The sequence below is a fragment of the Xyrauchen texanus genome, chromosome 26, assembly GCF_025860055.1.
Source record: "Xyrauchen texanus isolate HMW12.3.18 chromosome 26, RBS_HiC_50CHRs, whole genome shotgun sequence".
Lineage (NCBI taxonomy): Eukaryota > Metazoa > Chordata > Actinopteri > Cypriniformes > Catostomidae > Xyrauchen > Xyrauchen texanus.
This window is the reverse complement of record NC_068301.1, coordinates 27,368,284-27,512,462: the sequence shown is the minus strand read 5'-3', so window position 1 is coordinate 27,512,462 and position 144,179 is coordinate 27,368,284. Positions and strand designations below refer to the sequence as shown.

Below are 144,179 nucleotides of genomic sequence, written 5' to 3'. Positions count from 1 at the left end.
CAGAAGTCTGGGTAATTGCCACATTTGCCATTATAATAATTGGTTATGTTTATGTCAGACCAGCATTGTGGCCAGGTAAACCCGGCTCTTCTACTACATACAACAAGCTGCGACCGCTGAGTGCATGAAATATTTTATATTTTACACTTTTGGTTGAAGTAGTACATCATCTGGGTACAATAAGAGATTCTCTGAAAATGCAATGAAAATTATAGTGGCAACATGACTTACTCTACAAAATGCTGTAGAAAAATACAGATGGATGCTATTGGGACACATCTAAAGTTCTCTGTCTAGTTCAAAACAGGGCTCTCTCTTCGTCTGACCAGTCCTTTCATTTCGCCGTTTGACTGGCAGCACATGGAAAATCTATGGGGGCAATGCCTCTCTAACCCTCCCATAGTCCTGGCCATGTATAAAAATTTACCATTTTACCCAGTATGTATGTGCTATATATATTTATGCTTATATTGTGTTGTTAGCTAAGCAACATGATAACTTAAAACTCTATTGAAATCAAATGTGATTTGATTCTCGTGTGCTTCGCATTAGGAGCCCTATTTAAATGAGCAATTTCTGTCAATTTTGGAAACAGAGCCCATAATGTTCTTATGGGCTGCTTTATTTTTATCTCCACCTGTAAGCAAATGGTACATGGAATAGAACAATTGACCCAAATATAATGGTCATAGTATAAATTATGGAAAGCTCAGCTTTGAACTGGATAGAAATAATACTCTGCTGTAAATACTTTAGCAAATGGAGGTCGGATTTTCCTATTTTCTGCTCTCTTAGACTTTCTATGGAGCTTTTGTCAGAGGAGAACTAAGGTCTTTCCTTCCTAAATCGGTCTTAGCAGCCCCAAAATTAGCAAAGCCATGTTATTGTTTTAGGATTAAATGATACAATGGTAAATCTGTATTATCCACCTACAGATGTTAAATCTAAGGTTCCACCCTCTAAACATCTGCTAAAAGTTTACAACAGAAAAGTTTAAGTAAAACTTTAATTTTGTAGCTTTTAGTATGTAGCATTAGTTTTTAGTTGTCTATATGCTAGAGTACTCCTAAAAGTTGACAAAATTACCTTTTAACAGATATACACAACATTTCAGAGAAAACTAATCAAAAATATTGATGACTCATCATGCACTCAAAGGCATATACTACTTTTCATCCAATAAAATATATGTGAATGTCCCTTCCCCTAACATCACCTGCCTCTGGTTTGCAAGAGCAAGTAGAAAATCTTGGCAAATGGCTGTAAAGTAAACAAAAGCCTATTGGATATTTAAAACAAGGGACAATTCCTTCAATATGCCCCTCCCAAACTTCCCATTTCAATTGGAAATACATTCATACAGAAAAGAAAACTGCACTCATCAAGCGATATAAGGTATTTGACTTTTACTTCTAATGAACAATTAGCATTAAGAATTCAAGGCTATTATGATGGTGTCTCTCTGTAATGTTTGGTGTTGGATGGATAAAAGCCAGAGCCTACTATGAGCCTCCCATGATTTGCCTCAAAAGGTCAACCCCTACATAATGCTTATTAAAGTGAGTCATCACATCCATTTACAGACCTCACTGCAATACAGTCTGACGTATGTACAAGCTGCAGGTTGCACCTCCGCATTCATTACTAACCTCAAATTAAAAGCACAGATTTATTCTCAAACTGTCAGGCATAAAAAGGATTCCACTCCAAACTAATTTCTCATCAAATGATAATCTTGTAACCTAGTTTCCTATTTATACTGTATAACAACACCAGCATAGACACTCATCCACACCACACATCCAATGCATTTCCATATCACCAGAGGGATCCCATTTGACAGTGGGGAGAGAGATAAGAATACATCTGTTTGCTTGGATTCATGATGTTTAGAAGGGTTTAATAAACCAACACTAACTAGCACATTGGCAAACAGCCGCCTTCACTGGGCCAGTTTCACCCTCCACTGGAAGATTTAGGTCACTGGGCCAATATTTGCATAATAAACAGAAGGGGAAGTAAAAAAAGGAGGATACTGAATGGGAGGTTGTTGTAGGCAAAAGGCAGCTGTTGCTTCAGAAATGAATACATGATGCAATAGCGAATGTGTTGATTGTAATGAGCTCTCGACCTCTGACGTTAAACTGATGATTGAAAATTGTTGAAAACATGGTTGAATGTCATAATATAATGTAGCCAGAGGGGAACTGGCCCCCACAGTGAGTCTGGTTTCTCCCAAGGTTATTTTTCTCCATTAAACAACATTTTATGGAGTTTTGTGTTCCTTGCCCCAGTCGCCTTCAGCTTGCTCACTGGAGTTATAAATGCAATTATTATTTAATTACTTATTTTTAAAAACAATTCACAATCGTATTTTATCAAACTACACAATGATAACTCTAACAGAAAATGAAACTATAACATCTATAATGTCTTAATGCATGATTTTCTTTAAAGCTGCTTTGAAACGATGCGTGTTATGAAAGGCGCTATACAAATAAAAATGACTTGACCCGTTGACCTACACAATAGTACAACATACTAGTGCATTTCCATCTATTGTTTTTATTCATGTTACATGAAATACAGCATCAACTCAACTCATTTGGACCTAATCTAAAAGTTTTTTTTATAATTTATTGTTAAAATTATATTTTCTGTCCTAGCTAAAAGGGTTACCAAACGGAATTACAAAAAGAATATAATAATAATAATAAAAAAATAAAAAAGATTCCAGAAAACTCCACCCATCTTCCATTGGTTGTACAAACAGACAGTCCTTTCATAGTATATCATTTTAGGGTAAATAACCCTACAAATAGCTTATTGACACTACAGTGTGACGAGAAAACATTTTATCATTAAAAAAAAAACGATTACACACAGAGTCAACCAAGTAAGCTATTTGTAGGTTGATTGAAAGTGTTAAAATACTTTCTTCTATCCCCAACTAAAAGATTAAATCATAGATTAATTTTCTCAGAAACTGTAAACGCTGTCTCTCTGTGGCGCTATAAAAATGTATGTGTTTGTTTTGAGCGACCCAATTAGACCCGCCACAAAAATGTTACTCAACCAATGGCATGCATTGGGGGTCAAACTATCTGATTGTTTGAATATTCAGAAAGCTATTTTGAAAGCATTGATTGTTTTTCAGTTCCATTGGTGCTAGTGTTACAGAAATTACATACTTCAGCTTTAAACAGAAATGATCACCAATGACTAGGTGTCACTAATAAATACCCCATAGCTAGAGACTGATCAGGAGGCTTTTATTTGTTTGGATAACAATAATACATCATTATTTTTAAAGCCCGTTTCTTATTTCCCACAGGCAGTGTTATCTCACCTCCAAGAGTTAGAACATGTAATAAGAAAAAATAAGGGAACAAAAACATGAGGCCATAGTCACACTGTTCAGGAAATTGTCAGGACCAATCTCAACACTCATTTAATAACACAATAAGATTGTCCCTGACACCACTCCAGACCACCCCATCTCTGTCACCTGGCAATGTGCAGGACTGTTTATGGCATCAGCAAGAGTTGGCTCTGCTGATTGGGCACTGTTGTGGCTGTCAGTCATACCACTTTTACATTCATTTGTGGTTTTTGCCAAGACAAGCTTCACTAATACTATGCTTTTAGGGTTGGGGAGTTGAACAAACTCTTAATTTTGGCATTTAATTCTTTCTGCAGGTGCTGCAGACATGAATCATAACTCAAATTATGTGAAAATAGTTGTGCAATTATTTTCCTAAGCAATCAGACTTACGATTTTTGTGTGGCAGATTAAAACATAAATAAATGGGCAAATAAAGTCCCATTGACTGACATTGAAGGAAGAACCCAACACGTATATTTGGTCAGCCACCAAATCAGACAGAAGGAAACTACAACAGTCGGGACTGCTGCGAGTATTATTGATGCCCCCCTGCCCACCCTCCAGTACCTGTATGTCTCCAGAGTGAGGAAACCTACAGGTAGAATCACTCTGGACCCCACACACCTTGCCCACTCCCTCTTTGAACTGTTACCCTCTGGCCGGCACTACAGAGCACTGAGGGCCAGGACATCCAAGCACAACAGTTTTTACTTTCAAGCCATTTTCCTCATGAACAATTAAACTTCCTCAGGACTCCCCCATAGTTCAATAGTGTAAATGTATATCTCATGTACATATGTAAATGCACATATTTAATTCAATTACTGTACATACCCCTAACTTGCACATACATTACCACTTGCACATACACCACTCTGTTATATGTCCTATTCTTTGTATGTCCATTTATACTCTTACCTTGTTCACTATTCTGTGTCTCACTGTAATGTTCTGTGTGCGCTTGTTTCTCCTATCACCCAAAAAAAATTCCTTGTGTGCGCGTGAGAACGCTTTGCAATAAAGCTCATTCTGATTCCGAAACTGAATCCAGGGACCAAAATATATTGACTTTTGACTCCGCTTGAAATAACTCTCTAGAAAGTAAGATTCTACTCTTAGCTGTTCATGTCCTCGGATTCAGAAATTATTTGTTTCTGTAGCATCTCTCATAACTCCAAAACATATCCATGTGCCACATCAACACTAATACTTCTTCGTTTGAAAACACATTGATTTATCTCGGCTTACACCTCTTACAATACTAGAAAGCTGATGTTGATAGCAATAACATTTAAGTCTGTGCTTTCATACTGAATTTTTAACTTGTAATTACGAGTTTAATTAAGAACGTGATTAAGACGTGAACCAAAGTCCCTTTCATGGCAAGTCAGTTAAATTGACGGCCATCTTTGAAATGCTCCCGGGCAGCCATTTCCTCTGTAAGCAAGCGTAATAAAAGTACAGCTCCCATCTACTTGAAAGGGGAAAGAACGAAATCTCCAAAACGGTTGCTCAAGATTATGATCAAAGAACATATTTCAAATCAGCAGTAAAATCTGACAACAATGGTACTAGAAGTTCAACTCAGATCATGCTGAAAATACTTTTTCAGGTTGGTCCAGCTAATGCTCCTACACGTTCCAGAGTTCACTAACAGGCGATGTCTGTATCTAAAAGATGATTGGCTCCTTTACTTGAAAGGCAGGACTTCCTTTGCTACATCTGTTGGGCCGTTAATAGCAGTGGTCTATCTCTGCTAAATACTCTGTGAACGCAGCATAAGCAGCCTCCATGCAACTACCCTGAAAACATTAGCAACTGCAAAGCAACACCTTTACAACCACTCAGAACATGCCAGCAATCGCACTGAAACTTGCTAAAAATATTCAGAAAATCTTAGCAACACTTTGTCAAAAACCCACAATATTGTAGCTTCATATCTGTAGTAAGAAAGTGTAAAAGTTGCAAAAATGTTTTATCTTTTCTCTTTTTATAAGGCCACAACAAAAATGACTAGCCATTTGGTCATCAAAACAGCTAAACACACAGATACAGGCAAATCTTCCAAATTAAGCATTATACAACTCTTAAATCGCTGTTAATTAATTTCAATACTATTTAAAGCCCACAAAGAGAAAATAAAATAAAAAAAACAATATGCAGTCTAATTCACTAACAGACTGTGACTGTGACACATTAAGAATATGTGAGCAAGTATGAAAGTGAAACCTCACTACATAGATCCTCTTATTGAAGAGAGTAGGTTAGCAGGAAGGCGTATATCTATAATTAGATATGCATTTGTCGGATTCTTTTTTAATGCACTACCACAACACTTGTGAGTTCACACTGAAGCATGTCCAAAAGCATTTTCACACTGACACTTTTATTTGGTCGCTCTACCTCTTTACCTGTTTGTTTCTCACTTTCGAGAAAACACTTCTCCAAAAAGTATGATTCACCCGCTGACGTCTCAAAACACTATGCTGTCTCCCTGCAGACTCAGAACATTTTGATGTAATCAAAATAAATGGGTTACAGTGGAACTTTTTCATCTGATACATATGAAGGAATGACACTTAGAAAAACATAGTACTTCCCACTCACTAATAAAAAAAGATTACCTGTCCAAAAATACAGAGAATAGTCTGCTTGTTGAGAGAACAAAGACTCTCCACACATATCACAGATTTGTCAGTGTCATTTACATGTGAACCTTGATTTATGTTGCCATTACTCATTTTTTCCCCTTTACCCTAACAGGTATAACACTGCACAAGAGTAAAATCATTGGTCAATTCCCAGAGAATATACTGATAAATGTAGCCCATTTCAAGGCACTATAAGTTGCATTAGATAAAAGCGTCTCCCAAATGAATAAATGCAAGTTTAAACTTGCGTACTAACATTCAGTATACAGAATTCTGTTTGAATGTAAATGCTACATGATCCCATCATGAAACAAATGCTTGCAATTTAACTTAAAGCGACACTGCAAATTCATCAGTCTGTTTGTTCTGCTCAACAAATTCAAAAGGAGGTCTACATTTCCTCCTTTCATTATTCAACTGTCACAGAAACACAAACGGACGTGCATATGTATGTACATATTTTAGAAATGTGTATGAATGATTTTTTTATTTGATCCTTTAGCACTTTTCTGACACTAAGATTTTTACATTGGAAACAAGTGTAATCCAAGTAATGCACTTAAAGGTAACAGCCTTAAATTAAGAGTGAGTAACTAAACTGATTACAAGAATTGGGAATGTAATGCATTACACTACTTTTTTGTACCAAGAAATTATAGAACACCCAACACAGATCATCAATATTAATAATGTCAGAATAAACAGTTATTTCATCAATAATCTAGCTCAGCAGCCTAACTGCAGGATGTTGGCATAGCAACTACTGCATTCTTTGTATGAATGCATTTTTTAAGTTTAGCCATATCACATGAACAATCACATGTGTAAAGTTGCTTTTATATGACAGTTCAATAAAAAGTGAACTGAAGTTGATGTAGTATCAAGATGCAAATTACCAGGTATGGTGATGGCGCCTGTCTGTAACATAGCAAGGCAGGAACTAAAGAAGATGATGTTAATATAGGTGAACCCAAGTGCAGCTTTATTTACAACAATAGCAAAACAAGAACTGAACAAAGACTAGACTGGACCAGACTTGAAGATACCAAAGACTATACTAAACATGACTAGACTTGAACATTACAATAACCATACTCAACAAGAGGCAAAGGCAAACATGAGTGTTTAAATACAGAAGGACTAACAAGGTTAACAAACCTAGAAACAAGACACAGCTGGGAACAATCAAGACAAGAAACAGGAAACAGAGACAAGACAAGAACCCCAAACTAAAGTCCAACATGACTTGTGCCACTACTGGTCGCTAAGAAGAACACATATGTTATACTGTCCATTTGTGATTGGATCATCTGAAATGTATCTTTAATACCAGGCAATAAACAGGGCACACACACATATCAGGAGAGTGAGAGAGACAGTGTCGAAACTGATGCATTAAGTTAAAATTGTTATTTTTTTATCTGTCAAAATGACAACATTTGGAATTACCCTTCAGTGTTTAAAAAAAATCTGTAAATGATGGATAATTTTCAGTTAATGCAACCCCTGCTTGAAACACTGATTGTCCAATCAAATTAGTGGACCAGAACTAACATTTGTCTAATTTTACATCCAAGAACACGAGCCATCTTCATACCATTCCTGACTAACCTCAACAGAAAGTTTTGTCAATTGCTGATCCATTGCCCTTGGTTTTATGCTAATCTATGGCTTATGTCTCAGGCTAAATGTCTTTATGTATATGTTAGTGGTGGACTTGCTTCCATCCAAGCATGATGAACTGTGGGACGACCACAAACAATAGGCATTCTGTTCATGTGCCACAGGCCACTTAGACGTGGCTCATTTCACTAGCCCCATCGCCACGGCGACCCGTCACCATCCTTGGCCCTTCTTGGTGTGGGGGTCTATGTCTTCAAAAACCAACACATACACACCTGCTGTTTTGGATTGAAGGAAAAGGGGTTAAATACCCCCACCCTAATACATACATTCAAACACACAACTACAAACAGTTCTCTCACATACTCACACACTCCTGCCCCCTGGTCATACCAGCAAGCATTGGAGATGTCAGTTGTTAGTTAGGGGGAGGGGGTGTGACGGGGATAGGCTAGTGGAGGTCTTTGTGAGACAGAGAGTGAGAGAGATTGAGAAAAACAGAGAGAGAGAGAGAGAGAGAGAGAGAGAGAGAGAGAGAGAAAGGATGGAACAGAGTGTTCTATTTCTCATAGATGAACAACTGCTGGGTAGGACTGTCTTAAAAGCAGAGAGAGGGATAGAGAGAGAGAAACCATTTGGTGCCTGAGAGAGAGAGAGAGAGCGAGAGAGAGAGAGACAGTGAGAGAGATAGAGAGAAAAGAGGGAGAGGGAGAAAGAGACACAGCGTGAGGCTGTGGTTTCAGCAGACACTAGCGGTGCATTTAGGGAAACTCATAGACTCGGCTCCCTGGGATAAAGGGATAAAGTGTTGTTTCTTGTCCTTTTCTTTCATTCTTTGTATCCTCCAGAGGGGCTCCGCTTTTTCCCCTTTCCATTCTTTTATTTTTTTCCCTCCATCCTATTTCTTCATCCCTCTTTTGCCTGAGGGAAGAGCTGGATCACTGTTGTCTCCGTGAAACACATCAAGCCGGTAAGCAGGCACACTATATCTCTGATTCTGTCTTTTTTGTGTCAGACTTTAATCCATTTATTTACTGTCTCATATTCTGGTTCATTCATCCTCTCGGATTGGATGGAGAGTGATACGGTAGATGTGCTAGCGCAGTGGGTTGCAATACATGAGTGATGCTATACCGGCATCCATCATAGCCATCTAACAGCAGGCTTATTGTGGTTTGGATGCAGAGGAAGCAAGATAGGAAGAGAGAGAGGGATTGGAGGAGAGAAAGAGGGGTGTTCTACTTTTGCAGTCCTGCGATCGGTCAACTGGGGCTCGTCCTCTTTCACTGCAGCACATGGCACCAAATACACACAGAAACACTCACAGCAGTATCTGCATTATACACTTGTATTACACATGCATGTGAAACAGGCCAGCACTAGCCAAGCAGTTTCAGCCATGTTCAAATTTATCAACCCTTTTTTGTTGTTACATTTCCTTTGTAGAGGGTGATAACCTGATGGTATCTTTATAGAAATTATATGTTATTCCCATGTGACATTTGCAGAGGTATTTTGTGTTAACGATAAACCACACAGGGCTAATTACGTTGTGAGTGGTTATGTGTGTGTACAAGGCACGCTTGTGCATTGTTGTAGCCAAAAACACAGGGTTGAGAAATAAAAGAGAAAAAAAAATATGAAAGGATGAATGAACCACACTTTCCCCCCCAATCTTCGCTTTTGTATTCTTAAAAGAAACATTGAGGGGAAATTCTCACCTGAAGGGGAGCAGAGAGGTAAATGTATGAATGAAGACCCAAAATATGGTGGCGTCCATGTCATACACGTTTACTTTACTTGTCTGTGCCCTGTGTGTGCACACACACACACACACACACAGGGCGTGTGTGTGTGTGTGCACAGTGTGTGGCTACTGAGGGAGGTACTTAAGAGATGGATGCATTTGGTTGTAAGACCACTGACCTTTAAAAAACAAGCACTTACTTATGGGCAGGTACATAACAAAATTTCTGGTGAGTGGATTTGCAAGGGTGGTGAAATAGCTTAGCTATCGTGGTCAAAATCATTGTTTATTGAACATGTACTAATATGATGTATAAAATACTAAAATCGGGCCCAAATAACCATTAAAAGACAAGTATAAGGGATTTCATAGCAAGATATCATATGTAAGCATGTGCATATTGTGCAGGTATGGCTACCATCATTCATCAGAATGTTTTTTAAACAAAAAACTTCTGAATTATATTATACCTCTATGATTATCAAATTGGCTATATATTTATAAAGCTGAAAATAAAGACCATTAGCTCATGTCAGTATGGCATACGGATTAAAATGTATTTTTAGAACTTACAGAAATACTGTATATGCTTTTCCCTTATAGCTATGGAATTAATCTGAGCCTGAAAATGTATTTACTCGTCTGTTGCTAGGACACTCCCTTTGAAAATTTTATAGGAGGCCTCTGATTGGCTGCAGCCAATGATGCAAGTTTCTCACCCCAAATCTTTCCCCTTGGCCCATGGAAACATGCCTGTCTGCATTTCTTCCTTTCCTTTTCTCCACCTCTCCATCAGTGACGGTCTGCACATTGTTTCCATTCTATCACCCCTCTGTCTCTCCCTGTCCTTTCCAGAAGCCAATTTTCTTTTTGATGGACAGCCAGAGGGATGCTATATAGCGCATCCATGTGATGCAATCATTTCCTGTTCTTTGTTGCATTCATATTTCATACGCTTTTATATAAAATCAACTCTTTAACAAATGTCATAAGTGCAGTTAATTTTGGTGAATCTAATTCACATGAAAATAATTTTATGTGGGGTATCTGCATTTCATATACTTTGTGTAGGCTACGCATCTAAAACCAGCAGAGAACTGTTTTTCTGAATAACTTTAGCTTTTTTGCATATCAGTAAAGCAAGACTTCACATTGGTCCTCTAAGCAACATTAAAAACAAAAAATATATACAGAAAATGAGTAATGCTAAAACACATTTTGATGCAACTGGGCTAGACCTAATTGGAAATCTGCAAATTACACTTTTCACAATTCTTTAGTTAATTGTGGCAGATGTAACTGTAATCTTGATTATTTATTTCAATTAATTGTACAGCCTTAATCAACTGGCAGCAAAATCAGTATGCTGTGATTTTAGATGAAAAGAGTGTTCTGCTCTCTGCTGATTTGTGATTTCTGCCACTGTGCTGGTGGCAATTACTCTGGCCCCCATCTTCAACAGGAGCATTGAATATGTGGTGTAAGTGGGTCAGGGTATAGAGTGTGGCATGTTGTGAGTGTCTTAGGGAAGTGGCCTGGAGCTGGACCGTCACAGAGCGTGGGAATCAGGAGAGGATGGAGGTGGTGCAGTGAATGGCTGCTGAAATGTATTTGCTCACCTTGAGATAAGATTTTAGTCACCACTGCAGCTTGATCCCTATGTGCATTATTATGCATATGTAACAACATCACTATGTGTAGGGAGCAATAAATTCTATTATATATGGAGATCTGTCAGCTAGCATTTCCATTCATCTTAATGGGATTACTTTAATGAAGCATGCCCTCCTGGAAGTACATGGAAGGACACGTTTTTAAGAGCCCTTCAAAAAGTCACTGGGAAAACATCTTGGTTACTGTCGTAATCTTACTGTCTCGTTCCCTGGTGGAGGGAACGAGACTTTGTGTCGATGTAGTTACACTAGGAGTCGCTCTGGATGTGGAGTCTCCATTCTCCGCTGAGCATTGCCTGCTGCGACAGTGCATCCGCTGTGGCATTGAGGCTGCCCGGGATGTGAGTGGCCCGCAGCGACCTTAGCCGCTGCTGACTCCAGAGGAGGAGATGGCGGGCGAGTTGCGACATGCGATGAGAACGTACGGTGCCTTCTGACCCTGTACCGGAGGATGGAGTGGTCTGGGTACCAGCTCCATAGCGGACATCTCTCTCCCTGGGTCAACCAGGGGTGCTTAAGAGCCTTCTGGGTCCTCTTGCCAGGCTGTGTGTTGGGGGGGTATACGCTTCCTGCGGGGGGCTCTACCCTGGGGCCAAGAACTGGGCTTGGGCTATGGCGGAGCCGCCTGGCCTTTCGCCACCGCAGGGGGATGCCCTCGGCGAGCTAACGGGGTATGGGATCTTGAGCCACGCCGGGACAAGATGTGCTGTCAAGCCTCCGTCTGCTTCTTCACCGCCGAGAACTGCTAGGCAAAGTCCTCAACGGTGTCACCGAATAGGCCAATCTGGGAGATGGCTGCGTAGATAAAGTGAACTTTGTCGGAGTCCCTCATCTCAACCAGATACAGTCACAGGTGGCGCTCCTGGACCACCAAGGTGGACATCGCCTGCCTGAGTGCTCACGTGAGCAGCACCCTGAACCTAGGACCAATCATCTAACCGTGAGGGCTCAGGGGAGGACGGAGGGTTCCAGTCTAACCCGATACTCACAGTGGCCCAGTCAGCTCATCGTCGGTCAGCTCAGCTTATCGTCGGCCTGAAAGTGGCAGCCCAGTGGAGTCCTTGGCATCTGACATCGCTAGTGCGATCTCCGATGCAGCAATCGAGAAATCAGAGAGATAACGACCGCATCCAGGAATCACACAAAGACAGAAAGGCATCTGTATAAAGACGCATCTTTATAAAGACGTTCAAGTTAATGTGTTTGCTCTTAAAGAGGAAATATAATCTTTCAGCAGAAATATACTCTCTTAGTAGGGCTGTCGAAGTGCCCAGGGGAGTAATCTGCACTAGGCGTGCAGAAGGAGAGAAAGCTGCTGTAATGCGCCATAAATCAAACAGCATATGCTTCTTCGAGGTGAATGGAACAGCAGCAGTATTCAGCTCGCTGATACACAACCGCTCAGCTCCGAAGAAAAAATCTGAATGAGAGTGGGCATTCTTTCTCTTTTTATACCCATATGTCCGGGGTAGTGGCATGCAAATTCCACTCGCCAATTCCTATTGGCCTTTTCTCAAAGATTGAGGTGTTGCAGGGCTCTCAAGAGCGAGCCCTAGTGTCACTACATTGACACAATGTCGAGTGAGTGACAGAAAAGACAAAAATGTATTGCATCAAAATTCATGGCTAATACTTTTTTTAAATACTTTTGCCCCCTAAATTATGTAGATATGGCATTTACCAGCAGGGCCTTACTGGAATATGCTATCCAGTTAAGCCTGGCCACCTGATAGGGAGGGCATGCTTAGGAGCTGGCATTATGAACAGTTGTATAAATTCTTAAAAGGGTTGAATATTGTGAAGAATTTTCTTTTGTTTTAATCGAAGTCTGAAATCTGATATCAAGGAGTACCACAAGGCTCTGTATTAGGACCTCAAACTTTGTTCAAGTATATTATCTTTTGACAAAGAATGTAATTTTTTAACTAGGTTTCTAACTCTATCTGAATTAATTTGTGGAAAATGTGGTAATATGCAATTGAAAATGTACAACTTGCTCTGTGAAATTCAGATTTCTCTCCATAGGGATGCTGACGTCCTTTAAAAGAGCCTTAGTGAATTAACATTGAAACCTGAAGAAAGTGCAAGACTAATTTTAAACAACCTGTTAATGCAAACATATAAAATCTAACATAATTGATAACCTCAATTTATTTTCTACCCTATTAATTATTTTTCTCAGTTCATCTGAGTTTAGTAAAGTATGCTATCTTAATGCCTACTCCACAAACTTTAGTTCAAAAGACATTTCAGATCAAAAGATGAGGGATTGCAGAGCTATTCAGAAGTGTAAATCATGCCAGTGGAATCAGTCCAAAGTTTTTTAATATTCTCTGGTGTCAGAAAGTTGGCATTTTATGGCTCTGATCACATCTTAAAGTCGCACTGCACTCATACTTCAATGACTTACAGGACTCACATAAAACGTTGCCAATATAGTATATGAAGTTTCAAAAGTAAGCTTAAAAATTTGTTTTGCTAATAGATCAGGCTTGTATGATTAAATCATGATTAATTTAAAGAATTTGCAATTATGTTTAGCTGTTATTCCTCATTATTCTTATGCAGAACTGGTAAATTATATGTTCAGAGTTAATATGCTCAACTGCAAGAAACGTAGGCCTAATCGTGATTGATTTTGCCATTTTAAAGATCAGAGTCTGAGTTAAAGTACATTTTGGCACCAATCCTTCAAATAAATTGAGCTGCATTTGCTTATTAGCTTGAATTAGCTTAGCTGTTACAGGAAGTGGTTACAGAGTCTATAGGTCTCAATGACCTATGTCCACATTTTGATTTCCAACAGGTGAAAGGTAATGGCTGAGACAGCGCTATGTGAGATGGTTTGCCTATCTGTACCCTGCAATGTAGTGACCAGACACCTAAAACTGCTGCAGACTCATAGCTCTCTTGTAGAGAGCTATATAGCAGAGTGGTGGTGGCGTAGTGGGCTAAAGCACTAAACTGTTAAGCAGAAGGTTGTCGGTTCAATCCCACAGTCACCACCATTGTGTCCTTGAGCAAGGCACTTAACTCCAGCTTGCTCTGGGGGGGATTGTCCCTGTAATTTGGGCTCTGTAAGTCGCTTTGGATAAAAGCGTCTGCCAAATGCATAACTGTAAATGTTATAGGGGAGAGTGACCATGACCTGTCAAGATGACATAGAAATGTTCCTGACACTTTAGCATGCACCATGTGAATCGAGGACCTTTGCAGAGGTAGTGGTGCTTGCTAAGCCACTAATTTTTAGACCCTAATCCTAGGACTAAAGATTTGGCGCATAACTCATCCCACACCATTTGTGCTACAGATAAGAATGATGCCTGAAATCATGCAGATTGTTGAGGAGAGGTGTGCTGTAATTTTTCTAAGCGATCTGATGTTTTTTCCTTCCAGATGCTAAAATGGGTGAAATCCCATGGACTTGTATTGAAGGAGCGACTCAAACCATATCTAGGGACAAGAATATCATAGAAATACTGTATGTTGGTGGACTCTTTTGACTTGGGCCAGTAAACAACCACCTACTCTAGCAACCACATTGTGGTGCAGAGTTTTCACAGGCAAGCACCACTCAAATTTTCTTCTGAAGATGTAAAAATGTGTTTCTATGGTATAAGAGTAAGACTGAGAGAAGGTTACACTTTATTTGGTTTTATATTTATTTGGCATATGTTGGGCAGAAAATATGCTGTCTCCAAAGATGTGTGTGTGCTACACACAGACAGTATGAAGGCAAGGTAAGAAAGGTAAATGGGTGATATAGACAGAAACTGGCAGGTAGACCTCAGTGCAGCACCATTTCCTTGATGAGGTGCCATCAAGAGAGTGCCTTGATGATACTGAATGGCTCAATCAAACCAATGGCAGTGACGATGTGTGAGGGTCTTTAGTTTACATGTAAGACAAAAGGAAAAAGAGATGCTGCAACACATGAATGTTTGTATGGACACTGCAAAAAATTGTTCCGTTAATCAGCATTTTTGTCTTGTTGTCCAGTAATAATATCTAAATCCAGATAGCAAACGTACATCACCCAGACGTCTATTTGTTGTTTGTGTTTACATCTAGAAGACATGTTTTTTTACATTGTTTGCTCATCTGCAATACGTCTATAAGACATTTATCAGAGATGTACATGTTCTATCTTGGAACATCTTAAAATGACATAAATTTACCTTTGTAACACGTATTGGTCATTATATTATTTTAATGTTATTTTCTAGTGTTTTTGCTGACAGAACAGCCACAAGAACACAATAGCTACGCTCTGGGGATGTTTTATTATTTATTTTATTACAAACAAGAGATAAAAATGAGTCTAAGTGTAGAATTAGTTTATTATGTATCTAGATATTGCATTTGTATTTCTATCAAGGGAAACATTTAGCAAAAATTGAGTGGGAAAACAGAATGAAATCACAAATGCATTTATCTTACCATGATTGTTCATTTGATGTTCACTCATTGTTTTCCTTTATGCTTTTTTAATAAGGCTCTAAAAATATAATTCATTCGAAAATTCTAAAATCTATATGCTCCATAATTAAATTCAACCCATCAAAAGAAATGAGCAAAAGGATGTGAGGCTCTCTGCGATCAAGATTTTTGTCTCAATCTGTTAGCCCTTCAGCAAAGGCACACAATGCTAATTTGCAATTGGCCTGTCCGCTATTCTCTGGTCTCAGCCTTTTTTCTCCCAGCTCCATGGATGGAGAGAGCATGGGGGAGGGGTGGTGGCAATGGAGAATTGTTCTCTTTCTCTTCCCAGCTTTTGCGCTAGCATGTTTTGCAGTTCCCCAATACTTGTGTTGGTGACAAGGGGCAGATGATGGCTGAGCATGTCAGCTGTGACACTGGATTTAAATGAATATAGTTCATTCCACACTGGAGTGCTGCCACCACCTATCAAGTCCAGAGGCAAGCCCTCCATTAATACTAATTCCTCTTTGAAGATCTGCCATGCTAGGGTAATCTTTTCTCATGGATATCTATCTATCCATGGTGTAGCAGCTATAATGGTGCACATTAAAAGTTGGACATCTCATAAAACAGACATGAAGTTAGAGGGATTGTCAGGGTGCTAAAGAAAAGATAAACCATCACTACTTTTATATCCTGTGTGACAGACATTTTCAGACTGAGTTAGCACAGAAAAAATTGGGCATATTCAGGTAAATTGGGCCACTTTTTTGCTGAAAAACCATTTTAAACCACCAGGTCTCCCAGCCTGGCCAGGCTGATCTGGTTTGCTGGTTTTAGAGGGATTTTAGGCACATGTCAGCTGAATTCCCCCTTTTACAAACACCTAATAAAAAGGAGAATTTTTTCACTCTTTGTTAATTTTTCTCTCCATTATCAACACACTTTTATTCTTCAATTAAATAAATATGGCTGAGACTGACTTATAATTTGCTTTCAAAAACATATTGCTGTGTGAATTTTAATTACAGGGCACTTTTGGTAAAGGCAGGTGGAATGATGTGTTCAAGCTTAGCATCAAGCAATAAATAAAGAAATGGTACCCCACTAAAAGGCACATTGCTTTTAAAGGGTGGCTCGTTCAAGGTTAATAATGGTTGCTGGTTGGAAGCTTCTACTCTAGATGTAGTAAAAGCATACCAACTGGAAACAGTCGCGGCATACGCCACCCTATTCTCCCACGTCGACGTTCAAGGGAGAATGCGCATGAGGGCCCCGGAGTACCTCAATGCCACCCTGGTTAGGACACAGTGTAATACAGTACCTTAGAGTCCATTCCTAAGCCGATAAAACATAGAAATATGTGTTACCAAAAAAATTCAAGTGGAAAACAAATGTGGAAACTATTGGTTTTTAGATGTGAACAAAGACATTTAGCACAACCCATGGAATGGACTGCAGGACTATCCCTCACAGTTTTATTTTAATTTGCATCAAATTAAATATAGATTCCACTCTGACTAAAGTCGATAGCAGTTTTCTTTTAGAGAACACTTTTGTACTTTCATATACTTAAGAGTCTATTCTGACCATTTTCCAACTCAAAAAACATAGCTTAGGGCCACATCAGTGCAAATGGGTCTCAAAATTGCCTATAACTCTCTACAAATAACCCACTCTCACCAGGAGAGTGGAGGAAAAGTCTTTTGGAAAATGGACAGGGTTAGTGTCCACCTATCTCTAAAATGGAACAAAGGTAGATGATGAATGAAGCATTAGAATATCTTTGCTAAAACAGCTAAAAGATCCCACTGCAGAGCTGAACGGTGATGGCACATAAGTTTAACATTGCTTTTACCATGACGTGAACATCAATCAGATGTATATTTTACAAATTATTACAAATTTTATACTGTGACATTTAAACATTTCTTTTTTGTGGCAGTGGACAGGTTTCTATAACATTTCTTGGTCCCAGGTAAACCTGAATGACCCCCACCTGTGCAGTCATTATGTCCAAAGTTCCATAACATTGCTGCAAGTTCAACTGCAGATCAATGCATTGGACTACCCTGGTGGGAAATCCATCTAAATCTAGCTCAAGGTGGTTGCTTGGTAGCTGTGTTTTGGAACATGATAGCAGGTTTTAACATGGTCTTTGGCTGATCAAAGCTGGTTAGGTGGTTAACCAGGTGGACTACTAGCTAGTAGAGGTTTGTCTGAGCTATTAGACCATCTTTGACTAGAAACAATTCAGATAGCATTTTCAGCTTTTTAAAAAACAGATTGACCTTAAGCTGTTTTTTTAGCAGGGTCTTTGAATACGATGGGCTACCAGCTCAACCAGGTCCCCATCGAATGGTAGTCCAACTGATCAACCACCAAGATATCAGACACCATGTTCCAGTAGTCAAGTTGATCAACCGCCTAAACCAGCTTTGACCAGTTACCATGCCCCCAAAACACAGCCACTATGTCCAGCTGGATATTTTTCAGCCATATATATTTCAATGTCCTGACTCAGCCTACATCATGTTGGTTTGGTAAATGTTCCAGAAGTATTCTGGATGGAGAAAGATCACATCAGTCATACAGCCACAGCAGTGAGCAGATTTCTTTGTGTGCTGCAAATGCTCATCGCTTTGTGTGTTGCACACTGCCTCAGATTTATGAGGGACACTGCGCATTATGCATTAAGCTAACCACCTACATGGCTCTTTACATGGAAGGTAATATTGGAATGTATGTGTTTGCTGGATGTGATGATAGATTTGTGGCCTTGCCCCTCAAGAAATGTATCAGATCATGACCCATCAACAAATGCATCCCAAGACCACTCCAACTGTCAGCCAGACTTGGCAGAGCTGGTGACTGCAAGTGTATATTATTAGTAATCCCACAGTGTTATATTAGTACAATCTACTGATTATATTGCTAATGTTGAGTTTTATTCCAAATGTCATTTTGATAATATCTAGATTATTTTGTTCAACCAACTGCAGTGTCTTTGTAATCCCATTTAAGATCCTCTCTGGTCTGCTTATTGCTAAAGCAGCATATACATGATCAATAGAAACTATTAGCTTACCAGTATAAATAGGCCTTTATTTTCTCTACGACATATATATATTTATTTTTTTGGCCGATAGAGTTAATTAGGATAACTCTATTTTTAAGGTATAAATCTATAAACTATACGTGCAATAAATTCAGAGTACATGCTGTCATTAAAGTTGAGCAAAATCTTCTGCCATTTTCCAGTGGACTTCTTTAATAATAGGATCAAATAGTCAGATTAAATTTATATTGAACTTTATTGGCAAAATAAACTTAAGTGTACATTGCCAGTGCAATATTAGACACTATCTATACATATATAAAACTGAATGCTGAAGTTTAAAATCCCAAAACTATCATTTTTTTCTGGCAGCAGTTCAGACTCTATCGCGGACACTCTATTGTGTCTCTCTTGCAGTTTCATTTTTGACACTGGTTCAGATTACAGCAAGTGAGCATTTTTGGGTGATGTGAAGAGACATAGCAGCTTGCCCATTTCTCTCCCACACCTGGCTCACCGTCTGTGGGTGAAGTCTCCATTCTTCTTTCAGTAAATCTGCTCCCGTGTAAATGTTATTTATATATATATATATATATACCCAGTTCTGGACAAATTGAGAGACCACTGCAAAATTATCAGTTTCTCTGGATTTATAGGTATGTGTTTGATTTCAATGCACATTTTTGTTTTATTTAATAAAGTACCGATAACATTCCTCCCAAATTCCAAATAAAAATATTGTCATTTAGAGCATTTATTTGCTGAAAATGACAACTGGAATAAATAAAAAAAAATTTTGCAGTGTTTTCAGACCTCGAATAATGCAAAGAAAACAAATTCATATTATATTTTAAACACAATACTAATGTTTTAACTTCAAAATCAATATTTGGTGGAATAACCCTGATTTTCAATCACAACTTTCACCAGTCTCTACCAGTCTTTCATATTGCTAGTGGGTGACTTTATGCCACTCCTTGCTCAGCTTTGTATGATGGCTTGTGGCCATCCATCTTCCTCTTGATCACATTCCAGAAATTTTCAATGGGGTTCAGGTCTGGAGATTGGGCTGGCCATGACAGGGTCTTCGTCCTTCACAAAGACAAATCTGCCTAATTCCAGCCTTGCCGAAGCACCGACAGATCCCCCACCAGATTTCAAAGTGAGAAGGAAACACTGAGGCTTGAAGGCCTCTCCAGGTCTCCGTCTAACCATTAGATGACAAGGTTGAGGATATGTGATGATCTGGGGGTGCTTCAGCAAGGGTGGAATCGGCCAGATTAATCTTTGTGAAGGATGCATGAATCAAGCCACGTACAAGGTTATCCTGGAAGAAAACTTGCTTCTTTCTGCTGTGACAATGTTCCCCAACTCTGAGGATTGGCATTTCCAGCAGGACAATGCTCCAAGCCACACAGCCATGTCAATCAAGCTGTGGATCAAGACCCTGTCATGGCCTGCCCAATCATCAGACCTGAACCCCATTAAAAACCTCTGGAATGTGATCAAGAGGAAGATGGATGGCCAATGCCGAGCTGCTTGAATTATTGCCCCAGGAGCAGCATAAAGTCGTCCAATAGCAATGTAAAAGACTGGTAGAGAGCATGCCAAGATGCATGAAAGCTGTGAAAGTAAATCAGAGTTATTCCACCAAATATTGATTTCTGAACTCTTCCTAAGTTAAAACATTAGTAATGTGTTGTTTAATAATTAATCTGAACTTGTTTTCTTCGCATTATTCAAGGTCTGAAAACATTGCATATTTTGTGTTATTTTGACCAACTGATAATTTTGCAATGGTCCCTTAATTTTTTCCCAGTGCTGTATATATACTTGTACATAAATGCTATATACAATACTTTCTTTCTTTCTTTATTGGCTGTGTGAGATTCACCACAGTAAGATTGTAGATGCAGACAAGACCCAATAAGCCTGTCAATTTCCACACAACATCACTCCCAGTGCACCATGTCTCTCCGCCATGGGAGAAACAATAAAAAAGGACTATAATTAATATTTTCCCCTTTTTTTCCTGTGCTGTTTCCATGTTTTCTTTTCACTCTCTTACTCTCATTATGAACCATTTCTCTGAACTCATCTGATTTAACCCTCTCTTTATTTCTGGTTCTTTCTCTCAGGTAGTGGAGGCTGATGCTGTGATACTGCAGGAGAAACATATAGGCTCTCGTTTGATGCAGTGAAGTGCCCCTTGAGGAAAAACGCAAGCAAAGGTATGGACCAAAACAATGTGGCATACTGCTAGCTTTTTCATCAGACATATGGCACCATGTGTGAGAAAATTGTGTGAAAAAAAGACAAACAAAAAAACTAAGTCACAGAACCGTCTAGAAGTGTATACGTTCTGTCTTCCAGTTTTGAGCACATTTTTTAACACATACAGCAGTCACAATTGTTCAAACAAAAATAGCCTTTGGTGAACAAACAGATGCCATGTAAAAAAAAAAATGTTGTGCTTTGCAGCACAACCTATTTACTTCAGTCTCCAACTTAACTCCTTATCATCAGCTATTGTAATAAAACTAGATAAAACTTCAGTGTTAAAGTTACGCAACATCCTGGATATGACATTCCAATAAATATGCATTTTCCTGGTCAGGTCTGGCCAGAGCATATCAGAGAAGGACAGTCTGAGACTGCTGTGTAAGCACAAGTTTTTGCTCTACTTTCAGTCTCAGACAGTTGAGGTTGCGATCCATTTTTTAGCTGGCTGAACAAGTTGCCACCAGCGTCACTTCCTTATAACTATCAACAGAGATTTTCTTTCTCCAAGTACACTGGGGCTCTGTGTTCTCAATACAGCATTTAGTTGTACAAGTCTGCTTTAATACATTTCCTTTCCCATCTTCAAGCATGCAAAGCTAATTTTGATATCAGGCAATTCATTTCAAACCACAAAATAGAAAAAGGAACAAGCCCTTTTTGAAAGACCGGCTTAGACATTTGTGGATTTCAAAGCTAGTTTATGCTGGTTTGGTGCTGGTCTATGTGGTACCAGCATAGCCATGTTGGTCAACAGCAAAATGAGCTGGACGTACCGGCATCTCATACTGGACTGAAAAAAAGTGCTTTTATGTTATTTATTTGGTTTTATTTCATTCAAAATGTTATTTACAGCAATCTGACTAAATGTACCTGGAAATTATGTTACATCAATTAATAAATACATTTTATGGTTTAAATCGATTAAGGAGGACCAGCATTCAAAGCCAACATACGCTGATCTTTTCAAGAGGAAAGATTCAGTGCTGTTTTGTCTTCTCTCTCTGCGAAGCACAACTCGATGAGAGCGTTATTCTAAATTAAGCAGAGCAAAGGTTTCATACACAGAAAACTGCAGCTACAGAGTTCAAGCCATTGGTAAAGCCCTGCACTCATATATCTAACCCAGATAATTCTCTAACCTTCATCCTATTAAAACCAAGCGTACACACACAAATATATACACACAGAGGCACCACAGAGAAACCGTTTCACCAGACTCATGTATAAAAAGCCGTCCCTTTAAATAGCAGTCAGAAAAGAGAAGTGTGAAAGAGCAGAGCGATGTTGAGCACAGAGCTGCAGTGGGGATCGTGGGTAAGGTTGAGTGAGCTGCTGTGGTACCACATAAGACGAACTCTTCACAGCGGGCAGGGGCAGCTTTGGACGAGAAACCCATGGGAGAAAGATACTGAGATAAGACGGACAAAACTGAAGGGAATAGCACAGTGATAATCTAAGGGAAGGTGGAAGAAATAAGGCAATCATTTGTTGGCTGGTAAGTAATGAGAGACAGCCATACTGTATTTGTCAAGCTGATATGCTTTTCATGTTAAGGTGACAGCTGTAGAAGATTAATGATCAGTTGACAGTTTTCTGAGTGAGTGCTTTGGTGAAACAAAAGATAAATGGAAGAGAAGTTTGTTATTATGTAGTTTTTGCTGAAATGGGTAATAACAGACATGGATGGATTGATGGGTGGATGGATGGATGGATGGATAGAGGATCTGATGGAGTATAGCGTGCCACACTGTAGGACATGTCAACTTCCCAAAAGTATTTCATTTGAACTACCTATAGATATAGACAGTTCTCCAGCAAAACCACGGCAACAGAGTAACACATTTACAATACACAAATATACAGTGCTTAAAACCCACAAGATTGTGATTTTCTGATGGACTGTTGGCATGACATGTGCCAAAGTCTCTGGCCGTTATAATCAGGGTTGGGAGGGTTACTTTTGAAATGTATTCCACTACAGATTACAGAATACATGCTGTAAAATGTAATTTGTAATGTATTTCATTAGATTACTCAAAGTGAGTAACATATTCTAAATACTTTGGATTATTTCTTCAGCACTGGTAGATTTTTTTCACTTGTTTTGACTATAAAAACTCTGCAAGTACAGTAAGACAAAATATACGTTAAATAACATTCTCTGAAAAACCTAAATATCTTATGCAGTGTTGTTTCTAAAACAAGATCAAACAAATAGATTTTGTTTTAAGGATTTTTAGATATTTTTACAGGAAAACAATTGTGTTTGAAAATATGATTTTTGCTCTAATATCAAAGGTCTTACTAGAAAAAAAGAAATTATTATCCAACGTGAATTTTCTTGATAAAAAAATATGATCGTGCTGGTAACATGTGCATGTAAAATGGCTAGAAATAGCATTTTAGCTTAGCGTAAAGCTGGCGATTTACACAAGATTTATTTCAATTTCTTCTGTTTTAAACTTATTCTCTGTCTGCTCGTATGAATGTAACACATCATAAGAAAGTGTTTCACCGCTGTTCAAATGCACTTTGGATCACATCATTTATACGTATAAATGTTTTCGAACTGAAAGGACTAAATATTAAATTTAGTCAATATTAATAAAATGCAAAGTAATCTCTTCAGTAAGCAAAATACTTTTTGAATGTAACTGTATTCTAAATACCAATGATTTAAATAGTAACTGTAGTGGAATACAGTTACTTATATTTTGTATTTTAAATATGTAATCCCGTTACATGTATTCCGTTACTGCCCAACACTGATTATAACCTATTGCTATAGATGCAAAGTATTGATAGGAATGCTCAGCTGGCGGCCTCTAATAGACTTATATAGCATCAGTTCAGAGACAGGGATTTGGCTGGTAGCTGATGAAAGCATCAGATATTGAGAGAGTAAGGGAGGGAGAGGCAATGTGGTCCAGCCATGGAAACAGGGCTCTACTGGTTGTTGCCAGGAGACAACAAGAGGGGGATATACTGCCTCTTAAGTGATAAACAGGCTGATAGAAGCCATCTTTGGGTTGTGTGCTAGAAGCAAATGCCAGGGCTAGAAATACATTTAGAAGGCTAGATATGAATGGGTCAGCTTCTTATTTTCTGTACAATTCCCTGTATTTGTTCTCTTGGTAAATTGCAGATTTTGCAGTAAAAATGCTAATATGTATTATTGTGTCTCTTGAGAAGTGGTATGATAGGTTTTGTATTATTATCAATGCTAGGAAGCAATGATAATCCCTCCCATCTTTTTTTTAATCTCTTGAATGTTTTTAGATTCCATTGTGTCCAGAGTTATTCTGTAATACAATCAATTACCTAAGATAATCGTATTACCCCATAACTGTCCCACTCAAATTGAGAGAGCTGTTTGACTTCCAAAAATGCCATTGAAGAAAGTCTGAATTTACAGTAGTGGTTAGGTTACAGCAACCAAAATTTTGATTATTTTGTTGAATTATTCCTGCCACAAAACGCTTTTTCATTATTCTTTACCCCATAAGAAAACTAGCATCAAACTTCCTATGATCAAGTGAATTTTAAACTTTTTCACCTTTACAATACTGTCTGGCTTTATATCTGCAATATAAATGCATCCAGTCACTTTCACTGTGAAAAAAAGCACATATACAGTCTAGAAGTATTAATGCACGTTATCTAGGTTTTATTGCTTTGTACTTTATGTATTTGTCTCTCCTGCCCAGGTTTGCCGGCCATGGGGAACCTCATTAAGGTCCTTGGCAAGGATTTAGAGAACTGTCCTCATTTTTTCCTGGATTTTGAAAGTAAGTGCTTCACTGGTGTAAGGTGTGTGCATTTGTGTTCAAATGTATAAGTGTGTGTGTGTGTGTGTGTGTGTGTGTGTGTGTGTGTGTTTGTGTCTGGAGATGGAGGTATCAGGGTTGGAACAGGGACAGCAGATGCAGATTGATCCTACATATGGATGGTGACTGGCATTTAGACTTTTATGTTTTTATTTGAAGTGTGTGTGTGTGTGTGTGTGTGTGTGTGTGTGTGTATAGTAACGAAGTACAAATACTTCGTTACTGTACTTAAGAACAGTTTTTTAAATATTTGTACTTCACTTGAGTATAAATATTTCTTTGGACTTTTACTTTCACTTCACTACATATTGGAGATAAAACTCCAAATTTCTCCAGACCCTTTCATTACTTTCGCGACTGAACACCGCAAAAAATAAAAAATAAAAATAACAGCAGTATGTGTAAAAGATCGGCAATTGTGATGTGTGATTTGTTGAAAGAACAATTTGAGTCAAATCTTTTAACTTTGATTCCTTTGAACTGAACAAAAACATTCAAAAGGCAGTCTTAATGATTTGTTTTGCCACAAACAAAAAAAGATTTTCAGAAGAATATCTCTGCAATGTAGGTCAATTTAATGTAAGTGAATGGTGGCCAGACCTCTGAAGCTCCAAAAAGCACATATTTGCAGCATAAGAGTAATCCATAAGATTCCAGTGGTTTCACCAATGACTTCTGAATGGATCCAGTTGGTTTTGGCATGAAAATAGACCAAAATATAACTCCTTTTCCACCATAAATCTTGATATTAGCACTTGTGTGATTGTGAAGAGCAATGATTAATGTGCAAAAAGTTCACACGACCTGCAGAATACATTGAAGTCTATGAAGTCTATTCACCAATAATGCCTTTGAGAGTACTAAGCAACAAGAAACATTTAAGAACTGTGTAAATTTGAATTGAAATTAATGTCTCATAAATTATTTTAATTAAATATTACCTTATCGTTTACGAATATCAGAGACCCCAGTTATTGAGGGGGGCCCATTTGGCACGTTATGCTGCTGACCCACCTGCTTGCTCGGTTTGCCCAATGGCCAGTCCATCCTTGATCGGCCAAAATGTGCATTGGCCCACCGGGAAAATGCCTGGTATGCCAGATTACCAGTCCAGCCCTGGTCGTGACCAAATGACTCTTTTGAACCGGATCTTTTTCATGAATCACCTGAAAAGAACTGAGGGTTTGAACTCAGGAGCTCAGGTTAGCAGTTTGAATCAGAGTCACTTTCTCAGCGAATCAGCCGTCAGTGTGTTCAAAACTGGGAGTGCAGACATTTCAAAATAAGAGTCCCATGTGTATTTCGGGCTTCTTTATAATTACAAGTCCCATATCAGATATATAAAATCTAGCTTTTGACACTTACACTTGAGGGACTTATACACAATTATTACACAAGGTGCAAACATTCATTGATGCTCAAGAAGACAACACACTACTATATGTATACTATATTTTATGTAATCATCTGTAATGTAGATTGTGATGAGCAATACTAAATAAAAAATATTATATCTCTTATATTTGTATAAAGTGTATGTCTGTCTATGTGTGGCCCTGTGATGGACTGGCGACCTGTCCAGGGTGTCCCCCGCCTTTCGCCCAATGTTAGCTGGGATAGGCTCCAGCCCCCCGCGACCCTGTACACAGGATAAGCGGTTGACGATGGATGGATGGATGGATATTTGTATAAATTATAAAAGGGGTGTGAACATTTATGAGACAAAAGGGAATGCAAACTTATCTTCTCAACTATATATACCGTTTATTAAACCTTCGATGAATGGGTTATCAGCTGTCTTCCTTTTATTCGGCTTTCTATCTTGTTTCTGAACAGCAATCTAAATCGAGCAATTCTCCTAAAATCAGCCATTTGGCTCCTTAATGTTTCAGTTTAGGAGCAAATGGCTCCAAAGTCATTTTTTTAGTCTGGAGCCCTGATCCTAAGCAACCAAATTGGCCCGGTTGATAGGGAGGGTAGAGTCACATGGGGTAACCTCCTCGTTGTCGCTATAATGTGTGGTTCACACTCACAGTGGGGCACATGGTGAGTTGTGCGTGGATGTCGTAAAGAATAGCGTGAATCCTCCACACATGCTAGGTCTCCGTGGTAACACACTCAACAAGCCACATGATAAGATGTGTGGATTGATGGTCTCAAACATGGAGGCAACTGAGATTTTCTGTAATAATTTAACAGGCGGCAATGCTAAACTGTCTCAAGCCTTTACTTTTATTTAAAACAAAAAAGTATGTTTGTGTGTTGTTTCTGTTTACAACAGTTTTGACAGGGTCTGGTGCTCCATCCAAACATGGTGAAATGCTCTTATCTCCTAGGTAAAGAAGCACAATTTGATCATATTCTTGAAAAATCTTTTTGGACATTTTGGTCTTTTCCCATTCAAGTAGATAGGAGCTGCACTGCCATGGCTGGAAATAGTTTCCTGAAAAAGTTCCAAAGCTGGCCACCAGTGGACTGACTTGCTAGGAAGACTTTTCTAAAAGTCAAGACAAACTTTAATGTTGGCTTTACAAAGCCAGACCTGAAAGTTTAACACTTTTTAAAAGGTTTTAGACCTTACAGTGAGACAACAACCAGCTAGTTAGATAGACAGACCATCAGAATTTGACTAATTTAGAATGTTTTGACAGTTGGAGTTTGAATAGTCTTGGCCTGTTTGATCATTCCATCAATGCAAGCCTGTGGGGATTTGGGGATATTTTATCACCCTCTAAAAGAAGGTGAAAGGAAAGCCATGATTACGATCAGTTAGAAAAGTCATATCGTACTAAGAACAGTCTGAAGGTCTGTGCTAAGTTTGATGGATCATCATGAAAACTTTAGGAGAATTTATATTGAATAATTTTGGGCTTGGTTTAATGATTTTGGAAAAATCCTACTTATTTAAACGGAACAGTTTGTTGACTTTTCAAGCCAATATAACTATTATAGTAAAATAGAAACACAAGGTGTAGTATACTTGAAATGGATCACGAGGGCAATGGGTGCCATTTGGGTTAGGACCCATAACTTTCAAAGAGAGCAGAAAAAACGAGTTTTAACGTGATCTACAGTATGTGAACATAACACATCACCTGATGCAAGAATCTCTCCTGGCCATAGCGACATCCCACACCCTACATCCTTGAACGTGTCACCCTTGTGACCAGATACATTTACGTGAGGCAAAATGTAGCTTGAAACAAAAACAATTTGCAGATGGGGTAAGAAAAATATATATTTGTTTTCCCTTTGATTCTTATGTCACTTTGATCTGATGTAAATATATCTTGATGTTTAGAATTGTTTTTACAGTGCAGACTCCACACACACACACACACACACACACACACACACACACACACACACACACACACACACACACACACAAGCTATGACCCACATGCTTCTCCCTTCTTTTTGTTCCAGAGGGATCATGGGAAATCTGCTGAAACTGCCAGCTTGCGCCAAACATGGCCAAATACTTTTCCTTGACTTTGAAAGTGAGACGATCAGCTTCTTATGTTTTGAGTTTTGTTTTCTTTCCTTTTTAATCATTGGTTCCTGCTGATCTGCTGTCCTCTACATTTTCACTTCCTTTTCTCCGCAATCACTCTGTATGTGCATCAATGCACGGCATTCAAGGGTTTTCACGCTGACCTCAATTTATGACATGACTTTTTTCGCTTATCTTCAGGTCTGCTGTGATCTGCAGAACTAAAGGCCATCTTTCCAATGCCATTCTTTTCTGGGGTGCTAAACATAATCACTGACTTTCAATCTTAACTGACTTTCTTTATGTCCTGATTTTCACACCAAACATTTGCAGACTTGTAACATAATCTGTTCCTGTCTATCCTTGTGCAACTGGATGGTTTTGTGTGTGTGTGTGTGTGTGTGTGTGTTTATGTATGCATTATTAACCAGTCTGAAGGATTTAAGGAAGTGGGAATGGAAGCTGCCTATTGAAAAGGGAGCCTGAATTTCCTTTTTCTCTGATGTTGTGTTCCCTTTTAACACTTACCTCTCTCCCTCCTGAGTAATGCTTCCTTTTATGATACCTCTAACAGCTACATGTCTAACATCTCCTTCTTTATGGAGGATATAAAACTCCTGTCTGCCAAATGTGAACACCTGGATGATTTAGAGCGGTTGTTGTCCAGTTACAATAAAAGTTGTGCTGTTCTAATGCTGCCTTCATATGCTATCAGAATTATTGTAAATCCGAGTTTTATCTACTTGGAAGTGGAACGCCCCTTAAGTCATTATTACGACTGGGAAAATTTTAGATAATTTTGATACCCAAGTTGGGAGAAGACATAAGCTTTCAACATGGAGGAGGTTTTATTCATTTTCTGTCATGAACTTTATGTAACTACCATTAGTAACCATTTGTTGGGTTGGTAATGCAAAATTAAAATGTCCATACACCTTAAAGTAATGATTTTGTCTGTAAAATGTGCTTAACTATAAAATTTTGGGTGATTCACACAAGCAGAATTTCTGTATTATCCAATGTAAGTAGAAACATCACAATATGTCATTAACAACAAGCAAAAAATTGGACAACAGCCCCTCTTAAGATCTGGACTTTTACATTTGTCACAGTGAAACAATGGTCACCTCTGTTACACAGCTCTGGTTTAAATTTCCTCAGTTATGAAATAAGGTTAATGTGCCAAAGAAAATCTATAAAATCTCAAATACAAGACATAATGGCACAGAAATCGGGAATTCAATGAAACATAAGCCTTTGAGTCTAGATCCAAGATCAGATACATCTTTTTTAATTTATAGTTTCATTTTATTTGTATTATCAATCAAATCAAATATTATACATTATTATAGTTTCATTATTATTATTATTAAAATGTATTTTAGCCATAAAAAATTTGGCTATTTACAGTATATTTGTATTATTTCTATTAGATTAATTTCTATTAATTCTTTATGAGAATTAAGAGTCTCAACAAGTTATTCAAGTTTCTTTATGTTTTACTCCATACCGCAAAAACAGGCAGCATGAGCAAACAGACCCTGAGGTGACATGACTGACAGGATCCCCGTGGCAATTACGCTCAAGTGTAGTTTGAGTTTGTTTGCTAATAGGCAAAGGCTTGGGGTAAGCACTGATGTGTGTTTGCTCAGCTGATAGCACTATGGCCATCAGCCACAAACATCTACGTGCATATTCATTCAAACAAGCACTGACGGAAAGAGCGGGAGAAAGACTTAAATGCATTATGGGCTGCTGATAGAGGTAATTGCTGCCATCTATAATACAGCCCCTCTGTATGGATGCGGTATGAGGGAGAGCACTGTAAATCAGGCTGGGAGATGTCCTCTGTGGATCACTTATCATACAGAGAAAAGCTTTGGGAGACAAGGGAAATCTGATCCATGAAAGACCTTGAATGACTACGTCGCTCAAAACACGCTTACTGCAGTTTTCACAACACATATCAAATATTCCATTGTTGCAAAGTAATATCTATTGGGAAAACTAAACAGAGAGGTATAAACGGATAGTTAAACCAAAATGAAAATTATGTCATCAATTTACATTTATGCATTTTTATCCAAAGCGACTTACAGTGCACTTATTACAGGGTCAATCCCCCCGGAGCAACCTGGAGTTAATTGCCTTGCTCAAGGACACAACGGTGGTGGCTGTGGGGATTGAACCAGCAACCTTCTGATTAACAGTTATGGTTTAGCCCACTACGCCACCACCACAATCAATAACACCATCTTGTTATTCCAAACCCATACAGTGTTATTTTTCTGTGGATCACAAAAGGACAATTTTGAGGAATCTTCACGCAAGTCTTAGTTAATAGTGACTTTCATTTAGTTTTGACACACTTCTGGTTTAAGCCCCGCCCACATTAGGTCACATCTGAATACAGATACAGATACAGAAAATGGCTTCAATGAAGGACTGCCAGAAAACATCAGTTTATCAATCGAATCTTTGCAATGCTTGTTGTGTTGGAAGCCTACACTTCTCTTTAAGCTCATCATAGCCTTGTCAGCAACTATATATGGAGTTATTTCATCAGTTTCCCAAGCCTTGGCCTTTCATTGACATTTCCCACCAGACCTGTTAAAATCAACCCCAACAAATCCTGACACACACTGACACAACCTAAATCCTGCCCATGTAATTCAGACTCAGACTATCATCATTACCAGATTAATCCATGTGGATTTATGGTTCCTATCTTTAAAAGCCTTTGGAAAGAGATTTATCCCTGCCAAAAGCAGAAATGATAATCCAATATTATCCCCTAATTTGACTCACACCATCAAGGTCCTTGAAGCTATTTTATTTCAATTATTTGTCAGGAAATCTATGTCTTCCCTACTGAAAAAAACAAACAAACAAAAAAAAGTATCTTATTTCGGCAGGTTAGTTGGTCTTGGCTGGTTTCAAATCATCTGTCTCCTAGCCTGGTCAAGCTGGTGTTTAGCTGGTCTCTCTAACTGCCTCCTCTAAAAACAGCAAAAAGTCCAACCTGAACCGGCTGGGAGACCAGTAAACCAGGCAAGTTTATGCTGTTATTTTGGGTGGCTTTACATAAACAACTTATTATAAAACAATCCATTGTAACCAAATCAAAGATTTTACCTGCTAAAACAATGGAAATGATATCAGCATATGTGTAACATAGGTGATATATTGTATAATTCAGGTTGGCCATGGAAGGCAGCATATGATCTGCCCTTTATCTTTTGTGCATGTATTAAGATGACTATCACACTGTAAAGACCAGACTCTACCTGATTTCTGTCCACAGATGCCCAGCCCACAGAGGCGGAGACAGCCGTATGGAACCAAGTTAGTGCCGTGCTGGAAGAGGCCCATGGGATACTTGCAGAGTTACAGTCTTACAATGGAGCAGGACAAGAAATAAGAGAGGTGAGGCCACTGTATGACAATGTTAGGGTGTTGTTATGCAGTTGCTATGCAGTGGCCAATGTATTCCTGCTGGCTGCTAGAGAGATGATAGGTGGTTTCTAAGGTGTTCTGTTTAGTTGAAAAGAGGTTGCTTATGGGCTCAAGTCAAAAATGCCCACCCCCAAGTCTCACTGTGAATTTGGCAACAGGAGGTCAAAGGTTTTGACGCTGAACTCGCGCAATGGGAGAAAGGTGCCTCAGGTTTTTCCTGCCAGGCTCCTTATGGTTAGGATTAGTGTGGAGGTGGGGTTAGGGCATCTGCTGTCTGCCAGGAACAAACTGAGGCCCCTTTGTACAAAGGGCCTGAAATCTGTTCTTACCAAAACAGAGTTACCCACAGGATAATGTGAGATTGTGGTGGGTGGACCTCGGATCATCTAGGGGGGTCGGGGGCATGCTCCCCCATAAGAATTTTTTTTACATTTTAAAGTTAAATGCATCAATCTGGTGCACTTTGAGAGCAAAATTAAGAGGCTAGATCTATTAAGAACTTTGTGCTCTTGTAAACAATTTTGTGTTCTAGTAGTAATTTAATCATAAACACATTGGTTGTATAGATATGAATGGTGATGACGTGGCAATAAAAGTCACACCCACAAAGCATAAATGAGATGCAGTTCACAAATGGTCAAATCACAAAATTGACTAGAGCAAATATTTGAGCCAAGGCTCGACATTAAGCATTGTCATGTGTTTAAATTGGTCATTCATTTGTCAGAGTAAAAAGTTACTTGTCTAGAGAGAAAAAAGGACTTTTAATTTACATGCTCAAGTAACATGTCAAAGTTCACGTTGTATATTGTTCTAAAATTATGACTGATGCCCAACCTAATAGCGTACCTATGCAATCAACTCAATTCTCTGTGATAGGAATATAAACTGCACTGGGTAGGGGAGGAGGCTGTTGTCATATGATCATTATTTTATGTTACATATAGTATTCAAATAAAGAAAGGCTCCATCGCCGTTATTAACAGCAGGGATGCTCATAGTTCTATGGAATGAGATCTACTTTGATCTACATGTTATTGCAGCAAGATGTACCATGTACCAAAGGTTAAATATTATCACAATACCAACATTTCAGTAGTCGGCAGTGAAATATGATGATTCTCAATACCAGTTTCAAAACCACAACAAATAATAACACTAATATATTAATTATGGAAGAATGGTTTCAAGTTCTTAAGTAATTATTCAAGTCTAGTAAACAGTCAGTAATAAAATAACAATAAAATATTCTGTGCTTTTACAACAGCTTTAAATGTTTTTAACAGCAGTAGGCGATCAAGTATTCATTGAAACATTCAGAATGAAATGCAGCATAAAACTACTACTGGTCTTCACTGTATGATTACATGAATACATTAATACTCTTTAAAGCTACTAAAGCTACTCGTTTTCTCGCTTTGCAAAAGCAACACTGCAAAACACAACTTTAGAAATCTTTTATGTTACTATGAGAAGTGTAAAAATATTTTCGGTTTATTATGCAAAATTCAAAGCACTGCCCCCTTTGGTCGAAGCTGGATTGTTAAACGAATGGGCACATGTGAGCTCCAGTTTCTGGGTGAAATGTCCACCAAAGTGGTGCCAAAAGCGAGTTGTAAAGCAAGTAGTTTTTAGTTGTAAATTATTTAATACAGACAACAGGAATGCATATTTTATTAAGCATATGCCCTTACCCAAACCCCAACCCTAAACCTAACCGTCAGTGGAGTGAAAATGTAAATATACAAATCGCACTCATCATTGATTATGTGAATGCTATTACTTCCTGGTTTTAATGGGACTCAAACTCATGTCTCTGAGGTTGCTAATGCAACACGTTTTCAGAAATAGAAAACACATTTGAAGTGATGCAAATATGTCTGATCAGGGATGGTGCTGGTCAGTAACTCGGTAGCATGTGATGTATGACGGGAACTAGAATATTCAGTAGCGACAAGTTAAGTTTGATCTTATGATATTATGGATGCTCAATTGGGGCTCCTCATTCAGTGTAAGTCTACTGTAGTTTTTTGCCCGATTTTTCAACTGCCAGTTGAAAATCATACGGTAAGTCTGATCACTTAGAAGAGTAAAAGGCATATGATTTGAGGTATCATTCATGTTTGTAGCATAAACGGTTGGAAATAGTGATTTGAGCAAACCCGTTACCCCAAGTAGAACAAAAGCAATGAGATTGCATTAATACAATGGCATTATAAGACATTAGATTTAGCAGGTTTTTGGTTTGACAATTTTCAACTGTGAATTCTTTCATATCTGCTGGATCAAAGGAAGCAGGCAGTTTACTTTTATTTAGAGAAGGTGCAGACAGCTCTGTAGTTGACTCTATTAGTAGAATATTGTTTTGCAGATTCAGTTAAAATTGTACATGCGTGTCCTTCTCTCCAGGCGATTCAGAACCCCAATGACCTCCAGCTGCAAGAGAAAGCGTGGAATGCCGTCTGCCCCCTGGTGGCCAAACTGAAGAGGTTCTATGAATTCTCACTCAGGCTAGGTAAGTGGGTGTCCATCTTTTTCCATTTGTCTTTTTTACAGTCACGGATCAGGTCTTGGGTGCCCGAGTCATCCAACGTGTTGAGAGATTTGTGTGGACGAATGTGTGCATGCATCCATTTCTCTCCTCCTCTGCAGCTGACCTTGTAAAGGGTTGTCATGGCAACCAAGCCAGCAGAGTGTAGAGGGGGCCCGAGTTTGTGCCTCATATGCATGCTGACAATTCACTAGACTCAGTTTGCAAATAGTCGATAGTTTGCCACTTTTCGAGGCAGTGCTGACAAGTGTGAAAACGCAGATCTTCAGGCAGACAGATTACATGGAGATAAGCTTTCCATGTCGTGCTACAACATCGCAGTGACTCAGGAGAAAAAAGGTCCCACCCTCTTCAACACATCCTGGTATCCGCAGTATCAGGTCCCTGGCTAATAAGTCGGGTTTCTCAGTGGGCCTCCAGATAAAGCATATCAGCTCTTTATTTATAGTAAGACTGCTGCATATTTAATGACAGGAAAGGATAGCCCCTCTGGAGCCATGCGTAGGCATACAAATGACAGTCATTCAGAGATGGCTAAGTCACCAAAGAGGAAGCAAATGCTTAGAACTGTACACCAGTAATCAGTGCAGCACATACCTAATGCACAGGTTCCAGTCTGTCTTATTAAGAGACTGTTCACATTAGAAAACAGTAATGCAGTAATAGTATTAATGAGACACTGCAATAACACTTCTTTGCATTAATGATTTGGTCTCAAATGGAACTACAGTTTTAAAAGCAACTATTGTACCCACAAACACACATGCTGAATATACTATCTTAAACCTACTTAAGATGGTCTAGCTGGTCTCCAGGGCTGGACTGGTAATCTGGCATACTGGGCATTTTACCGGTGAGCCGACACACTTTGGGGCCGATCAGGGGCAGACTGGCCATCGGGAGAACCAAGCGGGAAAGTGGGTTGGCAGCGAAACAGGCGATAAGCTAAAATGAGCCGCCGTGTTACGCAGAAAAGACCACAAAACGGCACCGCGATATGAAGGCCAGCGATGGCCCATCCAGCTAATCTCCACGCCGGACCAGCTGACAAGTGCCCAAAACTTCATTAAAACCAGCAAACCAGACCAGACTGTCCAGGGCTGCATTTCCCAAAATCATCGCAAGCTTAAGTTGATTGTAGAGACCGTGGGCGCCAATGGTTTCTACGATCTTCTTAGGCTTACAATGCTTTTGGGAAACGCAGCCCAGGCTGGGAGACTAGCTAAGACCAACAGACAAGATTAAGCTGGTTTAATACTGATTAATGTATTGTGTCATGAAGGAAATCAGGTCTCTAAGACTAAAATCTGTCCTATGAAAGATGGGTTTGGGTCAGATTCAGAGAAAACTTAGTGTGAACATTGCTGTGTGTGAACTCCAAAATCCACACAAAAACCAAGTAACTTTGAAGCCATTTTTTTATTTCTTTGAAGGACAGTATATACTGCAGTTGGGAGACATTAATATTTGAATCAGCTGGGCTTTCCAACATTGTTCAGTATCTAGGCAACCCTGATGGGATCACAGGTTTTAACTCTAAATTGCAGCAATTACGATAATACAAAAGGGAGGCGTTCGAGAGTGAATATAATGGTAACTCTTTTGCTGTTAACTATGGCGATGAAATACACATATTGCCAAATCGCATTATTGATACATTATACTGGAATCCTGGGTGGGTTTCAAATAGCATGAAAGGTGTTCAGAACAATGCAGACGATAGAATCATTTTTTGGAAAGCTGTGAATGATTTTGAAACTAATTGAAATAAGAGAAAAATTGCTCCAGGAGTATTACTATATAATATGCAAGGGATAATAAAATCTTGAATCAATATCTCTTTCCAGAGAACGCCCTGCGCAGCCTTTTGGAGGCACTAACTAGCCCACCCTATGCTCCCATGCAGCATTTGGAGAGAGAGCAGGCACTCGCAAAACAGTTTGCAGAAATCCTGCACTTCACTCTCAGCTTTGATGAGCTTAAGGTGAGTTCCACATAAAATATCTAGATTAAGATTTAAGGCCTGTTTTCACCTGTTTTAGCATGATAACGAACTATAAATTAACTATAACTGTGACTATAATGTTTTAATAAAATAACAGAGTTCACATCACAACTATAATGATAAGACACAGAGGAACAATATCGTTGGGATCACTTTTTAGAGCATTTTTCCCCTAGCTGATGACCAATAAAAACATTGCTAGCCAATCAAAATCTGACTTTAAAGTCTCAGATGACATTGCATCACCGAGGTCCAGAAAAACCTGCCAATGTTTGACAACCCCCTAACCCCCTTTTCAAAGATGCCTTAAAGAAAAGTGATGTCTGAAAAACTATTTGGTTTACACTGAATTAATAATGATACATATTAATGGAGATGAGTTAATGAAAAGCAGACAACATTGTCTCGCCTCCTTTGAAGCTGCGGTGAAAATGACAGCATTAGCTAAATCTGTTATGTCCAATTCACACTGCCCCAACAAACTCCAACTTACTCCAACAAACATCAACATTCTTAAGTTGGCTGTTGGATTTAGAATGTTGAGAAGCATAACTGTTATTATCAAACTGCCCAAACACCAACAGGATGAACACTGACCCAACAAATTTGTTTGTTGGAGTTTGGTGGGGCAGTGTGAATTGGCCTTATTTAATGCAGCGGATTTAAGGCCCATTCACAACAAAAGCTATATAAATAACTATATTAGTGTGCACACCAACAGATGATAACGTTCTGTTTATTCCAAGCGTACACTGCAGTTATGCTCACGGTCAAGACAATGGATGTAATATAGATCTCTGCTGCTTTAGATACAAGTAACAGATTTAGCTAATGTTGTTGTTTTCACTGCAACTTCAAAAGAGTCAAGACAATGTTGTCGACATTAGCTCTGGGTACCTTAGGTAAGTTTATGCTACCAGCTAGCGTTTCATTATCTCATCTCCGTTAATACTTATTAATTCTGGACATTTATGATGAGCTTCTCTGCAATGTCATCTGCCATTTTTTGGATTTTGATTGGCTGTCAATGTTTTATTGTTCATCAGCTAGAAAAACTCTTAAAGTGTTCCCAACAATTTCGTTCCTCTGTTTCTTTATAGTTGTGGTGTGGACGATCTTTAATAATTTATGGATACAGTTATCAATTTAGTTATCGTTATAAATGTGAACAGGCCTTTACTCTCAGTCGGGCTTCTTCTTTCGGGTGTTCTCTGAGAGACAAGACCAGTAAAAGTCTAGTCTTGATGGGAATATAATTAAGATGTGATGGATAGACTTATAGTCTGTTCAACGGATTGTATTGTTGTTTTAATTGGTGTTACAAAACATTTTCAGTCGACAAAAAACTTTCAAGTTGTGGAAATTAGATGTGCTCTAGTGCTATAGAGCTCTTATCAGCATGGATGGAAATTAGGAATTGTCTTAAAGGGACATTTTCTTTGAAGGCACTGTTAATATGGCTTTTCTAAACCATGTGTTTGCAGATGACAAATCCAGCCATACAGAATGATTTTAGTTACTATAGAAGGACCATTAGCAGGAATCGGTTGAACAATCAGCAGGTAGGAAGATCAACAACTGCTAAAATACAGAACATACACAAGAATAAAACTCTTATGAGTTTAAAGGAATATTCCAGGTTCAATATACGTTATACAGCATTTGTGACAATGTTGATTACCACAAACATTTATTTAGACTCGTCCCTTCTTTTCTTTAAAAAAAATAAATAAAAAGGTTTACAAAGAGGTTAAATTCAGGCGCATACAATGGATGTGAATGAGGCCAATCCCAATCCGCCGTTTCAAAAGTACAGCCTCAAGATGTAAACAATATTTGTTAATGTGATTTTAGTGTGATAAAATCGCTTTCTAACATTTTCTGTGTAAAGTTATATCCAATTTACAACTTCCTTACCATGGTAACCTAACGTCGTAATCCCTTAAACGACTGTAAAAATGATGACTTAAAGAAATTTACAGCTCAAATAATACAAGTTTTAACAGAAGAAATGTAAGTGCTTTTATAAAATTATAAGCTTCACGTTTCTGATTTTAAACCCAGCAAAAATTGACCCCCATTCACCTTTTTTTTTTTTTTTTTAATGGAGAGATGAGTCATAATATATTTTTGTGGTAATCAGTATTATGCCATCAACTTGTGTTAAAAATGGACTATTCCTTTAAGAGTGATGTGAGAGTATTTTGGCATGCACTTATTTTGCATACTCGAAAAATACCTTTTTTAATGCAACTGAAAAATTATGATTTGCATTCCAGTTAGAAGCAGAGAATGAAGTGAATAATGAAATGGCAAATCGGATGTCCCTTTTCTATGCTGAAGCCACACCCATGCTTAAAACTCTGAGCAATGCCACAACTAAGTTTGTGTCAGAGGTAAGTTAAGATTTCATGGAACACTGTATATATGATCCAAATTAATTTACATTTAAAATTGCCTTGGTCAAAAGGTGAGAAAAAGAGATATGCTGTCGCCCTCTAGAGGCTGTTACTGGTATGGTGTTAATGCACCTGTACTGTATGTTGCAGAACAAGACTCTGCCAATCGAGGACACCACCGATTGCCTGAGCACCATGGCCTGTGTGTGCCGCGTCATGTTGGAGACTCCGTAAGTTCCTCTAATTCACTCTCTCATAGATGCAGTCAACAGCTACAAATCAACTTTGATATACAGACATTTCACATTTTATTGAACTATTTATCTCCATTTCGTTTCCAAAGAGAGTACCGGTGCCGTTTCACCAACACAGACACCATGCTTTTCTGTATGCGTGTGATGGTGGGCGTTATTATCCTTTATGACCACGTTCATCCAGTGGGTGCCTTTGCCAAGACCTCCAAGATTGATGTAAGATTATAATCATCCTTATTGGTTTCATATACTAAATGACAAATAACACATACAGTATACTATATCTACTATCTATAGTTCACCCAAAATTGTATATTATGTCATAATTTACTCACTCTTTTATTGTTACAACCCAATATTAATTTCTATCTTCTGTGAAACACAAAAGGAGATTATTCAGATAGCTCTTGTCAATACAATGTAATTGAATGGGGACTGATGCTGCCGAGCTTCAGTCTGTTTGGAACAGTGCTGGTGCGCTTGGTGGTAGGTTGTACATATAGGATTTGTCTTGGGTGTGTGGTTGGGTGTCCATGCTCACAGTGAGGAACTGAAGGGGGTGACCTGTCTTTAAAGCTGTATCCTCACATGCTTGTTTGTGTTGTTCAGATGAAGGGCTGCATCAAGGTGTTGAAAGAGCAGCCTTCAAACAGCGTGGAGGGACTGTTGAATGCACTGAGGTGAGTGGGGAAGCACAGAACACAGGTGACTTTTCCTACAGGAAGAAGAAAAAACTTCCAACGTGTTCCTAAAGAATGAGTTTAAATGCATTGTAAAATAATTTATACTTTCTGAACTGTATTGGGATAAAGACGGCTAAAACCCCTTTATCGCAATAAAGTTTTGGGGGTAAAAAGCACACTTACACAAGTAACATGGTACATTACATTGGTAATATTATGGTATTCTTTACTATACCATGTAAATACCATGGTATGTGAAAATTGTAATTGTAGAGTTCAATAGTAGAGGGTTGACTGGGGCTAGTTGTCAGATTTACAGTATTGAATGTCCGTTTGTGTATTGGCAAATGGTATTATAAAAAGTGAAACATTTTCACTGTTATTGCCCAGGAAAAAAAAAAAAAAATCTTTAACACACTAGGGCATGTCACAGTTACATGTAAACAGTTACAGGATTTGTATACAATTTTTTACATTAATACAACTATGAAACATAACACAAATATAACTGCAAGCAGCAATTACTGGAGCCAAGGTCTTAAAAGCAGAGTAAGCAGCTAAGAAAGCATAGACGAATAATTAAACAAGACCAAAATCATAATTTTTAACCAAAATCTTTGAAGGTTATTTGTAGAAATAAAAATGTTTCTATCGTTTGACCACTAGATGGTGCTTGGCCTCTAAATATGGGGTTAATCATACCAAATACATGTAAGGAAATATGATTGGACATCACTGATTATGACTGTAAGAAAAGACTGTATAAAAACAAATAAAATTGCTTTTATTAATAATAATAAGTCATAATTCCTTACATTTATATAGCGCTTTTCTAGGCACTCAAGGAACTTTAAAAAGTATACAGGAATCTCCTCAACCACCACCAGTGTGCAGCATCCACTGGATGATTCGACCGCAGCCATAGTGCAGCAGAACACCCACCATACAATGGCTATTGGTGAAGAGTAGAGTGATGTAGCCAATTCAGGGATTATTAGGAGGACATGATTGATAACGGCCAAAAGGGGGAAATTTGGCCAGGACACCGGGGTTATACCCCTTCCAGCAGCAACCTTAGTTTTTCCCCAGGAGGTCTCCCATCCAGGTACTGAACAGGCTAAACTCTGCTTAGCTTTAGTGGGCAACCAGGCAAGAGCTGCAGGGTGATATGGCAGCTTTTATTGCAATACATTTAATTCTAAATTGAACAGCTTACAATAACTTTTTGTCATGAGTGCCCCTAGATGATACATACACGACAAAGTATGTGCACAACAGACTTACGGCCTAGGACGAGTATGAAAATGTAGGTTTATAATTCAATCCAAAATGGCGGAAAAGTATGGTCGACCGTGGAAAAATGGGTATCATCGTACTTGCCATGACCCATGTAATCTAAAGAGGGCAGTCGCAGGAAGATGGGTCAAATGAATCAAATGTTAAAAGCATTTATACACTTTTTGTTATAACTGTTGTCCACAGGGTGGCGCTGGCCCTAAACTTTATAGGTAAAGTTTATACGTAGGTACCTTAAGGGCATGGTGCTGATAATGCATAAGAAGTTTTGTAATGGTACGCGTGTTGGTAAAACACAGCATTTTCCTCAAAATTCTAAATTGCTGACACCCATAATGGCCGACCTTTATGCCCCGAGGATTCTAAAGAAACCAGTCTCATGATTAGACCAAACTATTCAGAAGTTATAAGCAAAATTATCCTTTTTTCATATTTCCTGACCACTAGGTGGTGATATTCCAAAACTGTCATGCTTGTGATGACATAAACCAAGTTCTATCGGGAAGACACGCAGGCTTGGTGAAGTTTGAGATGCCATTTATTTGATAGATGTAAAACGGGAGGTGATGTCTCTTTCATTGGCGTAGGCCCCGTCCGGCAGTCGTACCCGGAACCGTCATGTCCTGCTGGAGATAGGAGGCAGGGGCGAGGAGCCTACACCCCTGCGGGACAGGGCTCAACTGGTGGTGGTGGGGAGGTGGAGGTTGCAGTGTTAGCACACCGAAACAGCAATGTGATAGATTGTGAGCGGACTTATAAAGCATTGGCTTACGTGCGATTGGCTAGGTGTTACCCAGCTAATGATGTACACCTGCTGGTCTTCCCGCTAGAACTACGCTCCACTTCCATTTCCATGTCAATACGTTAAAGCATTGTGAAAATACAGCCTCACGTCAATTTTGGTGTGCTCAATGTTGAATTAGTCGATGTGTTATTCAAGAACGGTTTGGTCTTAAAAGCTTCTGTTAACTTCTAGAAATTAAACAAAATTTAGAGCAAATCGGATATACGACCAATGAGTTAGAAATCTGAAATAGCGGAAAATCCAGTGAGCGGAGCTACAACAGCCTTGTCTTGAGAACATGGTTAAAAATTCTAGTTTCATTGTATATTTGACTTTTGCAATAATAAATGCACTTGTTTACCCAACAGCTATAGCAAAAATACTGTATATGGATATTGTAATTTTAGTTATAAAATTTTAGTTATATATTGTAATTTTACCTAATTTTAGAGCATTTTATTCACAAAAAGTGTCACATTTAGAGGGTTTTTGAAAAAGATGACATGTTTTAAGAGCATTTGAAATCAACATATAAAACCACTCCTTTAATACAACAAGCATTTGTGCAAATGGACATTTGACCTCATATTCTTCAACTGACAAAATAACATTGTATTACCATCTGACCATACTACTGCCAACCTTCTTTCTTTCATACAGGTATACAACAAGACATTTAAATGATGACAGCACCTCTAAACAAATCAGGGCCCTGCTTCAATGAGAGCAGGAAGAGGAGAGCAAGAGGAAGGTGACAACCTCTGAAACCTGTTTGTTTACAAGAGCGAAATGCAACTTGATCTCAAATTAAACAAGAAATTCTAGAAAAGAGAAAGGAATATGAATATATATATATATAGATTGTTGATGGTCTATCATTGTGTCATTTTATTAAAAAAAAAAACAGGAAGAATAGAGATATATATGTATATTAAAATTCAAAAATTGAAACAAAACTGCAGCCTACCTGGTAAAACAATGTTAAACCTTTAAAGATTTGACTTAAAGTGATAGTTACAACCGGCAACAAAAAATGGTTAATATGACAAGGTATGTCTGAGTATTTTTGCACACTTGAAAAGGAATCCCACTTCACAGAACAGATTTTAGAAATGGCTTGAAACGGTGTATAGTCAAATTCATTTTCATGCGTTTAGACTTGATTTGATTTGAATGCCTTTGCGTCATTATCCTCAATATGCTTCATCCAATGCATTGTGGTTTTTCGGAGAAAATTGCAGTCCATGGCATTTCCTCTTTGACACAAAGTCTGTTACAGAATAAATGTAAAGTTTGCATATAGTGCACCATACTTGAGTTACATTTCTCTGCAGATACCAACAGAAATCAAGAGCGTACTTTAAACAGACACTGATTTACATTTCATTTAGCTGTTTATATTCACAAAGCACAGGATAGTTTTGTAAAGAAATGATCTGTTTTGTTAGACTAACTCACTAGTGCTGTACAGCAATACTCTACCAAGGTCACAAACTGCAAACACAGCAGTTCATTTGAAATGCCTTCATAATGTACGATACGCTGAAAACATGCTAAATCATCTGTGGAAGTTCATGGCGAGTTGTACATATCACAAGACAAATAATCCTTCAAATAGCTTGAATTTTGTTCTCTTGTCAATTTTAGATGTTAAAATCAAAGACTGAGTGAGCCATGAAACTATCTCAGATGCAACACACATTCTACCCTGTGCCATAGCTGCTTCCTGTACCACTGCAACTCATTCAGGGTCCTACAGTCTGATTGAAAGTCATATCACACACATCACCTGCGTCCAGGAACACATTCTAGATTTAGCATTGAGAAAGACAATACAGCAATGTTAGATTTGCTTTACTCTGTAACCAAAAGCAAATCATTGCCAAATGAGACTGCAACATTGCCTTTTAGATAAACAGAGGAGCTGCAAAAAACTTGACTTGGTGTAAATAAGAGGATTGTCATGTGAGGAATATTATGAGGCATATGTTCTTATGATACAATCTAGATTATTATCTGTTAGAATGGCAGAATTAAAAAAAAAAGTGGTTTTAAAAACAAAAGAGTGAATTGAAAAGACAAAAGCAGTGCTGTACTTTGGATGTCTCGCGCCATTAGTCTGACTTAATTTGATCTTCTAATACATTTTCTATATGGAGTTATGTTGAAAAGCAAAACTCTGTATATCTATATAGATGGCATGCTGTAAAAGTTCAGACAAGACTGTAAATATGGTGTTTTTATTCATTTTTAATTGTTAAGTGAATCTAAATTGGGTATGTGTTGTCTTTAAAAGAAAAAAACAAACATGCGTTTTGACTTGGACCATCAGACTTGCCGTAGAAATATGTTCCAGATCTTCAACTTCATATCAGCGGGAAAGTGACAAACAGGGCAGGGAGGAGGGTGGGGATGGGAGGGATGCGTCTGTCCATTTGCTTGTTTTTTTTTTTTTGTACATATTGTGCAAGAAATAAACTTGTCATTTACTACATTCAACATGGCGTTTTTTTGTGTCTTTTTCAACGTTCTCTGAGCTTAATCGTGAGGCACAGGAAAATAAGTTACGAGAACGTATTTTCAAGGCTAAATTATCTTCTGGATAATGAGTGCTTTGGATAACACTGAATGAATGAGTGAGGACTCATGTACACACTGTAGTCATGTGCTTTAGGTTGCTGTCCATGGTGCTGTACTCTTAGCACACTGAATTCAATTAATCAAATACAACGGACTAAGTTCATTAAAATGGTTGAAATATGGTCCATTAATAAAATGGAATTCACGCATTATTTATGCTGAATTGAACTGTCTACTGCAAACTCACTCTACCTCCATTCCGCTATACAATGCTCATATTTTCACAATCCAATCAATGGATAAACTCCAAAACTTTTTTACTTGAAACTACATCACAATACAAAGTCGGTCACAACTTCCATTTCATGCTGACTTTAAAAAAGTAATTGTTACATCTTTTGCGTTCATGGGTCAATCTTGAACCGGGCATCAATTGCGGTTTTACACGTGATATTATGTCATTTTGTTTGTACATCTATAAATTTGACTATTAATTATAAACACTTCACTTACATTTGGCCTCTTTCCCATACTGTCTCACACACTTTTTTTTGTCTCACTGGGACTGCATTCGGCAGTTCATGCAAGTAAATCGAAGTTATAAAAATAGCTTTTACTTAAAGTGAAAGTTCACCTAAGAAAAGTCACCTTTTTAGAAGAATATTTCAGCTCTATAAGCCCACACAATGCAAGTGAATGGTGAGCAGACCTTTGTAGCTCAAAATAAATCACATAAAGGAAACATAAAAGTAATCCATATTAGACTTGACACATGACTCCAGTGGTTTAATCCATGTCTTCAAAAGTGATATGATAATCTCCACATGTTTGTGTTCTGCTGAAGAATGTCATACAGTTCTGGGATGGGTGTGAGTAAATGATGAGAGAATTTTCATTATTGGGTGAACTATCCCTTTAACACATAAATTAGTATTAATGTTGTACTCTTGAGTTGTACATTTGTTTTAATACAGTTTAGTTGAAAAAGAATATGATGGTTTCATAACTTTTTTCCACCAAATTGAATTAAGCAGTTATGAGTAATAGGATATTCATTAAAATTACTAGTAATTATCACATTAGAATTGAATATAAATGGTATATTATGTTATATTTAGATAAGATTTCACAGACATGTTGATAAAATAAAACACTGTACACTGGTTTTGCTGTAATGTATATTTTGAAATGTCAAATAATTTATAAATGTTATTATTTTTTAACATGTATGAACAGGTAAGAAACTATTAATGAATTACAATAAAGTTTTAAATGAAAAACATCGGGTTATGAATGATTTATAAGCTTGAATTCCACCGGGTCAAAATTGACCCGCAAATGGTTGTATGTAGATTCTGAATGCAATAGGAGGGTTAAATCATTGGACAACTTTTATAACTTTTATTTTCAGCAGTACCTTCAGTCAAAAAAGAAAATACAAAAATAATTTGCTACTTGTTAAATTTACTTAAAAATGAACTAAAGCAACACAACTGTAGAACATTTTGTCACAACTTGATTTTATGGCATTGAAAGCATTTACATTTGTAAAGTGGAGATTTACTTAATTCATATCAGTTGGGACTACATTAATACTTGTGTTATTGTAGCATTGATGAAACATAATGCAAAGCATGCTTTGTATTGGACACAATAGGGAGAGAAAATATTAAAATGAGTCAGTGTTTAATGATTTGTCATGTTCAGATTAAGAAGAGTTTCAGTTATGTTGGAGTTTTGGGGGTTACCATTACGGTGAAGAGTGGAGCTTGAGCTAATGATGAGGACAGATAGATGGCACCAATTTATTTAAAGACCATTAGGGTGTGATTTCCACAACCAGTCAAAGGTTTGGACACACCAACTCATTCTTTATAATGACTATTTTCCACATTTTAGATAAACAGTAAAGTTATGAATACTAAAAATTTATATAAATGGAAGTATGGGAATTATGTTGATTTTTTTGTATTTATTTTTTTAAGAAAATTACCTTATATTTAACTTCTTTAAATTAGGTACCATTTGTCAACATGGAATACCTTAGGAAGGCCACATACTCTATTTTGGAAACATATAAACTTACATTTTGTGATACAAAAACTAGTAAGCATCATTTATAATATAGGCTACATTAACAAGCAAGTGTATTACAATGTATACTTTTTATTACTACTTTCCACACAAGACATCGAGACTAAGGAATAATACTATGGAATAAAAATTGAAATATGATTTTTCAATTATGTTATGACCAAAAACGTTAAATCAATTTCAAAAGAAATAGAAAAAAAAAAAAAGATTTGTAATGAGTTACATAATCAGTCAAGTGAGTTCAAATCTGTGAAGCTGTGGTGAATTTAAATGTTATTTGTTACCACTAGGAGGCAGCAGAGTATTAAAATTGAGAATTCATACAAATTCTTATAATTTGATTTCTGCACTTTTACATTTACACACACATATACATATACATATATATATATATATATATATATATATATATACCCATCTATCTATCTATTATATAATATCTACATATATATCACCACATCATTACAGTAGACCAATTAAGAGAAAAAGGAGCTGTTGGATGTTGAAAGTGCTTGCATAACGTAGGTCAGATGAGCGAATAATCAAATAAATGTTAACAGGTAGCACACATTTAAGAAATAAGGTACAATAAATCACTGAGTACCAATGTAATAGCATGGACTCGAGTACCTTAGGCCTTTTATGAAACCATTACTATTAAGTATTAAGGACAAAAATGCATTCCTATCCAATGAAAGTGAATGGGAACTAATGTTTGCGTTCCACAGAAGTCATATGGATTGAACTGATGTGTGGACTATTTCTTTAAATGACACCTATAGATTCATTAAATGAATCTATAGATTCTCCCACCTAGCTTCAATACAATTGATTAAATTAGTAATTACAGATCACTAGTCATTTCAATATTTTCCATAGCAAGAGAGGTTGATTTCAGTCTATCCATCTGAAAATAAATATTTGATCCCTGACTGATTATCCTGTCAAAAACAGCGCTGACATGTCTAGACACGTTCATTGCTGATCCACTAAAGATAAAGGCAATCCATCACATCTCAGAGCTTTCCACTGAAGCCACAGCAGCTATGAGAATGCAGTTTAAACCTTCCTCCTACTGATGACACATGTTGGACTGGGATCTGCCAGTGGCGGTATTTTGAGAGTTTTCCAGGTGAGTTCAGGAGCTGCCGGTCCATTGACTGGTGCATTGCCAAGCTAAACAAGGCAGCCTTACACGGGCCTGGCAGTTCCACCCCTGCACATGGAGGGATAGAAAGTAGAAAGAGAGGGAAGTATAGGACGAGTTTTTCTAGCCGGAGGGAAAGACCCTGCCCAGTGACAGTAACTGTCTCTTTTTATGACAGACGCCCTTGGGGGTTCACAGAAGTGTGTATTAGTGTCATTTACCAGCACTGGATTAACCTAGTTTATCAGTCCACTCCCATAAACCTGAGTCTTGGAAACACACAATGCAGTTGTTGTGAGTATCCCTTTTCTATTGTTCAAGGGAAATCTTGGCACGAAGCATTTAAATTCCCTAACTGCCATCACCTCCACCTGCCCCGTATACACAACCACACCAACTGTAACAAGAGCTGTTAAGAGTTCATCATTCAAACACAAACACTCATGTTTGCACGTACCTGCAAGGGAACCATTTTTATTAATTTTTCAAATAAACATCCCTCACACACCTAAATAGTTGTAGGCAGATGGGTAGAATAGAAAAAGTCCTGCAAACTGTCATAGCTTGAACATCTTTATTAAATAACATGTTTCTGTCAGTCACACATTTTGAAAAATTCTAATATATATATATATATATATATATATATATATATATATATATATAGATATATATCTATATATATATATATATATATATATATATATATATATATATATATAATATATTTAACACAAAAAAATATAAAAAATATAAAATAAAATATATATATATATATATATATAATAAAATTCTGAAAAATGTTTGCTTAATTCTGAAATGCACATCTAGCTTAATTACAACTGAATATTATATAAAATCACTACCCCAAACCATTATAGACATCTTAAAATATTGTAAAAATACTGAAATATCTGAAAAATAAATGCATTTATTTTAATAACAATAATTTTTATATATATATATATATATATATATATATATATATATATATGATTGTTTAACATTCATTTTCAATTGATGAACTATAAAATATTTGAATATTTTGGTAAAAGACCCCTCAGACCCCACTGCTTTGGCCATCTCTGGACCCCCTGTGCAGTTTTGTAGAGACTATTTTGACTGTTTAGAATACATTTTTTCTTCTTTTCTTCCATCAACTTTAAAAAAAAAAAAAAAAGAAAGTGCAATATGTAAATGTATATCGTGATAAATATCGATATCAAACAATATGAAAAAGATTATCGTGATAACAATTTTGGCCATATCGCCCAGCCCTACCTGGAATATGCCCGTTCCAATCGGTTAAGAAAAAATCATTGATGGGATAACCTGGTTATTCAGTACATTCAGGTAGTCAGCTGAATTCATTTTACTGTCACATAATGTTGCTGAGTCTAGACCTGACCAACTGAAACAAACCCAGATCATTACACTGCCTCCAGATGCTTGTACAGGTGACACTATGTATGACAGGTGCATCGCTTCATACTCTTCCCTTCTTAGCCAGATACGCCCATCGCTTTGGAATAGGATAAATCTGGACTCGTCAGACTACATGACCTTTTTCCATTGCTCCACAGTCCAATCTTTATAATCCCTCGATAAATTAAAGTTGTTTCTTTCTGATTAGTCTCACTAAAAAGTGTCTTTCTTGTGATCACACAGCAGTTTATTCCCAATCCTGTAAGTTCTCGTCACATTGTGCGTGTGGAAATTCTCTTACTTTCACTATTAAACATAGCCGTGAGTTCTACTGTTGATTTTTTACGATGTGAATTCAAGCGTTTCAATCATTCATGATTTTTTTCCGACCACATTTCTTCTGTGAAACTGATGGTTCACCACTATTCTTCCAGGTTTAAATAATGAGTTGGACAGTTTTAACCCAATTCCACAGATTTCAGCAATCTCCTTAGTTGTTTTCATTGCTTTCATTTGCCCCTTCTGAAACACAGTAACATCTTTTCCAGTCTTCTGACATGGTTGTTTAAGAAATGAGAAGCTACACACTGCATCAGTTACAGTTACAAGAATTGTTGCCAGCTAAAAATATTAATAATGATCCAATCATAGACACTTAAGTATCTGCTTATTTAAATTTTTGGTCAGGCAGCGTGTGTGCTTATTTGCTTCATGTTAAGTCCTGATCACAGTGCCAGCTTTATTTTGCAACAATGACTGACTGTACTTTATTAAATTATTCTCATTGAATTATAATAGTTATAAATTATAGTGCATGTGTGACTCAGTGTTCATGTTTCTAGTGTAAGAGCATATATTGGTCTAAAACCACAGGATCTGATATTACAAACAGAAAGGAAGAAGCTAAAAAATGTCTACAACAAAGACAGAAGGACAAATACATAATACACATCTACATGTACATCAGCCTCTCAACTTCAGTAACCCATTCAAAAGTATACATGTGTATAAAAACCCATAAAATAATAAAACCCATTCAAACCAAGACCCATCTCATAAAAGTAATAACGCTCAAAGCCATTGTTTAAACTACATGTTAACTTTTCACACCAGTGTGTAAGCCAATAATTCAATGTTCACAGAGGCCAGCATGGCAAAGTCATTATCATCTATAAGCTCTTTGTTACTTCTATTGGTGTGCAGAGGGGACACATACATGTTTTGAGAATGTACAAACTAGAGCTGCTGTGAGTTACATAACTTGGAACATAAGGTTCTCCTTATGTAAGCAGTATTTCTACAGCTCCATGGGTAAGGGGGTTCTTGTATACTGTTTCAGCATTGAAACAGTTAACTGAAGTGCAAACGGTTGCAACCCTGCCCACAAGTCCTCATTTGCATGCGAGGCATTTGGCGGGAAAGCCTCCTATGCTGTCTTTGTGCCAGAGCTCCTCCCTCGTGGCGGGCTCTAGTGGCGGGAAAGCCAGCGCGCTAAACTGCAGAAGACCGGCTCTGGCCACTCCCATTTCTGTCTCCCGTGGCAACCAGTGGCCAACCGGCTCCGCCGTACCCAGGCAACCAGTGAAAACATTCAGCCTTGATCAAAAGAATGCAGGCAGAAACATACAAGGCTTTGTAGACAAAGATAATGTTGTACTGACACTTTCAAACACACCCCCTACAAAACATATACACAGTAAGATAGCAAAGGGACACATATCAGAAACACACACACAATCTTGTGTTGTTTGGCGCGAACACAATCACACAATGGAAATGTACCAAGAAATAAAAGATCGTTTTAAATGAGAGGAATAGGAAAACAAGTCAGGATACAAAAGCCACCGTGGAAATGTTAAGATGCCCGATACACACAAACACACACACTTTGTGTGCTTTGGTAACACTTTATAATAAGGTTGCATATGTTAACATGAACCAACAAGGAACAAAACTTAAACAGCATTTTTGGTCAAATTAGTAAAGAACAAACAATCAACAGCATTTACAGCACTTATTAATATTGATTAATGTTAATTTAAACATAAACATACATTTTTTAACATTTGAAGTTCCATATATTAACATTAGTTACTGCATTATGAACTAATATGAAATGACAATGACAAATTTTATTTTTACAAATTAACAAACCAATATATATATATATATATATAATATATATAAATGCTGTAAAGAAAAACTGTCCCTTGTTAAGTTACCTAATGTAATCGCTAGTGTCTACAAATAGCTACAACCTTATTGTAAAGGTTTGCTGCTTTTATTAATCTTGATTAATTGAAACACAATAGCTAAATTTTTTACATATAAAAGGTGTGTAATTTTTCATTAGTAATTACATTATGAACTACTATGAACTATTAATGAATAAAAGTTTTTCAATAAATTAATAAAGACTACTAAATGCTGTAAAGAAATAATGTTTATTGTTACTAAATGATTCTTAAAGGAATATTCCGGGTTCAATACAAGTTGAGCTCAATCTACAGCATTTGTGGCATAATGTTGATTACCACAAAAATGTATTTCAACTCGTCCCTCCTTTTCTTAAAAAAAAAAAAAAAAAAATTATTAAACAATATGCTTGGTAATATGATTTTAGTGTGATAAAATCACTTACCTTTTCTGTGTAAAGTTATATCCAATTTTACAACTTCGTTGCCATGACAATGTAACGCTGTTAACCATAAAACAATGATTTAAACAACTTTACAGCTCAAATAACACAAGTTTTAACAGAATAATTAATGCAAGTGTTTTTATATAATTATAAGCTTCACATTTCTGCATTTAAACACTCCAAAAATTGGCCCCATTCACTTCTATTGTAAATGCCATATTGTAACCTCGATTTTTGCTTCTTTAAGAATTGTGAAAAGTCGGAATAATTTGTTGTGTGGTAAACATTATGCCCCAAATGTCGTTGATTGAGCTTAACTTGTATTCCTTTAATAGATTTAATAAAGTTAACGAATACAACCTTATTGTAAAGTGATACCACATTTATTCATCTTGATTGTTACACACAAAAACATTGATCACATTTTTAAGTTGTTAAAGATGCATTACACATTATTGTTAGTAAATGCTGAACCAATATAAACTAACAATGAATAATGGTATTTTTATAAATCAACATTAACCGATCATATAGAACCTTACTGTAACGCTGTTCATCTAAACACAGACAAAGCCACAGAACAAACTAGTGCTCTGTGATGTCTTCAATCTCAAGGCTGTGAAATTCTGCTTTTCCCTCAAGCCTAAACTATTTCTTAAGTACACAGTCTTTCTACACAGATGAAAACTCTTTGGCATTTTTCCCCCAGCTGTTGCCTTTGTGTGTAAAGTATATTTTATAAATAACTGGGTTGTGGTATGAAGTGAATGTGACCTGGCACAGAGAATACAGCCAATCTGCCATTCTGCCACTTTCCTTTCCCACCATTTCTAGCCCCAGGGCAAACAATCACACTACTGGACTAACCACCACACCTGCCTTTATTCATCCAGAACACAGAACCTCTTCTATCTTAGTAAACTTCCTCTCACTATCTCAACTGTGAAACCCTTACCTTACCTGTTTTTCTCCCTGTCGTTAACCCCATGACTAACTCTCTGTATTCGCCTGGAGCCCAGCTGCCTTCAGCTGATTACAAAATGTACATGCTTACTTAACAACTCTAAATGGCTAGATTTGTACAATTTCTGACGAAAATTTGAGTGGAAAAGAAGCACAGTCCATAAAGCACAGGACATAACCAGGTAATGGTAAACTGAGTGTTTATGAAGCGGATTATTTTTTTAAACGTGCAGAAAGGCAGAGTAATACTCTGGGGTATTGGGGGAAAACCAGAGCTCTGTGACTCACAGGGGGCGTGTCTTTCAGCTCTCATCCTGTCTCTGGGAAAGGGTTCAGTGGACCACTGAAAAAACAGGAAGAGAGGAGCAGAGCAACAGAGCTGCTCAAGGAAGGAGAGAAAAAAAGAAAAAAAAAAAAAAACAGTAAAGGAGAAAACCCACTGCCCTCGGATTACATAACATGACAGGAAATCTGCAGAGCTGTAACATTCTACACCAAACATACAGACAATCCAGTGTCTAGACACACACATTACAACACAGCATTAACATGCAAATTATCTTACAAAAACAGTTTAGAGGTCATGCTGTTCCCCACTGAGACATTTTTAAAGCATGCAAACACAAAAACACAGACAATTAAGCTCACTGAAACTCAAGATCATCAAAAACCATGTAAGCTTTTAGTGAACGCACCTAAACTTGCAGCATGCTTTGACGCAGTCTGCACCTGTTATCAAGATCAATTTGGGCGATTACAAGTAAACAGCAATTAATACAGGTGTAAGTGGGCTACAAATGCAATACTTTCCACATTGTTTTTACATTATCATAATCACTGAAGTGGTGAGTGATGTATGCATTCATTACATCAGAGTCCATCCCCTCGAAGTGGTCAGAGGAGACTCATTTTAAATGTATATTACTACCAGGTGTAAATGCCAATGTGTCTCGCCTGACCACTTGTGATTGCATCACCCGAGACATATCTTAATACCAGGTGTAGACAGCCTTTGTCCGCAGTTTCCCTTGTACATGCACTGTTTAGTACTCACACGAGGACACACAGAGACAGCAGAACCTCAGATGTCTCCCTGTGGGCCTTCCACATCAGATCAACTGCATGTGTCCTCTAAGTGTGACCTCGACAGAAAATGAAGTATTCAGCCTCACGGGGCCAACACTAGTCTGCTTTGTCCAATCATATAACTTACTGCTCTACAGTTACACCTCAAGAAAACACATTTGGTTATTCAAACATTAGATATTACATCACCACTCAGAGCTACGGCAAGCTAGTGCACCATCCCAACTATATTTCACATCACTAGCAAAATTGAAACTTTTTGAAGATGGTTGTGTGTATGTTTAAAGGAATAGTTCAACCAAAACAAAAAAACAAGTCAATTACTCTCCCTTATGTCATTCCAAACCAGTACAACTTGCTTCCGTGGAATACAAAGATGTTTTGCAGAAAGTTAATTTGTTTCTTTTCCATACAACTCACTCCAAAATGTATTGCCCAAACACCATTAAAGTATCATATAAAACGGTCTATGACTTGTATGCTATAATCTAATTCTACAGAAGCCATACCATAGCTTGGTGAACAAAATATAACTTTTCACTTATTTACTGAAACGCTCGTCTAACTACATGTTCGATCAGTGTTCTTTAAATACCTTTAAACTACACAATGAAGCCTAATTAATGCTAACGCATATTATCAAAGTAAAGCCTAAGCTCCTAAAATCATCCTGTGCCCAGTTCAAATACTGTCCTGTGTAATTACAGCTGCAAATGCAACACAGAATGTGAAGAATGCTGATGTAAGACAAGAGTTATGTGAGAATCCAACTTACACATGGCCCAAATGAAAATCTGCAATTGGGGAGGTATGTTTGTGTTTTTGTGAGAAAGAGTAAGTGTGTGAGTGAGAGCCTGAGAAGAAGAGTGAAGAGAGCAAAGCAGCTTTTATTGAAAAATACACTGCTGTTAAAAAAAAAATTTCATAAAAGGGGCAGGTAATCCAAAAATTACAATTCTGTCATTTACTAAACCTCGATTTCTTTTCAAACCCATATGACTTTCAGAATGTAGTCACTATTTGTAATATTATGAGGCTAAAATATTAAAATCTCCATTTGTGCTCCACGAAAGAAAGTCAGACAGGTTTGAAACAACAGGAGGGTAAACAAATTATGAAAGGATTGCCATATTAGGTGTACGATCCCTTTAAAACAGCCCAAGCCTGAACCCCTTAAAACTTGCGAATCAGACCAGCTATAAAACCAGCAAACCAGTTAAAGCTGATTTAAGCTGTCTTTTTTCCAGCAGGGACCACTCTAATTTACCATGTGCCTATTCACACCTTCCAGTTAAGACCTGACTTGAGAGGTTAAGAGTGAGGCAGACAATAAGAGCGATTTAGCCTTAGTAAAAGAGGGAGCCAGCAAACAAGAGAAAAAAAGATAAAAGGACATATCCAAGTGCATCTTCTTTACCTTTGTGTGAGAGACTGCTAGCAGTATAAGGGGGACGAGAATGCATGTGTGTACAAGTGTGCTGCATCCTGTCAAACGAAACCAGAGAGAGTCAGCAGTGTTTAACAGGTGGCTGCTTCCTGTAAGCCTGAGAAGACAACAAACACAACTCCAGAGATATCCTGCATTAGACCCGAGAGCTTCCTCAAAAACAAACTGACCAAAGATGCAAACGTTTGCCAGGAAAAAGGAAAAGTACAAATGGAAGTTGTGGGAGGACGGTTGTGCTCATTCACGATGTGATATTAACAGTGTTACCAAGTACAGTTACATAAACTGACTTAAAGCTACACTATGGAACTTGTTTTTGTTAAAAATAATGTTATTAATGAGAGAGTACAACAAAAATCCATCTCCCAAACCATGTCTTCACCCAAATACACTTTGATAAACCAATAATAATGATTTATATTTTAGAGCTGTCTGGACGGATTTTACGGGAAATGACATACATACGTCATTCGCAAGTGCGTGTCACGTCCTATCCGTACATAGAGAAAATAAGCTCCAGATACTGTAGTGAGTGTATGCTGTTGGAGTAGCTGAATCTGAAAGTTTGTTCTCATAACGAATGAGAAAAATTTACCATGGATCATTCAAAACAGCAAACCTCCGTGGAATCACAAGTTGTAAAAACAAAGAAACCTGAACAGAGCAGAACAGAGTCTACAAGCAAAAAGAAAAAGCGATAGAGTCCGTAATAAAACCCAAATCAACATGGGCTTGGATTTTCAGATGTGACGACATCTCCAAGATCTGAAAGTATTTAAAAGTGACCCAAAGATGGCTTATTTCTTTATCAGCAGTTAAGATATTTTATTGATTTGGTTTATGTATAGTTGTGTAATAACACACACACACACACACACACACACACACACGTCTGTGTGTAGTGAAATACAATAATTATACTGTAATCAGTGCAGAACATTTCACTTGCTAGCACATGTGCGTACTTTTCTTTATGATGGCAATAATTTATATAAATAATCCCTTTAGTCCTAATCTTGCCAAGGACATGTGAGTCTTGAAATGATGTTGACCACTGGTTGGTAACAATGACAATCTATAAATTAGTTTCTGTCATGATCTATTTGGCCAGAATATCCTGCAGTTATAAAAACTTTACAACGTTTGACCTTATCAAACTAGCAATCATTATGTCTAATGTTAACGAACGTTGCCAAACTTTTGTAACGTCATTTATTTCAAAACATCAGTGTTTCAAATAAGTTAAAACAACTGCATTAGATGTGGCACTTATCTGCACAGATGACATGTTTTCAGATATCCGTCTTTTCCTTTCTTTCAGTATTTATTTTTCAATTCGCTCTGATAAGATGTCCTGTATCCAGTGTACACCGGTGCCTCGAACCACATTCATCCGCGCAGAGCCGAAGCACAACTTACGGCATTACCAAAACAGTGTTCTTCCGCAAGACACATGCAGATTTATTTCTTAACCGCTAGAAGGCCAAAAGTTGTGTAGCTTTAACATTATTCTTCCTCAGCCAAAGACTTCTAGTATAAGATTTATTTATACAAAAATTGTCATAAAACTACACAGCTGCATAACCTTGTCTCATCCTTAGATGTTATGCCCATATTGTACACAAAAATGGAAATAGCTTTCTGAAAATGTCAAGCTGCAGTCTGACGACAAATTTCCCAGTCTGCAACGTCACGCATTTCTGAGGATAAATTAGTTGGCATGAACTAAGGTAAGTGGCATCAAATCTTGTTTGAGACACTTATTAGCAAATAATCAAGACATTGAGCTCACCTGTATTTACAGCTTTGCTCTCATACGTCACACTATACTGTATGTGACAATTGACAAAAATGATCACTTTCCTTGTAAATCTGAGTTTGGTCCTAACCAGCTGCGACAAATAGAAGGACATTTTGTCGGCCAAGAGATTTAGCCATTTCTGTGATGCTGAATTTCATTGGTCAAAAATTCTGCTACACTTAACTGTATTGACCTGTTTTAGTGACTTTTTCCTCACAGCGGCCATATTTGTGATCATCAGCGTAAGGAAACAATGACAGTAATAGGAAAGACACCCATAAAATATTTTAAAAATAGCTTTTGATCCACGCCAAATCTCAGGAAAAGTGTATTCAGGTCTGAAGTCATCACATATATAGCCAAATTTGACTTTCACCGCCATTTAATACATTTTTCCACAATTCATCTCCGTATGTGAGCGAGTCTGATATCTCACCCACGAGTACATGCCTACTGGTACACCACCATAAGCATCTCACATTCAGATGTTACAAATGCTCTCCTGTGGTTTTCTGGTCTGATTTTGTCACAATATAACAAAATGTCTGTGCCATTACCTTCTGTATGGATGTAAGAGCTGCTTTTATGTCATGAAGAATGCACAGAAAGCAACTGAGGCATATTAGTGTACATGACTAATATCTGTACATTGTAGTCTTCATACTACAATGTGCTTCATAATCTTCCGATGTGGTGTTAACACACATTACATATACGACTATATTGGCATTTTAGTGCTTTTTATTTCAATGTGTTACAGTTATGACATACTTTAAAGAGTGAGTTATCATAGTCCTACGAGCATTTCTAATGTAATTGTTTCCGACTTGATTACATCATAAATTTACATTGCAAAAACATTATGCATCAAATGGAGGCATTTGTCTTGAATTGCATCTCACTATTTTTCAGTGTCCCATGCCATGAGTGCTGCGACACTGTGTCAGTGTAATAGTCCAACTTTCAAAAGCTTCTCTCAAGAAGACCATTGCATTATTTTACATTGTTGCACTGCATCTTGCTGTTTTTGAATGAAAGAACGCATCCTTTAAGAATAGGTCCTCATTCTGTGCTGCATGCTCTCGGTTAGTGTGGACTGGCACGGGTCAGGGGACATGAACAAATGTGTAAATTATTTTGCTTTTTTATATACAGGTAACTGTAATAAATTAAAATGTTAAATTGACAGCCATAGCCTAAACATGCTGAAGAGAATGACTGATTAAAAGGGCAGTCACAATTGAGTTTTGTTTTAATTATTAGAACTAGAATTATTTTGGACAAAGCAACAGACAGGATATGATGTCACGCATGAGGGATTCGGTTTAAATAAATTGTATTATATTCAAAATGTTAAAATATACTGCCTACGGACTTTTATGCTCAATTGTGTAGCAAATAATTAAGATTATGGGGCCTAATCTATTTTAGGGCTTTTATGATTGTGACAATTAATTGACTGTTATAGGGCCTTCATAATTACATTTCATACAACTAGTCATACTTCTTAAGATGTACTGTATGTGTGCTTCATACACCTTAAGTCATTTATTCATTTTTAACTTGTATATTTTTTATTATATAAAAAAGGGATATATGATTTCCTTTAAGGCTTTAAACACTTCGGGGTGACACAAAAAATCTAAATATTTTCAAACTTTTTACATTTACGTTTTTGGAACCCAGCCAACACAGATTGCCATTATATTTTATCATATATCATTATTATAATTAAGTATGCAATTGTAGAATATTTCTGTCCAAAATTCTTTACCATCACGTGTATTTTAAGGCTCTCTGATTAAACTTATGAGCCCTTATTTCAAATGAAGACCTTTAAGATTCTGTTTCTCTTCATCGTATCATCAGAAATACTGTAGAGTAAAAGTGGGTGTCTCCTCGATGTCCGTTTGTGTCAGAAACATTGCGTGTATGAACCCGCAATGACCAAGAACATTTGGCCTTACACAATAGTCAAAATAAAGTTAAACCTCAATGCTTTGCATTCACTATTAAAATCATTATATATATATATATATATATATATATATATATATATATATATATATATATATATATATATATATATTTTTATTGGCGGAAGTTTCACATTCTGAGATCAACAGAATTGCTTAAAATTCCCTTATTTGGACAGTAAAATGTGATTGGAATTTGAAGTGCAAAATAATCGGACTATTATGTAACAATCTTAGGCCTAGACCCAACCTTACTGTTGTTTAGCCAATAATGACAGTCCACCACCCGTTTTACCATTTAAATATCTCAAAGACAAAATGCATTCCCCCCCATAAAAACAAAATGCATTCCACTAAAATCAGCAATGCAACAAACATTAAAACCAGACAAAATAACCATCAAATGCATCAGGAACCTAGCAAAGAAAAGCATCTTTGCACAGTGAAAACAGGCCACTAATTATAACCTTGGCAGTGTGAAAAGATAGCAGGATTGACCTTCACCAAACTATGCATTAGTCTCATGTGTTTGGGTTAGGTCTACATCTGTGCGATATCTGCTGGTTCCCTTAAAAAGATAACATGGTGTTTTGTGCCAGGAAATAATGTTTTCCAGTAGACAGCACTGTGTTAAACATGGTACTAGCATTAAAAACAAGTGCTAATGCTGAAGTCATGGATATGTTGAAAGTTAACACAATCCCACATTACGGGTATATGTTTATGGTGAAAATGAGTGATAACAAATGTTTGCGTCCAAACCTTGTCATAAGATTACAACTATGACTACCCCCACTCTAACCACAGAAAAATATTATTCACACTTCCAAGTAAACATGACAGATGACTGAAGACTGATAATGACCGGATAATGTTCATTCACAAATAGCTTGAAATCTCAGGACTAAATTACGTAATCAAACCATATATTTGCATTACGTAACATATTCAGTCATTTCTACTCGAAAGATTTAATAGAAACCTGCTGCAGTCAGCAAACTAGAATCAACCTACAGTTCACTGAGCAGATGACAACAACTTTGTTCACAAATGTTTCAGTAACGTTTGTCTGCAACAGTTGCATATATTGCGTGTTAAGTTACTATCAGTGTCTGTGCCTGACTGGCTGTTGCGTGTATATTAGCTGCATTTGTCAGACTAGCTCCAGATGGCCGAGTGTTTCGTTTTAGGGGATTAGGATTATCATGTAGACTCGAAAGACGATTTTAAGATCCAATACTACTCAGACCCTAAAACAAACTCCTCTTCTCAGACACAGAGATTAATGTATAGTGGACTTGACCACAATTCAGGCACCTAAGCTCTGTTTCAAAACCTACTGGGATACCTACATACTAGGCAGCTGCCTTATAAGGTAGCATCCTAACCATCATGAAACCTCATGAACAACTAATTTGGAAGGGCCTTGTATGCAGCAACTCCCCGTGCCGCACAAATAGTGATCTTAACAGTACGTTAAGTGCATTGGAGACTCATTCACAATTAATTCCAATAGAGTTTGAGGTAAGCATGCTAAGCTAACATCAAAATACTCTAACATACATAAAAATGCCCAGCACCAACAATTTTGCAGTTGTCCAAATTTTATAAGCCAATTCATTGTTTGCATTTAGCCCAAATTCACTCATCAACCTATATCTTCTTAAAGCAAAGTCCAAACTTAAAGAAACTTGGTATACTTTGTCAACAGAACACTTTGATGATGCATGCCAAGTTTTGTCCAGTTCTGCCTATGGAGGGAGGCTAGACCTAAAACCCTTTTTTAACTAAACAATTGCAATTTGTGACTACCACCCCTGGAGTCTTGAGTTCGATTCCAGGGTGTGCTGAGTGACTAGCACAGTGACCAGCACTGAGTGACAGTGGCCCGGTTGCTAGGGAGGGTAGAGTCACATGGGGTAACCTCCTTGTGGTTGTGATTAGATGTTCTCGCTCTCAATGGGGCGTGTGGTAAGTTGTGCATGGGTCAGTTGGGCCTCCACATGCGGAGTCTCTGCGGTGTCATGCACGACGAGCCACGTGATAAGATACATGGATTGACGGTCTCAGAAGTGGAGGCAACTGAGACTTGTCCTCCACCACCCGGATTGAGGGGAGTAAACATGGCACCACGAGGACCTACTAAGTAGTGGGAATTGGGCATTCCAAATTGGGAGAAAAGGGGTTAAAAAAAATAAAGGAAATAAAAAAAGTTGAAATTTGGCATGTATGTTCTTTGGGGCAAGTGCTAACATCCTATAAACATCAATCAGACAAATTAACAATCAGAATTCAGTAGCCAACAAATTCATTTGTGAAAGTAGGGCCCTAGGATTTTGCCATGGGTGGAATAATGACTATTTTAATTTGATTAAAATGTTAGACATTTTTAATTTGATTGTTTTATTCATTAATTAAACTTTAAATCACTGAATTCAGAAAAAATTAAACTGAAAACAATTTAGGAAAAAATGAATCTAAATAAAATAAAAAAAAATACATAAAACAAATTTCACTGGGCTCTATGAAACTTGGTATACCAGCAGGATGTCTACAAGAAGTTGTGTATGAAATCCTTCTGTGTAGTTGAATAAAATAATCATGAATTTCCATTCCTGCAAGAAAAGAAATTCTAATTCATGTTAAATGTATCTCATCATTTAGAGACTATCCTGTTGACAGTATTTTGATTCGTTAAGTCATTCAGAAGATATAAGGTATGTGACTTTTTAGGCCTGGCCCTTATGACTGGCTAATTGGGCTGTATATTATATTGTGAGTGCAATGTTCAAACTTCATAAAATTCGGTACAAATGAACAAACATGATACTCCAAGAATGGAGTTGAGAAACACAATTTTGCTAATGTGTTTCATAATGACATTTACAATCAATACAACTGTATCCACAGCATCTGCTGGATCTACTGGATCTGTTTGTTCAAATTTGGCAATCTTGATGATATCCAAACCATTTGAAACCTGATGCTTGCTGCTTTACAATTATTATTTTTCATTGAGTTTATTAGAAGTACACTTATAATCTAAATTCTTTTCTCGACAACAGCCATTTTGGAACCATTTTGCCACTTGAGCTGATAGCAATACATTCAGGACATGCCTTATCTGTAAAGGATGCATGCAATGCTACATGCAATGCTACCTCAGAATTTGGCCAAAATGAGGTATCTTAAGTGTTGTTTTAATATTATTAGTGTTATCTCAGTTTTAATAATGTTGCTGCCAACCTTTAGGAACAGTCTTTACTGTCTAATTAGAAAGCTCACTAATTTTTGGAGCAGAGCACACGTACATCCCCCAGACATCTATTTGATGTGTGTTTACATCTGGAAGACAAATTTTTATTATTTAGCTTGTTAATCTGCAAAACGTCTATAAGACATTTTCTCTTGGGTGTCAAGACATTCAGCAGATGTCTTGGATATGTTTATAATTTAGAATGTTTGTAAACCTGATATTTTTAGGAGGTTAAGCAGATGTTAATTAGATTGTGATGCTTTCCAGATGAAAAGATCTAAAAACAAACATCTTGGAGATGTGCATGTGCTATCTGTTTTTTGTCTGGCTGACCAAACCACAAAGTAACTACAACAGCCACAAGCACTACCACAACCACACCAAAGGAATAATTAAACATTTGAGGTTGATATTGGGACATTCAACCAATTCAAGTTTATTTGTGTATACAGTTGTATTAATATAATATAATTAAGATAAATGTATTAAATCAGTGAATTGAAGAAAACTCTACACAGCTGTCATTCATAACCACACGTTGGAGTTCTCGGTTATACCAAAGATTGACAGACAAAAACATTGTTGAACACACTCGTCCTCTGAACGCAAACAGACGCGGTTCACTGCCTGTCCAGTGTACAAAGGTTAAAAGGGTATGTTATCAGCGTTTCCATTTATGCAATGCATGGTATACCTTAACTAACACTAATTCTGTACAGTGAGGGAAGACTGTGTGCTTGAGGCGCAGACACAAAGCTGACCTCTGCAAAGGACTGGGTACAGACTGTTCTATTGCTCTCCAGCACAATATGATTAATTCTCTACGCTATCATTACTGAACGAGAGAGAAACAGATCGAGCAGGAAAAATGAGAAAATCTAAGAGAATATGAAGACATGTCCTCCCCATTTAAGCAGATATTCAAGTAATAGAGTGGAAAGGTCAGATGACAGAGAGAGTGAGTTTCTAGAAGGGGAGTGTATCAGAGAAAGAGGTGGAGAGTTAAGATGATGAAGGGAAACTGGAATCACGCATGTCGGGCGAGTTTTGGAGGATACTGAACCTTGACAACAGACCATCGAAATGGGTGGACTGTGCCTAACAGTGACCTAATTCACTAATATGAGAGAAACATAGTCAAATAGTGATAAGCAATGCAAGACTCATTCCGAGTATTAACCCAGCTAGTTAAAAAACATTTAACAATGTCATAAAATTCCATTTGTATTCTGCATCAGATAACCATCGCAAATCAATTGTTGATGCAAGGAATTTCAGTAAATAGGAGCACAAACAGATGCGTTCTTTGAAATACATTCGTAATATGCTTTGTGTGGAACTATTCGTAATATAACCTACTACATAGCAGTGGTCAGCCGACAGCTTTTCTATGGTCGATACCGATATCTAGAGTTGGATTTCTAAATAAGGTTGCCAATATTTCTATTAAAAATATATTTTTTTTATCTCGATCTAGTTGTTGTATTGTTTGTGCACTGAAAGCTTCTGTCACCAAGACAACTTCCTTGTATGTGTTAGCATACTTGGCAATAAAGCTCATTCTGATTCTGATATTTGTAAATCAGTGTCATCAAAAACAATTGAGACATCCACGATATTGCTCATATAGTGTTGCGTGAACAGCCTCAGATTAACCCTAAGCTGAAAGACTAAGCAGAAGAGACTTCTTTTAAATGGTAGTGTAGGTCTAAAATTAAGTAATGTCTTTATGTAAAGAAAATATATAGTCAGATTTCTTCTTTTAACTTACAACTTGATTTTGATCATTAAGTCTCCTCACATTCATTCTCTATCCCTGATTGATAGGCCCAGGGGAGGGGTCTTTGTATCCTCAGGTGTGAAATACAATCCATATTCATGATAGTTCACGCCTCCTTGCATATTACCTATCAACACTAAAAGTGTCTTACAAAAGTTCAATTACTATATTGGTTTGTATGAATGAGTGATCAGGATGTTTTTCACATCATTTTGTAGCAAAAATCTAGGCTACAAGATTCAGTTCTCAAAAGGCTTGTGGACAAATGTTTAGTATGTTATTACATGACCTTATTTCAGTGATTTAACATTTTAGTTTTTTCAAAAACCATGCATAAACATTTTCTCAAAAATACAAACCTCTACATGCATGTTGCTCACATATTATTGTTGCCCAGTTTGTGCTGAATACAGTGTTATTAGACTTTAGCCATGAATATGTTTTTAAGCAACTGAAAAAAACACAAATGTCAAGGCATGTCAAAACTTCTCCAGGGCCCAAAATACACTCAGACCCCAGAGGGTTAACAGGTCCTGGTTCTGTGTGAACCAGGAAGTAATTACGTTCCCATAAACAACAATGAGCATGATTAGTAAGTTGCATTTTCCCTCTGAGACTACATTTTTATTCCACTGACAGTTAGGTTAAGGATTGGGGTTTGTGTTTGGAGTAGAGCCAATTAAATATGCATTCCTGTTGACTGTATTACATAATTTACAACTAAACAACTCGCCATTGGTGCCACCCTGTGGACATTTTCACACGTGCCCATAGAACACTTCAGCTTCAACCACTGGGGTCAGCAATTTGAATTCCAGTAAATACAGACCGATTTCAGATGAAGAACTTTTAAAACCTACTGTCACCAGATTCACAGTGAGATCAGTCTGTATTAATCAGCTTGGTGTTTATATCTGATTAGCATGATTACTCGTACAATATGTAGCATAAATTGAATGCGAATTGGGCTTCAGTCAAAGTTTAACTATTCCAGGAAGTGTTTGAAAAATAAAAAAACATGCCTTGCTCACTTTCACAGTTCTTGCACAATCATGGCTTATGTGTGTTTCAAATGGGCTTGCAGAGATCAAAACCAGACAGTATATAACAAGCATATTAAGCAAACAAACTTGACCCAATTCTTCAGTTCTCAGTGTGCCACTGAAACGCATTACATCACCTTGTTTTCTTTAGTCAAAGCATGAATCAGCAATTTATAAACATTTTCCCAAGTGGACTAAGACTTTACTGCACGTCTTAACCTAATGATAACCCTGTACAAAATCAGTCATATGGGATACAAGGTCAACGACGACAGTTTTCTTTGTTATTTCTTTCCATTCACTTTCATCCTTGAGAATGCTCTGATCTATATTAACTTCTATCCATCAAGAGAAAGCTCAGCTGACCAACTAAGACTCTTTCCTGCCAAGTCTTGGACTCTTGTTGAGCTAAAATGAAACTCCCACACAAGGGCTACTGGTCACCCCTCATGTACCAGAATTACAGGCACCCGCTCAAGTCCAAATCCATGACCCAAATCAGTGAAAATGTGGGGCCTCCACTTATACTCACACACACACACACACACACACACACACACACTGTGTAAACACTCCCTTCCAGCTATTGTATGGGTGATGTATATTTAGCCTGGACAGGGGAACTGATGAGTGTATGTTTTATACTTACCGAAATCCCACACTGGAGCAGTGATCGAAGGAGAGGGAGAATGAGAAATTAGGTAGTTTGTGGCTCCCAGCCAAGGATTGCAAAGTTAAGTGACAGTATGAGCAGGTATTAGTTGCTTGCAGCCCAAGCAACCTTGATGACTTTTCTTTTCTGAGGCATCTAATTAGAAAAATAGAATTTTACCATTTCTAAAGAAAATCTGAGTGGTCCTTACTTGTGCAATTCTCACCACCACAATGAAAGGATGCTCTGAGCCATTTCCAGGACATTGCTATGCGGTTGCTAAGGTGTACCTAGTGAGCTTTCTAACTAGACAGCAAAGACTGTTCCTAAAGGTAGGCAGCAACATTATTAAAAATGAGAAAACACTAATAATATTAACACAACCTCATTTTGTCCAAATTCTGAGTAGTTTTCAAGGCATTGGTAGATAGTTGCTAAATGGTCCAAGCAAAAAAGCCCAACCCCAGCCTCTATAATATTCTGATCCCTAAATATGGCTTGGGTCCCTCCTTAAATAAGTCTGTTTTTTTTTTGTGTTTTTTTCTTTTTTGTGCACATTTTATCATCCACCATGTAAAACTCTTGATTCTGATCGCTTCGACATGTAATAGCACACCTCAACAAGTCATACAACTTAAGGCATGTCCGTAGCAAAACAGTGAAGACGAGTTATGCCCTGAAGTGTAAAGGCTGAAACATACTCTACACAAGTACATGAACACATTCTTGCTATGCAAGCTCGATTTTGTGCATTGTTGAATTTAAAAATTTGCCAGATTCATAACACAACGCAAGTATGCATTTCATTCTCAATGTTGCCACAAGGGGTGCTATAGCGGACATTAGTATGAATTGTCCGCTTCTACTGTTTTCTCTTACAAGTAAATGACTATTATGCGTGAGCAAGAACTTTAAGAGAATATTGCTGAGGAAGTTAACGGCACCTGAATAAAAGCATTCAGTTTAATGGCAACTTTTGAAGGAATCTCTATCGCCCCCTTATGTACTAACGTTCGTTACTGCCAAAGTAATGCAAGCATGTGCACCCGAACCACACATTGGCAAAGCTTAACCCAAGGGCTCTGATCTGTGTTCACTTACTTGCTTAAAGTATATTCTGGCATTCTCAGAGAGATAGGAGTCTGTTCAAGTTCCTGACCCTAAAGTATACTTCGGTTGTCCACGTCGCTGATTGCTCTGCGCACAATTTCATCAAGCGGCCCAGATTTTCTCAAACCACGGACGTGGTCCTCGTGTGTGCATCGTTGGCACATGCGCCGACCATTGACTGTTCAAAAAGTGTACTACAAAGAAATCGTAGTGCATATTCGACAAAAATATTCGTAAAAGTATACTTTGAAAAGCAATGTGGTCAGCCAGGTGCGATCCGAAACAAAGAAAAATAACGTATACACTGGCCTTAAATATGAGCAATAGACATAGATAGACATGAATGCACCACTAAAAAAAAACATCTGTTTAGACGAGTAATATATATAAATCATAAAAAGTAGTTTAATTACAAATAACATTTACATAAATGTGGTAATGATAAACATTCTGTAACACACTTGCAATAACATCACTTGAATCCAAAACAAATGCAGCAGAATCTTAAAAACTGAAGAGAAAGTATATGATTGGGTGTCTTCAGAAAAAGCTTAATGGCACTTAGAATCCTGGTGAAAGAAAGTCCATATTAGCAAACTTAAATGCCCACAGTTACATGCAAACACAAAAGGCTGCTCAACAGATTCTAAAAGTTTAAGGATTCCAAATAAAATCCTCTGTCTTATGTAAAAACATTCAAGTCCTGATCAGCAGAGGAAAAATGTGACCAGTAATCCAACAACAGTAGAGGTAGTTCAGTCAGAAAAGCCAAAGGGGAGAGCACAGCTTACTCTGTGGTTTAAAAGAGCACCAGACATGTTTGGATGTGGTTAAAAGACAAAACAGCAGTGGAGAAGACATCTGTCCAGCTCAAGAATCAGAATCCAGAAATGTGCGTAAAATATCGGCCTGTGGCATATGGAAAAAAATAACAAATCCGGGTGTCCAAGCATCACAAAATCTGCGGTTCATTCTGCTACTCCATTAGGCCAGTTGAGGTATCACTGCTGCAATTTCATCACAGACGTGAGAAAGATACTATAGTCTTAGAATTACACCAGGATCCACACCAGAGCACTTCATTTCTCCGGTCCATCTGTGAATTTGACTCCATAAGCTACAGCAGAGCCAGCGAGGCTTTAACATCCTGGGGTTGATCTGTGGCCTGCTCGGCTTTTCTCCTATTGCGGACTTGGAAAGATGGTTTTGTTGTAGAATTCTGATGGGCTGGACGGGTCAAGAAACATCAACTTTCAGTGACTTGTATGTTGTAACTTGTGTAAGACATTTAAGAATGCACTGGTTTGGCAGGTATTTTACATATGAACGTGAAAGGACAAAAAAGCACATTAAAAGTAGCCCATATGATAGCTAGAGGAACAAATCGAAATATAATTTTTTTTTACTGAAAATATTCCACTCCACTGTAGCTCTCAAATCAAATATAATATATTTTCAATCTATATTTATAATAAAACTTCATATAAAATATATTTTTGCAGTTGCTTTTAGAGGAAGATGAGAAATCTGTTGTATGAATTCAGACTCTGGAAATGACATTTTGGTATTTTTGGTCATTTTGGAAATTGACAGCCCCAGTGCACATTGACTTTTGTCATCCATGGAAGACAGAATTAACTGCTTTGATTGGAGTGAAAACTCACCTGTCCATTCCAAGTCCCGAATTATCACCTTATCACACAATTCACACTTGTTGCGATTTCCCACCCCTCTGTTCTGATTGGCTGCATTGATGGCTGCCCTCCCTGGAATGGTTTTAAAAGAAGAGGGGCTATAAGCTTACACAAATAAAATAAGCTTATAATGCTTGTGTGTACATGACAAATGTTTTGAAACACTTACTCATTCTTTATTATAATTTATTTTTTCACATTTTAGAATAATAGTAAAATCATCAAAACTATGGAATAACATAAATGGAACTATGGGAATTATGTTGTGACTAAACAACATCCAAAATAAATCAAAACTGTGTTATGTTTTAGCATCTTCAAAGTAGAATTTGTACTCTTGACATTCTCTCAACCAACTTCTTGAGGAATCACCCTGGGATGCTTTTTTTATTATTTGGTCCAAGTCATCAATTTCAAACGCTTTGTTAAATGTTAGTTTTATAATGAAATAAATTAAAATGGTGGCACAATGACATTTTTGTCAACAAAACTAATTTCAAACATTTAAGCATACGCCTTCAGATCAAAAGATTTTGAGATCATGACCGGTAGAGTACTTCAAAAATACACTTCGGTTTTCCACTTGACATGACTCACACTCAGGGTTAGGGGTTTTGAAAAACTTTTATGTATGAGCAATAGCAGTAATGATATTTGCCATAGCAATCGCCACTTATCACTTACAGGGAAAAAATGCAACAAACTGTTATGCAGAATGTTTACGGTTGGGTTCACAAGACAAATCGGGATCAGTGTGGTATAAAGATGAGACATTTTTATCCAACTAAACAAGAAATGAGTGGGAAGAAACAAAAGAAAGTCAAACCTTTTGCAGGCAGTTCAGTATCTCCACAGTGGTCTCCCATCTGGTCACGTCAGTCACATCCAAACCGTAGACAGGAGGCACATTGCTAGCAGGTCCTGAAGATTCAGAATATAAAACAACAGGATATATTTATGAGCACCTTGATAACCTGAGAGCAGAATAATCACATTGTAATGCAATTGCGTTAATCACAGTGTGCTCAGTTTGATGTTCTCAGAGCAGATCCAAATGAGAACAGTTAATGTTACACCTAGGCTAATGGTTAAAACAAATGCTTAGAGATTTCCTTCTTAAATGCATTGGGAAAAGCTCCTTTAAGGAATATAGTTAACGCAAAAATGAACACTGTCATCCTCTCATCCCCCATGCTGCTTCAAACCTGTATGAACCCTTAATTTTCACATAATGAAAGTGAATGGGGACTGGGGCTGTCAAGCTACAAAATGACAAAAAGGCCGTAAAATATCATTATTACAATAAAAGTAGATCATGTGACATGTTGCTATAGTTGAAGTCTTCTGAAGTCATACGATAGCTTCGAGTAACAGAAAGAAATTGAAGTCTTTATTCACTGAAATTAAATATTAAATTAAATAGCACCATTCTTGTAGTCCAAACAACTTTTGTAGTGCATAAAAGGGAACAATATTAGTAAACAACAACTTAACTTTTCCTTTCTTCCTAGCACAAAACTTTCGTAAGGCTTCAAATATAAGTCTTAAGCCCAAAGTATACTTTGATTTTGATGCAAACGCTCAGCGCCTGCGTAGTCGAACGAGAGCCAGTCAAAGTATACTCCATATGAGATACAGGACTATATCTCTTCAAGAGTTTAAACCCATAAATATGCTATAAAAATGCAGGAATCTCCAGACCTCCTCATATGCACTTGTTTTTACCTTCACCTCCTGATGTTTACCGGCACTTACATCTTCTAGCGCTTCTTTGTGACAGTAGTAGCTCAAATGTGAGTGTTGCCACCATGTAATTAGTGCAAATAATTCCAGCTGCAATCACATTCTGCGCGTACAAAGGTAGGTGGTTTAAAAAAAAAAATCAGGTCTGACCGAATATACTTAAGGATTTAGACACTACTTTTATATGTGTGTTTTTGGTCATCTCGAGTTTGACAGCCCCAGTCCCCATTCTCTTACATTATTTGGAAGATATTGTCCAGTTCATTCTTCAGAAATTTCTCCTTTTGTGCTCCATGGAAGAAAGAGAATTCAGTGATGAAACAACATAATTGGGTGATTTCTATTCTTTTAAACTTGCTCATCTAACACAGAAATAAAGATATGTTGAAAGCAACAAGGCACAGAGAGTGAGCGAGAAAGTGGATGGTTTTATGGTCCAGGTGTTAGCGTGGTGCATTAGATTGATATGGAGTTGAAGCGGGGAGGGCCTGCAGCAGCCTGAACCAGCTGAATCACCACAGCTCAATAATCTCCAGCAGCATTCTGACACTGTCAGCAGAGACGACCTCACTCTACCTCCCCTCAACGCTACTGATCCACTTACAATACAGCAGACACACTCGCATAGACAGGCGTTTAGCTCAGCAACACAGACAGACAATGAGATGCCAACATGTTAGACACATTTAGAGGCAACAGCAAAGGCTCTGGCAAAAACATAATTTTACTGTAAATATATTCGCTAGATAAACTGCCAAATGCATCCTAGAGAGAGAGAGAGAGAGAGAGAGAGAGAGAGAATAACTATGTGCAGAATTCAGAAAAGACTCTGAGACTTGGAGAAAGGGTAACATGCTTTTAAAAATCACACATGCCTTTGTAACATTGCACACACATTTTAAACACCCCATTAAATCAAAATAGGACTTTTGGGGCTTTAAGTCTGTGTCTATAAGCTTGGAAGCCATCTACTACTGTACTAAAACGTGACCAAATTAACCTTAAGCAGATATATATGACAGTCTTTCTCTTATGGAAAAACAGACCAAAAATGACTCCGATTTTTGCACGATCAAATCATTTTAAAAATGAGAATCTCCCTCCAACATTACCAACAGCAAATCATGGTTCACACCAACACCTAAAAGTCTATTGGCTATAAAAAATAAAAAATGGACAATCCTTTCTAAATGTCCAACCCAAATTTAGATTCAGTAGACAACACGTCACAAAAGGAAAAACATTTGCTCATTAATTTATTTCATGGGGCCTTTTATATGTCTGATATCAAAGGAAAAACTAATCTTTGTTTTCAAATGAGAGGTCATGACATGCTGGCATGCTTTTCTAGGATCCTCCCATTTGAAGAGAGGTGAAATAGGAAATTATGCAGAAGTTCAAAAGGTCAATATGTGTAACATCCTCTTCCCTGAGCTTGTCTGTCTGGAAGTGCACTACACTGTAAGAGAGACCCCTTCATTCTGCAATTCTGCAAGCAGGCGGTCAACTCAGCAGACCTCTCCGAGAATGGATAATATTGCAGGGACCATATCATTACAAGACAATATTAGTTATTATTTAAATGATCAGCTTTAGAACTATTGATTTATAATATTTGTCATTGTGACAAGCTACTGGCCATAAAATAAAAGTAATTATCATTAGCAATATTGGCCAAAAGACCTAGTGGTGCATCCATAGTCCTTTGGGTGGAGAAAATGTCTTGCTCAGCATTTATTAATGCAATTTAATCTGATTTAAGTAAGCTGAGTGCGGTCAGTGAAGTGTCAATTAGACCAATTGCAGTGGTTTGGCTCAGGGAGGCTTAATTATGTCCTTACAGTCTAATTTCTCATGCTGTGACAACCAGTTTTAAAGCACCATCTGTGAGGCATGATATTTTTAGAGGCAGTTTTCAAACTGTCTGGGTAAACTGTCAAACTACTTTTAATGACATCCTGTATTTACAAATGTTTGATTTTATTTGAGTTAATGTTAGTAGAACAGAGACTTGCATTGAATATCAAGATGTCTCAAGCTGTGATGTTGCTTGTTAACAACCCTAATTCCTGAAATGCAGTGATGCTGGTGAAATTAATCCATAAAGAATGGTGGTAGGACTCGATTCTTGAATAAGTGTTTGATCATTTTAGTATTTCATCATTCAAATTTACTTGCAAGCTAACAGTCTACTACAAAAACACTAATAACACTTATGTCATAACCATGATAAAGAGACAAAATCTCTTCCATGCAAATCTGAGTTTTTGTCCCATCCAGCCACAACAGGACATTTAGTCTGCTTGGTAGCCCTGCCCACCCTGAAAACGAATTGGTACAAATTCCCGCTCCACGTAGCTGCTTTTTAAACAAGTATCTTCTGATTGGCTGTGATTGTTTTATGTTGCGTTTCATATGTGGACAGAGAAACTGCTTGCCTATCAAATCTTTGTTGCCTTTCACCTGGTTAGAAAGCTGTGTTATTCAAAATCAACAACTTAAGAGATTACATGCAAAATGAAAGCTATATAAAGTAAATTTTCCTAACAATACTTGCACTTTAAACTTTAAAGATTTCCTGCCCGACCACTTTAACAAGACTATGTACTCAACCACTAGAGGTTGACCGATATATCTGTTTGCCGGTTAATCGGCACCGATAACAGATTTCGGCAACTTCCAGTTTTGTCAAAAATCCACACCGATAGTTTTTCACTGTTGAGTCTGGTGCTGGTGCTGCTGGGAAGGGTCCGCTGTTGTTATACAGTACGAGAGTGGCCTCTAGAGACTAAATAAAACTATCAATTCACTGATGCCTTGTGGTGTTTGTTTTGACATGCGAGACTTCACTCCGCATGGAGCAGAACACTTCAGATGCAGATTTAAAACATTAACAACAAAAAGGTATGTATACAGTACACTACAATACACGCTGTCATATAATTTTGAAGTAATTTGTTGACTAGATGCTGCATTAGTATAGATCAGCAGTTTGTTTGCCGACAAGGCTGAGAGGATGCTAACATTAAAAGCTAACCTCAAGCGTTTAGAACAATGTGACAAAAATACACACAAGTCCTACCCAAATGTTTAAATGTCACGATTGTTACATTTATTACCATCGATTTGCATTAGTTTATATCCAGCTGGTCACGTTTATGCATTTGTTCCCCACATACGTTTCATTCTGTTGTGTTTCGTCTGATTGAACAGCCCCTGGCCTGGGCTCATAGTCTGAGCTGCTTCACCACAGAGTTCAGCTTTAAAATCTATCGGTTGATTAATCGGTTATCGACAGGTACTGCCCAACTTAGTTATCATATCAGTAAAATCCACTATCGGTTGTACTCCATAAACCACATCAGGACTGCGAGAGAAGTTTCAGAATTTAGAGGACCTGCATTTTAACAAGGACCCTGCTGAAAATATAATAAAGCCCTAACACCTGTTTGCCTGAGGCAAATGCTCCACAAATTAAGCACTGTGACAAAAATCTGTACACATTTAAAAGATTTGTGAAAAATGGTCTAGATAGCTCTTACTTGAAATGGGACATTAAAAAAAATCAACTACACAAAAGAGTTCCATTTACATAAAATGCAAAGCACACAAAGAACATTATCTGTAACCACAATTGAACGTTCATTGCAGAATAAAATAAAATTCTTTGTCAAACAGTTCCTCCATGTCAAGCAAACAAGGAAATGACAGTTTCTATTTTGACCCTCAGCCAACCGCTGGTATAACGGCAAAAGCTATTTACTTCCTTATTACACTGTGTGCATTTCAATTAAAGTGAACTAAGATAACACAAATATAAGTATTACATATTCCTAAAACTCATTGTTGCTTTATGAATATTCAACAAGGCATCATACAAGAACTAATTAGTAATCCAAAACCTGAATAGCTGCCAAATAATACATGTATTTGACAAAAATTAATAAATCCTTTTACATTCATGAAAATGTGCTGGTACATGTTTTGCATTAGCATCAAATCCTTAGGTTTTCTTACACACAAGAGACTCAGCGTCCCACCTGGCTGGTGTAACGCATCTCCATACGCAAAACCTTGTTGCTTCATGCTTGCCATCACTTCTTATCAAAGACTGCTCTGCGGTCTTTGTCCTCTATTGTGCCTTTCAGAAAAGAATGGCAGCAGGTGGGCCAGCACTGAGACACCTGGCCTACTGGAGCCATGTGGGGAGTGGAAGAGCACTTTTCTTTATGCCTCTTTTCTGTACCTCTCTTTTAACTTTTCTCTCTCTTTTTATCTCTATGGGGTATAGAAAGGAGGGAGAATAGGGCAACGATAGCCATGTGGGGCAAACAGAGGCTGAACGGAGGTCTTCTAACCCTTTCCAAAATTTAAATCTCAGTGAAATCCAAGTAAAGCAATCTTGTTGGTCCTGAATGGTGGAAAATAGAACAAGGGTTTTAAACCACAGAGATCTCAAATATCTGTTTCTACAGTGCACCCCCGGCAGACAGCCATACAGCTGCCACCTTTCGAAGGGTGAAAAGACCCCTCGCTCACCAACTGGCAGAACGTATGGAGTTTCCACAGACATGTGCTTCAAGAAACATGTTGAGAAAACACACCTGCTGCCATTAGTGGGATAAGAAAGCCAAGATGTATGTATGCAAGGATTTCAGCACAGGGCATCTGTTGAGATGTAGGACAGCTGTAGAACTTTGTCAATCATCACTGCACATCTCAAACACAAGAGAGTTGGGAAATATACCCCTTTCAACCAAAATGGTGCTGGTGCTCATACCAGAACCGATGCTGAACTAGTCTCAGCCGGAAGATTGGTGAACCTCCTTCAAAACGAAATGAAAAGGCCAAACAACAACATAGTTGACTGTGTTCCCAAAAAACATAAGCCTCATGTTTCTTTGAATTTATAATTTGAATATGTATGTGGATTCTATTTTGCTTTTGTCTTGTCTCTGGATCTAATGTGAGTCACTCATTTGTTGTTGTTTTTTTTTATAACTTGACCTGGTTCGGACATTTCCATGCCCCCCAACCTCTGATGTTATCAGCTTCAAGTTCAAGACCAGCAAGTAGTAGGAGCCAGTTCAGAGCCAGTTTTCCCAGCCTTGAACAGCTTTATCTGCAGAGGATGCACACAGATCGGTTCCAGATTGGGTACTGGCTCTGGAAACAGCATTCCATAAATGGAAAATAGGCTTTCAGAGCAAGAGTTCAACAGGAAATGAGAAGGCAGAGAGATAGACATTGACACACCTAGAACCGTAATCATCAGACTTCCAGCTGTAGCTGACTGTCCAGCACCTCAACAGCGGTTTTCTCACTCATTTCACCACTCCATCTCATTTACAGTCGTTCATACATTTGTGGCTATTTTCTGTTATACAATCTGGAATTTCATGCTATCAAAAGGCTATTTAATAGTAAGTCTTCTGCTCTCCCAACACACATTTATGTATATAAACACATGCACATGTCGGTACATGGGTGGCTGAAAGAAGTCTTTCAGCGGGAATTTTGTGGAGCATAGGCCGCGTCCTGAGGTTAGTGGAATGTAAGGGGACACTTTTCTATGACACACCTGTTGTGCATCCAACTCAGGTTTCCCCTATCGTTGACAAAAGGCAGGAGGCTGTTATTTAACGCTCACATGGCCTCCCCGAGCCGTCAACAGAGCTGTTGTCACAGTAACCCCCCAAGCCGCATCCCAATCTCCATGGGGAATCACAGATGGAAACAGAGCTCAGGTTCACCCTTAACCCAAATTCAGCTTTGACCTTCTCCGTCAACATTTCTGAAATCTAATTTGCTGTATTCCCGCTTGATTTTAAATTGACTGAACACTTTCGACACTCTAAATAGGCATCTTACACGTTCCTATCCATCAAGCACTCCATCAGAGCTTTTTCTAGTGTGGCAGCACCCTCACCAAACCAGCAGCTGAAAATAGGGTGCAGGGTTAGGGTTGCTGCATTGAACGTAACTGTAAAAAGTAAACTGCACTGCAGTCCTTTCCAACACATGTGGGTTTACGTCAATTCCAAACAATTTCTGTTCTGTTGGCAATGTTCCCTTCTCATCTGTTCTGAGGTCATCTTGGGCTAACAGATCAATATAGTGATCTGTTCCAAAAGCAGAAAATAGAGAAACTGTTGATAGCCCCTGGAGGCCAGGAGGAGAACCATGAACTCAATTTGCCCTCCATGACCCCAACAGTCTTTGTCCTCAAGAGGCCTCCCAACAGACTCCAGCGACCTAACACCTATCTGAATTCCTGGTAGAAAGCTAATGCCTGCGGGATTAAACCTGTCAGCTGAGGGCCCCATGAGGCATTGCGAGGTGTGGGGTGCGAAGGGTGGGCTCAGTTAGGCCCATGACAGGCAGCCACTGGAGCTTAACCAGACCAAAAGCAGGTCAGGAGTCCAATTAAGGGAGCAAGAGTGAGGGAGATGGATGAAGGGGGTTCAACGAGTACAACAACAAGAGTTGAGATGTTTGGAGACCCACTGGCCAGGTGAACCTGTTGAGTAAGGTAACAGGTCTCTAGAAAGAGGTGCCATGCTACTTAGAAAGATAAAAAGTTGTTAAGAAATGCAAAGTAGAGGGACAATTCTGCTCACTGCTTATGTAATTACTTTCTGATGTCATTAGACAAAGCGGAAACTGGCACTGAAGATTGGAACTATGGACTCCCCATAGGTTTGATGAGAACTGTTGTACCAAAATACTTTTAGAAAATTAACAAAAAGCTCTTTCTTGCACAACCTGGTAGAAGTTTCCTCAGGTGTGCACCCTTTTTACCACATCAGTAGCCTATGTTAAACTCATGACATGATAAAAGGCTGTAGTGGAAGACCATATTCATGGGTGCTTCATCTAACGACAGCTACTAGTTTGTGTAGAGTCTGGCTGCATATGGCAGGACACAGCAATACACTTAAAGAGGGTTAGCCACTGTCTCATTCTAATCCAATTAGGGTTTACAGGATTGCTGGTAGTCTTTGTGGGGATGGGGAGCAGGGGGTAATCCAGGCCAAGATCCTCAGATACAGGGGTCAGAATTCAGGAAACGCTGGGATAACTTTGATGTGGTGCAGGCCCAGGGCATATTTGATAAATGGCCAATTTAGTCAGTGAGACAGTTCAGGGAGAAAGGACACAGCAATTTAAGCATCGAGTAAGAGAATAGCTTGTGGTTACTAGTGATGTGTCAGTATGATTTACAAATTGTCCACCAACCAACTAGTCGATTACTGAGGTTTGACTCATTTCTAAAAAAAATTGTTTTTATCATTTTTGCTTTGATTTTACATATTTTTTAAATATATATTTAGTGCTTTAAATGGAAGGAATTAAGAGATGCAACTTGGAGACATCTTTGGTCATTGCACTGCATCTCTTTTTTCTCAGCATTGAGAAGCACTGTGTCCAGTTAAAATAGCTAAACTTAAAAAAATGCATTGAAAATCAAAGCTTAAAGAAACCCAAAGTTTTCTGTTAAACTTTGTTTTCAACATTTAACACATACTGTATGAAGACTTGGTGGACACAACCCTTAATCAGCCTAATTACTTAGGCTATCCTTAAGGCAGACAAGTCTTTTAGTTCTTCAGACAAATTACTGTCTAGTAGGTTATGATAGTATATGCAGTTTTGTACATCCCTTATCGTTAGAGGAATGCTGTAATGATAGAGGGGGTTGAAAAAAATACGATGCAATGTGACAAAGAAAACCATAAAGGCATGCTTGCAACACATACTTGACCACCTTGGGCACACATTTCCTTTTAACTTTTAACAAAAAGAATTTAGTTGGCATGCTCACATTCTTTTGAAGCATCCTTCACCTCCTTTCTCTAGCTAAACTTTACACTCTGATGCTACAAACACACACAGCTGTTCTGCCAGTAAACAGCTCAATGATTTGGCCGTTGTAACTTGTTCGGACTAACCATGTCTTCAAACACTGAAGCTTTAAGACCATTTGATCTTTTAGCCACCCAAGGCCAGTAAATACTCAACCCTGAGCCTTGGAATTTTGAGGCTCTCTGTAAGGGAGGGGTAGGCCTTCAAACAAACACACACACAATTTCTACTCCGTTGTTTGTGTGAAGCCCATCTCGTTCAAACAGTCTACGATTACCTGACCACTGGTCCATGCTGAACAAAAACGGAAAAGAGACACATACGAATCCAGTAACCTCTAGTGGGATTGCAGCCAATATACAATCAAGCCACTAGTGTTTTCACATAAGCAGCCAATATGTGACATGCACCAATTAAGAAGTTGAGTGAAGTATAAACGAATTGATGCTGCGTTTTCCCTTGAGAGCAAGTATGATCCATATCCAGTGGCTCAGTGACAGTCTGAACAACCACAGCTGCAGTGTTATGGAGCATTTGGCAGTAGAGAAGATACACTCACAGACCATTAAACTTGTAAGTTTAAATTAACTATAACTTCCACACACTGTTGCCATAGAATGGTTCCTTAACTCTTTCCCCGCCAAACACGGAATTTTCCGGGTTTTATGAAAAAACGCTTCCCCGCCAAACACGGAATTTTCCGGGTATCCGTGTTTTAGGTGGTATACGGTAAGGAAGACCCGCGCGCAAGTTTTGAAAGAGTACGCAACTCTTTGATCAAAGAAACAGACTGCGATCGTCTCAAACGTGAAGTGGAACACCATACTAATACTAAAGCACTTGTTTGATAAACATGCCTTTTTATCAGCTTTTTGTCCGAAATGTTGTTTTTGAAAAACCTACCTCTGTTCAAATGGCAATAAAAAAAGAACAAATGAAGATAAAATAAAATCGTTTTTTTTTTTGCCTAAAAGCAGAGGCTCAGATCTTTATTTTGATGTATTGCATCTTCATATATTCATGGAAGAAAATATTCTGCGGGCCATTAAAATTTAGCGAAAATCGTCAAAAACCCTGGTGGTGGCTGGCAACTTTTTTTAAAAACGCTGGCGGGGAAAGAGTTAAAGAACTGTATGAAAAATTTATTTTCTGGTTTATCATTACGGTTCGGTTTTTAGAAATATGAAAAGATCTCACCATTTGACAGGTTGCTGAGGATAGTGAATGCAATAAAGAGAAAAAAAGTGAAAAACAAAGCAAGGGGCAGCTCAATGTCTCCATTAAAAGCCTCAGTCAGCCTCTCCCCTCAATCCACTTCCCCTTCACTCATTATATCCTCTTTCCGCTGGTGTCGCAGGCAGGTTGGCTTTGTAAGCATGTATGTGTGTCAGTTCTCACCCTTATGCAATCTCAAATTCGTATGACACAAAAAAAGTTATTTTGATAGACATAAGATGTAAATATATATCCGTTGGATGGAGTCCAACAATTTCAAGCTCCAAAAAGTACATAAATGCAGCAAGAGTAATCTATATGACTCGAAATTGTGTTTTGCAGAAAAAAGAATGTCATACAAATTTGAGACAGCATAAGGGTGAACAAAAGTTTAAAAGAATTATAATTTTTGGGTGAAATATTTGTTTAAAATAGATAATGTAAAGAATTCTTCATTTTTTTTACTAATGTAACATTTATCATTTTCCATTATAAAACATATAATCTAACTGTAAATTCTGATTGGATGTGCATTGTTGGGAGCCATTGTAAAATATAAAGAGGGTGTTAGAAGAATACCAATTTCTGTGCTAAAATCAATGTAATGCATGGATTCTTTTGGCTTATTGCTTTATACTAATGTATCAATCTATTAAAGGGTTTATATGTTGATTTCATTTAAGTATTTGACATAGAAACGCCATGTTTTGATTTATTAGAAAAAATGCCCTTAGTAGATAGAGAAACTCAGCAGCTGTTATAGCAGTGAAAGGCAGCATTTCTTAAATATGAAATATCTCAGAGAACAGATCGGCATCAAGCCAAGGCCAGCTGTCAAATCCTCTTTTGAAATGTGAAAGTCTCCCAACAAATACAGATGTTTGCTTAACAATAATAACTTGTATTTACCAGTTAGAAATAATGGATTTGTAACTGTTTGAGGCTGGAATATTGTGGTCCAAGGCATCTGAGCATGAACTTCAAATCATTGTTCGAGTTTAAATGCGTTGAATGTTTGAGCTCATTCAAGGACTGATTTGCCGACTTTTATAACAAAGCTTCATTGTCTACAGCTGTGACCCTCAAAGAGCGCGAGAAAGTCAAAGTGTTTTCATTCTAAGCATCTGAGGTTGTGTTTGGTCTCTTTTCCTTTTTGAAATCAGGGAAGGTTTTATAAATGTTCTCACGCAGAAATATTTCAAGACCATCAAGAGTTTCACACTTTGTATTTATTCTCAAGAACTGAATTGAATAAATCAAAATAAAAAAGATATTCATGTTTATGCTAAATTAAATTGTTGATGGATCCTTACCTTTGATCTTCAGTTTCTCACATTCTTTCTGACTAAAATTCTCACTTGCTGTCAGGTACTCGTGAAACTCTTTAAAGCCGATAGATTGGAATATGTCATGCTGATAGTCCTGATTGCAACACACAAATGAAAAAAGCTATGTTCCATATTTTAACTAAACTAGCTTTGTTAGAAAATAAATTAGTGCTATAAAATATTAAAGGTAAATAAATTCATGGATACATTTTTTTTTGTTATTCTGAAGAAAATGCCTTCCTTGCTTGCACATGCAAAACTCACCGCCACAAAGCTAAGCTATTTTGGGTTGCAATGAGGTAGTTAATATGTTCTGCGTGTTTGTAAGCTCAATGCCATGTTGCTAGGGTGTTCTGGAAGGTTGCTAGGTGGTTACAACAGGCAAAAGAGCCCATTCCCAAGTGTTCATAATATTACAGTCCTTAAATATGTCTCAGATCCCTGCTTTAACGCAAGTCTTTGTTTCTCCACCTATTTGTTTTCCTCTAGGTGAAATTCACAAGTCTGTTCACTTAGACAAGTAAAAGCACTCCTTTTCAAAACAACCTGCACTTTTTGAGCCATCATTCATGTCTGTAGCACAAACTGTTGGACGAGTTGTGTGCCCATGTTTAATACTTGGGGTTAGGGTGCTGCAATTTAAGAACAATATTAAAGTATTGCAACAAAAGACCCGAGTGAGCTCCAATATTTCAAAAGGAACACAATATTAGAGCAGGAATCGCGGTCACTGGGTTCACCAGAACACCAGCCCTGGGGTAACAGTGAGTTGTCATATAGCTCAGAAATTAAGCGGTCTCAGGGACACAGACAAAGCAGACTGGGGGAGGGGGTATCTATTGACAGAGCAAAGCAAGATAGACGCAGAGAGAGAGAGATGGAACGGAAAGGAGAGACAGGCCGAGTCTGACCTTCCTGCCTTATGACGGCTCCCGATGTAAAGTGAGACTGTTAGCGGAAGGGCGACAGATGCAGACAAAAAGGAGAGGAAAAGGGGGAGGTAGAGAGTGGGATGACGTGAGGAAAGGGAGAAAAGTGCCTGGGTGGCAAGATTGTGCCTGAAGATGGTCTGAGCAGGGAGGTGGTGGTACCACTGGCGGGAATGAGAGCTGGGCAGTCAGCCACTGGCTCATCAATCACCCAAAGCCACACCCAGAACGAACCAACCCCAGACACTGCTGTGTCATCAACATCTACACACACAGACAGACCGCACTGCAGCCCGTCGCCCAATAGCCTTACACAACCGAGCATGTGACAGCACTAACAATCAATAATTAATCACCTTATCTTCCAAATATTGTTAGTGTGCCGGTAAATACAGGCTAGAGTGCGGAATACTTCAAAACAACACTGTGTGATTCACTTTGATGTCCTGATCACTGTAGGATCTGAATCAAGATTTGAGTGATTTGCTGTGCCATATATCTAATGGCTGATGGTAATACTACACAGCTGCCAAATTCAATAACAGGCGTTTTAAGTCAGCATCAGACTGTTCTTATTTCTGAAGTGCCAGTGTTTCCTATTAATTGTCTAGACTGTGGCGGCCCGCCACAGTTTTACAATGAACCAAAAATATTTTTACACTTCTCACGATAACAAAAAAGATCTCTAACATTGTGTTTTGCGCCGTTGCTTCGACAAAGCATCTCTCACTCTCAGTCAGTCAGTCAATCTGCTAGCTAGTGATTGGTCATGATGTTGTCCAATAACTTTGCCACCTCACTATTCAATTAGTGAGGTGGCAAAGGTGGTGCTTTAATATGTTGCCAATATGTTTTGCTTTAGCGGTTAATCAGTTTAAAAACAGGTAACCCTCTCAGAGAAGTTGCGTCTTTAAATTAATTCCAATTAAATGTCGCATCCCACGACATTTTTTGAGCATTCCACCATGAGTTTTAGGTTTTAAAATGCTTTAAGTAAAAAAAAAAAAAAATCTAACTTTTAAAAGTGCACTCTTTTTCCTCATTAAAAAAGTTTAACTAGACATGAATTGTAATTTTGTAATACATGTAGGAAATCATGAGCACTAACATTAAAATGAAGACTCCAGTCATATAAGTAACCTCATAACAGCAGTTTTATTCTACATGGAGAGGGTCAACACATGGAGGCTGCCATGTTAGAATCACATGACCAGTTGAATACTACTCATTTAATCTCAGTAACCATCCTGATATTTGACACTTTCACTCATTGATTAAAGTAATCAAGGGTGACTGTGAATACAACATTTCTCCAAATGGCATCTGTAACAGAAAACTATTGATTTTAAATGATACTGCATCCAAGCCGCTAGGTGTCAGTGTAAGTCCAAGATAACACAATAAAACAAAAGTTACTAATTGAACATTTCAAAACACCTGTATTCAGTTCCATTCAACTCTGTCTTTAGACGGAGAAGATGGTCTTCTTTAAGGCAGTAGTACAGTTTCAATACAAGTTAAGCTCAATTAACAGTATTTGTGGGATAATATTGATTACTCATCCCTCCTTGACTTGCACATCGCAAGTATTAGCAACAGTAATGTTTGGATTTGTATGATGTAAACGGTAAATGGTCTGCACTTATATAGTATTTTTTTTAACCTCAGTGGTTTTCAAAGCACTTTGAAACTTTTGATACTGCGTATCATTCACCCATTCTCACACACACACACACACACACACACACACACACACACACACACAACAACAATGACGGCAGAACTGCCATGCATGGCGCTAGCCTACCATTGGGAGCAACTTGGGGTTCAGTGTTTTGCCCAAGGACACTTCGGCATGTGGAGTCATGTGGGCCAGGAATCGAACCACCAACCCTGCGATTAGTGGCAACCCACTCTACCACCTGAGCCACAGCCGCCCACATGCTTAAAGAAATCCTCTCATCATTTACACAATCTTGTGTAGTCTCAAACTTGTAAGACTTGCCTCCACAGAACAAAAATGATTATATTTTGAGAGAGATATTGATAGAAATATGTCTGTTTGTGACCAAATTTTCAAGGCAGCATAAAAGTAATGCATAAGACTCCAGTTCATGTCTTCCAAATCGATCCAATCGGTGTTGGGTGAGAATAGACCAAAATATAATTCAGCAGTCTCCTTGGAGATCATCGTGCCTAAAGTTAACGATGGCAATATGTACAGTAAAACGTTTATGCTGCATTTGTGTGCTTTTTGCTTCAAGGTTAGGCCACCATGCATTTGCAACAGACATCACATCTCTATTAAAATATCTTCTTTTGTGTTCCATGGAAGATAGAACGTCATATGAGTTTTGGGTAAGTAAATGATGAGAGACTGTTCATTTTTGGTTGAAGTATTTCTTTACCAAACAGTACTAATGATAAAGTGAGACAATTTTCCATTTTACTTAATTCATATAATTTTACATTCAGATCTAAATACACATGTGCAGATGATATTTATAGTCTTTATAAATCTGGGAGGCACAATTAAATGCAAAAGATTTAACAAATAATGAACCCTCGACAACACTCCTGGTCACACGAAAAGTCACGCAGCAGTACAGACCAATCCATTTCCTGGGAATTCAAAAGAATGCACATGTACAGGCAACCTCAGGTAACTCCACATACTCCTGATGTTAAAACATGTGTCATTTGACTTAGGTAGTCACTTTGCCAAATCCAGTGGACATCCACGTCAGTCATTGGGAGACATGTCGCATGTCAAAATCCTTGATTCCCTTCATTAAGTGGCAGAGACAATTAAGGCCAAATATGAAGCAGTTGATTGTGGTTAAGTATTTACTCAATGAATATTCAAGTTTCCTCCTACTCATAACCTTACAAGAGGTGACCAAGACAAAGAACATCAGGTGTGAACCTGCTAAAACACGTTGACTTAAAAGGTTTGATTTGCAGAACAGGTTCTGCCAGCGAAACTTAGCTTTCTTGTATTTCTTTGACTGTTAAAAAAAAAAACAGCTGTGCGTGTATGAGCCAGCAGAGTGAGCAAAAATGTACAGGGAGGGGGGGGTATATTTCATCAACACCATGTCATCATCAACAGCTCATCACTCACAAGCCTCGCACGGCAGTGTTTTCACTTTGAAGGATGCAGCGCATGCATTTATGAATTAAATCATATTCTATTGAAGTTTGATACATTAGGTCATATCACAATTTCTGTATTTATGCCCCAAATTTAAGAGCTCTTTAAATAAAAATGAATACTTTTGTTGTATTAAGATATTTAATATTTTTTTATGATTAAGACGTTTTAAGACTTTAAGGATCCGCGGGAACCCTGCCTGAATATTTGACTCAGTCTGAACTAGGGTTGCAGTGGTATACTATGGTATGAAAATTGACGATTATCATAGCATGTACTTTTACTTATCTATGGTATTGAGAAAAAATGCATCTGGTCGGAGAATCTCACCTGCGCGTGCGCATCTCCTTTCCTCCTCGACTGCCTGTCAATCTCGTCAACTTGCACCGCACACACGAAGTGGATTGTCAGATGAAGCGAGCGAGGCGGTCAGACATAAGGGAGTGTGTGTGTGAGTTAAAGCAGTGTTTCTCAACTGGTGGGTCGCAGGTCTATTCGAAAAGTGTCGCGGACAGCAGGAAAAGAACAATGCCATGGTTCTCCCATTGAAGATATTTCGGCGGCCACTCAAGTGATGACCTATTTAGGACTGCCGAGGCAGATTTAATCTCGCAATCAGCTAAAGGCTTCTCATCTGCACTTTGACGAGTGTAACAAACAGCTTGCGATCATGATCTGCTCTCTGATGCGCACATGCAACAACCGGGCTTTCCTCAATATTGCGGAGTGCAGACCTCAGAACTGATTTGACCAATTTCAATTCTAGTGAGATTTTTCTAGTCTTAAGCGTTATGGAGGATGTCAAGTCAAACCTCTCAAACAGAGGACATGCAAAACAGCACTGATGAGGAAAAGAGCAACACTGTGCTATGCGCTATTTTATTTTTTTTATTATTACACATAATCACCTTAACAAAATTGTTTCACGATTTTACATGAGTAAAAGTAACTTTTATATTTTGACAAAATGTTACAGTTTTATTTGAGATAATCTAAAGGTAGACCTCATTTTATATCAACAGTGGCAGTTGTAGTTAAAGTTTCAAGATGTGTTTTAGCTAATATTTATTTTTCATAAATACTGTAATTTATTATTATTATTACTATGAAGACTTTCCTCCTGTATAATGTGTGTGTTCTGTTTGAATGAGGTTTGAAATTAGGAAACAAACGGGATAATAATGGGCTCATATAAGTACATTTTTGACGTCAACAAACAGCATGTTATGGTTACATGCTATTTTTTCTTATCATGTTTATAATTTTGTTTATTATTATTATAGTTCTGTTAGCTTTCTTATTTATTCCATTTATTTTCAAAAGGGAGACTTTTCTTTTTACACACACTTCAAGTTTCAATTATAATAATGTGTTTGCTTAACCCCCCCAAAAAATCCCTTCTGTTTTTAAGTCATTGTAACTGATAATAATAATTGTGTAATAACGTATACAGATACCGTGAAATTTTCTGAGACTATTATCGTACCGTGAAAATCTCATACTGTTGCAACCCTAGTCTGAACTGAGCGAATAGCTCTTCTACTGCAACAGTGACACCGCAGATGAAGCAACACACAGGCTGGCATCAGTTAAACAAGCTCACCACGCAAATACCTCAGAAGAGGTGCAAATCGGCCCCTTGATACTGATCAGGCACCAATTGAAGCATGTGAAAAATAAAGCATGTAAAATGCTTGGAAACCACAGCGAACCGCAATTCTCCCAAACAGGTGGAGAAACAGATGCAGCCCCCCAAAAAAGCCTAAATTTACCAAAGCAAGACATAAGCATTCACACCCAAGGGCCATTCAACTTCAACACTAAGGGAAAAAACTTCAATGCAAAAAGTAAATTTACAGAAGACGGTATAGGTGCCGTGGCACAATGATTAAAGATGGGCTGGTAACCTAAAGGTTGTAGGTTTGAAGGTGCAATCCACTGAGCTCTTGACCGAGGCCCACAACATATGGTTACCAAGTTACTAATTAAGATGCTTATGGGGCTTTCCACTGCACGGTACAACTCGACATGACTCTGCTCGCTTTTTGGAGGTTTTCCACTGTGGATAGCACCTGGTAATTGTTTAGTACCACCTCGGTCGAGGTTCCAAGCGAGCAGAGACTAAATGTGATGTCAAAACCCTGCAGATCACTGATTGGTCAGAGAGAATAGTCACTACCAGCGTCACTGGATTTGCGACACGGGACATCAACCCGCTAGTTTTAAAGTTAGCAACAGCTATAACAGCATCATTTGTTCACGTGACTTTTGAATTGTAAAAAGAAATGGCTGTGTGCAAAACCATACCGTGGTCAATAAACAAGGTGCAGACGGTCCACTCGTTAGCTACGAACGGAACGAAACGAAACAAAAAAGTATTTCTAGAAGTGTCTCAGCTGTTGGCCACACACGGCCAGACCTACCAACAATGTAGGGAAAAGTAAAAAAAAAAAAAAAAAAACTAGAGTGACTAGAGATCCATTAAGGAAAAGTGGAAGTGGTTCGACCACCAAATGGATGCTATCTAGTCCTGCGAGCAATGGGAGGGAGAGTGACCTAGACTCAGCCACGGCTGGAGTCCACGATGGAGGATGGTACATTAACTCTATACTGTGCTTGAAAGCTTCACTTTATTTAGTTGGCCAACTACTGGAAAGCTTGCTTCTAAAACAACCAGACCAATTTATCCATTACACTGTTACACAACTGCTTTATGCAGCCCAATGAGCTAAGTAGCGAACATCTAGCGGTCGTGTTATTATTTATGGTCCATAACGTTTGTGTCACATTTAAGATGATTTCACGGCAGTAGAGGTGGTGCAACTATGATGATCAGCCTATAATCTCACCCACGTTGAGGTGGCACAAAACTGCAGTGGAAATCAAGCTCAGAAAAGTAAAGCGAGTAGAGTCCAACCGTAACGTGCAGTGGAAAAGTGCTATTAGTATCAGGGTTCCCACACTTTCAGAAAAATTAATTTCCATGATATTAAAATTTTTCTAGTAGTTTGCATTACTGGTTAAGGATTTTAACATTTCTAGTCAATTAAATATTTTAGAGCAGAGCATGACTAGAAAACTTTATATTAAGTATAGACATTTAAATAATTTTTCCATGCCTTTTTAAAGTTGAGACTATAGGCAGAGATCCAGACCAAGACAAAAAATAATGAGACCCAAACCAATGCCTCATTTATGTGGTCTCGAGAGGAAAAGTCCAAGAGTCCAGAACAATTCTGTAGGACAATAAAGCATTGCCACAGTGTCTTGCAACTACCTTGTAATCTTGTGTGCATCATAAGTGTGCAATATGTCTGCCATGTCAGGGTCCACCTCCACTAGCTTTCTGTGAAGTTCAGGTCCACACAGTTTCTAAAGCTCCACCTTTGATTCAGGTGCCCCGCCCCATTCTGACTCTGTGTCACTCCCGTGCTGCAGGTCAGACAGAGGTGGACTAATTTTAGATTATCTCTGCAAACAGATGCATAGAAAGACTCTAAAAGCCCTGTAATATTACAGAAACACATTTTTCATACTAACAGCATGTTTATTTCATATTTACCCCAGCGTCAATGAGCACTTTTAATAAAATGGACTCGATGTAGAAGTCGTGCATCCAACAATGGGCAGCTTTTTCCGCTGATGCATGTCTTCTGTGTGTCATATTAAGGAATCCAAATGCCAAGACAATGAATACATTTTCAAGTAAACATCCTATGACTTCACAGTTATAACTAATATACACCGATCAGCCATAACATTAAAAACATCTGCCTAGTATTGTGTAGGTCCCCCCTCGTGCCTCCAAAACAGCGTCAACCCGCATCTCACAATAGCATTCAGAGATGATATTCTTCTCATCACAATTGTACAGCAGGGTTATCTGAGTTACTGTACACTTTGTCAGTGCGAACCAGTCTGGCTTTTCTCTGTTGACCTCTCTCATCAACAAGGCATTTCCATCCACAGAACTGCTGCTCACTGGATGTTTTTTGTATTAGTCACCATTGAGAGTAAATTCTAGAGACTGTTATGTGTGAAAATCTGGCACCAACAATCATGCCACACACCAAATCACTGAGTTCACATACATAACATTAGGCAGGTGGTTTTAAATGTTGTGGCTGATCTGTAAATAAATTATGTATCACAATCATACATGTGGAATCGCTTGAGACTGGTATAACTGCAACTAAATGTACTGCTGATATAGTGCTCAAACAAAATGCAATATATTCTCAGATCCATAGCTATCACTAGCAATAATGCACTCTGTAATGTGATGTCATAAATCAAGGACTGGTGCCATGTGAGACTTGTCGGTTTGAGATTCTAATAAACAGCATCAGAAACTGCCGCCCTGGACCAATTAGATAGCTGCTTCAATAAGAAAAAACATATCAGCACTCCACCTCACTCAAGACGGACAAATACAATACAAATACAGACACACACAAATACATACACAAACACACATAATCTGGCCACATATGGTCCATTTCCACCTGCATCACTGTTCTCTCTAGGGAGGGAGGTGGAGAAAACAAGAGAGAGGAAGAGAGAAAAGCAGGGAGGGGCAGATACAGGCTGAGACAGAGGGGTGAAGTCAAATAAAGATACAGGAAGACATTAGTAAAGGGGTAGTGAAGTGATTGTGAGGGAGATACGGATGGAGAGAGACAGAAAAAGCAAAGTTGAGCATCTTTGAATGTGTACAACAGATGCATAAAAGAAGTTTCAGAGTATGGGTGCAGGAATTTGATAAATCATAATTGTTGATAATTTCCCTTGACACTGCAAACCATAGGAATTGCGATTGTTGAATAGTCAATCAACAAGGTTGCCAAGTTTATCTAGATTTTTTAAAATAGATTACTTTCTAAATTATATTTTTAACAGCCTTGCTTTCGCTAGCATTCTCAAAGCGTGATTTGCTTTAGCTATTAGATAGTTTGTACGATAAAACCTCTGAATCTCAGAAAAGTTTAAAGCCTTTAAAATGTCACCTTCTTTAAAGCACGGCCACGACAGCCACACAAATTCAGGCCACATAAAATTCTAATTACTTTCAACTTGACACAGCAAACTAAAAATGCTGCGGTTATAATGCAACACAATCAAAGTGAGATGCTCCAAAAGATGCCATCTAATGCATGTGTACAGTGATGAATCCGTAGACAAGCCTTTATAATAAATATAGCTCGGACAAATTGACCAATTGAATTGCTGTGGACTGTTGGCCAGCGATAGACTAATGTTCAATAATTTGGAAATAATATGAAGCCACTTTTTGTATTGTCTTATCAATGCTTTACTCATCAGTGACAATAATGTAATGCATTTTATTATTTATTATAATACAATATAATTATTATACTTATAATACAAATTAAATGTATTATTTAAATACTACTATTAATAAATTATTTTATCATAATACATAGATTTAATGTAATTTGGGGGCACTAAGCAAATATGTATTTAAATGATTAATTTTGATTAAAAAAATCTGCATATTGTATAATTAATTTACCGTAATTTCCGGACTATAAGCCGCAACTTTTTTCCCACGCTTTGAACCTCGCGGCTTATACAATGACGCGGCTAATATATGGATTTTTCCCGCTTTCAAATTTTATAAAAAAAAAAAAAAAAACATTCTGTGACGTGCTCAGTTTTTTGGCGGCATGACGCTTTCATTAGACCAATGAAATTGCCGAACGGGTTAAGGTCAAAACAACTTTTTTTGTTTACTGTTTAGATTAAATCGAGCACGCTCAAACTTCCCATCATTCTGATTACGGTAGTAATTTTGTCACCCTCACCATGGCAAAGACATGGAGAAACGCATATGATGCAGCTTTCAAGTTGAAGGCGATTGATCTGGCTGTTGGAAAAGGAAATAGAGCTGCTGCACGGGAGCTTGGTCTTAATGAGTCGATGATAAGACGTTGGAAACAGCAGCGTGAGGAATTGACTCAGTGCAAAAAGACAACTAAATCTGAGGCTATTCAACTCCGACACCGAAGGAGATGACTTCAGTGGTTTCAGTGCACAGGACGAGGAAGATAGTGACCAATGACTTTCTTGGTAGGCTACTGTTTACCGCAAATGTTTTATTACAAGCCGTGTGTGGCAGCGGGCGTGGTCAAGCGCCCGTCCGGGAGAAAGTGGTAAAAGCTACACTGCTAAATTATGTCTAACACCGGTGTCTAATTTCAAGTGCCCTGCTTCACGTGTCCTTCTTGGGAAAACTGTCACACGGGCACCAGTGTGACAGTTTTCAGCAGGGCACTTGACGTTCCAGGTAAGGCTTTTAATGACCACAGCAATGTTTAATCAGTTTTATAAAGTTTCTCAATTCTTCTATGCGCCAACACTAGACTGACGTGTGTCACTTTCTCAGCTCTGTGGCTGCTGCCTTTTTATGCCGCTCTCCCCATGCATACTGAAATTAGACACCGGTGTTAGACATAATTTAGCTCAGGTGTAAGCGCCCTTACCACTTTTCTCTCCCAGACGGGCGCTTGACCACGCCCCCGCTGCCACACCGTGTTTCGTTAAAGCCTATTTATTTTTGTTAAAAGCCGTGTTTCGTTAAAGCCTGTGTAAAGTTCATTTGTTTCAATGTACCGGTAGGCACCTGCGGCTTATAGACAGGTGCGGCTTATTTATGTTCAAAATCATATTTTTTTTAAAAATCAGTGGGTGCGGCTTATATTCAGGTGCGCTCAATAGTCCGGAAATTACGGTAATTAAAAAGTTACTCAATTGACAGCCCTAGTTTACCAGTGGATTGTCATTGAAAATAGAGTATGATAGTGGTTTGTGACAGGGCGGAGGGCGGGACCAGGTTGTGATGCTGCACACCTGGCCCCTAATTAGGCTGTGGCATGGGGGGCGTGGTCGTGTGTCGGACTGCGGGAGAGAGAGCGGTAAGGCTTGTCACCTGGTTTGTAGTTACCTCTCGACACTTGGCGTCCCTTAAATGTCTCTCTCCGTATCACTATAACAAGACGCAGGTGTTAGAGGTAACTACAAACCAGGTGACAAGCCTTACCGCTCTCTCTCTCTCCCGCAGTCCGACACACGACCACGCCCCCCATGCCACATGGGCTAATCAAGACTCCGACAGGGATAAAGGCAGACTGGAAGCTGCAGTGTGACAGAGAGAGAGATTTACGGACAGCTGTCCGACACCTTTGTGTGTTTGTCTTTAAAATATTATTTATATTGTCGAGCCGGTTCTCACCTTCTCCTTTCCATTAATCCCTTTACACTGTTGCCGAAACCCGGGAAGGAAGAGTGATGTGCCGTAGTGGAGTTCTCGCCGCTACCAACCACCCCAAAGGAGCAGCTGCGGCCACCGACCGCGAGGGGAGGAGGGGCTCCCAACCAACTGCCTGGAACGGTTACCGCTGCCAGGGGGAGACCCCTACCGTCCACCAGAAATGTGCCGGGGTGTTCCATCTGCCAGGGGCCAGAGGACTGCCTCCAATCCACCCGGGGAGGAGCAGCTCTCATCCGCTAGAGGAGTAGCAGAGGACCAAGCTATGGCGTATCAGAGAACCAGCGAGAAAGTGTTTTTTTTTCTTCTCTCTGTCTCTCCACTCTCTCTCTCCCGCTATGCGTTGGCCTTTCCCTCTTTTAAATTTAACCTTGGTTTTTAGATGGTACTGCACTGTTACAGGGAGTACCCCCTGTGTTTTTAATTATTGTTGTCTCCACCTGTCCCCTCCCAGATTCAGGAAGGTGGGGATGACCTGCCAGCAGATGGTGTGTCAGGGTCAGGTGAACCCAAAAACAATAATTTTCCTGGCTTCCTTAAGACCAATAAGTCAACTAGTTTAGGTAACCCACCAACTAGTCCGTTTTTGAAATATATTGTTTTGCACATGCCTAAAATATATATTTTTTATGCAACAAGAATAGATCTAAATGGAATACTGTAATGGCCACTTTTCACTATTAAATCACTGCAGCTGTAATCAGAATCTATAGATTATTTTTAGATTAATTGTGCAGCCCTATATCAATGCATGTTTAACAGTAGTTATAACTGCTCTACAGAGCAGGATCAAGACTGGGAATCACATATCACCCATCGCTCATCATTTCACACATGAGCGTCTGAAGTGAGCGAGTGCACTTGTGTCTGCAGCACTGCTTCTCCAGACACAGCGAGTTGCCACTCCTCCTCACGCACTACTCACAGCATCTCCCTTAGCTATTAATATCCTCCTCTTCTCTCACAAACATCTGCAGCAAGCAGGCGGGGAAACTGAAGACAGTGACTCCTCCCTCCCTCTCAAACACGTGCATTTCCAGTTATGGCCTTAAATTTACAGAAAGACCATGCCACATATGTCTAAACCTAGCGGCCACTCATAAAATGCCACAATCATTCATTTGGTGCACTGGGAAAATGCCAGATTCCACAAAAGTTGAGAAAATAAAAGAATTGGATTTGCATCAAGTACAGTCACACAAAAGCTGTGTCAAATATGTCAGGAAGGCAATGACATTTTAGAAGAATAATTACTCAGAAGATCCATTAAGAAGTTCTCAGATGATATCTTAAAAGGCAGAGTAATGGCCTATTAATTTCATCCATACGTAGACAAATAATAATGAGAAATATAATAATAATGTGTTTTGAAGGGCCTGTCAACTTAATTTGAATCATTGGGAATAGGGCTTTTTAAAAATGAACAAATCCATGTATTTAAATCAATAAATACGGTTTTATATATTATATTCAATTACATGTTTATTGTTTAATTGCATAATTTCGTCTATTAAAAAGAATTTACATTGATTTGTTAAACATATGCTAAAATCAGTTCTGCCTCTAACAAAACCTGCATTTCTGTAAAGAGCATCTGAAGATGAGTGCATGTTAACGAGAGAGGACACAAATGACTTTCTCTGTGCCATGCATGATTAGAATTAAATGTGTATTTGTTGTTTTTGATAACTGACTAGAAAGAACAGAAAGGACATTTAAAGAGACAATATTCAATGTCAAATATGTTGCGTGGATCTTGTCTTTGGACACGCATTACATGGAACAACTTTTACTCTCATCACGCAGTGAAAGGATCTCACTGCTGAATACTCCAACACTATACTGCACAATTACTGGTGAGTGAAATGTAAACATACCAGCTAGTTGCCAGTTACACCTCCTGGCCAAAAATAAAAAGCAGATACTTAACTCTTTCCCCGCCAAACACGGAATTTTCCGTGTTTTATGAAAAAACGCTTCCCCGCCAAACACGGAATTTTCCGCGTTTTATGAAAAAACGCTTCCCCGCCAATCACGGAATTTTCCGGGTTTCCGTGTTTTAGGTGTTATACGTAAGGAAGACCCCTGCGCATGTTCTGAAAGAGTTCGCAACTCTTTGATCAAAGAAACAGACTGCGATCATCTCAAACATGAAGAAGTGGAGTATGAGAAGCTCAAAATATCAGACATAAACATGCCTTTTTCTCAGCTTTTTGTCTGAAATGTTGTTTTTTGACAAAACCTACCTCTGTTCAAGTCGCAATAAAAAAAGAACAAATGAAGATAAAATAAAATCGTATCCATCTTCATATATTCATGGAAGAAAATATTCTGCAGGCCATTAAAGTTTAGCGAAAATCGTCAAAAACCCTGGTGGTGGCTGGCAACTTTTTTTAAAAACGCTGGCGGGGAAAGAGTTAATGGCCAATATTGACAAAAAAAAAAAGTTTCATTTTTTAATCCTTTAATCTGGAACTGATATCTTATTCATTAAAATCTTCTCATTTGAAAATGTATCATTTAAAAGCTTGCAATTTGGCTGGCTGCTATTTAAGGATTGGCAGTTGTAACAAACCATAAATGTCCCTATATTACAGATGAATGCTAATTTAAATAATAATAAATAATAAATTAAAAAACCACTTGCATAAATTGTAGGGTGGCCATTAATATGAGTGTTTACGGTAATCCTGATGAAACGCTCGCAGTGAGAATAATGAACTTCAAACAGTTGCGATAATGCATTAAACAAAAATCATGCGATAAACAGGATGTAAAGAGCATTTAAGAACAAAACACACAATGCAAACCCTAATCTCTGAATGCATGGTGTAATATTTATGACAGCAGCCAGACTACTAGTACAGTGGTGGTTTGTGTGATTGTGTCTGTTATGTATGTGTGCTTATGCGTGTCTCATTTAAAGATGCTTGTTACAGCACTGTTATGTGACAGTTCCACTGCATAACTTATGAACACAACAAGTTGGGAATAGATTATATCATACAGATTGAATAGTCATGAGTCATAATGTTACAGAAGTCTCGTAAAATAGAACAAACACATTCATTTCACTCACAAACGAATGTTTTTTAGCCATCTTGATTCACTCTCGAGTCAGTATCTATGAACCACGTTATTGCAATGCTGTGTTGCAAGTAACAATGTGCATTTTCCCACATTCTGTATGTTTCATTAAGTAATAAGTGAAAATAATATGTATAATATATATTATAATATGTTTTGGCCAAATAAAATGAACAGAATATGGGAAATGGCATGTTGTAACTTACAACAGAGTATCTCAAATTAAAACCAGCCCCAAAATATTGTAACAAGTAGCAGAAATGTTGATATAAATCTACACAGACCGACATCAGCTTGACTCTCATCTGCTCTCACTCACACAGACACCCTGTGTGTGTGTATACAGGCACTATCGACTGAGACTGCCCGAGTCTCTGCCTTAAGGAAAGACGCTGTAAGCAGTCAGAGATTCTCAGCCTCAAGCAGATAAACTAACAAATTATCGGACAAAATTTCAGCAGTAATTCCATTAATGGTGCAATAATAATTTGATTTTCTGCTATTAAATAGCAGCAGAAAACGGTTAAGCGCCTTAAAACAATTTCAAAGGTTTTTTTTTCTCATTGTGTCTTAAAAATATTGCATTTTTTAGACGTTGTGTCAATTTAAAAAGAAATTCAGCCTTTAAAATGTGTCTGGAGACACCCACGTTCTGTTTTCTTCATTGCACTGCGTCTGTTTTAGCCCAAGAATGCGACTGGTGTGAACATTAATTCATCGTTAGTGCTTGGCACATATTCAAAATTCGAATACTCATTTTAGAATTTGAAATGTGCATTTTTATCTGAAATTTGACAAATATTTCAATTACAGATTTTAATGTGAAAGCCTTACAAGGTGATGTCTTTAAGAAAACACAAAAAAGGCCTAAAATAATTTTATTTGTTCTAGAGGACACTGGAATTTGAATCTGAAATGCTACACTGATGAAACAGAAAAGGATATGAGAGAAAGAGCTTTGTTCCTGAAGTCCACCACGGTGCACCCTCTAACCAATGGATCCACAAAGCTGATCATGTGATAGCGACACTGGGCTTGCTCCTCCTGAGTAACCTTGTTGGTGATGAGATCCAGCCCTTTGTATACCTGTCAACCAATCAGATCACACAAAAAAGATTAATCAGCAAGGAGGTCAAACCAGGTCAAGAGTTGAAATCTCAAAGTAGCAGAAGTTGCATACTTCAGAGCCCTTCATTTTATTCGCTTGGTTCATCATGACATGATCTCTACATTAATCCTTAAAGAAGCCCATTTTAAATCTCGGTCCAGGGCAGTCTATTGGGACAGAGGTAAAACAGGTCACGGCTCAACCTGTCCTACATTTTACTGTCATGATTCTTGACAAAGTCTAATGACTTTCCCTTCTGTTATGTTAAAGGAATGGGAATTGTACAGAATTTACTGCAAGTTCACATCTCAGCTATAACATACAGTTTCTGTTTTATAAGGACCACTCGTAGAAAAATGGGAGACATTGTAACACTATAGCAGCTCTATCTTTTAGAGTTAAGAGCAAATCGCATTTTTGATCTGGCCTCATCTGTTTATTTTCCCTCTAGAAAAACACAGAGGTTTTTTACAGCATAATTTGAGCTAAAGAAGCAAACTTGATACCATTGTTGTCAGATTTTATTGCTGATTAGACACACATTATTGATTTCTGTCTTTTCTTTTTCCAAGTAGATATGAGCTATAGTTGTATACCCATTGCAAAACATTAAAAATAACTGCCTGGGGGCATTACCAAGATGACCGCTGTGCGAACTGGCTTGCCTAAAAGGGACATTGCTATAGATCCAGTAGCACTGCAGCACTGCCGCTAAATAGCGACAGAAAATACTGTCAAGAGTATTTTAGTATGGTGTTCGGTCCGCATTAGGGGAAGAACAAACACATTCGAAAAACCGTTAATGAAATTGATTTAAACAGTTTAGTTCCAATATTTTAAAAAAGTTATGAAAAAGAACGGCTCTCGATTCCCAAACCTTGTTATGTGGCAAGGGATGTCGCCAATATATGGTTTCACTATTATCTGCATTTAAAATAGTCTTAATTTCAGAATTTAAATCCATGGTTAAAACCTGTGAATTGTTAAAATTTACACATGGAAAAAATATTATATACATAATACACTATAAATATATAACATACAAAGTTTCCAGTGTAAGCCTTAAGGGGTGGTTACACTACATCTCGTGCTCCATTCACTCCCATTCAAATGCATCAGAACAAATGCGGGAAACTGAAAACGTTAGATCATACAAAGAATTTTCGTACCAAAGATCAAGCTTGGTGAAAACTGAAGTGTGAATCTGGGGGGATGCGCACATAGACATATCCATGTACATATACTGTACAGCATGTTAAACAAATGTCTTTAGCTGCAGTATTGCATCTTGTTGTTGTTCCAGTGTCCCGCATAGACATTTTTGTAGGCTGTTATAATGTAGTCTGTTTGCTGTTCCTTTCTGCATATTGCGGCACCGTTTTGTGGTCCATTCTGCATAATCGGCGGATCATTTTAGCTTATCGCATCATTCACCATTCGGCCCGTTTCGCGGCCGACCCACCGACCCGCTCGGTTCTCCCGATGGCCAGTCTGCCCCGATCATCCCCAAAGTGTGTCGGACCGGGAGTACATGAAGACTCTTATGTTCACTTTTACAGCCAACAACAGAACACTTATGACTCTTACGAAGCGGAGACATTCTTCTTCTCACTTAATCTGCTCCAGCGCGGAAAAAAATGGCAGACTGTGTATAGATCACTCAGGGGAGGATCTATGATAATAGGGTGGAGTCTGTCACCAGTCGTGGGTGAGGCCAACGAAAACCGTTCATTTTGACACTGTTTTTGATTAATAGAAATACAAGAAAGAGGAGTGGGTGGACTTTTAACATTGTAGGGTGGTTGTGTACACACACTGCCGACTCACATTTATATACAAACACCATGTAAAGTGAATTGTATATCCCCTTTAAGAAGTATGCACCACGGTTTCTATTGTGGCTGGCTGAACTGTGTATTTTTTCATATCCCCCCCCCCCCCCCAAAAAAAATGCAGAGTCAGCTTAGGCCATAACTAATTGTGTTTTAATATGTCCTGTTAATTTGAAAATAGTTTTAAAGACCCTGTGCTTTGTTCTATTCAGCTGCACCCTGTCTGGCTGTTAGAAAGGAAGAACTCGCCTGGAGTGTTGAGTGCTGTCTTTGCTCCGAACAGAAAGTCACGGTGCGCTGTGTTGGTGCTTTATGGTGTGATGATTCAGACAGCAAGGTACCACCAGAAATCATGACAATCAATCTCAAAATTTAAAATAAGGGCCCTCTTTGACTCATTTGTGTATTGTTAGCACTGAATTTCAAGTTTAGTGTAGTCACATTACAATCATTATCGATCATCGTTTTCAAGATCAATCATTGCTCATGATCACAAAGTGTTGTTATGTGGCAATTCAAGAAACCTCTGTGTGTCAGTGGGGCTTCAATTGCATGCATGCACAGCCACAGCTAAATTCAGAGCAGCTTAACCTAACTCCTCTGCCCCTGCGTGCCGATTTCGGCAAGTTAGGAAGATATGCTACTGAATAATTGAGATCCTTCCCTTATGCTCTCCACAGGACATCCCTGCCAGCAAAATCTTAGTAGGGTGAAGATGATGGGGGGGTATGGGCATATAAGGAGAGAGAAATTTACCCCATTCTATGATCTATGATACATGGGGCAATATCAGTTAACAGTGAAATGAAATATTTGTGATTTACATGGTTACTTGCAGAACATTTCTCAGAATAAACTAATACCTTGAATGATCATACACAGAGATGCTTTTTGTCCAAAAAATGGTGTAGTTATGGCATCTACACGCATGGGCTAATTGCTGAAGCTTACCAGCCAAACCTTGACCACTTGCTCTGAAGTATCTTGGGGTAATATATGCACAGCTTGATCTTATAAAATGCCATGAATGTGGCAACATTTTTGCTAAATTACATTTCACTACATGTATCATGGCAGTTTCAAGGTGAAATGTCCACTGAGAAAGAGAGTTAAATGTTCTCCCAAACAGATGAGGTTAAGGTTAATGATCTATTGTGTTGTATAATAACAAAAATGTACCTCATTTCCCTTAACCTAATCAATAGTGTCATAAAAGCAAATGTGAGATGAAAAATGTAAAGGTTTTTTTACACGGTACATGGTGACAAGCTTTGCTTGCGATCTGGACAGTATGTAGCACAAGCTCAAGACAATGAAAACATGCAGGCCTATCTCTGAATGACACAATCCTGGTGTTTGTGTAAGTGGGATCTGCTCTGCTGGATTATTTTGACAATAGTATTATTACTGCGCCAAAATAAAGGTTTTTCAAATACACATCATCACCCTAACTAAAGTTAATCACGATTTATGATGTGTTTTTTTTTATAAAAATGTTGTAGTTTCATATTAAATACGATAATCTATTGGGTGGAATCTGTTAGAATTGTTCATTACAATGGAAGTAGTTGTAGTAAGTTTCTAAATGTGTTATTTTTCATAAATTATTTCCAGCAAAATAATATTTAATATTTTGTATAAAGTCAGCAAGACTAGTTATTATTTTCTGACGGTTTCCATGAGTAGGACAATTTACGGAGATGGGACTGTGCTAGTAAAATGTTTTCTATTCCAGTTTCAGGCTCCTAATAATTAAAGAAATATTTAGGAATATCCGAAGACAAACAAGGCCATTTCATTTCCTAATATTAAACATAATTTGAACAGAACATATATTACACGGGAGGAAAACTTTGTTCATTATTTATCTACAAGTCTTGGAGTACCAGATTTTAAAATTCCTTATGTACTTTCCCTTATATTTACAGTGCAATGCTATAAGCATAGGTAAGACCATGAATGGCACCTAATTTCTGAAGTTCGGTGAATGTACCTAGTCTTTCTAAAAAAAAAAAAAAAAAGAATTATAGAAATAAGGTGTAACTTAAATTGGATTAAATAAGTTTAGTTTGATTTCACAAAGCACCTTAAATTTAAAAAATCTGCATTGAATTCAAAAGGTTCCAAATACTTAAATGGTGAAAAATAAATAAAGATAATGGAAAAAAAAATTAAAACAAGAAATGTTATACACACACACACACACACACACACACACACACACAGAGCACTTTATTAGAAACACTTTGATCCTAATAAAGAGCCTGACGTGGTCTTCTGTTGTTGCCCATCTGCCTCAAGGTTTGACGTTTTGTGTATTCTGAGATGCTATTCAGCCCACTACAATTGTACAGAGTGATTTTCTGAGTTACTGTAGCCTTTCTGTAAGCTCAAACCAGTCTGGCCATTCTCCGTTGACCTCTCTCATCAACCAGGCATTTCCCTCCATAGAACTGCTGCTCACTGGATATTTTTGGCACCATTCTGAGTAATCTCTTGGGACTGTTGTGTGTGAAAATCCCATTAGATCAGCAGTTACAGAAATACTCAAACCAGCCCGTCTGCCACCAACAATCATGCCACAGTCCAAATCACTGAGATCACATTTTTTCTCTATTCTGACGGTTGATGTGAACATTAACTGAAGCTCCTGACCCGTATCTGTCTGATTTTATGCATTGCACTGCTCTCAAATGATTGGCTGATTAGATAATCGAATGAATATGTAGGTGTACAGGTGCCAAATTAGTGTAGATTAATTAAATGCCATTATATAATAAACCAATTTTGAGCATGTGGATGTATATGTACAACACCGAAGAACATTTTTGACATGTTGTTGCCGTTATCATTGAAATGTAGAATTAAACCTTAGGGTAATGAATGCATTTTAGCCAAACGTGACCATCTTAACATCAGTAAGCAATCGGGGTTGAATCATTTTAATAAATAATTCACATTACTCCATTTATTGTCAGAATAATCATCAGATTACTCATTTACAAGAATAATCAATAGTGACAGTCCTAATGCAAACGTTTACATGCATCGCCTTACAAGTAATGCGCCATAGAAAGTGTATTGATGTCATAATGTGATGAACAGTGCGAAAATTGTGCTAATAATCAACCGTTTTACTCGTGATTTGTGTGGATACAAGTAATTGACATAGCGCCTCTATAGTTTACTTCACCAGGAAACTACTGCAATATGTACAATGAGCCTTGTAAAAAAAAACTTTTGTAAAAATCTAGGTAGAGTAACGTGATTCTATAAGACCAGATTGCATATTGTAATCATTCAGTACCATGGAGAGAGAGAGGACTGGCTTCCAATCAAAGTCAATCATGGTTTGCTGGCACAGAATGAGTGTTCTTTATGACTCCTTAGACCCCGTTTCAACCTGGTATTACAATGTGTCTCAGGTCATCTGATCACAGGTGGTCAGGTGAGACACATCGCTGTTTATACCTGGCCACTTAAATGGACTTCTTTTGAACACCTGTGTTCGAATTTGGAGGGAAGGGTCTCCGTTTCATGATGACATACAGTACATCAATCACATGGAGTGGTGGTGGCGTAGTGGGCTAATGCACTCAACTGGTAATCAGAAGGTTGTTGGTTCGATACCCACAGTCACCACCATTGTGTCCTTGAGCAAGGCACTTAACTCCAGGTTGCTCCGGGGGGATTGTCCCTGTAATAAGTGCACTGTAAGTCGCTTTGGATAAAAGCGTCTGCCAAATGCATAAACGTAAATGTAAATGTAAACTATGTCAGTGTGCTACTGTATGATAATAAAGCGCAACAAAGTCAGAAAAAAATAAGAAAGCACAAAAAAGGTACAATGTTTCTCCTAGATGCAGCTGAAATTTCATCTAAGCACAAACACAACATGTCAAGCTGAATTATCTGTTATTTATAGTGTTTTACCTGTATTAAAGGAGCTTCAGTTGTTCGTGTTTCTCATCTCTTGTTAATATCAGACACACTAAAGAAGATCTGTGAAACTCTCGTGATTGTGCATCACTGCTGCCGGGATGCAATCAAGACGCATTACCATTTACACCTCAAATGTGATGTGGTCTCATGAATTTTAACCTCATTCGTATGTGGTTTTAGACCCCATTTAGACCTGTATTTAGGGTTGACCACATGTGATCGGATCACCCAAACGCATCTTAAAACCAGGTGTAAAACAGGATCTTATTATCACCACCCTTGTGAAAATGTGAAGTTCATGGCAAATTTGCCACAAACTCGCCACTGATTATTTTCAAATGCCAATGAGCTTTGCGGCAAACTTGCAGCAAATTGTCCACTGCTTCCAAAGGTTTGCTGGAGATTCACCACTACCGTCTGCACTGACAATTGCGAATGTTAAAATCCAACTAACCCAGTTATCTCTTTCCCCGCCAGCGTTTTTAAAAAAAAGTTGCCAGCCACCACCAGGGTTTTTGATGATTTTCGCTAAACTTTAATGGCACGCAGAATATTTTCTTCCATGAATATATGAAGATGCTATATATCACAATAAAGATCTGAGCCTCTGCTTTTAGGCAAAAAAAAAACAATTTTATTTTATCTTCATTTGTTCTTTTTTTATTGCGACTTGAACAGAGGTCGGTTTTGTCAAAAAACAACATTTCAGACAAAAAGCTGATAAAAAGGCATGTTTATGTCTGATATTTTGAGCTTCTCAATACTCCATTTCTTCATGTTTGAGACGATCGCAGTCTGTTTCTTTGATCAAAGAGTTGCGTGCTCTTTCAAAACATGCGGAGGGGTCTTCCTTACCGTATAACACCTAAAACACGGAAACCCGGAAAATTCCGTGTTTGGCGGGGAAAGAGTTAAGTATACATAATCCAGCAAAATTTATGAAAAACCCAATCTCACTCTACAGACTTCAAAGTAGATGCCATATTTAAAGGAATGTTCCAGTTTCAATACAAGTTAATCTCAATCAACAGCATTTGTGACTTAATGTTGATTACCACTGAAAAATAATTGGCTCATCTCGTGGTTTTTTTTTTTTTAAATAATGCTATGTTAAGGAACGGATTGCCCAAATCGACTGCGTTGCCTTTCAAAGTATACGATTTTGACTATGAGCAAATATGAACGTGTTCGACACATGCACACTACTACTGCTTTGTGATATTGATTGTGCCATGATGCGTACAGACTGTCCGTATGCAGAGAAAACCACGGACTATTACTTTGCACATACTGTGATCGTTCAGATGAGCATGACAAACAACCGAAGTATACTTTGGCCTAAAGGCATTTACAATGGAAATTAATAGGCCAATCCATAAACATTAAAATACACACCGTTTCAACCTTATAGACTTAGCCACAAAATGTTAACATTATATGTTATATTATCACACTAAAATCATGTTAACACGCATGTTTACATCTTATTGCTGTCCTTTAGAAACAGTGTTTGTCTTCAATGTTTAGCCTATGTACTAGCCCCATTCACATCCATTGTAAGTGTCTTAATGTAACTGTGATTGATGAGCAACATAATGCCTCAAATGCTGTAGAATGATTTTAACATGTATTGAACCCAGAATATTCCTTAAATTGTACACACTAAATTTGGAAGTAAAGTTTGTTCAATTGAACATGTTGTAACTGGGTGTCTAGTGTTTATCTAAACATAATATAGTTTTTTGCCCAATGGAAATCTGTGGAAAGATGCTGCACAACATATTGTTTATATTGATATGAGGAATGTACCCATACAAAAATATTGCATTTGGGCAAACATTTGGCAAACCTTCTTGCAAATATGCCACAATTTATAAAAAATTTACAGTACATTTTTAACAAATATTTTTTTAAAGGGTTTAGGAATGTGTGAGATGTGTGTCGACTAGAAATTGTTGAAATATTTATATTGATGTATTAGGTATGCATTTAGTAGTAAGAGGCAGAGGAAAGAGGAGTGGATTAGGACCAGGCAACAGTGTGTCTGAAGACCGGCGAGCCAGTTTTCTCTCTCTCTCTCAACTCTCTCTGTTGCTCCGCCTAGCTCTTTCCCTCTCCCCTCGTCTCTCCCAGAGCTCCAGAAAGGCGGGAATGACCTGCCGGAAGGCATGTTTCCCCAGCCTGAGTCTGGCAATTGAGGAGTGTGACAAGAAGCGTGGGGCTGAGGACACACGCCCGGCCCTGAATCAGGATCATCACACGGGAGGTGGATAAAGACGAGATGGAGGCGCCAGTTCGAGAGAGAGCCACATGCGGCTGCTGTGTGTGTCCATGTGTTTACGTTTAAGTTTATTTATGATATTAAAATCTACGTTGATTGTTCAGCCAATTCCCGCCACCTCCTTTCCCAACTTACCCTGTTACAGTGCGTTTCAACATGTTCTAGAAAGCCAGAGTGTCTAATTGAATCTCATTAATGAGGACAACTGGTCCACAGAGGGGAGGACTAAAAGAAAGAGAATCAAACAAGAATGGAACGACTATGTTATCCATATTTCACCTTCACAAATTCAGATTTTCCAACTGTAAAATAGCTGAGCATTTATGTTGTAGTTCTTTATGTCTTGCAATTGCAGCAGAGCGTGAGAATCCACGCGTTCATCCAATACAAGATGCTCAAGAACAGAACAGGAGAGGAGCAACCCAGTGGTCTCAAGTCTGAGTGTTTGCAGACCACATTCTCGATAGGGTGGGGACAATTTCTCATTGTTTGAGTGTGTGAATTGTGTGAATGATTGAGTATGCGTATCTATGAGATTGAGAGAAAGAGAATGAAAAACGAAAAAAGGGGCGATCCAGTATGCCACCCCACAACACCCAGACAATGGGTTTAGTGTTGTGATATTAGAGGCAGCCGCGGCTGATCCACACAGCACCTCAGGCCACGCACGAGACAGCTGCTCCCAACTATTCATTCAGGGGGAGGGGCCATCTAATGGGAGGACTAGAGGAGGCATGAGACTGTAGAGAGACAGTTTGACTGACAGCAAGACTGATATGTCAAACACTGGGGGATATAATACATTTTAGGATAAGAAATAAGACTATATAACCAGAATGATTTTTTTATTCTGTACAATAAATTCAGATAAGTATTTAAAAAAAAATACAAGTGGGGGAACTATAAATACAAAACTAGAGTGTTTGCTTACTGGCCAAAGTAAAAAGAGCCCACCCTCAAGTTTCTATGATATTCTGGTCCCTAGGTATGGCTTTGGACCTTCATTACTACACAAGTGTCTGGGATGTTCTCGTGCATTGTCTGCCATGCAAAAATAATTAGTTTGAATGATTTGAAAAGTCACAGTACACCTCTCTTCAACAAGCCACACAATTTGAGGCATCATTAATGTCCGTAACACAAGGATGAGTTTATTATTTAAGCTCCATCCATTCTTTATCACAACATGTCGCACATTCAAGTCAGAAACAAAATTCGGAAGAAGCCAAATTAAAAGAAATGGGCTAAATGATGGCAAAAGCTCTTATGATCTTATATTAGCATTTTTATACTACAATATGATTTATTATTGCATATCCTAATTACTATATTTCCGACCCCACTTTAAAGGTTGCATTAAGGTTAAGGTGTCAAATCCCTAACCCTAAATGCTAAAGTATGCTTCCGTATTTCCATTGATGTAAATTGTCATCGAACAGTTCCCAAAGACGTTACTCACAAGACGTAACCGCATGCAAAAACATTACGTATTTCCTAGACTTGGGTATGACCAGCACTACAAAATATCATATTCTGGTAAATGAGTTACACATATTGCTGCAAATTTAAAATGTATTGATGGAAAGTTTGTCACAAATAAACCCTTTTAGCAAGGGATGCAGCATATGTGAGGAAAACGTTATGGGAAGTGGGAAGAAAAAGGGAGTGTGTAAAAGTATTAGGATTTGTTGCTTCAGGATCATCAGTACAAACCAGAGACCCCAACACACTAAGTTTCTCCAACACAACTTCCTTCTATATACCTTCAATGCCCCAGTTCCACAGTAATTTACACTGCCTCTTTCGCCAGTGTTTCCTCCATCCCTTCCTCCTCTCCTCCAGGAGTGGCTCAGTAAATCCAGCCTAATAAATCATTCATGATGTCGCTCTTTACCTTCGCTTAAGCGCTGTCATGCTCTCATCATTTGTGGAGGCTTTCTGAGCCACTGTTCGCAGTGCTGCACTCAACACCCCACCCACATCTTAACCCATTTCCGCACCTTCTTTCAGGCATTTCTACGAATACAGATTGAAGGGGAGGTAAAGTGGAGAACAGGGTGCCAGAGGAATGGAGAATAAATGAAAGACATTACTTCTATTTCTCGCTTCAGATTGAGCAAAGTGACCAGCCTCTAAATTTAACTAGATATCAGGCAGATTTCGGGCTCTGTCGAGGTTTCTCTGACGCCAGCCTGAATGTAACCAAGACATCACAGCGGGCATGTGCTGTGCTCTGCCGCCAGTCCTACACAGCCAGACAGACTGACACAATTGGATTTTCATTCAGCTCAATTTAATTTAGCTGCTGGTGTTTTTGGAAAAGGAGGGAATGGCTCCTTACAAAAGCATTTAGCGCCTGAGCAAATGCAGACAAACTGACTCGGCCCTTCAATGCAAGGGCCACGTTAAAACAGTATTTCTCCTCTTCATATTCACCCCATCATCTGCATCCTTAAATGACATAATTTTACAGATGTTTAAAAATAAATCATATCAGTATCTCCCAAAGAATTGCTTTTGCCCAGTGCACATCACAGCCCCCAAACATCCTAACTTATTACAAAAAAATTGTCTACAATTTTTTTTATCATTTTAATGTTTTAAAGATTTAATTTATAGGTACATTTTTTTTATTAAAATAGCATTTATTACAAAAAACTCTTTAACTACACATTGTCATACAGTTGCAAGAAAGAACCCACCCTGACATTATTCTGTAGGATATCTTGATAAACTTGGGAATTCATTTAGTAGACTCATGAACAGAGATGTTAACCAGTTTCAATGATTCCTTCAAGTTTTTAGCTTTCTCCCTAGGGTTCTTTTTTACCACACTGAGCATTCTGCTGAGTCATCTTGGCTGGATGGCCACTTCTAGTGAGAGTAGCCACAGTAAGAATATCATCTTTATTTATAGACAATTTGTCTAACGGTGGACAGATGAATATCTAAGCTCTTCGAGATAAATTTGTAACCCTTTCCAGCTTTATGCAAAGAATTCTTGATCGTAGGTCTTTTGAGATCTCTTTTTTGTGACGCATAGCCCATGTAAGCAGGTGCTTCTTGTGAATAGCATACTCAAAATGTTTGAGTGCTTCTTATAAGTTTATTATCTTGTTTCATTAATTGGATGCCAGGTTTGCCAACTCCTGACTAATTAGCTTTTAGTGGTGTCATTAGCCTATTGGTTCACAATTTTCCGACCTAGACTGTGAATGTTTGAATGATGTATTCAATATGAACAAGAACAATAATATTATTTATTAGTGTTATTAGTTAAAACAGATTGTGTTTCTTCGTTATTTTAACTTAGATGATCAAACTAGATCTTAAGACAAATATATACATAAATGCAGGTAATTTCAAAGGCTTCGCATACTTTTTGCTTGCCATTATATAAGCTATTAGTCAATAATGCTACTAATTTAAGTTTATCTAACCTTAAATAGACAAAACAGTGCTCGAGTCATTTCAAGATGGACGTGGTTTGCGGTTCAGTAAGTCAGACGTATTTCAGATCCCGTAACTGATTCAGTGAGTTCATTTATTTAATGATTCACTAGACTGATTCAAAATGATGACCTGTGAGTTTAATCTTTGAGTGCAGAGCAATTGGTTCGTGAACAGAACTGCTGTATTTTTGTTTTTATGTGCAGCCAGTGCAGATGTGTTGTTTTGCAATTATTTTGCGCAAACCAGTCTTTTATATATCATCAAATTAAATTAAGACTGTAAGGTTAAATATAATGTCCTAGCCTGAGGTGTTGTAGATTGAGCAGCTGTAGTAAATAACTACATCAGATATAGCTCTGAATCAGATATTTAGGCAAAAATTGCAATTATTCAATTGACAGAAGAGGCACATGGAGGCAACTGTTCATGACTAAATCTCTGGGAATTAATTCTAGCGCAAAGCAGATTGACCACAATAATTATTGTCCAGGTTTACACGTGATAGCCTATGTGGGTTTCCAGTGTTCTGCTCATCGTTTTCAGAGAGCTGGTTCTCTCAGCTTTGAGGTCTGATCAATTAATCCACCACACATCAGAAGGTTAGAGTGAACAAGTGCTCAAACAGGTGCAACGCCTTGTCAAAGAGCACTAAAAAAAATTGCAGAAATGAGACAAATGCTTTAAAAGGCATGCATCCTGCAGAGTATTCAAATCAGGATGATAAATGATTCACTTTGAATTTGTATTATCCCATGAAACAGGATAAAACCAATGATTCAAGGGATTTGTCAGTGTTAAAACAATGTGATGTGTTTTGAAGATGCAGCCATATTGAACACTGCATAAGCCTTAAAGTGATGTCATAAGGTCAGAAAAAGTTCATGTAAATAGAAATTTGTGTTATAAGGACAGTCAAAGCAACATCTGATCTGTGGCAGAGCGCAATATCCTGCTGAAATAGGCCACTGCCATCAGAAAATAATGTTGCCATGAAGGGGTGTACGTGGTCTGCATAAACTTTAGGTAGATGGTACGTGTAAAAGTAACATCCACATGAATGCCTGGAACCAAGGTTTCATAGCATCACACACTGCCTCTGGCAGGCCTGCCTTCTTCCCATAGTGCATCCTGCTGCCATCTCTTCCCCAGGTAAACGTCGCACACGCACCCAGCTGTCCACATGATCTAAAAGAAAATGTGATTAATCCGACAGGCCACCTTCTTCCATTGCTCCATGGTCCAGTTCTGACATGTGCCCATTGTAGGTTCATTCGGCAGTGGACAGGGGTTAACATGGGCACTCTGAATGGTCTACGGCTACACAGCCCCATACGCAGCAACCTGCGATGCACGGTTTTGCGATGCACGGACAACTTTCTCATGACCAGTATTAAGTTTTGCAGCAATGTGCACTACAATAGCTCTTCTAGGGCTGGGCGATATGGCAAAAAAATTTAAATCAAGATTTTTATCAAACTTATACGTGATTCGATTTTTTTCAACTTTTAAATGTACTCCAACATGATTCAAAATGTATGTTCTTAATTAGAATGCAAGGCAACCTTGTTAGAGTAATTTTTTTATTATAGGAAACAAAGGTCTGCAAGAATTTTTACAAATGCGCCAAATGCACCACTGGGAGAAGTTGTAAACCATGTAAATATCAAATAAACCCAGATATTCAGAAATAATAGAATAAGAAAACTGCTAAATAACTCTTAGCCAGTGTAGGTATTCATTTTATCTAAAAGTCTTGCTAGAAAGTTATCTAGAAATCAATATCAATAAATTATCGATTTAATCTAGAAAGTACATTAAGAATGTGAAATGTCAGAATAATAGTGGAGAGAATTATTTATTTCAGTTTTTACTTTACCACATTCCCAGTGGGTCAGAATTTGCTTACAATTTGTTAGTATTTGGTAGCATTGCCTTTAAATTGCATTTTGGGTAACCTTCCAAAAGCTTTTCACAATAAGTTGCTGGAATTTTGGCACATTCCTCCAGACAGAACTGGTGTAACAGAGTTAGGTTTATAGGCCTCTTTGCTCAATCACTCTTTTTCAGTTCTGCCCACAAATTTTCTATTGGATTGAGGTCAGGGCTTTGTAATGGCCACTCCAATACCTTGACTTAGATGTCCTTAAGCCATTTTGCCAAAACTTTAGGAGGTATGCTTGGGGGTCATTTCCATTTGGAAGACATCCTGGCAGATGTCTTGAGATGTTGCTTCAATATATCCACATAATTTATCCTTCCTCAAGTGCACCAGTCCCTCCTGCAGCAATACCCCCAAAATATCATGCAGCCACCCGCATGCTTTACGGTTGGGATGGTGTTCTTTGGCTTTCAAGCCTCACCCTTTTTCCTCCAAACATAACGATGGTCATTATGACCAAACAGTTAAAAAAAGAATTCATCAGACCAGAGGACATTTCTCCAAAAAGTAAGATCTTTGTCCCCATGTGCACTTGCAAACTGTAGTCTGGCTTTTTTATGGTGGTTTTGGAGTATTGGTTTCTTCCTTGCTGAGCAGCCTTTCAGGTTATGTCGATATAGGACTCGTTTTACTGTGGATATAGATACTTGTCTACCGGTTTCCTCACATCTTCACAATGTCCTTTGCTGTTGTTGTTCTGGGATTGATGCAAACTATGTTCATCTCAAGGAGAGAAATGCATCTCCTTCCTGAGTGGTATAATGAATGAGTGGTCCCATAGTGTTTATACTTGCATACTATTGTTTGTACAGATGAATGTGGTACCTTCAGGCATTTGGAAATTGCTCCCAAGGATTAACCAGACTTGTGGAGGTCCACAATTGTTTTTTTTTTTCTGAGGTCTTGGCTGATTTCTTTTGATTTCCCCATAATGTATAGCAAAGAGGCACTGAGTTTGAAAGTAGGCCTTAAAATACATCCACATATACACCTCCAATTCAGTACACCTCCTATAAGAAGCTAATTGGCAAACTGTCTAAATGCTTGACATCATTTCCTGGAATTTTCCAAGTTGCTTAAGGCACAATTAACTTTGTGTATGTAAACGTCTGACCCACTGGAATTGTGATTAAAGTCAATTAAAGTGAAAACAATCTGTCTGGAAACAGTTTCTGGAAACAAATATTGAGTCATGCACAAAGTAGATGTCCTAAATTAATTGCCAAAACTATAGTTTGCTAAAAAAAAAAATTTATGACTTCAACCAAAGTGTATGTAAACTTCTGACTTCAACTGTATGACAATGTATGACATTATGTTAATGACATAAATAACCTTCGAATCACCATTATAGTAGTCCATATAACTTGTGCATTTTATTCAGGCTCTTACAGTCATCCAAAAGCTCTGTGCATTGAAAAAGGCTGTGTTTAATAATAAATATACTGCTCACATTTGAATTACATGTAACTATATATTTATCTCATTAAATCGCAGCTTTTGCAGTTAAATAATCTCACTAGGACATAATGTGATTTTAGTTTGTGGGCTGAACGTCAGTTGAGCATTTTTACAAGTATGAGTAAGCGTGAAATCGGACCCAATACGGGACATCCCCATAAAATTTATACTATTATATAAATAAATACAAATTAGATGTGGGCCAATATTGAATTTTGCTGATATGATAATGTGTTGAAAGAAAAACTATCTGCAAATAGTTTTTTTGACATTTGTAACCTATATTAAATGTTCTTAGTCTTTCTTTCCTATGATGGGGAGAGCCAGAGAGTGGCTACAGGAGTTTAAACTTAATTAAATTCCAGATGCAGTTTATGGTGCAACAAAAATATCAAAAGGAACAAAAAAAAAAAAAGGAAAAAAGGATTTATTCATGGCACAGAACTTCTAACTTTAAAGGCTGAAAAACACTGGGGACTCTTATTTTGACATGTTTGCGCTTCACTTTTTTCCAGCTGCTTGTTCAAACAGATAAGGGAAATAAAATGTGCACTCCCACAATAATCTACAGTGTAATACAATATAAACAATTAAAAGTAAACATGGTCATATTTCATTAACACTACAGTATATCATCATCATCATCAACTGTTGATCATTAGTGATCGCTTGTCATAAATTTCCGATATGGCAAAACTGCAGGAAACTCACACAAGTCGCCGCGTGCTTGGAGAAAATACAACAGTGCCGCATTTTCACTTTGAAGGATGCAGTGCATACATTTATTCAATTAGATTGTATTCTTATGCAGTATGATAACACAGTGTAACATTTTTTATTTTGTAAGTGTTATTTCCTAATTGCTTATACCTCAAATGTATAGAAAATGTTATTCCCCAAAGACTTTGCTTTTGTGACCAGGACAGTGATATTTTGAAATGTACCTATTTTCCGGAACATTCCAGAATAGATTCAGTGCCGAGTAAACTTGGAGTAACTTATAGAACTTTCTAGAACTTTCCAGTAATATAAATAGTAGTATAAATACAGGGGCCTTAAGCCCACCAGTTCAGTTTAGACCCAGCTGCCAAAGTGGATACATATCTACATTTTTCTGAGATGGCATCAAGAGGCTGCAAGCATCTTTCAGACACATTTTGCCATGTCTGCCAATTTATCAAAATAAGAGTGAAAAAGTACTCCGTGGAAGCATCTGCTAAGATGTGTGAGGCCTACAAGGCATATTTAGGCATGCCTATAGGGGATCAAGACAAACCCTGGGCACCTCATTTCACCTGTGAGCACTGCAAAAAAAACTTTTGGAAAGATAGACAATTGTTACTCTCTGAATTTTAAAGTTTCAATGTTATTGAAAAGATATATCATATATGAAAAATGTTGTGAGAATCTCTTACACATTAGTCATGGGTGAAATACATTTATTTTGTAGGATAATAAATGTATGGGAAAAGAGAGCCATGAAGTTTGCTATCCCAAGAATTTTGTGGGAACCCACTGGCCACTCAAGCAACTGCTACATCTGCATGGTGGACCCCTCCAAACGTCGGACTGGCAAGAATGCACCTGCCATCACGTATCCGGACCTTCCTTCGTCCATCGCCTCAGTGCCACACTGCCATGAGCTCCCCGTACCCACTCCGCTGGAGAGAGAGAGCAGCCATCTTCAGAAGAGAGCAGCAAGTCAGAGGGTGAGGAAGACATTGTAGATCCAGATGACAATTTCAGAGGTGGAGCTGAGGAGAGAAACCAACACTACCCCAACCAAAAAGACCTCAACGACTTGATCAGAGATCTTGGTCTCACAAAGTCCAATGCCGAGCTTTTGATGTCTAGGCTCAAGCAGTGGAATTTGTTGGATGAAAGTGTGCAAGTCGTAGATCAGAGGAAGCGTCACAAACCTTTTACCAGCTTCTTCACCCATCAAGATGGGCTCTGCTTCTGCCACAATGTGATTAGTCTGTTCAAGGCAATCGGAATCACCTGTAACCAGAATGAGTGGCGCCTCTTCATTGACAGCTCATCCAGAAGCCTCAAAGTTGTGCTGCTCCACAGTTGCTACGCCTTGAAGTATGTTGAGTACATTTGGAGGCTTTCGTGAAAGTGATTTACAGTATAATTGTAAATCTCACTTCAAAATCTTTTGTAGTCATTTTTGTATTACTTTAGTACAAATACATGTTCATTTGGACTTTATGTGAATGAAAAGACACAAATTCGCCTGTTTTCTGGAAATAGATTCATTTCAAAATATCACTGTCCTGGTCACAAAAGCAAAGTTTGTGGGGAATAATAGATATTTTCTATACTTTTGAGGCATAAGCTATTAGTCTTTCCACCCCCAAATTTAAGTCCACTTTAAATGATAATGAAGAATTTTGTATCATTTAAGATATTTAAGAATTTACATTTTTATTTTTGGAAAACTGAATTTAAGACATTAAGACATTAAGGATCCATGGGTACCTTGTGTTAACAAGATCATCCAGTGGTCGATCGTGATCAACATAATGAGCATCCCTGACATAGAGAAAGAGAACTTCCTACTGATTTTAAGAATCTATATATCAGGATTGTTCAAATAAACATCCAGATTAAATGAAAAATCTAATTTTTATTTACCAGCCATTGAAGGTATTTTAGTAAATTCAGAATAAGTTGGCTACATTCATCTAGCATGTCACTGTGGTTTAGACACAACAGTGTGGGTATTCATATGGGCTTTTCCCGGGGTGTCTTGTTACTATTTAATCCATGCTAATATGATACCCCTAAACACTGCTGATCAAAAGCTGACACCAGCAAAAAGCAGTAAGAATCAGTTCTGCATCAGGGAGCCCAAACACACACAAAAATCTTTTAATAACCGTTAGTGTTAAAAGGTGCTGTAAGCAATTTTAGCTGTTCTAACTTCCACGAGATCGAGCCGTTGATTTAGTCATGTCCCCTTTTTCCAAAACACTGCACCAATAACACAAAGCATGTTCCCATGGTTGTCAAACACAACAGTAGTGAAATAGCACCCTCAACTGACAAATTATAAATCAGAACATGGAATTAAGCCTCAATACCTCGCTGCAATGACAACACTATGAGAACATGTAAAATGATTGACAGGCAGACAGCGTAATAGAGGTGCCACAGAAATAGGGGAGATATCTCATGACACTTAAAAACAAAAATGCTTACAGCACCTTTAAGTCCTCCAGTCTTAATTCTTGTGAATAGTCTATTAAAAATGATGTTGGTGTCTTGAAGATAGGGTTGTGCCGATGGACGATATCATCGTCCATCGTGATGGCTTACCAACATCACGATGTAGAGCCACCATCGTGATGCCACGCCCCCTTTTGCGAGTCTTGCTAGTGTGACTCACTAATCCTAGTCTCTTCTATAGTTAACCTAAAAACTTTGCAGGGATTGCTCTGTAAATTAAATTGAGAATATAACTAATGCATATATGCTATTTTAAATACTGTAGTATATGCCAGAGACGTGACGTGTTAGTCTGTGAAAATACCGTGTCAGGCAGGCTACACAAATATTGATCTTGACATTGTTAGCTTCTTGTCTTTTTTTTTTTACATGTCTTACACTGTACATTTAGATTAAAATATTTTATGTTGTAGGCTACAAGAAAATAGCCTTTATTAATTAATTATTAGTAGTTGTAGTGTCTCAGAAAATCTTGCTCATTGTCACATAGCTCTTGTATACACTGAAGCGGCAGTTTAAGATAAACCCAGACCAGTGAACGTCAAATCACTTTTGTCTGGTTAATACTTTTAAAGAACAATTTCCTTGGCCATAAATCCATAATGTCAAATCAAATGAAAGAAACAAGGTGACTATGAATAACACACATTTATTAAAACATAGAAGAACAACAAATGAAACGGGAACAACACTCAGACCGAAACTCGGCATTAACATTTCACTTATAATTAGCAGCACAATTAACTTCAGCACAGGCTACAAAATAAATTATGTTATTGAAATATTGTAAAGTGGTCATATGAACTACACAAATGAACGTTTAGAAAATAATATGCAAAATCGAATAGCTCCGCAACGGATGGCGAAAAATGCGTATTAATATCTTTCACCATAGACCATGTTTAAATTTCGATGTTTCTGGCCAGAAATACCAACATATTCACTTAATAAGCTGCTGATTGGAGTAACTACACTACCCGCTGTGCTGAAGACCCGCTCTGATGGAGTACTGGTAGCACATATGCACATATATTTCCGTGCTAATCTTGCCATGAACGGAAACCTTTTGTCGTTCGTTTTCCACCAAGTCAGCGGTTCCTCTTCCCCATCAATGGCCATTTCCTGCAGGTACATGGTCATTTCTGCCTCGACCTTTTGCTCATCAGTGAGCGTGGCTGTGGCTGCTCTCTTCGCAAGAAGGCTGCCCAAAGACGACTTTTTTTTTCTTAGGCGCAATATATTAAAAAGCCCGGATGAGCAGGCTACTAATTAGTTGGGCTAGTAAAATAACGAAATTATAGTTTTTCAGTAGAAAAACAATATCTATGTAAAGAGATATATTAAAATAAAAAGTGCACAACTCTTCTTAAGTGGAAGAAATATTTTTCCCCCTTAAGTGCAACCTATTGGAAAGCGCGGGTGAGTCAGTTGGGATAGTAAAATAATGAAATTATAGTTTTTAAGTTGAAAATAGTATTTATGTAAAGAGATATATTAAAATAAAAAGTGCACAACTCTTCTTAAGTGAAAGCTAAAAAAAAAATGCTTCACGTGTCGTGCAACCTACTGATAAAGCGCCGACGAGTCATTAGTTGGGTTAGTAAAATAACGAAATTATAATTTGTCATATAATTTTTGAAAATTATACAACCACCCCACCCCCCACCCCCAACCCACCCACGATATCATCGTCCATCGCGATGTTTTACTGTCAACATCGTCAACTGCCAATTTAGGGGACATCGCCCAACCCTACTTGAAGACCTCGTGTGAAATGTGTGATGCCAAATTCCCTTATTCCGTTTCTAACTTCTACTGTGTTAACAGCCTTAATGACCCCGGCTGAAGTTCCCATGAGCAATTCATGGACCAAAGGTCCATTAAACCCTGCCCTCTCTTGAACTTTCGTATATCGCATGCTTCTTTGGCAGGAATTTGGGTATTCAACCAACCGTTATTCAAATGACCAAGCCTAACCTGACCACAATAACAAATGGTAGCTCTCTCGGCTTAGACCTTTTCTACTCCTCTGTACAGTACTGCCATTCAAAATGTAAATGGTGTCCTGGGTAAGCTGCATGGCCTTTGAATACCAGAGATGTTAAATGAAAGCTACTGAGCACAATAGGTGTATAGGCACAATTCAGCATCTCAATAGAGGTTTTCCTGCAACAGTGATCTGAACTAAATCCTCCAGCACAAATCTCACTCTCCACAAACATGCATTTTCTATGCACAAATGCAATACTTATCAATATACTCCACAAATACATAATACACATAATTATCTTTGCTAGCTCACTCCCAAGCACCCACATACTCTCTCTCTCATTCAATCTTTGTGTATCTCGTGGGGAGTTACACCAGAGGAGCAATGTAGCTCACAGCTTAGTGTGTGAGCAGTGGATGTGTCTGCACTGCAGCACAGGAGGAGGAATTTTATTAGTGTAACCCAATTAACCGCATCAGGTGACAGCCATGCCACACTCAACAAAGTACTACATCTTCAAGATTGCCAAATAAGAGAAAGGCAATTGTGTTTTAACCTTCTAAAGCCGTGTTCTCTTACGAGAGGTTCTCTCGTATTGCGTAAGCTAGCTTACGCTACGGGAAAGATTCATCTTTTCTGAGATATTGAAGCCAAAAAATTATCCTTAATTTTTGTATCCATTGTCAACGCAGTGCGGCAGCTGCAGACCTTGAGCGAGCTAGCTAGCGAGCTCATAGGTTGCTCTGCGGCAACTGCTGTAGCCTATAGACGAGCTTGGGCGAACTCGCGATCCAATGAGAGGCGTCCGCAGCTCACTGCATCAAAGCCCGCCAAAATGGGCGTGACTAGAGTGCATATAAGCGTAGTTCGTAGGCTGGAACCCTGATTTTCATCTCTTCAGCGAAGCTCTCCGCATCGCTGACCTGGAAGCCGCGTCGCCGTTTGAGGGGCATCTAGCAAGCGTGGACAGCGCTAGAAGAAGCCGGCCGTCTCAGCCACCTTCAGCCATCCTGCGAGCTACGCCATCCGACGACGTATCCTTTTATTCAGCAAGCTAGTTCTCACGAACTATTCACAAAAGAGTACGAGCGTCTTTTTCAAGATGCCTCGCTCCACTTATTTATTCAGCACAGGACACCGCCACATCATCTGCGCTCTCTGCCTGGGACTGGGGCACGCAGAGCTCGCCCTCACTGAGGGCGGATGCGATTTCTGCGAGGAGCTACCGATGTCGACCCTGCGGGCTCGACTCGAGCCGTCAAAGCAGAAACCGCCGCGCCGCTTTACCCTCAGCCAGCGCAGGGAAGAAGCGCCGCCACAAAGGCTGCCGGAACTGTGGTTGAAGCGACTGCCTCGCCGAGCCTCTCCTCGAAGCATCGCTTTCACCCTCCCCGCTCCGACGCCGCGCAGTTGCCGCTGAGCCGCCGCGACTGCTGCCATCTCGGATGACGGCGGAGGATAAGGGCCGCTGTTCCATCATGGCTTCGGACAGCGAGGAGTGGACAGGCTCCCAAGCCTCCTCCTCAGCCCAGGAATCCAGCAGGACCCGCGCCGAGTCGAAGGGGAGTTAACACGCCTCCTCACACAGGCCGTCGACCGCCTCGGGCTCGAGTGGTCACCGCCCCCTGAGCAGGCACCCAACAGACTCGACGGCTGCTTTCTTCAAAAAAAAAGAAGCAAGCACCCTTCGCGCTACCAAAGCTGCAGCCCAAGCTTTAGGGAAGTGCATGGCCTCGCTGACTGTGACCGAGAGACACTTATGGCTAACACTAGCCGACATGGGAGAAGCAGAGCGCTCCACGTTCCTCAACGCACCGCTCTCTCCAACCGGTCTCTTCGGCTCCGCGGTGAGTGGCATTGTTGACCGCTTCTCAGAAGTCCAGAAAGCCACCCAAGCCATGAACCTCTTCCTGCCGCGTCGCGCTAGCTCCTCTGCAGGCCGCTCACGTGATCAGCCTCCTGCACGAGCCTCTTCACAGCGCCCAGTTCAACAATCTCAGACTTCTCAGCGTCGACAGGGCGGCCACCCTCGATCAGGCTCAGACAGCCGCCGCAGACCGCCGCCCCGCGGGCCTCGATCTAAGGTAACGCTGAAACCCGAAGCAGCCGAAGTCTTCCTAACTGTGTTGAACAAACGACGGCTCAGTCCGCCGCGGCGGACCACTGTCAAAGCTTTACCCCTGTCAGTCCCTCTCTCAGGCTACTACAGTGGTGAATTTAGCAGCCAACAAGCCGGTGACACTGCCCGCTTGCTCAGCACTCAAACGCGCTTTCACGGCGACCCAAATAAATCTTGTAAAGAGCAAACATGTCTTATGTGTAGAAAATATGCCCACAATCCAGTGTTCACTTCTGCACACAAGCACTGCATGTCTCGTGTCCCCACCAGAGCACGCTCACATAAAGCGGTTACTGAACCGCCGAAGCGCTAGAGTCAATAAATGCGCCCACAAATGCGTCGTGCGCTACCATTCTCTGCCCGCTCTGTTACACGGCCAGCAACCATTCCTCTGTGTGTAAGTCCCGTGCCCATGACTATGCTTGCGCATCACGTAACAGATGTGACTCTTTCCCCATTCATTCCAATCGGAAGTCACTCACAAAACAGCCTGTTCATGCTGTCTGCGAGCAATTATGCATGAACACACTAAACGCCGCTCACACATTTTGTTCAGCTCTGTGTGCGGCAATCAGAGCTAATTGGCCATTCACCCTCTAGCGCTACGCTTCAAAGCGTGGGAAGCTATTCCAGGGATATCCAAGTGGGTGTTAAGCACAATACAACAGGGCTATTTGCTACAGTTCGATCGCCGCCCCTCGCTTCAGAGCTGGCTCGAAACCACTGTGAACACGGAAGCAGCGTGCATGCTTCGCTCAGAAATAGCAAGCCTTCTGTGCAAAAGGGCCATAGAAAAAGTGCCACCCTCTCTGAGCTGAAGTCGGGCTTTACAGCCGTTATTTTCTTGTTCCCAAGAAAGACGGCGGCCTCAGACCCATATTAGATCTCAGGGTTTTGAACAAGGTGCTTGCAAAAGACCGCTCAAAATGCTTACAATCAGGAAACTCCTCGCGCATGTGCGCTAGGGGACTGGTTTATTTCTCTCGATCTGAAAGATGCATACTTTCAGATTCAGATAAATCCCGTCACAGGCCATTCTTGAGATTCGCCCGACGGCCAGGTTTATCAATACACCGTCCTTCCGCTCGGCCTGTCCTTAGCACCCTGTACTTTCACGAAGCGCATGGATGCGGCGCTCGCACCCCTGCGGAGTCAGGGTTTGCGAATTCTGAACTATTTGGACGACTGGCTGATTATGGCTCAGTCACATATGGAGCTTCTGTCTCACAGAGCAGTTCTCCTCAGCCATCTGAACAGTTTGGGTCTTGCAGTCAATTGGACCAAGAGCTCACTACAGCCCAGTCAGACCATTTCCTTCCTGGGAATAGAACTAGACTCCGTGGCAATGACGGCTCGCTTATCTACACAGCTGCGCACGCCGTGTTCAGCGACTAGCCGCATCTTTTCAGATGAACAGCCTCACGCCTCTGAAGAAATTCCAGAGAGTGCTAGGTTACATGGCCTCAGCCGCAGCAGTACTTCAGCTGGGTTTACTGCACATCGCTCGCTTCAGCATTGGCTAAACACCGCACCTCTCGCCGGGCTTGGGCCACAGGCCGCCAGCCCATCAAGGTGACTCAGACCTGCATATCAGCTCTGCAGCCCTGGACAGTGGCCGAATGGTATCAGCGGGAGTGACAATGGGAGCTGTATCTCGCCGAAAGTCATCTCGACAGACGCGTCCAACACGGGTTGGGGCGCGGTCCGCGAGGGCTCTCCGGTTTTCGGCCTATGGTCAGTTCAGGAAAAGCTCCTTCACATAAATTGTCTGGAAATGATAGCGGTCGAGCACGCTGCGTGCGCTTTCTCCCGGTCATTCAGGGTCACCACGTCCTGGTCCGTTCGGACAACAGATCTGTGGTATCCTACCTAAACCGTCAGGGCGGTGTCAGAGCCAGGAACCTCTTCCATCTGACAAAACGCATACTGAGTTGGTCCCAGTGCCACCTGCGCTCGCTGAGGGCGACGCACGTGCTAGGCCACCTGAACGACGGCCCGGACAGACTGTCCAGAGACAATATTCCCCCAGGGGAATGGTCCCTGCACGCTCAAACAGTCCAGACGTTATGGCACCTATTCGGCAGAGCAGAGATAGACCTCTTTGCGTCCAAAGAGAACTCTCACTGCCCAATATTTTCTCGAAAGCGAGGACGCGCTGGCCCAGGACTGGCCCAGACGCCCGCTTTACGCCTTCCCTCCCGTCTCGCTATTGCCACAGGTAATGCAGAGGATCAGGAAAGCGCGTCACTCGGTGCTCCTCATAGCCCGCGTTGGGAGAATCAGACATGGTTCCCGGAGCTTACGCAGCTGTCACTGACAGCGCCGTGGCCCATCCCAGTGAGAGCAGATCTCCTCTCTCAAGCTCAGCGGCACAATCTGGCATCCCCACCCAGACGCTGGGCTGCATGCGTGGGTGATCAACGACTACCCGTCGCTCTGCCAGAAGGAGTAATAAACACCATCATACACGCTAGAGCCCCTTCCACGAGAAGACTCTATGCGTCAAAATGGTCTGTGTTCTCAAAATGGTGCACCGACAGAGACCTGGACCCACGGACATGTGGGGTGTCGTCGCTGCTCAGTATTTCTACAAGAGCTGCTGGATAAGGGCAGATCCCCATCCACGCTCAAAGTGTATGTGGCGGCCGTTGCGGCGTTCGCTGAACCCCTGCACGGCCAGTCATGGGGTAAAACGAGCTGGTCATCCGCTTCCTCAGGGGAGCTAGAAGGATGAACCCCCGCGCCCCCATCGGTTCCTATCTGGGATCTTTCTATAGTTCTCGAAACTATGAAAGCCCCCCTTTCGAACCACTTCAATCCGTGGATTTGAAATACCTTTCACTCAAAACCGTTTTTCTGACTGCCCTGTCATCAGTCAAACGTGTGGGAGACCTTCACGCACTGTCTGTCAGCGCTGCGTGTCTTGAGTTTGGACCAAGTGACTCCAAGGTCATTTTAAAGCCTAGACACGGCTATGTTCCCAAGGTGATCGGTACTCATTTCAGAGCACAGGTCATTTCCCTATCGGCGCTGCCAGCACCGGATAGCTGAACGCGACGCCAATCTCCTTTGCCCGGTCAGAGCACTGAGATTGTATACTGCGCGCTCCGCTGCTTTCAGGCGCTCCGAGCAGCTTTTCGTTTCGTTCGAGGGCGCACCAAAGGTCTCGCCGCCTCGAAACAGACACTTTCTAGATGGATAGTGGACGCTATTGCTGCTGCATACGGCGTCAAAAGACCTGCCATGCCCGTTGGGCATTAGGGCTCACTCCACTAGAGGCATGGCATCCTCGTGGGCATGGTCCAGCGGAATTTCCATTCACGACATATGTGTGGCAGCGGGATGGACTTCCCCTCCACCTTTGTCAGATTTTACAATATGGAAGTGCCCGCTCTGCAGGCAAAACTACTAGCGGTTTAATACGCTACAGCTCCCCTGGTGAGCTGCACTGATGGGACACATTCCACACAGACCGGCACCGCCGCTCTGTCGTTCCCGTCCTACTATGTGCTTATGTATTACACAATCAATGACCCGCATTCTTGCCGGCCAAATATTATTTCCCCACTCATAAGGGCTCCCGGGTCCCCCTTAATTCCCTGGGGCTCATACAGTGGATGCTTGGCAGCGCACGGCGTTGACAATGGGTTCCCGTAGTGTAAGCTAGCTTACGCAATACGAGAGAACCTCTCGTGAAGAGAACGTATCGGTTACCTAACGTAACCTCGGTTCTCTCTAGATGAGGGAACGAGTATTGCGTAGCCGGCCGTGCTCGCGCCACCAGCGACTTTTCGCTTCAGTCAATGAAAACCAGGGTTCCAGCCTACGAACTACGCTTATATGCACTCTAGTCACGCCCATTTTGGCGGGCTTTGATGCAGTGAGCGCGGACGCCTCTCATTGGATCGCGAGTTCGCCCAAGCTCGTCTATAGGCTGCAGCAGTTGCCGCAGAGCAACCTATGAGCTTCGCTAGCTAGCTCGCTCAAGGTCTGCAGCTGCCGCGACTGCGTTGACAATGGATACAAAAATTAAGGATAATTTTTGGCTTCAATATCTCAGAAAAGATGAATCTTTCCCGTAGCGTAAGCTAGCTTACGCAATACTCGTTCCCTCATCTAGAGAGAACCGAGGTTACGTTAGGTAACCGATACGTTTCATTCATGTGTTTTATGCAAAATGTGGGATAATGCATGAAATATGCTGGATGGAAACACCAAAATGTGAACACAATTTCTGAAAAGCACATAAAAAAAAGGAAAACATCTCTAGCTTGAGGTGGATACATTTGTTTAATTCTGCAAGTAGACATTGCCATATACCACGATGGAAACACAGTTACCAAATAAATTCCTAGATGCTCATCAATAAAGTCATGCGACTCTGCCTCAACAAATCAAGTGACTGAATAATTAGCTCATAAATGGACTAACCAGAGGACCAATATCAACGCATAGCATCTCAAATTGTGGACAATTATGGATATTTAAATGCCGATATCTAGAGAGCAGAATGGCCGATGGCCAATATAAAAGCTGATAGACAATCAAATTGAACAACAGTAAATCAGATTTGCACAATATTTCTAAAGTGATTCAAACAATTATGTTATATAATATTCACTCAAAGTTGCATGAAAGTTTACACTCAGCTTTAGGGGATTTGATCCCCTCCTCCAAGGAATTTGTCTTGGTGACAGAAGCGTCCAGTGCACAAATAATACACGCATGTATATACGCATGTACAAATACAAACGGGGGCGGTGTTCACATACAAACTGACGAACACCAGTATTACCACTGGTTGGATGCTAGGTGGTACTTTGGGGTAATTTTCGTTAAGCAGGGTTGGGGGTAAGCCTACACAATAAAGACACTTTTATTTAAAAATTCTAATGAAACTGGAAAAAAGTGCAATTAAAATGTGATGTTCAACTTTTTGAAAGATGACTTGACAACAGTTGGGAAGGCAAAGAACCTACTTCATTGGTGCATTCTCTACCAGTCATGTGTGAATAGATTTGTTTGATTTATATATCTATCTCGCAATATCCAATTACATCGGCAACCCCCAGGCTGAGGGATTGGTGAACATTCTTGCTTTAGTGATTTTGCATTGAAAATTAAATGTATTTATTTAAAAAACTAAAAACTTAAATAAAATACATTTCTTAATTGCACTCCAAACTAAATGAAAAAGCAATTTAAATAACAATGTGATCAAACAAAATTATATATATATATATATATATATATATATATATATATATATATATATATATATATAGTAACCACCTTTCCGTTTACCGTCAGGCAAGAATCCTTCTAAACTTGCAGGTGGAAAATTACTTACACAAATGAAAACATAAAAACAATTATAAATGAAAAAATAATAACTATAATGATGATAATAATCACTGAAATATAAATCATGATTCAGAGTGAGCGTGTTTTTGTATTATTTTATGTTTTAATCACAGATATACAGGCTGCAGAGTTGTGGTCACAATGAACTGCTCTGTGGAAATAAAGCAAACTGAACTAAGAGCACCTCCTGTGCGAAGATGTCTGAGGTCATTTGAGCAAAATATATCCTTCATAAAATCAGTCGACTGAGGAAGTCATGGAGTGTTTCTCACATTGCTCCCAAGTGAGCTTGACTCACTGAACATTCACTTGACCATGAAGCTAGTCGCCTTTTTGTTCAGGTTCCGCCTAACGCCTGGAGCTTGATTTGTGGAATAACACTTCTTCGGGACGGTTGTGGATGAATCTGCATGTTCCTTGTTTTTATGCCTCCTACTGGCTAGAGTTTGTTTTGTGGAGTATTTTTTGCAGGACATTGGAAGGATTAGGTCATTTGCTGCACACATGAACCGCCGGCTCACTGAACATTCATTTGACTGTCCGATGAAACTGAACATATTTTTTTGTGTGTGCTGGTTCCGCCTAGTGGCTGGAGTTTATTTTGTGGAGGAACACACCTTCGGGACAGTTTTGTGAATTAATCTACATGTTCTTTAGTGTTTATTCTGCCTATTAGGTAGCGTTTGATTTATAGATTATTTTCTGTTATGCAATTCTGTCTCACAAAATTTGTATAGAAACACCAGACTTGAGCAATCCGATGGCAAAGATGTCATGGGGGCTCTCGTAGGCATACATGGACTGTTTGAGTTTAAAGGGATGGACACCGGTTAGCACGGGGTTAATGTACATGTTTTTCTTTTGTCTGTTTGTTTGGTTCAGGGGGAAGTTCGGGGTTTGACTTTTGCACTAATGTTGGAATGTGGTACATTTTAATAAGTTACATAGGCCGATTGACATAGGTGGCCTAGGCTTATTATTATGCATTCAGTCTTGGATATTTGGCTCATTGGTAGTTTCACCTGAGAGAGCCCCTCCCTGGTTTTGTTTTGAACTGAAAGTTCTTACCCATATTTCACCATTTCAAAGCCTTTCTAACAAACTAATCGGAGTAGTTAGTTACACCCAGTTATCTCGCATTTGCACTTGGTATTGACAAAAGTGTCCAGAGTGTTTAATTTGGACATTTATTTTAATGTTGCCTCAAGCATATGGCTGACCACAAAATTATGTATTGATAAGTCCCCTCTCTGCTAGTCAGAGTGGATTGTGAGGGGGGTTACTACACTCAGTGACCTATATGAGATTGGAGTGTTGAGAAAATTTGGTTCAACATTTTGGGATTCCCAGATCTCAGTTCTATAGGCATTTACAGCTGCGCCACCTGCTCTGTATTGTTTTTGGGAGTAGCACCCCCTAAAGCGGCAGATACTCTGGTAGTGATGATTACTACTTTTGGAAAAGGTCATGAGCCATATTACTCCTGTATTAACCTGTATTAAACTCCCTGTTAGAGTCTGGGGGACAGAGCTCTAACTTCTATCAAGAGATAATGGGAGCAAGATTTAAACTTGGTGTTGGAGGAAGGAGTGTGGGCTAGAATTTAAAAACAAATTAAAGTCTAGTCAGCTCAGAACACTGGATGGGATAGTTTAGATGAGCTTTCAGGTTAGTTGTATTGCCACTTTTCATTGCCACTGTTTTTAAATAAAGTCGGTTTACCGGCTCGTTCACGTTAATGGACTATACTCTCTCATTTGGCTTAAAGCTAAAATATTCCAACACCAGAACTGTGGAATGCGGCTTTGAAACCAAGTCCATTTGGACTTATTCTTACAAAATTTCTGGCTGGAATTATGCAGTTAGTCATTGGGACAAAACCTATTAAAGGGCACTACATTAAGCATCGTCATGTGAAACCAACATTCTCACTAACATCTTCTTTTGAGTTCCAGTGAAGATAGAAAGTCAGACATGTTTGGAACAACATGAAGGCAAGTAAGGATGACATCATTTTTGGCAACACTTTACAGTAAGGTTCATTAGCATTAGCGATCATGAACTAACAATGAACAATATTTTACAGAATTGATCAATCTTAGTTAAGGTTGGTTAATAAAAAAAATACAATTGTTCATTGCTAGTTCAAAGTGCATGAACTAATCTTAACACATGCAACTTTTTATTTTAATGTACGAAAACGTATTAATATAATGTATGTTGGAATTACCATTAACCAAGATTAATAAATTATATAAAAGTGGTGTTTATTGTTAACTGATGTAGTTACCTAACGTTAACAAATGGTCCCTTTTTGTAAAGTATTACCAAATAAAACAATTTGGCCAAATCATCTCTTTGAGAGTTCAAGACAATTCTCAAAAGTTGAATTAAAAAACGGCTGTAATATTGACAAAATGCACTGAAAATGTTAACAGATAAAATCCTGAGAAAACCCTGCTGCAAAATCAGTTATGTTGTATATTCAAAACAGATCCGCATATTAAAGATAGATAACGTTTCCATTAGCCTAGTTTCCATCCACTTTTCGCACTATTCTGTTTTCGACAAAGTCAAAATGCATAAAACAAAATTTGAAAAATTTGGCGTATTCTGCCCGTTTACATTCAAACATGGTCTTTAATCGATAAAAATGGTGTGCGTGATGACAACATGCCTAAAAAAACACTTTGCTGCATAAGTTTTGTTTTATTGCAAAAGAAATCTGCCCTAAAGCCGTTTCCATACAGAAATGTGTGTTTATTGCTAATTCGCCTCCCAGATGTCCCTATTTTTTCCTCCTAAGTTTTGGTAAAATGGGGAAATTATTGAGGAAAATTCATTGAAATTAGACAGCTTACTGCCCTTCTGAACGGCCGTAATATCTGTCCTGATGTTGCAGCTATTAAAGAAAAATTTATGCAGTGTAATATCAGGGTTTACATATGATACATTTCTGATATTCAATAGGCTATTTTGAACAATCAACTAAAGTATCGCCATCACAACTGCATTATGTCCCGCATAATTGTCCAGCATGATTAAATTAATCACAAACAGTGGCCATTCATTTGTTCTCCGTGCAATTGTTGATGTGCATGATACGAGATATTTGTGTTGGCACTCCTTGGAAGTGTCATGTTCACAGCATCAGATCCATATGCCATTAAGATCAATCCATACATCACAAAACAATTAATTGCCTTTCAAAGATGCATACCTTGTTGTCATGATTAACACAGGCTAACGACTGAAGCAAATTCTGTCACGTGACACTATATTTTTGCGTTAATGCCAATTTTCTCAAACTTTCCAAACCAATTTTTCACAACATTTGAAGTATCGACATACAGTTTATGCACTAAAGTTAAACAGAAAAATATTGACAATTTTAGCAATAATTAGCATTTCCAACAGCTTTATTTGTATGCGTTAAAAACTATTCGGCAAAAATTATTGGATGGAAACGTAGTTACGGTGCGTAATTTATTAATATTATAGTGTTAATATTATTATAATGTATATTGACTGATTCACATGGCAGAGAAAATAACTTGGATACATGCATTATATGGTGCTCTAGAAAGATGGGATGTAACGGGTGCACAAGTCTGTTTTAAGTGTTTCTCTACACTCTACCGATGGTATTATTACTAGTGCCTGACTGATATATCGGTCGGCCAATAGCCTTTCACCGATATATCGGTATAGGCATATATTTTACCGATATGAAAACTTTTTTCAGAACATATAATACAGAAAACAATGCTTTCAAATTGGTGTCATTATGTAGTTTGTCCAGCAGAGCTCTCTCCGACTCCACTGATTACAGAGCTGACACTGAACTGATGGTGATTCTGCAGACAGGGCAGAGGTAAGCGGTGCGGAGTTGAGCGGTGTCTTCAAGGTAAGTTGCAAACTAGTTTGTGAAATACATACTGAAAGGTTAATAAACAATGACCCAATCATTTTCATTTTCAACATAACTAATAAAACATTAACTCTTGTCCCTGACAACCATGTCACTCATGTCCGTTTACTGTTAGCCAGCCAAGATTGTAAGTGCAGTAAGTAATGTAGCATATTGAAAGGTAAGCATCAGAGCATCTTTTTGCAGCTCATCAGATAACGTTGCGGTGGTGGATTGTGTCTGTTGAGTATTGATTTCACGCTACGCTGTTACCTAGATGGTGAGACGCAATGCTGGACCTTCTTTTACGCTCCATGACAACGAGCTTATAGCTAACCACGTAGCTACTTTCATTGCTTGTCAGCTTAGTGGAAGGTAATGTGTAAACATGTATTCACCAAACTGTTTGGTTAAGGATTCACAGTTTGGTACCCCCTTCAGTAAAACACATTCAGGTCGTCAGCCAGTTGTTGTTTCCCTACAGTGTTGGGGGATAGTGTTTTAAAGTGAAAAAAATTGTTTAGACCTCTCCACACCGATGCAGGTTTATTAGCTGAAAACTTGTTTAGCCACTCTGATTTCCTTATTAAGTGTGTTCCTGGTCTGATTGTACAAGATTTTATCCCCACTTCTGCAAGCATCCTCTCTGGCCTGACGAAGCTGCCTGAGATTTGCTGTAAACCATGGTTCGCCATTGTTGTATGTTAAGCAAGGCCTAGTAGAAATGCACATATCTTCACAGAAACTGATATATGATGTCACAGTATCTGCGATCTCATCTAGATTTGTGTCTGCAGCCTCAAATACCCTCCGATCAGTGCAAAGCAGGCTTGTAGTGCCTTCATTGGTCCATTTCTTTACAGTCTTACTGTAAAGTACAACAGGTTTAGCTGATTTTAGTTTCTGCCTGTAAGTTGGAAGATAATGAACCAGACAGTGATCAGAGAGTCCCAAAGCAGCTAGGGACAGAGTGATAAGCATCCTTTATTGTTGTGTAGCAATGATCCAATGTATTTCTGTCTCTGGTGGGGCATGTTAGTGTTGTCAAAAATATCGATATTTCGATAAATATCGATACTGAAATATCTGAACGGTACCAATACTAATTTCCCTAAGTATCGATACTAGCCGAGCTGTCACTTTCACTTCTCTCCAAAGGCGCGTTGACAAACACCACACACACTCGCACTCCTCTCATTCGCTCTGGTTAAATAGCAAAAGTGAAGTGAATGTAAAGATGGAGAGTGCATGCGGCGCTCGCGACCAGTTTTGTTTGATAAAGAACACAGCAGGAGTGCTATCTGGAAATATTTTTGATATGAAGCCAGACATCCCAAGTCTCCCGGAAGTTCCGGGAGTCTCCCGCATATTGATAGCTTCTCCCTGATGCCCGCAATTTAGTTCAAATCTCCGGGAATCTATAGCGCACATGCGAGACAGAACATACTGCACGCATAACATAGATAGCGCGCACACAACATACATAGCGCGTGCACGGCAGAGAGGGAGAGAGCGAGAGACCTTATGAAAGCTAGTCAACCCCAACTCCCCCCCCCCCCTTGACGTTTAAGTATCTTTTGTTGACATTGAGATTGGATTTGACTTGGAAATACAAAAGATTGCACTTTTTATTTACTTGCACTTTATTGGTTTTTGAATGTATGGCAATCTGAGAGGCTTTTGAACAAGTGCAATACCTCAGGACATTTTGTTCATGTAAAATATACCTCATTGTCATGTTCTAGACAGTTCTACCCTCTTAATATTGTGGCAGTTTTTTTCTCTGTGGTATCGAAAATGGTATTGAATATCGATATTTTTCAAGGTATCATATCGAAGTTAGAAATTCTAGTATCGTGACAACACTAGGGCATGTAATGTGCTGTCTGTATTTTAGCAGTACACAGGTGAGGTTAGCTTTATTAAAACCTCCCAGAATAACAATAAGTGAGTCCGGGTACTGTTGTTTCATGTCTGTGATCTGATCAGCCAGCTGTTGCAGTGCTGCGCTCACACATGCTTTTGAAGGAATATAAGCTCTCACCAGAATAAACAAGGAATACTCCCACGGCAAGTAGAAAAGCTTACAGTTTATATGGAGTACTTCCAAATTAGGACAGCACATATTCTTTAACGTGCTTCATTTAAAGACAAAATGATGAACTTAAAAATATTATTGTCTTTTTAAACAAACAGACAAAGGTACTAAATAGGACAACTTTGATCAGACATCCTGACATGCTTTCAGATCGTAAAATGCATGAACTACACCCAGTTCTAAATTTGGAATGAGCCAAATTTCCACTTCCTGAACAAGAATGGCATGTATGATTAAATTAACCCAAATTCAGGAGCAGAAAAATCCCTTTCCACAGAGAATAATAATCAGGTCTACATGTAAATGTGGTGCCAAACCCCTTCACTAACCCCACCCTCTGAGGACCCAGGCCTCATTTACCAGGGCCCTGAGAGCACATAATTTGTTTAATAATACCATATCGTATGATCTACAGTGCATTGTAGCCAGTGTTGTCAAAACACCAACATTTCAGTAGTATGTACCTATACCATAAAATTTGGCAATTCTTGATACCAAAACATTTTTTAATTAGGTTAACATTGTTTCAAGTTCTCAAGTAATTATTCAAGACAAGAAAACACTCACTAACAAAAAAAGAACAATAAATAAAAGTTAGTTAACAGCCATTCAGAAATTGAAAACAAAAAAAAAAATTATAATAAAAGGTGTATCATAAATCTATATAGACAACAGACCTTCTCTGCAAGATGATTTGTCCTAGTGTTTACATTTACTTTAGACCTAACTGATTCTGTTGGTATAAATACCTTGCCAAGACAGGCATTTTAAAGTGTATCTGACCACCACACGTGCATATCCACCTTACCATGCTCTCACAGCGCACACAGAAAGCAGCACACACTATCAGCAGGGGGCGAATTTCTGAAACGTAGGATGGCAGGGGATGAGTTATTCATATTCATGAGTAAACCGATACTACGATTCGAAAATCTGTGCACAGGGGAATCAAAATAAGTTAATAAAAAGTGATATTTAAGATTATCGTTATTTGTAGTTTCTCATTCAACCCCCTTTCCCTTTTGATCTGTTAACGAGGTCGACCAGTGGTCGATCGCGTTTGACGTATTGACCACCCCTGACATAAGGAGTCCATCCAAGCAAACCCCTTTCAATTGTTACGGTTACAAATAGACTCCGTAAAGGGTTTCGCTGTTCAGCTATTTCACCTGATCACAGATGAAAACATGGATGCTAGTTTGCAGTACTTAAGTTCTTAAAGAAATAGTTCAGTCAATTTACCCATTTAAATCTTAAATACAATAAATTGGCAGCCTTAATGGATCCCATAATGATGTCTTAGAGGTCAAAGTCTGCATGTTTCACAGCGTTTTGTTTTTTTTCCCATGTCCCTATATTCACGCTTTTAAAGGAAGTTCAGTTCCTGATCTAAACTGGAAAAAAAACATTTTTGTTGCACTATGATTTCTCTAACCAGGTTGTCTTGCATTCTAATAAAGAACATGTTATTTGAATCACACTGAAGTTACTTTATAGTTGAGTAGATTTATAAGTTAAAAATCAACATGAATCTGGAGGCCTGGGTTGCTTAGTGATTAAAGACGCTGACTTCCACACCTGGAGTCACGAGTTCGAATCCAGGGCATGCTGAGTGACACCAGCCAGGTCTCCTAAGCAACCAAATTGGCCTGGCTGCTAGGGAGGTTAGAGTCACATGGGGTAACCTCCTCGTAATGGTCACTATAATGTGTAGTTCTTGCTCTCTGCGGGTGTGGCCTCCACACACGCTATGTCTCCGAGGTAACGCACTCAACAAGCCACGTGATAAGATGTGCGGATTGACAGTATCAGACGTGGAGAGAACTGAGTATAGTCCTCCACCACCCGGATTGAGGAGAGTCACTGCATCACCACGAGGACTTCGAGAGCGCATTGGGAATTGAACATTCCAAATTGGGGAGAAAAGGATAATCTACATGAATCGTCCTTATGTTTGGGAAAAAATATATTATTATCGCACAGCCCAAGTCTCATAAAAACAAACACAGTCTGTTTATTAACTGAAATTCAGAATAAGCTATTGTCAGCGAAGACTGACGCCATTACATGCCAGTCTATTATTGTAGTTTAATTCGTTTTGTTTTTAAACACCCCTAAATGGCACGCAAAAACGAAAACTGTGGTTGAAGATTTTACATGTCATTCTATTCCTGTGTATGTGGGCTATTCTTGGCCAGAATAAGCTGCAATATGGACCAGATCTTATGATGTTTAGTCAAAGGTCTGGCAGCACAACATTAGCAAGTGTTAAACTATAGAATAGTAACACATTATAATACTTTTCATTTGGTTTACAACATTCTGGTATACTTTTAGACCCTGGATACAATGCATGACCAAACAAAATACTCCAGATTCATCAATGATGCAGATGGACACTTCGGTATTTGATTTGATAAAACCCATCAAACAGGACACAACAGGATGCAGTATCACTCGATTCTAAGCCAACTATCTTTAGGCAACTAGTGAATTTGCCTGAATATATAAATTATTGGCTTTGTGACAACATTTAAGGAAAAGAGTGCGTGGAACGTTTTATAAAAAATGTCGACCAGTGATGAAAACGAGCACGAGCTAATAAAAACAGTCTAACACTCATGCAAAAACATTTAAACAACATTTACCTACAACCCATTCGAGAGAAAAAAAAAATATATATATATATATATATTAGCCAGTGGAAGAATTAGTTCAATAGTTTATGGTGATGTTTGGCCTACTGTAAACCTACCTAATGAGACACAAAACGGGTTGCATTTAATTCTACTTCAAAGCAATCAAAACTTTTGAAAACCTACACCGTTCACTATGACGTAACAACACGTTTTAAGGTATTTTGCTGATTGCTTATTTCAAAATGACCTGTCATTTATCAGTCGCAATGTCCTTTCACGTGCAATTCTCATTAACAGAGATGACACAGTTCATTGGTCAACTCACCTGCATGGTATCGGCGCTAAAAAACTCCCCCCTGAAGTCTTTTCCCAATTTCGATCGTCAGTTTAGACATGCCAGTTCCTGTGTTCCGTAAAATAACCACCAAAGATGGGGTGATATCTTTCCTTAGTGCACACTGCACGCTCAGACTGGCGGCAGCCATGACAGCAACGTCTGAAGACTCTAGAATCATCTGAGCATGCGTGTAACTTCAGCGGTGGAGGAGGGAACTGTATCCAAGCAACTAAAACAGTTTCCATAGAAACGAGTTTGAAGGATTTTAGCAGGTGAGATGAGGCAAGAGTGTTTCTTCGAGAAAAATAGGACAAAAAAGTTCACACAAAAGTGTTTAGAATTCTGGAATCGTAATATGTCAATGTCAATGTTTGTTCCGAATGAAACATGAAACCAACGAACAATTCAGAAACGCTTCTGTATTCATCGCTTTATTAAGCACCCAGAGAATCAATTAAGCTCCAGTAGCATGTATATATTTATATGAATGTATCATTGCATAAACAAAGAAAAAGATTCAGTAAAAAAAAAGGGGGAAATGTATTTCACTACAGTTACAATTTATTTAGTTAGTAATCCGAATGCAGTTACAATAAATAAGTATTTTGATTACTGAATAGAATACTTTGTATTTTATTGGCATTTGTTTAATATTTTAATCTGTTCAGGTGGAAAAAATGTATCCATATGAATGATACGATCTGAGGAGATTTGAACAGCAATTTCTTATGATTTGTTTAATTCATATGAGCGCTTTCACACAGTTGTGAGTAAAATGTGGATATGACATCATTGAGTAACTTTCCCTTGGGAGCTTAACAGAGGTGCTACATCATTTTTTTTACACCTTAACAAAAACAGTTGGAAATGCTTTGAAAGATTAAACATATATCCAATAAATACACGATTACATGAATTGTCAATGTTTTTTACGCGGTTAGGGTATTGCTAACCAATGTAGCCTTTAACATCATATTAAAAGCAACAAATAATATCTTTTCTGCCTCATTCTATGAAGATAATTCACATATGATCAGAAAAGGATGTTGTTGTGCACACTCTGTGTGGTTTTGAAGTTTGGAGCCCCAAAATAGTTAACCTTGTATTAATTGTAAAATGAACATTTAGCTTTATGCTAAGCTATTTCTTGCCTTTACATGCATCTGTTACCAGGCATGATTATATTTTATATTGAATTCAATGAAGAAAATTAATGTTAGATCATAATTTTCTCTATTAAGACCTTTGATATTAGGGCAAAGATGTGCTGCAAACATTTTATTCTTAATGAGAATTTAAATATTGTTTTCCTGTAAAAAAAAAAACACAATCGAAAAATCCTTAAAACAAGACAAATTAGTAGTAGCAAACTGTATGATATTTAGGCTTTTTTTTTCAGAGAATGTATTTTAACAGTGAAGTGTATTTTCTTACTTTATTAACTTGTTTATAGTCCAAACAAGTGCTGAAGAAGTAATGCAAATTATTTAGAATACGTTACTGACCTTGAGTAATCTAACAGAATATATTACAAATTACATTTTACAGCATGTGTTCTGTAAAGGCATACTTTTTAAAAGTAACCCTTACAACCCTGTACAATATCCTTGTTAACATGAATGATTTTAGAGTGTAAAAGTTATAGCCAATTTTACAACTTCGTTGCCATGATAATGTAATATAAACAAACCCTAAAAAGACTGTCAAATGACAATTTAAACAACTTTACAGCTCAAATAATACATGAGTTTTAACAAAAATGAATGTAAGTGCATTTAGAAAATTATGAGCTTCACATTTCTGCAAACATTATCCCCATTCACTTCCATTTTAATGCCTCACGGTAACCTCTATTTGTGCTTTTTTTAAAGAAGAAGATGACGAGTCGAAATTATTTTTGTGGTAATCAGTATTATGCAACAAATGCGGCTGATTGAGCTTAACTTGTATTAAAACCAGAATATTCCTTAAATCAGAAAATAAAACAATGCCATGTTGCCTTTATTCAAGAGATTAGGAGACTGCAAAATAAAAAGTTACCAACATGTGTATTGTATATAAGTCTGTGTGTTTATACTCATAAAACAAATGACGCAGATTACATCCATTTTACAGATTACACATAAATTGGACACGTTGTCAAAAGTAGCAATTAGACAATTTGTTGGATATATATTATGCTATGTCTTAAAATGTGCATCTCTTTTTCAATTAACATTTTCAAAACATCTAGGGGAAGCTCTATTAACACAGTATATTTACTTGTAACATGGTGATGAATCTTTGAGTTTTCAGTTGTTTAGATATTTCATGAGGTTTGGATTGCACAGTTTTATAACGTTTGACTGCTTTCGCAACTCTGTTGACTTTAGCAGGTTGACTGGTGCACCTTCCGGGAAAACACTGGTATGAATAGCTCTCTTTCGTCTCCATGGCAACAGAGCATACTGCACCAAGGAAAAGAGAGATGATCGTTGCCATGGCGAAGAAGGCCACTACCACGTGTCAACTAAAAGTGGCTCTCACTAATGAAATGATCAAATCAAGTGCACACACTCGTACAGGTGTTGGAGTAAAATACTTCTGATGCACACATAGTACCATTTTTCCCTATAATCTGTCATAACTGTGCCAATATTATTACTGTGAAGGATCTAAAGATCTAATTTGGGTTTTTAATGGCAATCCTGGTGTGAGTGGCTTCAAAACAGAAAACATAAATCAGTGTTAAACGTAATTTCTTTAATTAATTCTTTCATTTTATTTATATTTTAACAAATTTCTATATATTTGATATATTTTCTTTTTATATATTTTATTTCTTGCTATGCATTATTTCTGTTTAACCTCATTTTGTATGCTGTATTATCTTCACAAGTTAGAGATTAGGAGTTGTCTCCTAATCATCACAAGATGATGTTGTGATGAAGTAATTTTCAATTTTCTTTCTGGTATTTAAAACGTTTCTGTTATAACCATTGTGGTGAACATTGCCGTTTGTGCTGAGGTTGAGGATGGATTATCACATTGAAATTAATCTTGTTTCAAGTACTTTGTAAATCCTTAAGCAGCTGCTATCAAATAAACAATTCAACTATTTGACTATTCCTACACCTGACATGTAGTAATGAGGAATAAAATGAATACAGTTTACATAAGAAAATTGAGTTTGCCAAGATAAAATTATTAAAGTACATTGAATTGGTCTAAATAATGTTGACTCAATGAAATTGAGATTAATTAAGTAAGGATAATGACTTCATTTTCTGAGTGTAGGAGAATATTTGTTAATGTTTAATGTTCTGTTATAATAGTATTTTAAAAGAGAGTCTGTTATGCTGGAGTTTTGGAGGTTACCATCATGGTGAACATTGGTGCTTGTGCTGAGGTTGAGGATGGACTTTTACTTTCAAGTTGTGTGTGAATCAAGTACTGCTTAGCTCTATAAGCAGTTGATTTAAAACTGTCAGTGCCATAGTTTTGCTGCCCTTTCATTTGCTTTCCTCCAATGTACTATGTTGGACCAACATAAGAAAATTAATTAAATTACACCTAAGTAAATTGAGTTTGATGAACTTAATTAAGTTGATTTGACCTAATCCAACTAAATTATGTTGGCTGAATGAAACTGATTTATTCTGAATGGAAGAAATTAAAATACTTGTAAAAACTTTCTCAAATTCAATTAAGTAAGGGTAATGACTTTAGTCCATTTGCTACATTTCCCCTGCGGACTCTGCCAAACTTTTGATCTGGTAGAAGATTTAACATATCAAGCTTGTTGATATTTACTGGTTTTGATATCAAACGGACCTCTAAAACTTGGATATCTTCAGACAGAGAGTGAGAATGAGACTGGATTTAACAAACATTTCAAATGAAGTAAAGTACAAATATGGGGCAACTCATATTAAAGCATGTTTTTAATAACCAATCACTGCCCCTTAATCTAAATATTGGACTCCTGGATCATTAATTTATTCATGAATAGTTAATTAATATTAATAAATAAATAGAAACAACTAGACTCATGTGATTTGAACTGAATTTATTTACTATCCAATTTTGAGTTAATGTATATAGGCTTATGAGGTACAGAACACAAAGTGCTTAGACAATGCTGTTGCCATTCATCTTCCAGTATGACACCTGATGACAAGGACCAAAGTAAATAAACAAAATAAATAAAAAATAAAACACAATGGGTTACTGCTGGCATATGCTATCTGGTGTCAAGTGGCATCCATTTCAACCTTTTAAGCCATTCAGTTTCCCAGATGAAAGTATACAATTATGAGCCAATAAATCTATCAGTAATGATTGTAGTGAACAAATGGCCCCTTTTCTTAAAAATAATTGCATACTAGGGTATTGCAAATAAACGTGTGAGTAGGCTTCGGTTTAGAAGTATTTGGTTTGATGGCCACATTTGGGGGAAAGTATGCATATGCCACCAGTGGAACTTTATATTCAAATAGAAATCAAACAATGACAGTGAATGAAAATATAATCGGTACAAAAATGCTTTCATGAGCCCAAAAAAAGTCAGAACACAAGGGAACAGGCAGTTAAAAACAGCATAACAAAGTGGCTAGTGATGAAAATGAAATGTTGATAGTGTTATTTTATTAATTCTTTTTTTAATTATTTTTATTTACTTTTCTTAACAAAAATAGAAACTTTGAGATACTCTTAGGGAAGGCAGTTGGGCCAACCAAGTTTTAGAACAAAACGACAGAAAAATAGAAAATAAAGCCTATTAACAGTACTTTTCATGTTCAAACACAATGTATGTATTTTTACACAATGACCTGTACATCAACTATTATTATATACAGATATGTCCAAAGAATATTCCAGAGTTAATATACACTGCAAAGCTGTGCTGGACACTGTCCTGAATGTTCATTAGAATAATAATATACATTTCACAAAAAAAAAAAAAAGTATAACAAACTATCAGTGATCCAACTTCCTGCCTGTTAAACTTACACAGTCATCAAGTGGCAATGGGGGCACACAGCTCTCCTTTAGAGTTAATTTAAGTAACAAAGCACCATCAACGAAGAAGGTACATTGATCATAGACCCTTAACTATATTAAACCAGATAACGTCAAGATTTTGCCACAAAAACCTTGGTATATGAGATCGATTTCACATGCATTTAAATGGCTACATTTCCAATAATGCCTAACTTGGCATGCTAAGTCAATGAAATAATATATCACCACCTAAATAATTTCATCTTTAGCTCTTATGAGAGAATGGGTGTTCTCTTTACATCATTCAATTTCAAAAGAAAATATCAGAAATAACGCCCCTCTTTGGAAAAAATTGAAGCATGGGGGTGGTCGAATGGGGAACACCAAACCGCGTCTTCCATACATCTGCTGTAATGTACGTCACCCCCCCCAGTTGCAAAGGCAAATGTGCAAAAACTTAAGCTGAAAACCTAAACTTAAAATAAAGAGTGCATTCCATTTAATATCCCCATGTCTTGACAAAACACAGCCACTCTACACAGCTCCTATTGAAAAAATGGCTGGACTGGCTGCTTTTATGCACGTTTGAGTTCTGCTAGCCTCCGCAGTAACTGCTGTTGCCTGCTTTTAAGACGCTTCTTCTCCTGAGCCTTCTGTTTGTCACTGGCATGCAGTGTACGCAGGTATTCCGTGGCCTTGGTCAAGATCACAACTTTGGGTGTCTTTGGACAGTCAACAAGGCTTGGGATCTCATCCCGAAGAGCCAGAAAGCGAGAGCGAAGGTCATTACGTCTTTTCCGCTCCAGGAAATTGTGTGTCTTGCGCTTGTCTGTATCCTCACAGTCTGAACTCTGAGGGCTGGATGGTTGAGATTTGAGGTCGTAGGATGTGTGGGCTGGACAGGCAGAAGCAGTCGGAGATGGGGCGGAGAATGTTAGGGAAGATATGGGGGGTTTGCACTCAGCGGTTTGGGGTGTGGAAACAGGCCATGGCGGTAAGGTCTCTTGCCTGATCTTCTTGCGAGGAGGGTCATCTTCAGGATAACTGTCAGGCGAGCGAGCTGCATAGTTGTGTTGCTGCTGGTGAATGGAGATGTGGAATCGCTTCATGCAAGGGTCATAGGGGTCTGCTCGAACTGTGATGGTGACTGGTTTACGGGTGTTCACCAAACATGACTTGTTCTGCTTGTGTTCTACTGTAACAACATCAATCTCTTCATCATCTGCAAGAACAAAAAGGACAGTTTACATGTGTGGTTTCGCTTCTGTTGTGAACAGGTCATTTGCTATGCAGCTTCATCTTTTTGCAGCCTTTGGCCAAACTTAAACACACTTTATATTTACCTCTTCAAGCCTGTTATTTAAACTTCATTCGGAATAAAAGTTCTAATCAGATGGGCCCCAGAACTACAAGATGAATTCTGAGAATCTATGTGTTCCCTACTCTCAGCAAGAAGTCGATATGCTAGAATACAACATGTGGCTTTGATCTGTAAAAACGAACTCTGGGTCATCTTTGAATTGGGTTTTGAAAAAATAAACATCTGTACTGAGAAAGTGCCTTTTACTCTGATTTCACGGAATACACCGCAATTGCAGCTGTCAAGGAGCATATAGCCCAAATGCTGATCACCAATTGACAAATAATCATACATTTACTTAAAAGGAATATTTGGGGTTCAAAACAAGTTTAGCTCCATTGACAGCATTTGTGGCATAATGTTGATTATCACAAAAATTTTGCTTTATTATTTTTCTTTAAAAACTCAGGTGTTCATTTAAGTGCTGTTATGAGGCTTTATAAATGCATTTAAATGCCATAAAAACATTAAGAATCTGCTCTAGAATAGCTTTAGATACTAATGGTTCACTCATGGACAATTGAGTGGCCTTGAATCCTTGCAGCCTTTTCATTGGTTGCTGCTGGTGATAATGCTCTAGGCTCTGGTCACTAGTACAACAATTTCTCCTTTTGTTTCACTTGGGCTTAAGAAATGTTGAACCTCAGCACTGCAACAAGTCCAATACATTCCACTCATATTATGCCTAAGTAGAACACAACATAAAATGCCAAACTAAATCCCAAGGCATTCATGTGTAACCTAGCTTTTAGAATGGTATGTCAGATATAACCTTTCAGGTGTCAAAGGAGGGTGGGGTTTCAACACAACCGTTTAGTAAAAGGGAAGTGTGAACTACCCTTTCAATCACTTTAAATAAACAATTTCGAACACCGTTACGCAAATAAGTCATTGGTCAATGCTTACCGGAGGAGTCGGTGCGAGACTCTGACCCGGACGACACCTGTTTCTTGCAGCTGCTGCTCAGAGGGAAGGTAAGGACAGCTGCGGGATCCACGCAATCTGTCGTCAAGCTGTTAAGACCAGGCGAGTCCGCGGGGACGCACTGCGCTTTGCTCGCAAGTTTCGTCTGCGCAGAACAAGACAGGCGCTCGCTGACAACTTTCTCCAGCTGCTGCTGACTGGCGGAGAAACTGCTCCACATACAGTCTTGAATAATGATGGAGCTTAGGTTTTCCAAAGTCTCCTCCGCGTTGAGTTTGCACTGTCCATCCTGCTCGTCGTCCTGTCCCAAGAACTGAGACACCCACTCGAATCGGTCCCCTGCAGATGGACTGGTGGTACCCTCCAGTATCCTGACAGGCGACATGGGCGGGGTTGGCACGAGCTCGAATTTCTTCCAAATGTCCTCACTCGGTGCGGTCGATTTGAAAAAGTCCTCGTCCAAGTTGTGGTCGTCGTAGAAATAGTGCTGATATTGGTCGTATTCCTCCTCCATCTCCAACTTCTTATTGCGCGACACGTTTGAACTGACTCCTGGCATTTGTGTCGTCTTCAGAGCGCAACCTCAGAGCTCAAGGTCTGAAAAACAAACATTGATCCGATTTCAAAACACAACTTAATGCGATTCTTTTTTTTTTTTTATGCATCTCAAATTAACTTCTGGTACCAAAAATGACAATTAAACGTTGTAGGGGTCGTTCACACCCAACGAGTTTTAACGTCCGTCCTTGCTGTTTTTCAATGTAAACTCGCGCAAGACGTTGCGTCGCGTTTCTAAACGCGGTGTCAACGTCTGTGTAAAGAACGCCAACTTTTAAAAACGCGTCTGGATATTTTGTTTTAGCGCAAGAACGGTTTCGGCGTGAACATCCTCTTACTTTTGTAGCACAACTACCGACCAACCAATGGGGAAGATGTATTGAGACTAGATTGCAGTAGCTAATTAATCAGCGTTACATGTAATTTGACAGCCTAAGGTCTGTTAACTTGGTCAAGCAAACTGAACGTATAACGCTTAAATATTAAATACATACTACAAAAAGAACATTTCGTCTACATGCAGTAGGTAAACAACATGGAACTTTCACAACTATATTGCATAACACTACGATGTAACGTATCATGTAAATAGATGCATGCACTACCATAATTATACACTAGTCCACTAGAGTTGACTGCAAAATGGTTTATTTGTTTTCCCAAAGCCCATTAGATAAATCATATGAATTAGGGAACAATTACCGTAATATAGTGCCGAGTCAGTATGCTGCATATCATTTGAGAAGCAAAAATGAAGGTTTGCAGTACACCGGTAAGATCCAGCAAAAGAAATGAGTCCTACACTTCAGTAATTACACAGAAATCTTTCATGTCAACAAGTAATGATAGCGCCATCAGCTGTGAGCTTCTCAGTAATCCCGTTTTGCATACGATATCCGGGTGTAGTTAGTTTAATCCAGCCGTTATTTTCAAATTGGGTTGTGGGGATGTTTGCTGAAAAGTTCGCTACACTCTTCGGCTTTATAGCGCCTGTGTGCTTTCTTCTCGCGCCGCGGCTCGCGCCCACTATGGACACCTGAAACGAGTACCGCACTATTTTACCCAGTCAAAGCAGCGGGTGAATTTGCATATAGGGCGGGTGGTAGTCAGCTAGCCGCGCCCACAGCTTAAAGTGACAGTGCTGCTTAAAAAGTAAATTTCAGGATTGGGTCTCTAGGGGTGACTCAGTGTACTGCACAAATGCATGATACTTTCCTGTTATATATACATTGACAACATTACATTTTACATGAGCCTATTAAGAGGATTTACTATAACAGCTCAAATTTGCAAGAATGAAATATGAAAATGCATGGTTCAACATTAATATTTGTCCAGTGGGCATGACATCTCAGTGAAGATGTGAAGTGAAACATTACCCAAAATGATATTACTTTGATTGTCTATATGTCTCATAAACTTTTTGTATTCCAAGTATCATCACATATGCAGAATCGGAGGGGGGCAAATTTAATTTTACAATAAGAATCATCTATTGAAAAACCCCACCCTCAACATTTATAGGGTTTACTGTCCTTCTGTATTCTATTGAACATGTTGTATGCTGTTGTATTATCAGTGTGAATGAGCAAGTAATATCCAGCACATCTTGTCTGTGTTAATTTAGTTCAAGATGATAATTAGTGCCAGACAGCCTAATGAATTGCTGGCAGTGCACAAGCTGATGGTGGACAGTGCTGTTTCATATGGCTGCGACAAATGTTGCATGGCAAATCTGTGCATTAGACAACAAATCAATGACTAGTGTCTCTCAATTTAGTATCATTCCTTTCCATTCTCTACATCTTAATTTAATCAGAACAAAGGCACTTCCCATACTGATTGATAAAACTCCCAGGGGAGATGTAACTCTTTCCCTATCATTTTGGTCCTTTTCTAAATTTCATAGTAAAGAAGAAGACTGGCACATGTATACTATGAACTCTATAACCATTTTTGATCATGCATACTGTGTTTGAACAACTATTCACAAATGCCTGCCAATGGAATTGTCTGTCTTGGAAATACTGTATTTTCTTCATACTGTCAATGTGTTAAAAATGATGAAGTAATGCAGAATAACATTATCAACAGATTTATTTTGTGAGAATGATGCGATAATTACAGTTATCTTGACAACTGTTAGGTTTTTATCAAGGTTTGAATTCTTGAGGTGTGGCCTTGTCATACAGACTGAACTGAGAGGTCAAATGACAAATTATGCTGTGGAGGACAGACATTGAGAAAAGTGCAAGAATCTGCTTGGGTTGCCAGGAGATAAGGGCTTAATATGTAATACATTCCTAATGATTCAAATACACAAAAAAATATATTGGTAGGTTGGTTGGTTTGTTAACTTTATTATCCACATTGTGGAAAATTGTCTCTGGCTTCACCATACAATAATACATCACAAACAATATATAAATATACATTAAAAAGGCATACAAGACAGAAGTCACCAATCCCTTGCATTTAAAATTTTAACAGCATTGGGCACAAAAGATAACTGATAAACTTTCTTCATTGCACGTGGTTGACAATAACATCTCCCTGATGGCAACATGTGAAACTCACCATGAAGAGGGTGAGACACATCCCCTACTATCACTAAAGCCTTTTGCTTGACTTAATTTACAATCTTGGTCTTGGAGTGTTTTTAACACTCAAATGACCATACCACATGGACATGTTAAAAGTTAAAATGCTTTCAACAACATTTTTATAGACCTTTTCAATTATGTTCTTACTCACACCAAAGTGATTTAAACTCCTGATCAAATACAACCTTTGTTGATCTTTCTTTTAAATGACATATTCTATGATGTCTTCAAACATTCCCTGTTTATCTAACTCTTTATGCTTACTGATGTGCATTTATCAAAGGCTGGTATCATGAACTCCCAGTATCTTGACCCTTGAGTGATTAGGTTGACTAAGCAGGTTGAATAGCTTCTGATGCCTTTAATCAAATGTGGAAGAGAGTATCCCTGAACATATAATCAAAGGTCAAATCAGGGCGAGACCTGTCTTTTTGATCTATTAGTATCTTGCAAATTTTGCCCCTCCCAGACTCCTCTAATTAAACCTGACCACAAAAGACCAACAGACAAACTATCAAAACTGAACATATATTGCATGTGACAACAATAAATGCATAGCTACATATATACAAATTTAATTCTTAATCAGTATTTTAGTCCATATTATTTTTCCAGTAAAAATATTTTAAAAAATCTTTACTCTAAGAAGGAATATTTATTTGAGAAGCAAAATTGTGTAATACAGTCAGACTTGTTTTCAGAAAATATATATATTTTAATAATAATAATAATAAAAATAATGGTATAATAAATCAATCAGACAAGTGTTTTTTTCTTGTCATAAACCTCACTAAATCAAAACAATATAGGAAAAAAAATATTTGCCAATAGGATTGTAAAATTATATCGCAACTGGCGTATTCACTAAAAAACAAGTCTTAATATCCTATACATCAGCATAGAAAGCTAGAATACTGTGATTTTCTGGGTGTCTGGTCCTTATCAGCATGATCTGGCAGCAGATTCATGCAGCAAAAGGGAGAAAAAAGTCCTCCATGTGCTGTTCCTGGACCTTGCCAAATCATTCGGCTAAGTTCCCCATGAACTGCTCTGGGAAGCATTCAACTTCTTTCAAGTACCAATCACAAAACTAGTCAAGCTGTACTTTCAAGACCTGCAACTGTGATTCACAATAGCAGGATTTAC

At 38.5% G+C, this 144,179-nt stretch overlaps 2 protein-coding genes and 1 pseudogene across 5 annotated transcripts; 1 reads left to right on the top strand and 2 right to left on the bottom strand.

Annotated features, from left to right (window-relative positions):
- The first annotated feature begins 8,261 nt into the window (after positions 1 to 8,261).
- Positions 8,262 to 45,240, top strand: LOC127619433 (CYFIP-related Rac1 interactor A-like). Of its 4 annotated transcripts, XM_052092289.1 has the most exons (13): positions 8,262 to 8,629; positions 20,698 to 20,790; positions 24,550 to 24,630; positions 28,099 to 28,172; positions 31,470 to 31,591; positions 34,031 to 34,136; positions 36,020 to 36,156; positions 37,662 to 37,739; positions 38,457 to 38,573; positions 38,727 to 38,806; positions 38,920 to 39,046; positions 39,440 to 39,510; positions 42,254 to 45,240. In XM_052092289.1, the coding sequence occupies exons 4-13, from the start codon at positions 28,106 to 28,108 to the stop codon at positions 42,315 to 42,317; spliced, it is 969 nt and encodes a 322-aa protein (XP_051948249.1). In that variant the 5' UTR covers positions 8,262 to 8,629; positions 20,698 to 20,790; positions 24,550 to 24,630; positions 28,099 to 28,105; the 3' UTR covers positions 42,318 to 45,240. The 4 variants fall into 4 exon arrangements, with proteins under 4 accessions (XP_051948249.1, XP_051948247.1, XP_051948251.1 ...); XM_052092287.1 differs by lacking the exon at positions 28,099 to 28,172 and having other exon boundaries at positions 42,254 to 45,239; XM_052092291.1 differs by lacking the exons at positions 8,262 to 8,629; positions 20,698 to 20,790 and adding an exon at positions 22,142 to 22,337.
- Positions 45,241 to 67,033: 21,793 nt separating this feature from the next.
- Positions 67,034 to 132,753, bottom strand: LOC127619661 (tRNA dimethylallyltransferase-like; annotated as a pseudogene).
- Positions 132,754 to 136,645: 3,892 nt separating this feature from the next.
- LOC127620333 (protein L-Myc-1b-like) lies at positions 136,646 to 141,444 on the bottom strand. The gene is made up of 3 exons (XM_052093533.1): positions 141,133 to 141,444; positions 139,855 to 140,469; positions 136,646 to 138,810 (listed from the first exon to the last, which is right to left on the bottom strand). Exons 2-3 carry the CDS (start codon positions 140,429 to 140,431, stop codon positions 138,164 to 138,166), a joined length of 1,224 nt encoding a protein of 407 aa, XP_051949493.1. The 5' UTR covers positions 140,432 to 140,469; positions 141,133 to 141,444; the 3' UTR covers positions 136,646 to 138,163.
- Between the last annotated feature and the right edge of the window lie 2,735 nt (positions 141,445 to 144,179).

What these genes read in the sequence shown, in the direction of transcription:
- LOC127620333 (XM_052093533.1), bottom strand. Translation starts at nt 140,431, where the DNA reads ATGCCAGGAGTCAGTTCAAACGTGTCGCGCAATAAGAAGTTGGAGATG. An exon ending in GTCTCGCACCGACTCCTCCG is followed by an intron (nt 138,811 to 139,854) that starts GTAAGCATTGAC and finishes TTGTTCTTGCAG; the next exon opens with ATGATGAAGAGATTGATGTT.
- LOC127619433 (XM_052092288.1), top strand. Translation starts at nt 24,561, where the DNA reads ATGGGGAACCTCATTAAGGTCCTTGGCAAGGATTTAGAGAACTGTCCT. An exon ending in TTTTTTCCTGGATTTTGAAA is followed by an intron (nt 24,631 to 31,469) that starts GTAAGTGCTTCA and finishes TTCTGTCCACAG; the next exon opens with ATGCCCAGCCCACAGAGGCG. An exon ending in CAGGACAAGAAATAAGAGAG is followed by an intron (nt 31,592 to 34,030) that starts GTGAGGCCACTG and finishes CCTTCTCTCCAG; the next exon opens with GCGATTCAGAACCCCAATGA.